The sequence below is a fragment of the Mobula hypostoma genome, chromosome 22, assembly GCF_963921235.1.
Source record: "Mobula hypostoma chromosome 22, sMobHyp1.1, whole genome shotgun sequence".
Lineage (NCBI taxonomy): Eukaryota > Metazoa > Chordata > Chondrichthyes > Myliobatiformes > Myliobatidae > Mobula > Mobula hypostoma.
The window spans coordinates 34,398,504-34,509,552 of NC_086118.1; the positions used below are offsets into that span (position 1 = coordinate 34,398,504).

The 111,049-nt window shown below is 38.3% G+C and overlaps 1 protein-coding gene across 2 annotated transcripts; it reads right to left on the minus strand.

Moving 5' to 3' along the window:
- Window positions 1-26,756: 26,756 nt before the first annotated feature.
- On the minus strand, window positions 26,757-105,434 carry gps1 (G protein pathway suppressor 1). Of its 2 annotated transcripts, XM_063074430.1 has the most exons (15): window positions 105,318-105,378; window positions 93,337-93,390; window positions 88,163-88,255; window positions 81,027-81,208; window positions 75,987-76,151; window positions 75,078-75,213; window positions 68,314-68,391; window positions 61,607-61,667; window positions 60,470-60,555; window positions 59,065-59,159; window positions 53,267-53,372; window positions 50,861-50,941; window positions 49,630-49,767; window positions 48,676-48,810; window positions 26,757-31,188 (listed from the first exon to the last, which is right to left on the minus strand). In XM_063074430.1, the coding sequence occupies exons 3-15, from the start codon at window positions 88,238-88,240 to the stop codon at window positions 31,114-31,116; spliced, it is 1,416 nt and encodes a 471-aa protein (XP_062930500.1). In that variant the 5' UTR covers window positions 88,241-88,255; window positions 93,337-93,390; window positions 105,318-105,378; the 3' UTR covers window positions 26,757-31,113. The 2 variants fall into 2 exon arrangements, with proteins under 2 accessions (XP_062930500.1, XP_062930499.1); XM_063074429.1 differs by lacking the exon at window positions 93,337-93,390 and having other exon boundaries at window positions 105,318-105,434.
- Window positions 105,435-111,049: the final 5,615 nt, after the last annotated feature.

The window sequence follows — 111,049 nt, forward strand, 5'->3', positions numbered from 1 at the left end:
TGTTGCTCCATATTCCAGCATCTCCAGTCTCCTATGAATCAATTTCTGGTTGTACTGTGATCTGAAAACTGCCTTCCTTAGCCGTTCTGGCTCACAAATCACAGCAATGCGGTTGGTGTGTCCTTTTCTAATGTTCTAGAAACCCATTCTGTTCTGATACGAATGGGCTTAAAATGTTGGCAGAAGCATTAGTACCTCTACATAATGAACTAAAATCTGTTTATGGGATGGATGCATCTAAGCATCAAGTTATCTTTAATTGCACTGTCATCAGAAACAAGTTTCATCCAAATGCACTAAGAAAGTTTCTTGTTGTATACAGAAGTTCTCACTGATTAGCTACTCCTCCCTTCCCCATGTGTATCAGGAAATTGAAGAATGCTGAGTGATTGCATCTGCAAGGACTGTACATCAGTACTATTTACCTCTATGCCTCCGCATATTTGTTAAAGGTATTTATGTTTTTCAAAGCAAACTTATACATCAACAAAGGCTAAGGTACAAATCTTGACCACGTGAAATGGTGTTTTAATTGATTTGTTTCCTATTTGCAGGTAATTAAGCAGTGTAAGTGTGCCGTGTTATATTTCACTGATATATTATTTGAAATCTGAATGTTCCCTTATTGTGTTGGTTTGATTCCAGGGGATGTAATGCCTTCCATATATAGCTGACTACAGCTCGGGCAGCAGAACATTACTCACTCAGATATTGCAGCAAAATAGAGAAAGTTCTGCGCAGTTAACACAGTTATAAGGTTCAAACAGCAAGGGGTTCTAATCACATTTTATATAATTATTTTTAACAAATGCTGAAGTTATAACTTTGTTTCTTCTATTCCAAGAGCTTTTTTTTTGTAGTAAATCTTTGTAGTTCATTAGTTATAATATATCAGTCTTGTATGGATCAGTAATGTCTGAGCCAAATGGTCTAATTCTGCTCCTATGTCTTATGATCAGTCTTATTGCTAAATGTATTATTTATTGGTGTTTCATTAACCCGTTGTCAATATTGCTTCCAATGCTAGCTCATTTTATTTTCAGAACAATGGATTTCTAAATATTAAGAATATTTCTACAGACTGGCATAAAAGCAACTGCTTCATTAGGCTGCTGTGGTAATTAAATCAATATGTAAAATAGTTTTCAATTCTACATAATAGAGCGTGAAGTAAACCCGACAATAAAATGCTTCTTTAACAAAAAGCAAGGGGATCTGTGTTTATCTCAAAGTCAAGGGACTCAGAAAGCTCTCAGAAAATGCACATTTCACAGTCATGTATTTTCAGATCTTTATTCATTGTGGGACTCCTCCAGTATTACTTGAACAATTTCAGATCGCTAATATTCTCCACAGTTCTTCTGTTTCATCATAAAATTCTAATCTGAAACACAGCACGGGTCTGGGGTAGCCATCCAAACTAAACCAAGCAAGAAACATCAGGGTCCTTTTTAGTACTTTAGTGGTAACTGAATACCTAATTAAAATTATCACCATTTTTTAAAATATTTTGAAGGGGTAACTTTTGAAGCCAATTTGTCCATTCAGATGTGTAACAGTCGGTGAGCAGAGCATATCCACTGCTGCCTGTTTTAGCTGCTGTTTGCTCCAAGCCATTTAGTATATTTCATGCGTCTAGTTATGTGGTAGCACAGAGCGCAGCACAAACACCACGCCCACAGTGAATGAGGTTAATGGCTTTCTGCTGGCAGAGGGGACTTGATGAGCTCTCCTTGCACTGATGTGTGGACAAGCTTCTGGAACAAATTTAAGGACCACAGAGACTTTGCCCTGATTATGACTATAGTAGGCAATGTATCTTCTGATAGCTTCTTGGTGGGACCAAGGCCTGTGAGTGCTCCTGATGAACCCTTGTACAGTTCCGTCCTCCCTGCTTTTCTCTAATTGGTAGTTAATGCCATGCCTAATAAAATGCCCGCCCAGGAATGGAATAACCTGTCTGCAAGGTGGAATAGCACAGTATTAGCACAAGCTTCTCCCACTTGACACCTAACACAAAATGTAAGCAAAGTAAGATGCAGAGTTTACTAGAGTTATAAAACAATGGACAACAGGAGCAATATGCCTGGCAGTAAAGAAGGCCAAACCTACAATGCTACTGCGCAGAGAGAACAGGCATTTGATTAGTTCTCTAGATGATCCTTTCTGACTACTGACACTGTGCAAGACTCTCAGTACGATCCTTCACAATATTTCATATTGAGCTTCTTGAACTGGTCAGCCACCTCACACCAAACAGGTGCAGTGGCTCGAGCTTAATAGTCCAGAGCGTTAGTTTAACAATATACCCCCACCCCCCACTTAACTCACTTCATCTCCCCAAAGTTAATCTTAAACTAAGTCCAAGCTGTAAAAATATTTGCCTCAGAAGAAAAATTGGATTTTCCAGAATCCAGTTTATTAATCCATATCCTGTTAGGTATATTTGAAAGAGATAAAGCACGGAATAGACTCCTCAGGCCCAAGGAGCCACACTGCCCAGGAACTACTTATTTAATACCAAATGAATCACAGGACAATTGATGATGACCAATTAACCTAACTGCTGCACCTTTTGACTGCGGAGGGTGGGGGAACCAGGGCACCCAGAAGAAACTTAGGCAGCTGTGGGAAGAGTATACAAGCCCCTTACAGACAACACCGGAATTACACTTTGAACTCCAGAACGTTGATAATAGCGTTGTGCTAACCGTTGTGCTGTCATGGTGCCCTATCATTGCCGTTTCCTTAAGTGATAGAGATTGTCATTGCTTTGATCTATGGTCCAATTTTGAAACTGAAGCCAACAGGATTAAAAGATTAATTTCTCTAACGTGAAATTGTGTTACTATTGTTTTTCCAAAGCAGAAGGGATATAAAAACAAAAATTTATGTAAAATTATAATTAAACCATTGGAAATAAATCACAACCAAATCTTTCCAATTTGCTCAGCAATCAATGTAAAATCACAGTTCTTTTGGTTCATTGTTATAATGAGAAAATAGCTGTAATGTACCCATGTAGATTTAAAGTTTAGTCTGATGAGAACGTACATGAATAGATGGCTGACCTTTGCTTTTATTAATACCTAACTGATCCCAGTCCTGCAGATGGTAAGACCCTTTATTTAGTTTCTATAGGAATCTGGAGGACTAGAATTGGGTTATATAAAAAATTAAAACTGTTCTGTTGTCTGCTGCTTTATCATTTTGAATAAAATCAAATAAAAATTATTAAAGGCACTGTAAACAAGCCAGCAAATATCTTAGAAACATAGAAACATAGAAAACCTACAGCACAGTACAGGCCCTTCGGCCCACAAAACTGTGCCGAACATATCTTTACCTTAGAACTACCTAGGCTTTACCCATAGCTCTCTATTTTTCTAAGCTCCATGTAGCCATCCAGGAGTCTCTTTAAAGACCCTATCATTTCCACCTCCACCACCACCGCAGGCAGCCCATTCCATGAACTCACCACTCACAGTGTAAAAAACTTATCCCTGACATCTCTTCTGTACCTACTTCCAAGCACCCTAAAACTATGCCCTCTCATGCTAGCCATTTCAGCCCTGGGGAAAAGCCTCTGACTATCCACACGATCAATGCATCTCATCATCTTGTACACCTCTATCAGGTCACCTTTCAACCTCCGTTGCTCCAAGGAGAAAAGGCTGAGTTCACTCAACCTATTCTCATAAGGCATGCTCCCCAATCCAGGCAACATCCTTGTAAATCTCCTCTGCACCCTTTCCATTGTTTCCACATCGTTCCTGTAGTGAGGCAACCAGAATTGAGCACAGTACTCCAAGTGGGGTCTGACCAGAATCCTATATAGCTGCAACATTACTTCTTGGCTCCTAAACTCAATCTCACGATCGATGAAGGCCAATGCACCGTATGCCTTCTTAACCACAGAGTCAACCTGCGTAGCAGCTTTGAGTGTCCTATGGACTCAGCCCCCAAGATCCTTCTGATCCTCCACACTGCCAAGAGTCTTACCATTAATATTATATTCTGCCATCATATTTGACCTACCAAAATGAACCACCTCACACTTATCTGGGTTGAACTCCATCTGCCACTTCTCAGCCCAGTTTTGCATCTGATCAATGTCCCGTTGTAACCTCTGACAGCCCTCCACACTATCCACAACACCTCCAACCTTTGTGTCATCAGCAAATTTACTAACCCATCCCTCCACTTCCTCATCCAGATCATTTATAAAAATTGCAAAGAGTAGGGATCCCAGAACAGATCCCTAAGGCACACCACTGGTGACTGACATCCATGCAGGATACGACCCGTCTACAACCACTCTTTGCTTTCTGTGGGCAAGCCAGTTTTGGATCCACAAAGCAATGGCCCCTTGGATCCCATGCCTCCTTACTTTCTCAATAAGCCTTGCATGGGGTACCTTATCAAAGGCCTTGCTAAAATCCATATACACTACATCTACTGCTCTACCTTCATCAATATGCTTAGTCACATCCTCAAAAAATTCAATCAGGCTCGTAAGGCACAACCTGCCTTTGACAAAGCCGTGCTGACTATTCCTAATCATATTATGCCTCTCCAAATGTTCATAAATCCTGCCTCTCAGGATCTTCTCCATCAACTTACCAACCACTGAAGTAAGACTCACAAGCCTATAATTTCCTGGGCTATCCCTTCTCCCTTTCTTGAATAAGGGGACAATATCTGCAAGCCTCCAATCCTCCGGAACTTCTCCCGTCCTTATTGATGATGCAAAGATCATTGCCAGAGGCTTAGCAATCTCCTCCCTCCTTCCTACAGTAGCCTGGGATACATCCTGTCCGGTCCCGGTGACTTATCCAATTTGATGCTTTCCAAAAGCTCCAGCACATCCTTTCTTAATATCTACATTATCAAGCTTTTCAGTCCACTGCAAGTCATCCCTGCACTCGCCAAGGTCCTTTTCCGTAGTGAATACTGAAGCAAAGTATTCGTTAAGTACCTCCATTATTTCCTGCAATTCCACACACACTTTTCCATTATCACACTTGATTGGTCCTATTCTCTCATGCCTTATCCTCTTGCTCTTCACATATTTGTAGAATGCCTTGGGGTTTTCCTTAATCCTGTCCACCAAGGCCTTCTCATGGCCCCTTCTGGCTCACCTAATTTCATTCTTAAGCTCTTTCCTGCTAGCCTTACAATCTTCTAGATTCATATCATTACCTAGTTTTTTGAACCTTTCGTAAGCTCTTCTTTTCTTCTTGACTAGATTTACAACGGTCTTTGTGCACCATGGATCTTGTACTCTACTATCCTTTCCATGTCTCATTGGAACGTACCTAACTCAGAACCCCACACAAATATCCCCTGAACATTTGCCGCATTTCTTCGGTACATTTCTCTGAGAACATCTGTTTCCAATTTATGCTTCCAAGTTTCTGCCTGATAGCCTCATAGTTCCACTTACTCCAATTAAACGTTTCCCTAACTTGTCTGTTCCTCTCCCTCTCCAATGCTATGGTAAAGGAGATAGAATTGTGATTACTGTCTCCAAAATGCTCTCCCACTGAGAGACCTGACACCTGACCAGGTTCATTTCCCAATACCAGATCAAGTACAGCCTCTCCTCTTGTAGGCTTATCCACATATTGTGTCAAGAAACCTTCCTGAACACACCTAACAAACTCCACTCCATCTAAACCCCTCAGTCTAGGGAGATGCCAATCAATATTTGGGAAATTAAAATCTCCCACCACAATAACCCTGTTATTATTACTCCTTTTCAGCATCTGTCTCCTTATCTGCTCCTCGATGTCCCCGTTACTATCTTTGCAGCAGAAATGGCAAGGTATGTCAAAAATACAAGGTATATTTCATCATAAGTAGCTCCCTTGGCATATTATTGCTTAGAAATATATCCCTAATCAGTAGAGCTAAGTATGCTATATAATCATGTCTCCTGCCCGTAACCTACTTTTGAAATATGTTCGTTGAAGTCAGTGAATTGAATTTTAACAGAAGGGTGCAACACACAGACATGAAAATGTAACAGCGTTCTGAAATGGATGAAGAATATTGAAGATATTCAATATCCAATACAGAAGATTGGAACACAGAACAAAACACAAACTGCTGAAAGAACTCAGCAGGTTCTCAACCCAAAGCACCAATATTTTCTTTAACCAACCCCACCCTCCTGCAGTTTGATTTTCTCTTGCTCTGAAATTGATTCCTAGGATGAGGTCTCTTTCACTAAAATTCCATGGTTCCACTTAATATCAGAGAATGTATACAATATACAACCTGAAATTCTTACTCCCTGCCAACATCCTCGAAGCAGAAGAAAAACCCCAAAGAATGAATGACAGAAATAAAAACGTAAGAACACCAAAGCCCCCTGCACCCCCCCAAAAAATTTGTTCAAAATTACCCAGGTTTTATGATGAATTAGTAACATTGTTGAAGAAACCTGTTATTGAAAGATCAGCAAAGCTCTGTAGGGCGCTCTCAGCTGTCCGCTACAGAGACATAGTGCTACCATTTTGACAACTGGGTCGATATTCAGATTATGGAGTTCCAAGCATTCACAAATCAGGAGGAAAAAGCTCCAATTTAGACTTAGTTTTTTTTAAAAAGATATTCTACATCAGGTGAAATAAAGAGTGTAAAGTACACATGGATCGAAATTTCAACAGAAAAACACTAACGTATTTTGAGGTAGTTACTATCTACACGCAAAAATTGTCTTTTTCAGGTTTAGATGTTGTTCAGTAATAATTATAGCTTAATCTGCTGGTAAAGAATCCATTATGTATCATTCGACTAGGCATAACATTTTTGGTGTAAAATAGTTCAAAATTTTGACACTTCTATGAATTTATTGATTCCATGACTATTTCCTCTGGAAAATTGCAATTTCTATGGAGGAGGATGGAGGCAATCACTAAAAAATTTATGGATTTGTTTTATTTAATCATATTCATTTGATTCTTCTTTCTAGGGCATAAAACTACATTTGTAACATGGATAATACAATGGATTCCAGTTAATTGGGACATGTTGGGACCAGTATATTCTGACACAATTAAGTGGCTGCCCCAATTAGCTTGTTTCATGGAAGTAGTTAAAAAGGTATAAAAAAAGACAAACTACCATTTAACTGAGTAACAAAATATACATTTAAATAAGATACAGAGCAAAGTAGAACACTACCAATACTACTACGATACTATAAAACTGTGTATTAGTTCCTAATATTTATCAATGGATAAATTCATCCAGTGTACGCTGCTGTGTTCTTTTGATTGACTGTAAATGAGCAAAATCAGCACAGACTATTAGTGCAGATAATGGACCACATTAGAACAGTGCTTTCAAAGACTGCATCCTCAAAATATTCATTTTCATTGTACCATTCAAATTCTTCGTAATTTCTAACGTGTTGAAGAAGAGAAATTGTTTCAATTTCACCCCTGGCCATTTCTAGCATCTCCAAGTCTGAATGCTTGAAACCGCAGAGAGCAAAACTGTTTGAATTATCTTACTGCTTATTTCTTGCCAACTATCAGTGACAAATTTCGCTGCTTTTTGAACACAAATTCATGCAACAGATGCTATTTAAAAACTGTTTGCTCTAGGCACAGTGTAGTGTCGAATGGCCACAACAAGTGCACATGACTGATGCTAATTACAAACTGTTCTGAAACAGTCTCCTGCCCCAATTAGGTAGCACAGAGTCACAAATAAACGAAGGAAAATCCAGCTATTTTCTCGATTAGATTTTGTTCTTTCAGGGCTGTGCAGATTAAGCAGCTGCCCCAATTAACTGGAATCTACTGTGCTTCTGGATGATAATGGGATTGTGGTATTTCAATTAAAGGTCTTCTCAGTATTGAAAAAACTGGGTACTATTTGAATTCAAGGCACATATTTGGTATTATGACATGAAATACGAGAGCAAACATTCTGCAAAAAATCTCGTCAAAATGCTGGAAGCAGATGCTCAGGATTCCATTCCTCACTAAAGAAATAAAGCAGCAACATTCTTTAAAGTATATTGGTTAAAGTTCCAATACATGTGCTTGTTCCAGTCTTTAGTTCACTTACCATGAATTACAATAAAATCAATTACACTGTAAACTAGAGCATTTTCTTCCAGGAATTTGGTAAATCAACTCTGGAAGCTGCATCTGTTAAGTTTCATATTTTAATTTTTTTAAATTACATTTACAGGCAAGTACACCCTGAAGTTTCCAAAGAAATTTACACTAAGATATTCCACAAAGATTCTTCCTGTCATTTGCTGGAATATTGACATTAGATTATCAGAAATCCCAGGTACTCGACATTGATGAGGTTTTACTGGGTTTCTGCAGAAAACATTAAAAATATCAGAACCGGTTTTATGTTTCCGACCTGAAGCACTAACTCTTTTTTCTCTCTTTGCCAAAACATCCTGAATTGTTAGGTATTTTGTTTTATTTCAGATTTCAGTATCAATAGTACTTATTTTTGAATATTTTCAGTGTTGATGTATATGCTGGGGAATTATAGTCCAGAATTCACCCACCCACATGACCAGGAGTGAAGACTGAAATTCCAAAATGATCACGAATTAATTATTTTAACACATAACCACATTGTCATTCATGAGGCTTTTGGAATAGAGGGCTCCTGAAACTTGTTCCGCCATTTAATTAGATTGTGCTTGACCTACACACTAGGAATAGAATCTGGAGAGAATAAAGAATGGGATTTGTATAGGATTAGTGTAATTGGTTGGTTGGCACAGATTTAGTGGGCCACAGGGCCTGTTCCTGTGCTGTGTATCTATGAGTTTATGAGCATCTATGATTTAAAGCTTCTGTGTCCACAAGTTGCAATCTAGACACTTAACTGGTACAACATTTCTCTCTCTCTTCACTGTCCCCCTGTGCAGGTGGTGCTGCTGCAAGCAGGTTTTTCATTGTACCTGGACTTCACAGTACTTGTGCACTTGACAATAAATTTGACTTAAACTTCGTTGTCAGAGATTGCTACTTTGCATCACTAAGGATAATGTGTGTTTGATCACAAACAAGTGAAATAATGTCATTCTACAGCAAAAATATTCTCGCAAATATTGATACCCTGAAACTAAACTGACAATCAAGTGCCTTTGGGACTCTGCAGGATTAAATCAGAGGTGAAACTACTCATCAGCATGCCAGCTGAACTGGACTAATAAAACAACACACATCAAAGTTGCTGGTGAACGCAGCAGGCCAGGCAGCATCTCTAGGAAGAGGTGCAGTCAACGTTTCAGGCCGAGACCCTTCGTCAGGACTAATAAAACGAATGGTTTTGAAATTCACTTCCACTGGGATAGGGTTGTTTTCATTAAAGAAGCAACAAAATTTAACATGTAGTTTAATGCCTTACAAAGCATCATTTAAGTGCTCTGTGCCTTTGGCTGAAACCTGAACTCAAAATCACATGGGTTCATAATGGTGGCTTTCACATTTCAACAATAGTTTGTTTGGATTCCACCACCATGTCTCCAAATTACTCTGTTTCTCCCTCCACAGGTGCTGTTTGTTATTTCCAGGATTTTCAGTTTTTATAAAAAATTACTTTTTTTTCTACGTATCCAAAGAAAACTTCATTCTACTTTTGGTGCACCTCTTGTGGTTGCATATAACAAAATAATTCTAGTTATTGCATTCAATTTAAAGACTCTGTGACTGTAAAAGTCATCAATTCTAGAATACATTTTCACAATCATGACACCTTCTTTTGAATGCCTGGTACCATACTCCTTTACTTGAATATCGTCACGTAGCTATCCTGAACGAAGGAAGCAATTGCTTCCAAAACTTGACACTTGAATATTTAATAAAATGTATTTCAACCGTAAACGAGTAGGTTGCATGGTCGGTACAACATTGTGGGCTGAAGGGCTTGTGGTGTGCTGTAGATTTTCTACGTTCTATGTTCTAAATGTATTATTGTATTAGTTTGCATTCTCACTTCTCCTTTTCCAGCAGTCCTTTGGAATTGAGGATGACTTGCTGCCTCTTGTGAGTCCTGAGGCGATTAATGAGGCTAGTGTGGAAATGGGCTAGGTGAGGGAGCTGATGAGGCAGAGAGTTGGGTATTTGTAAGGTGCTTTTTATGCTCCTGTTATGCTTAAAGTGCCTCTGTTTTCCCTATACATAACCTTAAGGTTCTGAAACCACTGTAAATCCAAGATGAAGGGTCTTGGCCCAAAACATAAATTGTTTGTTTCCCTCCATAGGCGCTGCCTGACCCACTGAGTCTATTCATCACTTTGTGTGTGCTGCTCTAGGCTTCAGCATTCTCTGTCTCGTGTCTATATTGCAAACACTCATTCTCAACTTCGAGATTCCCACAAGTCAGCAGGGATGGTGCAATTCTTCTTGAGAGCTTTTTCCTTCTCCCTGATAACCTTCTCCCAGTAACGATCCTCTCACTGGTAATCTTCTTATTTCAAGGACTCTGCAACTCATGTTCTTAGTATTATTTATTTATTTTTATTATTTGCTTTCTTTGTTTGTCTTATTTTGCATATTGGTTGTTTGTGAGTCTTTGTGTGTAGTTTTCCGTCGATTCTCTTGTATATCTTTGGACTACTGTGAATGCCTGCAAGAAGATGAATTTCAGGGTAGTATATGGTGACCGATACATACTTTGATATAAATTCAATTTGAACTTTGACAGAGCTCAGGGCAGAGACTGCAGATGCTGTGATCTGTAGCCCAAAGCACACTGCTAGAGAAACTGAGTGTGTCAGGCAGCATGTGTAGAGGTAGAGGGATGGACAATATCTTGGGTTGAAATCCTCCCTCAGGACTGAGTATAGAAAGGAGATTGGCAGTATAAAGAAGTGAGAGGGAGGGGGTGAGGCAGGGGTTGGCAGTTGATAGGCAGGTGAGGTGAGGTGAGGGTTGATGGGCTAGGTGGGGAAGGGGAGGAGTTGGAGTAATTAGCAAAATGAAAAAATTGACCCTGCTTATAAACACCTTCCATTGCTTGGTAGATTTTTAAGAGTAGTTTTATTTAACTACTGTATCATTACTTTAGGATCAGTGGAAGTGAAATAACCATGTGGACTATTGAAGCAGTGTATTCTCAATTCTTCATTTATTCTTATTTCCATTTTTTGTAAGAGACTCATTTTTCTCTTCTTCCAGCAAGCTTCTCAATATCATGATCTTGATGACTTTGTACACTGTTCAATTTCCTTTTGATGTACACAACATGATCTCGTTCTACTTGTGGCCAGGTATATTTCCAAGTGAAGTTGGTGGGTAGCTTGAAGGGCAGCTTTCAGGTGAGTGTTCCCATGATTTTGTTGCCCTGTCATTCTGGTCAGTAGAGGCTGTGGGTTTAAAAAGGTGCCATCTGAGAAGTTTTCTTCCATTAATTTCCTATTATGGAAAATAATAAGACTTATCCTACACTCAGTCTATGGCTTGTTATGTAATCTTGGTTGATATGCTAGCTCTTACTGCTGAGGGTGTGCACTTAATGCGCTAATGAAACAATTTTCTCTCCACCATTTTATATGGAAGTAAGAGAATGTAGTTCAATGTCAAAGAATGGCAAGATACTTCTTTCCAGCACCAATAACCTAATCAACTCTATTAAGCAAATTTAATCAGTCCTTGTTTGTGAAATTTGCTATGCAAAGACTCAGCTAATGTGTTTCCCATCAATAATCATGGATCCCATCGTGGTTGTCCTCATAATTATTTTGTTGGATGTACAGCTTAGGACATATTGAGATCACAAAGGAATTATGTTAATACAAAATACATAATTCCAACAAAAGATTTAAAAACTGGATGCAGTAAAAAGCTACCAGGAAGAGCTTCAATATTGTAAGAAATGCAGGAACATTTTTCTGTAGTTAGAGCCAGGGTACATCCTAAATGGAAATATCCTTTAAAGACCAAAGTCAGAACTTTTCAAAGAGTCAGGTGACATTTAGACTAATATTTGAAAAGACAAATCTTCCAAGAACCATTCAATTACACGATGCTCATAGTGAAACAGTCTAAAATTTTGTAGAGGCCACTGTAATTTTTTGTTTTATTAGTCACTAAATTTTCACACTAGTTTGTCCATTTCTTTATATGTCCTTACATTATATTCGACTAGATCTTGAACAAACATCCTTTTATTGTGTCTTATGCTTCTTTTTCACAATTTTCTCAGACTCCGAATATCAATTCAGAGCTTTCACTTTCTGCTTGTATAAAACTTTTATTTAAACTATTTCCCCTCTTTACCCAAACCCTCCATCAACTATTTCTACATGAGCTTTTTAGAAAGATCCCCATGTGATCTATTTCATAAATTCTGTTTTCCATTCAAAAGTCTCAACCCAGCTAACAGAAGTCATCTGCCACTCTTTTCCAACTTATCACCTGCAGCCTATTTGAACCCAGCTCCTTGTTCACCATCGAACCAGCCAGCCTCAACCAGTTGCTCTTAGCCTTCAGTTACTTTGTTGCCTGTTGTGTTCAGTATCTGCTCTCTCTAATTTTGTGGTCCCTTGTGGCTTGTTATTTTCACAGTCTATTATTAAAAGTTATTGTTCATTGCTGAATCGTCTCCAAGCTCTGCATTGGGTCACGCCTCCTCTACAACTTCTAACATAATGATTTCTTTGTGTCTTGTTGTTCAAGTGGTCATTTCCCTCATCATGTGCAGGTTCTTGAGGATTTCATTTATAGAATACTAATGTCTAAAAACTGCTGACATGGATTTATTTTGCACTTATATAAAATGGTGGAAAGAGCACAGAACTAACACATTAGCATTGGCATTTAATTAATCTCCACAGCAATAATAAAGCGATCTTCTTCAAATGATTTTGAAATACACAGACCGTTAGGAAAGCTTACCATTAATATATTTTGTAAAGCTTCATTAACCACACTAATAGGCAGCTTTACAAAAAGTATGAACATGTTCAATAAAACATATTATTGTTATTACTCAATAAAATGTTATTTCACTTTGGCCTTTATAGCCATCTATTCTGTCATTTATAACATTAAAAAAACATTTCTTTATGGGAACTTTTGCATTTGCGTTATAAAAATGCTTAACAATGTTTTGACATGATGGCCACAGAGATTATCCGTTATTATTAATGTAAAACTTTTTGTATAATTTGTTTCATATTTTGAACTTAGAAATAATTTGAATGCCAGTTTTAACTGATTAAATCTAAAGAGAAATATTTGCAACCCTAGAAGTTGATTAGAATTGAAAATACCAAAATGAAAAAAATATACAGACATAATAGCACATTTCATGATCTTAGGATGTTGCAAAAAAAAAGTTACAAGCAACAGTATGCTTCTAATAGAACATTGTGATGGAGGAAATGTGGTTGCAGTTGACAATTTGAATGTGCAAGTTCCCACAAACATCGTTGGAATAATGAACAGTTAATCTGCTCTGGTAATGATTTATAAATTGTTCTACATCAGTTTGATCTACGTTGCTGATGAAGACTACATTTTTCATTAACAATTTCAATATAATATACTCAGTGGCATCATATGAATTGTAAATACCTGAGTAGTTCCTGTAATGATTTCCTCTTCACAAGCATGTCCAACATAGGCTTGATAAAAGTCATAGATTTCTTTAGTATAGAAAAAAGTCCTGTGGTCCACTGAGTTCATATTGACCATCAGATACTCGTTTACACAATTCCCGCACAAATGCCATTTTATTTTCTCCACTTATCCATTAATTTTCCCCAAATTCTACAAGTTTCTCACCTCAAATTGACCTTTGAGGCAATTTCCCGTGGCCAATTAACCTATCAACCTATATATTTCTGTTCTGGATGAGAGGAAGTGGGATGGATTTCGGCTGGGAGTTGGCTTGACTGGAAGCTGGCTGTGTTTTGCTTGATGCGTGAATGTGGTTTGGAACCTGTTGAGGGAAAGAGAGTGAGGAAGGAACGGAAATTGCTGAGAAGGGGTTGTGTGGGTCCGGTAATGGCGGACAAGATAAGAGGCGGGGTTGAGGGAAAGAAAGTGGAGAAGGAGAGGGATAGAGACTTGGGACCAGAGGTAGGCAGCTGGGGAGAGGTGGATTATTGTGAAGGGAGAAATAAAGGGAATGAGGAGGTAGTGAGGGGTCGGATGAATAAAAACCAAGACAAAGGGAATAAAAGAATAAGAAATGATAGTGGAGAAAGCTCTGAAAGTGAGGAAGATGAACAAGCTCAGAGAGGAGGTGTTGTCATAATTAGGTTTAATGAGAAGGCTCAGGGACATATGAAGAAAATTAACCCGTTTGTGCTAACAACAACTCTGACAAATAAGATAGAGGAAATAGTATTTGCAAAAGTCCTTAATGATGGCAACTTATTGGTAAGATGTGCGAATGAGGAACAACTTGAGAAAGCACTCAAGCTAAAAGAGATAGGAAAATGCAAGGTGGAATACACTGGGAGGGTGGGAGCACAAAACAGTGGTTGTAAAGGAGTGATCACGGGGATACCAATGAGTATAAATATGGAGGAGATAAAGAGGAATATCAAAGGAGGGAAAGTAATGAATGTTCAAAGACTGAAAACAACAAAGGAGGGAGTGAAAAAGGAAAGTGAATCTGTATTGATTGAATTTGAAGAAGAACGAGTGCCAAGGAAGGTGTTCCTGGGTTTCATGAGTTACCCAGTAAGGGTGTATGTGCCAAAGCCACTGAGGTGCTATAATTGTCAAAGGTTTGGACACGTGGCTAAAAACTGTAAAAGGCAGAGGAGATGTGCTAGATGTGGGGGTGATCATGAATATGGAAAGTGCGGAACAGGAGTTCAACCAAAATGCTGCAATTGTGGAGGAGCTCATAATGTTGCATATAGTGGGTGTGAGGTTGTGAGAAGGGAGACTAAAATTCAAGAAATAAGAGTGAAAAGAAAGATCACTTATGCAGAAGCTGTAAGAATGTCAAGAGAACAGAATAATGCTCCTAATGAACAGGGAGCAATAGGGATACGAGAGATGCAACAAAGAACAAATGACAGGATTTATGTAGACAAAAAGGCTCTAGTAACATTCATTGCAGGAGTGATTAATAGTACGGCTGAGGTAAAGTCAAAAAGTGACAAAATTCAGCTGGTGGTAAAAGCAGCAGTAAACCATTTAGGGTTAGTAGGACTGACATGGGAGGAAGTGAGGGAGAACCTCAGTAATCAGTCAAGACAGGAAGTGTCATGCGTTGGTTAATACTAATTATGGTCATTCTTTTACAATGGAATGCAAGGAGCTTACTGGCCAATAGCCAGGAATTCAAGCACTTTATTAAAGAAATGGTTGTAAAACCGGATGTAGTGTGTATTCAGGAAACTTGGTTGAAACCAACTTTAGACTTTGTGGTATATGGGTATACAATGATAAGGAAAGATAGAAATCTAGGGGGAGGAGGGGGTTGTGCTATGTTAATCAAGCAAGGTATACCATACAGGGTACTGGAAAAAGGAGATGATCAGGAATACATAGTGGTGGAAGTGTGGGAGAGAGGGGAGGGAGTGGTTATAATTAACTACTACAATCCATGTAAAAGGTTGGATTTGGACAGCCTATTAAAGATACAAAACAGACATAAAGTAGTGTGGTGTGCAGATTTCAATGCTCATAGCACAATATGGGGGGGGATCAGATTACAGATTCAAATGGAAGATTTGATGGAAGAAAGGGATTTGGTGTGTATGAATGATGGTAGCAGCACAAGGATAGATATAACAACAGGAACTGAGTCAGTGTTAGATATTACGTTAGTGTCTAATACCTTGGCTGGCATTAGTAACTGGGGAGTTTGGACTGCTTCAGCAGTAGGCAGTGATCACTACCCAGTTTTGTGTTCAGTGGGTAAAAGAGTTGAAGTAAGACCAGGTGGCGGAACCCCAAAGTGGGTGTTTGAAAAAGCTGATTGGGGTAAGTTCCAGAAATTGAGTGAAGAAGGGTTGACAAAGATTGATATTTCTGGAAATGTAGATGAATTAAACAGTCAGGTGACTTCAGCAATTATCATGGCAGCAGAAGGATCTATACCTAGGAGTAAAAATAGGATGAATAGAAAACTGGTACCATGGTGGACAGAGGAATGTTGTCAGGCTGTAAAAAACAGAAATAGAGCATTCAGGCTAGTTAAAAGAACCCATAATATGCAGCATTTGGTTCAATATAAGAAAGCACAGGCAGTGGTGAGAAGAACTATACGTCAAGCTAAAAGGGCAAGTTGGAGGAGTTTTTGCGACAAGGTAGGAAGAACAACACCTGTCGGAGAGATATGGGGAATGATTAAGAGGATGGGAGGAGATAGAAGGGAATGGGAATATCCAGTAATGATATCTGAGGAGGAAACTGCAGTCTCCAGTAGGGATAAGGCTGAGGTCATGGCCAAGTCATTTGTACTGATACACAGTTCAGAAAATTTGTCTGAAGAAGGGAGAAGAAGAAGGGAAAGAATAATGAGCCAACACCCAGGTGTGTCAAAACCCACTAACTACAGAACAATTGCATTAACATCAAGTATATGTAAGATAATGGAAAGGATGATAACAGAAAGGTTATCATATGAGCTTGAGAAAAGGGGAATGCTGGCAAGTTATCAGAGTGGTTTTAGAAAGGGAAGGAATTCCATGGACTCAGTGATTATGTTAGAGACTGAAATAAGGAAGGCCCAGGCAAATAGAGAGTCAGTAGTGGCAGTGTTCTTTGACATTGAAAAAGCCTATGATATGATGTGCAAGGAAGGATTATTAATTAAACTGCACAAGATGGGGGTTGGTGGGAGAGTTTTTAATTGGATTAAAGATTTTTTGTTTGGTAGAAAAATTCAAGTTCGGATTGGATCAGAATTATCAAAACAGTACATAGTGAAAAATGGCACACCTCAAGGTAGTGTGATTAGCCCATTACTTTTCATCATTATGATCAATGATGTCTTCATAAAGGTACCAGTGGATATAGGTAGGTCACTGTTTGCGGATGATGGGGCCTTGTGGAAAAGAGGCAGGAACATGGACCATATAATCAGGAAACTACAAGAAGCAATTGATGAAGTGGTGGAGTGGGGTTATGATTGGGGATGTAGATTTTCAGTAGATAAAACTCAAACTGTATTTTTTACCAGGAAAAGGGTTGAGGTAGGGAAGAAGTTAAGGATGTATGGGGTTGAATTAGAAAGGGTTGCATTATTTAAATTTCTGGGAGTTATATTTGATTCACGATTAACATGGGCAGACCATATCAGGAAAGTTGAGGAGAAATGTAAAAAAGTAATAAATGTGATGAGATGTTTGACTGGTAGGGAATGGGGAGCAAGTTGTTCAGCTTTGAAGAGAATGTATGTGGCTTTAGTAAGATCTGTATTGGATTATGGAAATATAGTATATAGATCAGCATCTATGTCTCTTATAAGGAAACTGGATGTGATTCAGGCTCAGGCCTTGAGAGTGTGCAGTGGGGCTTTTAAAACGTCACCAGTGTCAGCCCTACAGGTAGAAATGGGAATAATGCCTTTGGAACTAAGAAGGATGCAACTGATGGCAAACTACTGGGCTAATTTGTACAGGCACAATGATTCTCACCCTGCTAAAGGAGTGTTGCAGGAGTGCTGGGAAAATGGGAGGTTTCAGAGGGATACCTTTAGTCGGGTAGGGAATGATATCGTGAAAGAATGTGGAGTGTTTGATCTGAGGATAAGTCCTTCAGTAGTTTATCCGGTTGCAGCTCCATGGAAGCTTGTATGGCCTGACATAGACTGGCATTTGTTAGAGGTAAAAAGGAAAGAAAGATATAAAACAGATTTGGTAAATGCATTTAACTGTCATGTGATGGAAAAGTATAGTGATTATACTCACATTTATACGGATGGTGCGAAGGAACCTGAAACAGGAGTGACAGGGTTTTGGATGGTAATACCAGCAAAAGAAATTGGAATCAGCAGAAGAACATCTAATAAGTTAGGGGTGTTTACAGTGGAGATGATGGCAGTGTTGGTTGCGTTGCAATGGGTGCGGAAAGCCAGACAAGCCAAAGCATTGATATGTTCAGATTCATCCTCAGTTCTAGCCAGTTTAAGGTCTTTTCACACAAACAGTCGGCAAGATGTACTTTATGAAGTCCTTCAGTCAGTCACAAGAATTGCAAATCAGGGAGGTCAGGTAAAATTTCTATGGGTTCCAGCACATGTAGGGGTGAAGAGGAATGAGAGGGTGGATGAGTTGGCAAAGAGGGCATTAAAGAAAGAAAATGTGGAAATGCACATTAGTATCAGTAAGGCAGAGGTTAAGTGTGTAATCTGGGAAAAAGTCAACCGAATGTGGCAAGAAAGATGGGACAGGGAGGGGAAAGGGAGGCATTTATATCAAATACAAAAGAGTGTTGCAGTTACTAGGGTAGGTAATGGAAACAGAAGAGAGGAAATTGTGTGGACTAGGTTAAGGCTGGGGCACTGTGCATTAAACAAAACATTGAAAATGATAGGGAAACACCAGACAGGATTGTGAGAGGAATATCAGGAAGCGGAGTCAGTAGAACATGTAGTTCTGAGTTGCAGGAAGTATGGGATACAGAGAGAGGTGATGAGAAATAAATTAAGGGAGTTGGGGATGCAGGAATTCACTTTAAAAGGGTTGCTGGGCATGGGTGAGAGAGCACAAGTCCGGGTATTTTTAGCGTTTTTAAGGGGTACAGGGGTTTTTTATAGAATATGACGAATAAACAGGAATAGGATACTAGGATGGTCAAAGATGGGAGGGTGAAGTGTAGGTTTGTATATATATATATATGTGTGTGTGTGTGTGTGTGTGTGCGTGTGCGCGCGTGCGATTGGGTGAAGGGATTTAGAATGTATGTCTAGTGCACATTCTGGAGCAGAGGGTGGCGGTAATGCACCATTAAACTGGATGCCAACCGCCGTAAAACAGAGGAAGTGGGATGCCAAAGGAAATTCAGAACATGGAGCAGCTACAGTTGAGAACACACTGCACAATGGCCGAGGAGGAATCATGATTGAAGGGAAAAAAAGAAATTTTGGCAAGAGTAACCATCAGAACAAATATGACATTACTGTTGAAAATGAGAGACTGGAATGGTGTCCTTACAAACGGGGGTGGGAGGAAATGCAGTCAAAATGGAGGTAAGATTCCTTGGACTTGTAATGGATATTGGTTGCTAACCCCTCCCCAAGTGGTGATAGAGCAGTTGAAAAAGTGAAGGCAAGAGCAAGAGTAGGACAATGTAAAATTGAAAGCAAGGTGGAAACTGTCAGCTACTATGATAACATTTCCAAGTTGTGTATGAGGACAGACGGTGGCACCCTTAGAGTCATCAATTTGCAGAAAAAGCAAGGAAGACAGCCTGAGTGTGACTGAAAGAAGGCGGACTGTCCCACCCAGAGAGGCAAGCTTAGTTTGGATCCTTGTGGGTTCCCATAGCTACAACTTTGAATTGGATAAAACAAGTGGTGTTAGTGGAGAGAAGTTCAGCCAGATGTGAAGCTGGTGTTGAAGGGCATGGGATAAAGTTCCATTCCAGGAAGAAGTGAAGACCTTTAGATTATCTTAATATAGAGTGGAGATTTATTTATATATTGTTTATTAAAAGCCATATCGAATTACATAGAGCAATACAGCACTGAAACAGGCCCTTCAGCCCATCTATTTCATGCCAAACTATTATTCTGCCTACTTCCATTGACCTGCACCTGCACCAAGACCCTTGCGTCCATGTACTTATCCAAATTTCTCTTAAATATTGAAATCAAACCCACATCCAACACTTCCACTGGCAGCTCACTCCACACTCTCATCACCATCTGAGTGAAGAAGTTTCCCCTTCATGCTCCCCTTAAACATTTCACATTTCACCCTTAACCATTAACCTCTAATTCTAGTCTCATCCAACCTCAGTGGAAAATGCCTCCTTGCATTTACCCTATCGATACCTCATCATTTTGTATACCACTATCAAATCTCCCATCATTCTTCTACATTCCAGGGCCTTCAAACCACTTCTATAGTTTAATTTTGCTATGTAGTCTTTTTAATAGAAATAACTTAGTTAACATTTTAAATAATTTTAAGTTCTTTAGGTTTATCCAAAATTTTAATTTGTAATTTTGCAGAATTTTAGCACAATGAAATGTTCATTTTTCATTTGTTAACAAATTATACAATATTATTTTTCTACTTGTCATGGCAAATCATTCAATTAACTTAGAATATGGCAGAATTAAGCTTTAAACCCTGCTCAAGTTGAAATGTTCCTGTTGCTGATAGTCTGTAGCCTAGGCAAAATACAGTAAGGAATAATTTAAATGTCCATGGGCAGGAGACTAGAGTGTAACACATTCTAGGATTTTGCATCAAGATATTCATCAAAGCACTAGAATAGCTCGAGAGACAAATGAAAATAGCTCACGATTTAGTAGACATTATTTGAAGACTTAAACCGAAGCCCATTAATTGGCCTAGGTACTTCACAGCATTTTAGATATACATCTGTAACTACTTAACTTTGTTGTTATACTTGTGACGAATACACATAGATGAGATGTTAGCTGTCCTGTGTGATCAGCAGTTGGTCTGCCACCTGTCTTCAAGAGAGAGATAAGGGACACAATGAAACAGCACCTGGAGATGTGTAGAGAGCTGTCTGGAGCGGCTCCCCCCTTTGAACCCTGAACTGTTTGAAGTGATGGACAGGCGATACCCCAGCAGGGGGATAAAAAGGGACAGGTTCGCTAAGGCAGCACACACGACACCCGAGGTAACGAGACCCTGGAAGCGGTGCGCCTCTCACGAGTCGGTGGGAAGTACCGGACAACGCACAGGGTGGAAAGGTACGATCAGCGGGAACCCGGTGTGTGTCCACCCTTGCTTGGGTGCCGGGTTCACTGCAGAGGATCGACCGCATCTGGAGGAGGGGTCACAGTCGGTGACCTCAGGTGACATCACCAAGGACCTGCCCAAAAGCTGCTTGTGAGCCATATCGCCGGTCTGTGAGTGGAAGCCGTGTCTGAATGATCAGTCGTTCCCGTTCTCTCTCTCTCTCCCCCCACGTTGTCCATCGCCATGGCAACGATTACTGCGAACTGAACTAAATTGGACTGAACTTTTGTGTCACTTTGAAATTTGGTCATTTACCCCTAGACAACAGTCTAGCTTGAGCTTGATTGATGCTGTTATCTTAATTCTGTGCACATGTGTGTTTATCATTGCTGAACTGTTGCATTTATTATCCTTTTGATTACTGTGTTGCTTGTTTCTTTAATAAAACTTTCTTAGTTCTAGTAATCCAGACTCCAACTGAGTGATCCATTTCTGCTGGTTTGGCAACCCAGTTACGGGGTACGTAACATACTAAAACTAACATTTCCTTTGGTTAAGCTATATCACAAAAAAAAATTCAGGAATCAAAGTCCGTCTGTACAGAAATCATATCATTTCTAGTGTACTCACATATACAATAAATATTTTTTCTGAATTAAGTTTTCTTAACCTTTGCCTGCGTTTAAATTATTCTAACTTTGTTTCCTGAACATTTCCTTTGGGAAGATTCATGAGCAGCCTAGCTAAATATAACTTTAATATTTCTCAGGTGATAGAAGAAGTAATGACATTGAGGACTTCAGAAAAGAGTCATGTACCTGGGCAATCAAAATCAAACCTCTTGCCCATTTTCATTTTCCAAGAAAAGGGGAAAAAAAATCTGTGCCTGACCTTTTGTAGCACATAAAGCAACCTGTCCAATGGGAAACAATTAGGAAACTGCAGTGAAAGATTGCTGAGAAATTTAAACCAATTAAAGGGTATAAAGGAAAATACAGAAAATTTGTATTTAAATACAGCAGGTCCAAATATTAATTATAACACTTTCCAAATATGAAAAGCATGTTAATAATTGGATGAGTAGAAGCTGTCTTCTAGCCATCAGGATACATACTCTCTAAGGAAATTTAATATTGTTATTCTTCACTGCAATTTTTCCATCTTATAATTTTTTTTGTATTGATATTGATTGAAAAGCTCACTAATTATGTATGTATTTAACTGTTCTTAATGTTGAATTTATGCTAAAGTAAAATTAATTCTCTTAACATACAATTTATAGACTGGAGTTAGCATTTATTCCACAAAGCTCAACTGTCCCATGATATGCAAATCAATGCTCATCAAATGAATGTTTTTACCGCAATACAATTTGTTTACAATACTCTTAACAGTGTTTTATTTAAATTTATTTACAATAAATCTATATCACTACTCTTCAACAAGTTATGAGCAAGAAACTTGTGTAGAATTAACATTTTGTTCCAACATTAAAAATTATTACCTAGAAATTTATGAGGAACATGCATCTGAATGTATCCTTGCTCCCACACGTCTCCAAACAGCTGCAGAAGACACACAGCAGCCACTTGTAATGGCTGTCATTCTGATTTTTCCTATCCTATCTATATATGGCACCTCCTATATGACCACATCTGTGATACCACATCTTAATACACTTTGTTAGCCTGGTTGTTTTGCACCATCAACAAGTTAATATGAAATTATAATACACAAACATAATCTAATCATTGTGAAACACTGTGTAATCATGTGATTAGTAATGCCATTACTGATCTCATCAACCTTAATTACAACAGCAATTCCTCATAGGATTGTTTTTCATGGTTGCTGAGCCAAAATAGTAAGCAGAGAATTTTTTTTACTGCTGGGATAGAGGGATGTCATTTTGGGTAGCCAGATCTTCAGCGTCGTTGGCTATGCTGGGGTGTAAAAGGTAAGGACGGCCATGGGGAATAGGATGTTGGAGTGAATAGTTAGCACATGTGCCTGGTATGCCCTCATGTTAATTTTCAGTGACTTGCTTATGAGAATGCCAAGGCTCCTTTAGATACCAATATTTCCCAATATATCACTTTTAAATGCTCTGCCTTCCACCTTCTATTCTATTTCTCCCATTCACCTAGCTTGTCTATCGCCACTTCCCTCAACATAATTCCACACAATTTTCTATCACCAGCAAATATGGAAATTATTAGACAAACTAGATTTGACATATATAATGCAAGTCTAATTAAAATCTAACTTAATTACTATGTTGCTGCTTCTAACCTGCATCCTGTTTAATTTGCTAAATTGGATCACTGGTGGAGACTGCCACTAGTTTAGCTAGCACCTCCACTGCCATCTGTGGGTGAGCTAAACTGAGGCCACGTTCCCATCCTTTGCTCTGGAAATAAATATATATTAAGATTCTTCGCATCCATTAACTATACAGAATTTCTAAATCAGAAATTTCAGAGTTTGGATTTTTAAAAATCACCTTGATTTACTTACTAATTCATTTCAGCATTAAATTAGAACAAATCCAGAAAACTATAATTAAGATACATTGCACAGAGTATTAATTTTCATATGATTGTTTAATATTTCTGTTTTCTTCAAATGAATACAAATTAAATGGTTATATTTTGAAATCTTTCAGATAAAGATAATGGCAAATGCAGGGTATATTAAGTAAGAAAAATGACAAAATAAAATGCAGCTGTCTATGTCCTATTTTTGTAGGAAGGTTCCACAGTACAAAAGAGCAGTGGGATTTAGCAAGTACAGGAGGCCCATCATAATTCTATATAGTAGCTATAAAGGTCAGCATTTAGACCTTTGAGTCTGCTCCACCATTCAATAGGATCATGGTTAATCCTCTATCTCAATATCATGTTCAACCAGTCTCTCCTCACACTCCCTGATGATTTTGGTGGTTTCTTCTTAAACTAATTGAGTGATCTGTCCTCCATCACCTTCTGTAATATAGGTTCACCACCCTTTGTGTGAAAACATTTCTCCTCATTTCAGTTTAAAGTGTTTTACTTACTGTATATCCTGAGAATTTCTGGACCTCCCAACTAGGGCAACCATCCTCCATGCTTTCTACAGAGGCTGCCAGATCTGTTTCCTCTATTTTCTGTTTATATTGTTAATGTTCAGTAGCCAGCAACAGGATATGTCTGCATTTGGCATTACTGCTGAAAGCCCACTTTTCTGACAAACCCATGAAGAATATACTTTACATTAACACTGTACCTTTTACTATATGCATTTAGTCAATGATTGTTTCTTGAATAAACATAATGTGTACACTTGGCTTATGACCTCCCTTGCATATATATGGAGAAAAGGAATAGAAAGATACATTATTCATCTTCAGCCATCAGTGGACATACTTCAGCGATGGTGTGACTATGCATTCATTGTCTTGCAACAGCCAAGCATCAGATGCACACAGCAGCTCTGGATAAGCTACAGGCAGGAGAACACCACCCATGTGTACCATCAGCCCCTTCCTTCTGAACCTGTGGCATAGTCCATTGTTCACATATTGGTGTCACCAGCCACCAGATACCTATAAAAGTGAGGTGGAAGCAGATCACCATCACTCCCGGAGACATACCCAAGAAGATTCCAATTTAATACTCCTTTAGAAAGTCTTGGCAGCACAATGGAGCAGCTATAGTGTTCTTAGTTCCAGCAACTTGGGGTCAGTCCTGATCTCAACTGCTGTCTGTTTGCAATTGACACGTTCTCCCTAGGTTTCCTCCACCTGCTTCAGTTTCTTCCCAAACCCTGAAGATATGCAAGTTGGAAGGTTAATCAGCCACTCTGTGAATGTAAACCGTAGAACCTATGATTCGAGTGTGGAAGGGGTTTGAAGAGTAGTGGGAGAGAATAAACAGACGGGGTCTAGGATTTGTGTGGGTGGCTACCTGATGGTGAGCATAGTTTCGATGGGCTGAAGAGCCTATTTCGATGCCATTAGTCTCTATGACTATTAGGACCTTCTTTGTGTTCCTTCGGAGCCACCTTCTTGTGCTCCAGGTTACTCAAGCTCCTTCTATCAAACACTTTCCAGATCCCTGAGCACTGTTATATTCCAAGGTAACTCTCACCCCAAGCTATACTGGAATAATGGAGCAAAAGAAAATCTACCTTTGTGTATTAAAATTCAAAGACAGCCAGCTTTAAGATCACAGTACATCACAGAAGCCAAGACAGTAACAGCTCCTCATCTTATGCATCTCAAACATCTCATTAATGTTCTGTGAAATTTACAATTTTTGTGCATGGAACAAATGATTTGATTCTGACATATTTATTTGCAGTGTGATGGAAAGAAATGGAGAGAAATTGGGAATCAATCATAAATGGAGCACCTGAGAAGTGAATTGGGTCATTTGATTTTGGTGATGTGATTTGGTTTACTGGAAGTAGAATCATGAATAATTAATTTCCTAGAAATGAAAAACATAAATATAATTCATATGTCATTTACAAGCCATTAATATACAAGAAACACCATTCTGTTCATCTTAAACCATTTATTCAATCTCAAACATGGCCCCAGGTTGTACACCTTTTTAAAATGATTTTCTGGTTCGCTTGTCACTTCATTTCTGAGTATATTTCAGACCCGATGGAAAAGTGCAATTCTCTTCCTGTAAAACAGAGATCAGATTGATACAAAACAAGCGAAGAGCTTGCAATCTTTCCCTTTCTGAGACCCAATCTCTCAGATTTAAAGTGACATCTGGTTTACTAGCTTATTGGGAGTTTGTATATATTTGCAATTCGTATCACATTCCTTTGGCCATCCTGCTAATACTAAATGAATTTCAGTGGAAATAAGGCTCGCCTTTCTCAACTGTCCCTTTTTTTGAGGTGGGATCAGGAACCATGGCACTCCACTCAGGGAAGGATATGTTCAAAACAATTCAAGGATCTGTGATATCATCTGCACATGACCTTGTTGCATGCAGCAAACATCCAGTGGCATAGACTGCACTGTAGTATACAGTACAGCACACATCATTGGGCTGCAAGCAGTGTGCATTGTAGCCACAAGCTACCATAGAGTCATGGGTGGATGGCCAACTGAGCATTTTCGTCTGTCTAGAAATCATTCAAGAACGTTGCAATACACTTTCCATTTACTACATTTTAAACTAACCTCTTTACTACTGAAAGATAGTGTACAGAAGAGATTCATCTAGCTATTGTCTGGATGGGGGTGATGGATGTTACAGGGAGATTGGATGGGTTGGATTTATTCTCACAGGGGCACAGGACATTAAAGGCTCATTATATTATATAGGATAGCGATATGGTCAATACTCATCATTCATTCTATGGGACACTCCTCTGTTTTCATGGATGTTTGTGAAGAAGAATTTCAGAATGTATATTATATACATTTCTCCAACATTAAATGTACCTATTGAATAGTCAGTCTTTCCCCCAGGGCAGGGGAGCCTAAAACTAGAGGGCACGGATTTAATGTGAGAGGGAGAAATTTAAAGATCCAAGGGGCAGGTTATTCCATGCAGTTACGTGGAACGAGTTGCCAGAAATTGAGGTAGATGCAATTAAGAGACATTTGAACAGGTAATTGGATAGGAAAGGTGTAGAGATCTGCAGACAAATGGAATTAGCATTGATAGACATTGCCACTTTGGGCTGAAGAGTTTATTTCTGTGCTCTACCGCTCCATGAGTCAATATAATTACTCCAGTGATATGCCTTCATTTCCCTGATCTGAAGAACAATGGATAGCCTGAATTCATCACAAGGTAAAAAAATAAATACTAAATAAAAACATGTTTCAACCCTTGGCCACAGTCAAGCTAGAATTAAGGAAAAGAAAACTCTCTCATTGTTGTATTTGTATACATTGAGTATTTATATTGCCTGATAACATTTGTCACCAACATAAATAAACCCACAATAGTTTCATAACCAACTGTGATTTTCTTGTGAATTTATTCCATGCATTCACCCTAAGCCTAATTTGTGTAAACCTAACAGATTAAAAAAAGCAATGACAGTTGAACTGAATGTACATAATTTATAAAAGTTTAAAACAAAATCTGTGTTCTTAGGTTGTACATTTCATTCTAATTTGAAATTTCAATTTCATTGACAAACTCCAATGTTCATAAATTTGACATTTACAGAAAGGAACAAACACATCTTCTGCAGTTTGTTAGTTTAAATCTTAGGACATTAAAAGATATGTTGGGTAGGTTTACAGGTGACAGAAAAGTTGTTGGCAGTAAGGAATGTTGTTTAAGGTATAGGAGGGTATAAATCTAATGAAAAATTTGGCAGATCCTTGACAGCTGGAATGTAATCCCATTAGGCTTGAGGTGATGAATTTTGGGAATCCAAATGGAGGTAGAACATGCACCAGAATGGTATGCCACTAGAAATGTTGATAAAGAGAGATGTAGCAGCACTTGGACAGTATAGGCTCCTATGTACCAGCATGCTTTATGTAGAAAAGCTTTTTGAAGTCTTATATCAGCCCCTTACATTTCAAAGATCTAGGAACATGGATTACTGGTGCCTGTGACTTCTGCTGATCATTACTAATCACCATTTAGCTGGTGATGTGTTATATCAATGTTAGGTCCAAGCTGGCAAACTTTATATATGTTCAACTGGATCAAAACAGCAGCAGTTTACAATGTCTGCAATCCTAAACTTTTAGTGCACATAATAGAGAAAAATGGTCTTTGTAATGGTGAAAAACAAACTTGCATAAAATAATGACCTACTCAGGTCTAATGAATGGCCAATAAGCACATCTTCACAGCTACAAAAAATGGGTATGTGAAAATGTATTGAGTTACGATTAAAGAGATTTAAATTTTAAAATATTCTGAAGCAAGCTGATTCATCTTTTCTTAATTGGAGATATGTGAGAATTAATAAGCAAGAATGTTGATTCCGTTTAGTTCACTAACACTAGCAAAAGAATCACTTTTTTCAGGGCTTCTCCGAAATTTCTTAGCCCTCTCCACTACTGATATCTTCAAAACATATAGAGTCATCAAATAGAATAATATAATCCTTTTGATAAGTAGCCTTTTTATTTAGTTGGGGGGTAAGTATACATTTTCTTTTACAGGGCCAATTAGTTCCTGCAAGATTTATTTGGTCATTTTGTTAAATATCCATTTTCACATTTTTATTCAAGTTTCAATATCAGGAAATCCAGTCCAGTCAAATATTAGTAAGACTTTTGATGAATAATTCCTTGTATACTGAAATTTAATGAAAGATTTTAAAAGAACTTTCTGCCATAATCATGGAAACTGCAGTGCTGAACCAATAAATTAACAGGAATGCATGACTAGAAACATATTGTCTTTGAATTTACAAAATGCATTAATAGTAGTTTTCTATTAGGAAATTTTAAAATTGTGAACCTGGTAGAGTGCTTGGTTCACTAAAACTTACCAAATGTTCATTAAAACAATGTATGCCCCAGCATATTCCACGCAGGGAAGGTGAAATCTGAGAATGGTATACCATAACACCTACAGGGTGAGTAATGGAAAGACTGGGACAAAGGATAAACACGTGATAGTGAGGTAAATCTGGTTTTATATTTGCTTGATCTGTTTAAAAACAAATTCAAAATACTCTCAATGTAAACACTCATACATTTTAAATATCATGCACTAATATAAGAAAATATAATGAAAATCGTACCAAATACTTGAAGGTCCTATGTTAAATTTTAAAAAAAGAGGTGGGCCTGATTTTAGTAGTTTTGCAAGAAGCCTCAAGTAGTTTTTTTACTCAATTAATTGCAAATTAGCTGATGTTTCTGTGCTGTCAACAAAATAGAAACCCTCAAATGAAACAATTCTGTCTTAGTAATGCATTTCTGCTCATCTTTCAAATCATTTCTTGGCTTGTCAACAGGACATTCATCTGTATGTTAAATATACATCCAAAATCACATAGGATTTAATTATATCTTTGTGCAGTGAAGAACTTCTGCTTGCCACAATCAACTCAAATACTTGTAACAGAATTTAAAATTTACTCTATTGAGTTTAAATTTAGACTTTTGTCAATTGACACTGTATAGATTGTACAACTTGACATTAACTATAAAGTTAGCTGAATGGAATAAGAAAGCCACTTCAATTTCCTATCTGAGGAGGGATCAATTTAAGTCCAAGAATGGCACTATAACATTCCTACATGCAAGAGGTGAGAACTTTATTTCTTTTCTGACTCAGTGGGAGGAAAGCAAAACAGTACTTTATCCATTACTCAGTCTAGCAACTGTACTTATAACTGAATAGCTGGAAAACATCAAGATAATTGTTAAAGGGGATATATTTGCCCCTTTGTCCAGTTTTTTGGACAATTAAACTTAATTAAAACTATTTAGATTTAGAAGTGGTAAATAGGTCTCAATAACTGTTTAATGTTTTATGTATAATTATAAAATGTTTCTAAATTAGTGCAGGAAACATTGTATCGTTGATGTGCAATGTATTAAAGATTAACAAACATCATTTCCTTTATTCTGACACGACAATGAGCCTGTCCTCATGGCAATTAAAAAAAAACATACAGGAACAAAAATGTGAAACTAGTCACTGTATAGCCCATAAACAGAACTGTTAAAAGCTCAGGGGACACAGCTTTCCTCCCTGCTGGTGACGGGCTTATTGTGTTCCAAAGATAATTCACATCGTTCTAAACTGAAAATAATTATTTGCTATTGTAGTGCTTCAAGAGTAGTTTGAAAAGCATGAGATTCCACAAGGCTAAGCACACCCAAAGAAGAAACCACATTTCTCATATGTAACAATGAATTCCAAGAGTTTACTTGCGTTAAAGAAACTCAAAATCCCACCAGAACTCTCATGTTATCATCTGTCACAATTGTAAAAAAAAACCTGTAACGCGCTGCTAATAGTAAGACACTCACTCCATATAATCTGTATATTTCTATTTTTGTGTTTTACTACTATTGAAAAATTGTAATTAAATTTTCTTTTATTAAATAAAATAAACCATACTTTTATTTTGAATGTTACTTGGGAGTGATGCCAGAGTTGAAGAATTTGTATCATACATACAGAGCATTAAAGTTTAAACTAATGATGAATTCATATTCTTTTTTTTTAATACTCTTAAGATTGAGCCAACAATTACTGCAGCAATCGAACAACTAATTACTGATCATCAACTATGACATCATACATTTTCATGGGAAAATTAGAAACACCAGTCAAAAACGTGGATAATGACAAACTAGAACATTCCTCTCCATAGGCATTGTTGTAAAGTATTATTAACTCCTAGTCAATGAAATTCAAACTGTCATTTCAGGACACAACTGATACTACAATAGTTAATTATTGGAATACGATAATGTTTTACATTTGAATGCTAGCTCAGGCAATGCTTGAACTTGGCATATTAATTCTCAATAGGCTACGGTAACTGTGGGCTGCCAGGGTGGTACTGGGAAGAGGGGAGAATATAAACAATAAAGGAATTGAACTTCAAGTCTAACTATGCAAATACATACTTCATCCACCAATTTCAAAGCAGCACAAAATGCCTTAAGAATTTATGGCATAGCCTTGGCTGAAAGAAAAATGTGACAACTGAAAAGAATAAAGTAAAAAATTGAACCAAGAACTTTAATAAAACAATGCAATTATTATTTTACATTATGACAAATCTTTAAAAGTACTTTTCAACAATGCCTCTAGAATGAATAGAATATTGCACCAATGATCGTCACTGCTTTTACATGTGCAAGAGACTCCCATAACCTGCTCTTATTTGTTCTATTCCATAGTCATGGGCTTTTACCACTCTTGAACTAACAGTAATATTCTCTGGTACAATATCCTCTATTTATTAATTCCAACACTCTTTTCACAGTTTTGTAGAAACTAAAACCTTGCCATTCAGCTGTTCAGAGCGCTCTCCCACATATCACAATTAGGATCCTGAAAATAATTAAAAAATGTTTTTAAGTAAAGATTCAGATCCTGTAGCACACGGTTTGTCATCTTCTTTAATCCAAAGGGTTTTTTTGTTTAACTTAAACAACAAAACTTCCTTCGTGCCCCCAAAAACAGCAGGATAGAGGTTCACTTCTACAATTGTTTGAATTTCTTTAAAGCCAAAAAAACAGTTCTTTGTTGAAGAACTGTGGAAGGCAAAGCACACAGCACTGGTTCTTCTTTAACAGGGTCTTTATTTCTTTACATGTTGGTGCTCATTCGAGTTTGACTGTTTGCAGAATTAAGTTCACCTTGGCTTCCTTCTCTTGGAGGGGACTGTAAAGAAATAAAAAAAAATATGAAGTCAGGCTATTATCTGGAATATCTGCTTACCTTGTACTCAAAACATGTTAAAATGCAATAAAACAACGCTTTAAATAAATTACATCTTAATTGAATGGAAGGTATCACATGATTATAAACACAGCAAACAATCTACGGAAGTTCAAGCTAGCATGTATCAACTCAGAACTGCCAGACAAAAACAACCATGCCTTGTAAACATTTTCAGGGTTCTAATTTATTTTGGCATGAACGTTGCTCTTTTTGTCCCCTAGGCAGTCCTGGTAAATTTCAGGACATGGAGTCAAACTATGGAGCTGAAGTTTCTTAAACCTTTGGTATAGCGAGCAGCACTCAGACCATGGCATAGAATCCCAATGGCCATTGATACAAATGACAACAGAAGGAGCGCATAGGTGAGTGACATATTTAATTATTTTTGTTTTTTTTTAGTGTTTTGAATCACTTGTGCCTTTCATATGCTGTTCCATGGGACACAAATCCAAAATATGAACTTAATAAATCAAAAGGAAGTTAGTGATAAATGGACCCAATCAAAAGCAGCTTGAAAAATTAAAATAAGTGTCATGTTTACAAGCCACTAGATTTAACTGGCATCCACCCTAAATAAACAAGACCAATACCGCCAAAACTGAGACATAATTGATTCAATTAACAATTGTTTTCTCCAAGAATAATTATATCAACAGAGCTCATTTGTATTGCACCTATCAAATCCTTTTCTGGGCAGCCTAAAGTACTTTAAAATCAAGAAGGAATGTTTAAAGTGATGATACACGGGCAATATAAGCAGCTAACTGCACACAAGCTTCCACAAAATAAGAAACAGAAAAAGACTTCTATTATTGACTCCATCATTTAGCAAGATGACAGCTAATCTCTGCACTGATCTTGGCTTTGCTAATATTGAAAAACCAGTTGAATTTTCCTGTGTTATCTTATTACATTGAAGAATGCTGTTTCATCCATCCAGTCTAAGGAATCTATCAATCCCATTCCTTTCCAGGGAGGATTTTAAACTAATATGGCAGGGAATGGGAATCCAGGCTGAAAGACAGAGGGAAGCAATGCAGAGACTAAAGTAAAAGTTCAAAGTCAAAGTGAAAATTAGAAAACAGTCAAATGCAAAGGACACACAAGGTTACTTGATTCTAAAAGGGCAATGAATGAAAGGACACATTATCTGAATGCCCACAGGATTTGGAACAAGGTCAGTTAATTTGTAGCACAAATGAGTACAAAGGTTTATGATTTAGTGGCCATTACAGAAATGTGGTTGCAGGTTAGAGAGGATTGGGAATTGAATATCCAAAGGTATCAAGTAAGGATAGGCAGGAATTAAGGGAATCGCTCTTAATTAAGGATGAGCTCTGGGCAATAGTGAGAGACGATACAAGATCTAAGGAGCAGAATGTTGAGGTCATATGGGTAGAGATTAGGAATACTAAGGGGCGGGGGGCGGGCGGGGGGGGGGGGGAAGGCCCCAGAATACTAACATAATAGTGGCATGAACAATAAACCAAAAAATATCTAATGCATGAAAGAAAGTAATGGCAGTTGTCATGGGGGAGTTTAATTCAGTGAATCATTTGGTCAAGGCAGTCACGAAGAGGACTTTTTAGAATGCATCTATGATAGCCTTCTTGAACAGCCATGTTAAGCAACCTACAAGGGAAAAGGGCTCCTTGTAGGTCTTTGCAATCAGAGGGGTAAAATTCACAATCTTTTCATTAGGGGTTGCAGTAATACTGAATTTCACACAAATGGAGGGTACAGTAGTTTGATCCAAAAGCAGTGTATTATGCCTAAACAGGGTGGGGAGAGCCAGCCTTGGATAACTAAGAAATAAAAGAAGATATCAAACTAAAAACTCAGGCACACAAAGTCCCAAGAGTAGTGGAAAATGGAAAACTGGAAGAACTTTAAATGGATTTGAAAAGCAAAGTTCAAAGTTTAAGTCAATTTATTATCAAAGTACATACATATCACATATCCAACCTTGAGATTCATTTTCTTGTGGGCATACTCAGTAAAATCAAGTAGATAACCCAAGTCCATTATAAAATCAATTAAAGACCACACTCCTTATGTTTTGTAGCTTCAAAACTTTAAACTAATTCAAAAGACATGGGAGTCCGGGAATGCAGGTCTAACGTTGTGTTTACTTCAAGCGAGGTGCACATGTATCATGTGGTAGCATGATGACATATGCAATTCATGTATTTATGCAAACCTTGTAATGATTTAAAAAACACAAATGCTTAATTAAATATAGATACAAGATTAATCAAGTATTACTGAAACATTAAATACACAACATTCCTTCCTGCTTAGCTATAAAGTCCAACTCAGTAGAGAATACATCTCAATTATGTACACAGTATATTATATAATACAACTACTATATACAGACATCTACACATGGTAAATTTTAAGTTGTCCCATTCAAGCCTAATGATTTAATCGCTGTGGAGGATTTCTTGTTCTTGTGAGATAATGACTTTCCTGACAAGTGAGACTTGCGGCTGTGAAACAATCTCAGGTTCTGGGGCCTCCTCTGTGGTAGTTGAAGAAGTTGGTCCTGAGACCGCAGGAGGTGATCCTGAACAGCGATAGCCACCTTTCTTCTTCTTTTAGTTTGTGTATCTTGATCTTGGGAAAGTGCATTTAGTTCACAATAGTATTCTCTTCTTAATCCTTCTATTGTTCCCTTTACCATCTGAACTTTCCTCTTAGTTTCCTCATGCACATCATCTGATGAATCTTCTGTTTTTGAATCTCCATTGACTCCTTTCTTTTTGGCCTTCCATTCATCCAGCTGGATGTTGGTCTTTGCATGTACTTTTACAAGCAGCTTTTTGTCTCCCACTTGAATTTCATGCAATAACCTTAATGCATACAGAGTAGATCCTGGTTCTTTATACTTACAAAAGTCAAATGCTTGCAACTTTCCTGAAGCTCCTTGAACTCTCTTCCAACTCAAAACCAAGCCACATTTTGCAAGTAATTGCCTGATTAACATATCAGAAGCTTTCTCAAATAATGTTGCTTACAAAAATTTTTGTTGACAGACCACTCCTTTTGTCACTTACACAATTCTTCTAAGCAGCATGGTCCTTCCTTGGTCCAATATGCTTTTCAACCAGAGACCGAGGTTGACACCAAAATCTGTTTGCCTTCTACTGGGCAACGGTTCATGATGTACAGCATGGAGAAAGTTGTGGCATCATCCGGTACCTGCCTTAATTTGGCTTCAGTTCAGTCTCTTGCAGGGGTTGTAGCATACAACTGGAGGATGGGCATCTAATCAAGTTGTAGCTGCCTCAGCCAGTCACATCCCCACAATGCTAGTCCTTCTGTTTTTACCACATGCAAGCTCAATGTGGCTTGCTGGTTGTTGTATTTCACTGTCACAAATATCATTCCAACAGGAGTTACCTTTTCTCGCTGGATTTCTGCAGGCTTCAGTTTAGTATCTTTGAAATTCTTCTCAAACTCATTTTGTGGAATGATTAAAACAGCCAAACCAGTGTCCAATTCCTTTTTAATTAATTTACTGTGTTTCTGGTGTAAGCCATATTGCTTGTCTATTATTAGTTTTCACACTGTAAATCTCAAGGCTAAAGTCCTGTGTCCCTTTCATCATTATAAGACTTTTCATAAACACATGCAAATTAGTGTTCTTTTTCAAACTGCAACTTGACTTTTTCTTTAGTGATTTCTCTTCCCTGTGCAGTGCATTTACTTTTATCTGCCTGGCATGTTCTTTGTATGTGTCCTACCTTGTTTCATTTTCTGAAAGTTTTGCCTTTAAATCTGCATTGCTCCAGTGTATGTCAGCCCCTGCAACAGCTGTAACACAATTTGTTCAGCCAGGCCAGTTTTTGTTTAGACTGCAATTTTGTTCACACTCACTTTCATTCCTGACTGCAACTCAATTATGTCTCTGTCTGCAGTTTCCATTGAAACAGCAATTTCAACTGCTTTGCATTCTGTGCTTCAGTTAGGAGCCACTATTAAATGTTTCTTGTAGGATTCCATAAACTAAATGATCTCTCAGTGCATCATTAAGACTGTTACCAAAGTGACAATACTCAATCTCTTCAATTCAGCTATGTACACTGAAATGGACTCCCCTTCTTTTTGATTCCACTTATGAACCTAAAGCATTCTGCAATCAACAATGGTTTTGGTTCTAAATGTTCCTGCATTACTTCCACGATTTCAGCAAAGCTAATTTTTGCTGGTTTGGTTGGAACAGTCAAACTTCGAAGCAAGCTGTATGCCTTTAAATCTAATACACTTAGCAAAATTAGTACTTGTTTCTCATTGGTTATTTCATTTGCTTCAAAATACTATTCAATTTGCTCAGTATATAAAATCCATTTATCTGTTGTACAATCAAATGTATCAGAACTTTCAATGTTGCAAGCCAACTCTGATCATTTTTATGATTATCACCCAGTACTCACTCTTTATAACTAGTGAATTCTTCCGTTTTCTGACTTTTTTTTAAAAAGAAACTTGATTGAGTCTTCCCTTCTGAAGAAGATGTACTGCACTGTTTTTATTAAAAAAGCTCAACTGTCTCCGTATGTGCTGAGCTGTGTTTTTCACTCAGCGTTTCTCGATGCTTTTTTTGTCAAAGCTTTCGAGCATCTCACCGCACTTCAACAGGTTGGTAGCTATCTCCGGTTCATTTTTAAAATACCCCATCACCAATGTTATGTTTAGTAACTTCAAAACACTAAAATAACTCAAAAGACACAGGAGTCTGGGAATGCAGGTTCTAACTTCGTGTTTACTTTAAGCAATATGCACATGTATCACATGGTAGCTTGAGGTCATATGCAATTCAGTTATATATACATAAAACTCAATGAATTATTTAAACGAACAAGGATGCTGAATCAAACTATCAAACTATATACAGTGCCTATAAAAAGTATTCACACCCCCAGAAGTTTTCATATTTTATTGTTTTACAACATTGATTCACTGTGGATTTAATTTGGATTTTTTTTAGACTGATCAACAGAAAAAGACTCTTGTCAAAATGAAATTAGATCTCTACAAAATGATCTAAATTAATTAGAAATATGAAACACAAAATAATTGATTGCATAAGTATTCACCCCCTTTAATATGACACACCAAGTCATCAGTGGTGCAGCCAATTGGTTGTAGAAGTCACATAATTAGTTAAATGGAGATCACCTCTATATCTCCAAATGGAGCTTTCTTTAGACAGGCTGAAAGCGCTACTGAGGACAGTGTCGAGGTGGCCTGGTCGTGATTGGATGAGATGGCGACGAGAGAGGACCAGTGGAGTGAGATACAGATGGAGGATGGCGGGAAAGAGGAATGGAGTAGAAAGAGTAAGAAAAGAAAACAGAGGTATGAGATATCGAACTCTGAGGAGTCAGGAGATGATCAAAATCAGACAGCAAAACCATGGAAAGAAGATGAGATTAAAGCAATTATAAAACTGAGCGAAGACGGGGTGTCTTTCGGTGACTGGAACCCAATTCATTTGACGAAGACAATCAACAAACCTATAGGTGAGGTTAACAAAGCAAAAATTTTACGAAATGGATTGCTATTAGTGATTTGCCGGGGTAGTGCTCAGCAAGGCAAAGTGGTAAGACTAAATAAAATAGATGGCAAGAAAGTACAACGCTCCATACCCAACAATAGAAAGTGGACTAGAGGAGTTATTTTGGGAATACCAACAAAAGTTACTATGGACGAGATTAAACAGAACATAAAAGGAGCAAAAATTATTGAGACCAAACATTTGAAAGCTACAAGAAAAGGAAAAAAGTGTGATAGTTTATCGGTTATGATTAACTTCGACGAAGAGAGATTGCCGACTAAAGTTTATTTAGGATATATGTGTTATGAAGTCAGAATATATATATACCACCGCCTTTAAGATGCTTTAAATGCCAGAAATTCGGGCATATTGCGGCTGTCTGCAGAGGGAAACAAAGATGTAGGAGATGCGCTGGAGAACATGAATACGGGAAATGTGAAGCAGGAGCTAGGCTGAAATGCTGTAACTGTGGCGAGGAACAGCGCAGCCTACTGAGGGTGCATTAGTAGTCAGAAAAAAGCTGAGATACAATATGTGAAAGTAACTCAAGGAATCAGTTATGCGGAGGCAGTGAAAGCATTTGCTGGAAAGGGTATCAAGCAAACAAATACAGGGAATAATAAACTGATGAACTGTGAGGGCTGTAATAAGATAAATAAGGATACGCTAATAATGAGTAGAAAGGATTTCATACTGTTTATGGTAGATGTCATTAACTGTTCAGCGCAAACAGGCAAGAGAACTGAAAAAATTAAAATTATAGTCAAGTCTGCAGAAAAATATCTTGGGATTACAGCGCTTAGGTGGGAAGCAGTCAAAGAAACGCTGAATGGAGGATCAAAGAGCTTACAGGCAGGAGAGGCAGGATATTAATGGCAGTATAGATATAAAAAGGGAATGCAAGGAGTCTTATTGCAAATGGTCAAGAATTTACCAAATATGTATCAGAACTTAAAGAAAAACTTCAGATTTTATGTATACAAGAAACATGATTGAAACCCAGGGTAAAGGTGCAGAACTCCAACAACAAATAGAAGTACTCAAAAAGAACAACTGAGAGTTGGAAAAGAGATTGGATGAAACAGTACTGCATTTAAAAGAGACGGTTTCTGAAAAGGATGCTTGTTGTCAAAAATTCAGTGACTTGGAAAACAGATTAAAGAATGGAGGAAATTAATCAAAGTTATAAAAGGAAAAAGAAATTGTTGCAAAGTGAATTATTTACATTCAGATTATTAAATGAAAACATGGAAACAAATTTAAAAATTAAGCATGCGATAAATAATAAGATTTTAGTCTTACAAATGAAGCAGATGAAATCAATGTAATTGAGGTGATGCAATTACTTGAAAACCATGTGATAAAAATTAGGGAGAACAACAGTTTGCGACACTGCTCTCTAATGGGCACATACAGCATTTGCAAGAGGAATTGCCATTACAGAGTGAAACAAATAGAGATATGCAGGTGGAACTAGGTTGTCTAAAGTGGGTGGGAAAGAGATTGTAAATGGAGGAACTTATTACAAATTACGAAAGGAAAAGGTATTGTGGTAAAGTGAAGTATCTACATTCAGGTTATAAAATGAAATCATGGAAGCAAATGAAGAAGAACTGCAAGATCTCAGTAAACACCGAGAGACTATGATTCAAGAAAAGGAAAACTTGGAAAAAACAGATAGACTTGAAAAACAGCAATTTTAAATGTTAAGCATGCAAAAATTAATGTTCTTAAACAAGAAGCTTTTAGTTTTACAAATAATGCAGTTGAAATCAATAATGCAATTACTTGAAAACCATGTGACAAAAATGAGGGAAGAAAAGCAGTCTGCGGCACTGCTACCTACCGAGCGTATACAGCACTTGCAAAATTAACTGAAATTACAGAGTGATGTAAACAGAGATCTGCAGGCTGAACTAGATTGGTTAAAGCGGAGTACTCTGGGACATATTTGGTTGAAGGCGGAAACCTAACAGGTGGCGGTAATGCACCTTAAAGCTGGTGGTGGTGGTGGTGGTGGTGAGGACGAGGACGAGGACTCCAAATGGAGAGTCAAGATGTTTCAATTGATTGTAGTAAAAATACATCAGTATTTGGAAGGTCCAGCTGTTGGTGAGTCAGCATCCTGGCAAAAACTACAGCATGAAGACAAAAGAACACTCCAAGCAATTCCACAAAAAGATTATTGAAAAGCACAAGTCAGGAGATTGATACAAGAAAATTTCCTCCAAGTCACTGAATATCCCTTGGAGTACAGTTAAGTCAATCATCCAGAAATAGAAAGAATATGGCACAGCTGTGAACCTGCCTAGAGCAGGCATTTTCAATAACGGAGTGACTGTGCAAAAAGGGGACCTATGACAGCTCTGGAGGAGATACAAGCTTCAGTAGCTGAAATGGGAGAGACTGCACATACAACTGTTGCCCATGTGCTTCACCAGTCACAGCCTTATCGGAGAGTGGCAAACAGAAAGCCACTATTGGAAAAAAAAACTCTGAGGAGTTCTCAGCTAGAGTTTCCCCAGAAGGCATGTGGGAGTCTCTGAAGTCAGCTGGACGAAGGTTCTCTGGTCTGATGAAACTAAAATTGAGCATTTTAGCCACCAGACTGAATGCTATGTTTGGCATAAACCGAACACTGCATATCATTAAATACACACCATCTCTGCCTTGAAGCATCATGCTGTGGGGATGCTTCACTGCAGCAGGCCCTGGAAGGCTTGTGAAGGTAGAGGGTAAAATGAATGCAGCAAAATACAAGGAAATTCTGGAGGAAAACCTGATGTAGTCTGCAAGAGAACTGCGACTTGGGAGATGATTTGTTTTCCAGCAGGACAATGTCCCGAAGCATAAAGCCAAAGCTAGACAGGAGCGGCTTAAAGTCAACAAAGTTAACGAGTGGCCAAATCAGTGTCCAGATCTCAATCCAATTGAGAATTTTTGGATGAATTTGAAAACGGTTGTTCACTCCTGATCGCCGTGCAATCTGACAGAGCTTGGGCAGTTTTGTAAAGAAGGAAAAATTGCAGTGTCCAGATGTGCAAAGTTGATAGAGGCCTATCCACCCAGACTCAAGGCTATAATTGCTATCAGAGATGCATCTACTAAATACCCACTTGAAGGGGGTGAGTAATTATGCAATCAATTATTTTGTGTTTAATAATTGTAATACATTTAGACCAATTTGCAGAAATTTGTTTTCACTTTTGACACGAAAAAATCTTTTCTGTTGACCAGTGTCAAAAAAGCCAAATTAAATCCACTGTGATTCAATGTCATAAAACAATAAAACATGAAAACTTCCGGGGGGGGGGGGTGAATACTTTTTTCGGCGCTGTATATAAAATGGAAAAGGGCGGCTAAAGTGAGCATAGGTCCTTGAGAAATGAGATGGGGAAATTAATACTGGGTAATGTGGAAATGGCTTGAGGCCTTGAATGACTATTTTGTGTTGATCTTCATGGTGGAGGACATTATGGATGCAATGGGAGGTGAGGACATCGATGCAATTGCTGTCACTAAAGACGTAGAAATGAGAAATCCAGCAGGCCTAAAGACACTCCAGTGCCTTGGTCTTGAGGGGGATGCATCCCAGGATACTAAAAGAAATGGCAGATTTACTTTAGCTGTGTTTGTGATAATGTACCAAAATTCTCTGGACTTTGAGCTAGTCACGACAGATTGGAAGATTGCGAACGTAATACCACTGTTTAAAAAAAATGATGTAGGCAAAAGGCAGGTAGCTATAGGCCAGTCTGTAGTCAGAAAAATGCTTGAAGCTATCCTTAAGGAAGAAATGGTGAAACATCTGGATAGAAGTGACTCCATCAGGCAGAAACAGCATTGATTCATGAAGGGTAAGTCCTGTTTGATGAACCTACAGAGTTCTTTGGGATGTAATGAGCACTGTGGATAGAGGAGAACAGATGATGACGTATACATGGATTTGCAGAAGGCATTTGATAAAATGCCATATAAAAGACTTATCTATAAGATGAGAATGCATGGATAATGTATTAGGGTTCCAGGGGTTGTGCTGGGCCTGCAGCTATTCAGTAAAAATGGGACTGTAGCATATCTATGACACTAAATTAAATGGAAAAGCAAGTTGTGCAGATGATGTGCAGGGCCTGGTGAGAGCGAGAGAGCGAGATGGATTAAGTGAGTGGGCTAGCATCTGGCAAATGGAGTAGTATACAGGTAAATGCAAGGTCATCCACTTAGAAAGGAAAAATAGAAGATCAGGTTATTTATACGGCAAAAGATTGCAGCTGAGACTTGGGAGTACTTGTGCCTATATTGCAAAATGATTAGTCTGCAGGTGCAACAGGTTATCAAGAAGGCAAATGGAATATTGGCCTTCACTGATAGAGGGATTGAATTTAAGAGCAAGGAGGGTTATTTTGAAACTGTATAGGGTACTGGAAAGGCCACATCTGGATTACTGTGTGCAGTTCTGGTCTCCTTATTTAAGGAAGGATATACTGGCTTTTGAAGTGGTGCAGGGGAAGCTCACCAAGTTGATTCTGGAGATGTAGGGATTAACCTACAAGGAAAGACTGAGTCGCCTGGGACCATGCTCCCTGGAATTCAGAAGAATGAGATAGGATCTTGAAGAAACACTAAAATATGAAAGGGATAGATAACATAGAAGAAAATGTTTTCCACTGGTAAATGAGACTAGAACTAGTGGACATGACCTCAAGATTTGGGGGAATAGATTTAGGATGGATATGAGGAGAAACTATTTTTCCTAGAGTAGTGACTCTGGAATTCTCCAAATAGGGAAGCAGTAGAGGCTACCTCATTCAATTACTTAAGTTCAAAGCACATTTATTATCAAAGTATGTATAAATTATTCTACCTTGAGATTCATCTGCTTTTAGGCAGCAACAAAGCAAGAAAGCCGAAAGAACCCAATTTAAAAAAAAGACCAATGTGCAGATAAAGAGGGAGGAGAAAACACAAATCATGGTAACATTCGAAGAAGGCAACAGCATTCTGAGCCAAATTAAGTCCATAAACCCCAATTCCAGGGCAGCCGGAGTAGGCCCAAAGCCTATCTCAGTTCATCTATAGCAGGGCAAATCACTGCAAAGCTCAGACACGATGCATGTAGAGTCAGAGCAGTCTCCAATACAATTAAAAACATTAATAAGACGTTATCTGAGGTAAATTGTGGCAAACTTATCACCAGGAACAATGAAGATGTGAGTGAAGGCAAAGCATTCTTGAGGGATGAGCCATGCTGGTGCATTGCAAAGTCAGAGTATAACATGTTCAAAACAGTGTCAGAGTCATCAGAGATGGTGTTGGTGTTGGAGATTTAAGACAATTAGATTTGTGCATAGCAGGGAAATTATGGGTTATGGAGAAAGGGCAGGTAGATGGAGCCGAATCCATGGCCTGATTAGCCATGGTGAAGCAGGCTCAAGATGGCCTATTTCTTGTATTCCTTATTTACTTCTTCCCTTTTAAATTATACTCTCACAAACTCAAAAGTTCTTCTACCACCCACTTACAGTAGCTAATTAACCTAACAAGTAGTACATACTTGGGATGTGGGAGGAAACTGGAGCACCCACACATAAACCTAAGGTCAGGATGAAATCTGGGTTGAATCAATTCATTTTAACTAGCCCTATTATATCTAACTTTCTTTTTCAACCTTTTTTGGATCAAGCATATCTGGTTTGGAAAACAAAGGGTATAATACATTTTTCTGATTTATTTTCAGATGATTGTTTTAGGTCTTTTGAACAATTATCTAATAAATATAATTTACCTAGATCACTTTTTTTTAGATATTTACAGATCAGAAACTTTTTAAATACTGTTCTTATTACCTTTCCTCTTTCATATTCCACTGATATATTGGAAAAAATTTTGGATCTAAACCTTTTTCAGAAAGGTTCAATAGCAATTATTTATAATATGATAAGGAAAATAAATCCAGATGTTTCCAATACAATTCAGAATGACTGGGAAAGGGAACTTAAGCTTACCTTACCTACCGAGAAATGGCAAAAAATTTTCAATTAGTTCATTCTTCCTCTATATGTGCTAAACATACGTTGATACAGTTTAAAGTTGTACATAGGGCTTATATGTCTAAGGATAAATTAGCTCATTATTACTCTCATATAAACCCTATATATGATAGATGTCATTCTGAGATAGCTTCATTAGTTCATATGTTTTGGTCTTGCCCTTTACTGAAGAAATATTGGGACGATATTTTTGATATTATTTCCACTGTCTTGAACATTGATTTACAACCTCACCCTATTACTGCCATTTTTGGTTTACCAATGATTGAAAAACATCATTTGACCTCTTCAGTTTGTCGGATGATTGCTTTTGTTACTTTAATGGCTAGAGGATCTATACTATTGAATTGGAAAGAGATTAATCCTCCTACAACATTTCACTGGTTTTCTCAAACTATATCTTGTCTAAATATAGAAAAGATTAGAAGTGTTATTTTTGACCCATGTATTAAATTTGATGAGACTTGGAGACCATTTATTCAATACTTCCACATGATGTAATTTGACCCTTGCCAATCTATTTCGTGATTTCAATATTTGGGGAGAGGAGCGGAAGCAGCGACACCTTTGGTTCTATCTGAGGTATCATAATAGCCCTTTCTTTTCTTTTTTTTTCTGTAGTTTTCTTTAGTTTGGGTAGATTAGTTTTTTTAGGGGATTTCTGTTTTTTTTTTATGATATTTAATATTTTATGTATACTCTTTATATATTTTGTTGCTGATTTGTGTGATTTTGGGATGTTTCTAACTATGTGTTACCTGACTGTAAACTTTAATAGTTACTATCAATTAACATAATCCCAATTACTATGTACTTACTTTTTGTAATGTGTTTGTTGTTGAAACTAATAAAGATTGAAAAAGAAAGAAATCTGGGTTTCTAGAGATGTGATGTTCTGATTCCTGTCTTGTACATACTGAGCCAGCACAGCAGAAACTGAAAAACTAGAATGTTTCTTCTCAACTGAGTCCTGAATGGACGACCCCTTATTTTGACACTGAACCCTGGTTCTCAATGCCCTAACTGGAAGGAAAATCATACCTACATCTATCCTATCATGCCCTGTGTGAATCAAATGGGGTTACCTCTCATTCTCTAAAATCATGACAGTAGAAGCCCAAGAGACACAAGCGAGACTGCAGATGCTGCAGCAACGCGCGCACACACACACACACACACAATGCAGGAGGGCCTCAGCAGCATCTACGGACTGAAATAAACAGCCTACATTTTGGATCACGACCCCTCATCAGGACAGTAAAGGTCCTGACTGTTTAATCTCTCCCGGTTTAATCTCTCCCGATATGGCAAATCCAACATCCCAGTAATCAATCGGATAAATATGCACTGAAATCTCTCATACAGGGAGAACACAGCTATACACAAAATTCCAGATTAGGCCAGACCACAGCCATAATGGAAGTGACACAAAACATCTCTATTCCTGTTTTATTCGCCTGCAATAAGGATCGATGTACCTAATTGTTTGCTAATATAGCATGAGTGGATGTGGGGAGGGTGTGTCCTACAGTACTGAGTCTAGGAGCACAGGGCACAGTCTCAGAATAGAAGGACTTCTATTTAGGACAGGGATGATGAGGAATTTCTTTAGCCAGAGAGTGGTAAATCTGTGGGATTCATTGCCACAGATGGCTGTGGAAGCCAAGTCATTGAGTATATTTAAAGTGGAGGTTGATTGATTCTTGATTAGTCAGGGTGTCAAAGGTTATGGGGAGAAGGCAAAAGAATGGGGTTGAGACAGATAATAAATCAGCAACGATGGAATGGTGGAGCAGACTCGATGGGCTGAATGGTCTCATTCTGCTCCCATTGTCTAATGGTCTTACGTTAACTTTCGGAGTTTCATGCACAAGAACACAAGATCCCTCTAAACATCAGGTAGAAAAACAACAAAATAAAAACATCAAACATTGTCATGCGTATTTTGCTGGCAGCTTCTCTCAGAATTCTCATCTACTTATGTAATACCTGGAAATTTACGACACACAGCAATTTCAGAACTACACTGTGCTCCTGGAGGCCAGTTGGTGGATAAGGAGCTTGTAAAAGTCCATTCATTTGAATCAGTATATAATGAGGAAATAAATGAGAAATACATTTTATTGCTTGTGTTTAATTATTCATTGATAGAGGGCATCAAGTAATCATTTTTAACTGTACTCTAACGGTACCTGAATGCTTCTGAATAGTCTGGGACATTTGGGGCATTGAGACATTTTAAACAGAGAGAAACTTGGGTAGTGCTTTGCCATTTATTAGGAGTTTCCAGAAGAGGGTTAAATGGGTTTGTTACAGCATGCTACCACAAGTCAATTACAAGAAGATGAAGTTGACAGTTCATAGAGATACCCAAAGAATAGGCACAGGTGAAAGCAAAGACAGATTTGAAAGGGAGGATTATAATGTTACATCTGAGGCATTTAAGGATTAAGAGATAACACAGATCAATGGGTAAATGTGTGTAAAGAGGCTGGTATATTAGAACATAGCTAGAACTTGAATAAAACAAAATTGTCCATGGATCCAGAATGTAATCGAAGTCCAGTGATAAAAACGTGGATGAAGTTTCTTGCAGCAGAAGGGCTGAGGAAGATACCATATTATAAGTATGCTGGATAGTGAAGAGAATGTCAGAAGCCAAGCTTAGCCTCACATTAGATAATGGGGTTACAAATTATCTGAGTGAAGGTAGATGGCCTCTTTTCCCAAGATTGAATTAAAGAATATTTCACTTCATTTTTGTACTCAATATCAAAAAGTTATGGAGGGTGTTGGAAGAAGTGGAGATGCAGTGGAACCAAGTATCAAGTCAAATGGTTCCATTTATTATCAGAGAATGTATACAATATACAACATGAAATACTTAGTCTTTGCAGACATCCACAAAAAACAGAACCCCAAAAGAATAAATAACAGAAAAACATGAGAACCCCAAATACCCCTCACCCCTGTGCAAACAGCAGCAATGCATCAACCTCTCCCCACCCACAATTTCAGCAAAAAGCCCACCACCCACCAAGTAATAGCAAAGCACCCAAAGAGAGGCCATGATCTGCAATGAACAAAAACTATTGTTTACCAACAGTTCAACATGCCACTGACTGACTCTCTCTCATTAACAAGGGACAGAGAGATGTCACCAATTTCACAGTGAAAGATGAAATTAACAGTCGCTTTTACTATGTTACACTCTGCCGCTTTGCTTTTTGTTATCGAAGTGGCACATGTGAATCCTGTCGATATTTTTTGGATGGTTAATTGCAAGGATAATTTCTTTGAAGACTCCAGAACTAGCACTGTAGGCCACACAGCAACTACCGTGTGAGGGGAAGAATACAGCTATAGCTGAGAGGAAGAATAGAGAAGGATGGTTTGATCAGTCACAGTAAAAGTAGCAGAAAGAGTGAACTGCTTCTACACCATACAGTCATAGTTCTGCACAATGTTATTTGTGACTTAATTTGGGTTGTTTTGGTACAGATGCAAGATGGAAATATGACTGGAAAAGCAAAGCTGCAGGAAATATGGGAATGAACGTGAGAGAGATGCAAGGTTGAAACCAGGGAGGGAGCTGAAAGAGAAGAGAACCAGCACAACATGTAGACCAGCAATTTAATAGGAAGAGAATGAACAGAATAAAAAGTGGATATGCTGAAGGTTTCTGTGTTTCATTGTATCTGAGGCCCTCCTGTCTCTCTTTCTCTATATATTACACATAATTTCTTTCCCTCCATTCATCCCCATAGTGGATAATTAAGAGGAACAAACCATGTCTGCCTTTTTTATGTCCCTCTCCCCAACAAAATTAAGGAAATTTTGATTTTGTTTTGTTAAATAGTCTAAAAATAAGTATCATTAGTTGTAGTCTTTGCGTCAAAACTAGTCTTCAAAATGTTCCCAAGTTTACAAGTATGCTTTCAAGTGCTTCAGGAAAAAGTACAAACTCAATTACTGCCATTGACAAATGGCAGGCTTCAAATTGCTGTGCAAAATGACTGCAGTGAATCATACAGATGCATGGCCAGAATTTTTTGTATTGTTTTTGGAAATGCTGATTGTAGCACACTAATTGTTGTCGTCCTTCAGTGAACAAGTACATGTTCATGTAACTAAAATCTCTTTCTTCCCCCCCCCGAGTACTCTTGACTCTCTTAAGAGTATCTTTTCACAATTTTTGTACAAACCATTGTCAGACTGAACCATTTAGATTATTTTTGTCTTTATTATGTTGTTACATGTGTTGTTCAGCAACAGATAATAAATATAAAATATTTTCAAAGTTGAGTGATTCGAAGTAAAAATGACAACTTTTTCTGAATTTCGTAAATGACTTTTTTTTATCTTCTGCATGCTACTTGATATATGATACATTCCTTGCCCAAATAGCTAATTTTATTTTCTATACTTCAAATGAAGCAGATTATGAATGAGTACAAATTCCTTAGTGATATCCTAAGCCAAATAGCTTGCAGATGTACAGATTATATAAATACATAGAGTAGCAAATGGTCTGTGACATAGGATGTACCACTGCACACAGAAAATAAAACTACACCATACAGAAGAAATGCACAAATGCGCTCATTAAAGCTCAAAGTCCTGTTACTTGTTACATAAATATTAAGGTGAATTAAAATACCATTTTTTTTTATTTGGACAAGGATGCTTGTTTGGTTGTGGAAGTGTTAAATAATAGCACAATTATAACAAATTCTATTTTAGAACTCTAGGCACTTCTTTTCCACCCTGTGAAAAAGAATATTAACAAAAGGAGACCAAGAGTTTCTCAAGATCATAGCAAACTTTAAGAATAGCATGATCGTATTCTACATGATGATGTGACATAAAGTTGCATTTGCATTACTGAAGCATTTCATAAAAATGGTACTGAACATGTTCTCTAGTGTTATGAAAAATATGGAGCCTCACAAAACCAAGCATTAAATGGCTTAAAAGGATAAATATGTGTTTTAATAGTAGGATCTGCAATTAATAACTATTAACTTAAACAAGTTGTATTATTTTGGTAGTGAGAAACAAATATGGCCAAATAGTGTCAAATGTGACATGTGCAGTCATTCAAATCCAGACACACCCTGGACTTAAGCATGATGCATGATTTCAGTTTTTAAGGCCAAATTCAGATGGACTTTACATGGAGTTCAGTGATGCACCCCTGTAATGCTGGGCACTTTGGCCATTAGACTGGATGTAGGTTTTCAAACAGCATTGATATTAATGGTGAGTTTATGCCTGTAAATTAGGAGGGAGAAAGGAAGTTTAAGTTTTTATATAAACTATTCAGGTTTTAGTTTAAAGGTGTAAATTAGTTCTAGATTTTTTTTTAAAACATTGGCTTTAATTACCTTTATTTTTCTCTGTTTATACTATTTTACAGTTAATGTAAATTTGAATAGCTTTCATGCAACTATATTAGAGAAATATTACTAAGAAAATGATTTCTTGGTCTCATTGCTGACTGAACTCCGCTTTTGGCTTAGCAGCAAAATAGACTAGATTAAATAATATCTGACTTTAACCTCCATGGGAATAAAATTATACATCTTTTCAAGGCAACTTTTTAAAATAAATCTTAAACCATGACTACTTCTGAAATACTCAATGAATATTTGCTACTAGTTAAAAACTAGTATGAAGACAGAAGACATTGTGACCACCAGTACTTTTTTTTTGAGTAGATAACACTTATAACTAATATCTGTATTTAACAATTAAGCTGACATTGAAGGCTGAACAATACCTTGAAAGAGTTATCATTTAATGCCCAAGTACCTTAACGTGGATTTGATTGCGCAGAATAGCAGCTCGGAGTATCATGGCTTTTGCTCTTCTTTGGAACTCTTTGCCCATCTGCAAAGACTTTTCAAATGTTGTGCTGCGTTGATCTACGTCTCTGGCATACAGAATCTATAATCAAGGAAAAAATAAGCTGGCTTAATCAATCTCTCGTCCATTTTCATTTCAGGCACAGAACAGTGAAGCAAAAAAATTATTCCACATTTCAGCATCAATATTCTGTTGCTGACATAGCTGACTAATTAAAATCAACATTTTGCCTATATGACTCAGTTCAAGTTGTACCAATTTTTTTTGCTGTGTCAGACTTGCTTCAATGAAAATTAAAAAAAAATATTAATCTTACAGGAAATAATTCCTAATGTTTTCTTTTAAATGTACAAATCTTAATGTCAATTATCTACAGAGTTAATTGCTCTATAATTAAAACAATTTTAGAAAGTTGTGATTGTTTTATGAGAAATGCTGATATGTGTAATTACAGGTTATCAAATGTTCCCCACTCTTGGAAGTATCTCACCTATTTAGATATGTGTGCATTCTGGTCGATATTTATTCCTCAGCCAGATTGCATTGTTTCTAAGACACTGTTGTGTAAAAATTGAGTACTATACTTTCTTCATTAGAGCAGTGATTACTTTTCCAGAAGAATATATATCATAAAAGGTTGTGAAAGGCACTGTATAAATGGAAGTCACCTATCACTTACGGTAGTTTGTGTACACACACAAAAAAAGCTTGTGAGATCTGAATTAAAGCTCCAAAGTAAGATCAGTGATAGTCACTAACTACTTGGCATTGAAATGCTACTGGAAGAGTAAGTTGTTCGCCTACAGAATAATTAGAAAATGTCCTGCAATTTTCATCCAACTTCTTTCCAGTGCATTGAATGTTGTACCCAAATGTACGATGCTGAGAGCAGAAACTCACCTTGCTATGTGAATCAATTCTACCATTGATTAATCCTTCCAGGATAAGGTGTGTCAGCTCATCCTCTAGTGCACCAACTGTGGTGTTGAAAGAAATAGCCATCTTGTTCATGTCAGCAGAAACATATGGGCTGAAATACTAAAAATATACAAGAGCTTATAGGCAAGGCTGGCAAAATATAACATTCAGTTCTCAGTTCTATTAGAACTTAATACTTAAGACTTTAGTTTCTATGTCTATCTTTTGATGTATTCATTATTTTTTGAGACATAGCCTGCCGAGCAATTTGGTAACTTCACTATTTATCTGAAGGCACACGAAATGATTTTGTTCTAAAATTTTAATGAATTTTGGTAAAGAAATGAAAACACAGTAACCAGCAACTTGGTGTCATACTAGATGACTTCACATGCAGCTTTCTTACACATTCAGCCACAGAAGAACTTAAATTTAGTTTGAAAGACTAAAATGCATATAGTCAATATAGCAAGAAGATTTATCAACAATAACAATTTAAATTTATGCAGTACTTCTAACATTCTAAAAATCTCAAGGTACCGTACTGGAGGACTGGCAAACACAAACTAGCCACAAATTAAGGTAACAAAGTAGATGACCAAAGGATTGTCTAAGGTGCAAATTTTGGGCAGCTTAAAGAAGAAAGATGGAAAGGTTAAGTAGTTTAGGGAAGAAATTCCAGAACTTATGAGCCTAACAGCATGAAACAGCACAATGGCAGAGTGAGTGAATCTAGGGCACATGATTGCAGGTAAACGGGACTTTGTCTAAGCAACGATAGAATATGGATTAACTCAAGTTAGTGGAGGGTAGAACAAGGAAACACAGAAGTTTGAGGGAATAGGTAAATCCAGAGGTTAAAAAAAGTTATATACATCAAGAATTGGGACAATTTTAAAAGTCTGGAGATTGTAGAATTACGGCCATTTTCCACTCAACTTTCTTCTCAATATTATAATTTAAAGATGACAACTGCAATATTATATTACTGTATATTTTGAGATATTTATAAAATGCATTTCACTATTGAAACAATGATCTCAAATTCCAAACTACGGTTGGTGCAGTCAAGAAGGAGTGGCACATTCAGAATACAAATATGACTCCCTTAAAATAAATGACTGAGTATAATAGGGATAGCTGAGTACTTTATAACTAAGAAATCATTAAAAGTCAAAGTTACCATGCCATACCATTGATAATCTCCACATACCTGAATAAGGGCTCTGTTCCTGATTTGAGTGTAGAGCGTCTTGACATGTGGAGCTAGGTACATATCCAGCAGAAGGTTGTCCTGTGAAAATGCAGGAAAGGAAAAGAGAGAATATAAGAATATTTTCTAGGAGGGAAAGATTAAAACGTGAAACTGATGAATAAACAATTATTAAATAAAACAATTATATTTTCTCTTAATCATGTGGAAATGCAATATCTGAAACCATTTAGATCTACTCCAATCAAAGATTTTCATTGTAAAACACAACTCCCTTGTAGAGCCACTAAGAACAACAATAAAATGATAAAAGGAATTTAGGTTTCTATTGATTCTTTTTAATAAAGTCAAACAAATCTGCAAATCTATGTAGTGTAGGTTAATTATACAGTAGATCTAACTATTAAAGGAGCAAATTGCAAACAAAGCAATGTTAGCTACATGAAAACAAAACCAAATTTGAGAAAGATAGCATTTAAATTAGAGCAAATCTAAACTCCTTTGCTATCCCCTTTTAGAGGCAGAACATTAAGATTTGCCAATATAAAACTGAGCCTAAAATCTTCAAACTGAATTTCCTTTGTAGCAAAACAAACAGCATTAGTTAGTAAAAATGGTGGACTCCACATAATCACTTCTTTCTCTGCTACACACAATTTGAAATTGGTAGCAAAGTATTTTTAAAACAGGAATGTTGTCTTTAACACATATACGAGTTGGCAGTTCCTTATTTATCAATGAGCCACAGGTCCAAATGAGCTTTCATAAATTACTTGCATATTTTTATGGATTAATGCACCAGGATAAAGAAACAGATATAAATCATATTTGAACACTAAAACCTCTTGTTTGATGGATGCTAACTGTACTATTCAGTATTGGTAAATAACAAAGTTCTGTACTTTACATGGAAACTGTTGCAAGTCTCTCTTGCAAAATGTTGGGAGCACTGCAAAGCAATCCATCCTGGTTCCAAAAATATTAAATTGAAATTTGAGATATGGTAACCAAAGGAACAGATACTTACCAGGAACCCAACTTGCTAAAGGTGCAAAATATAATCATGGAGCTAGTGGAATATATGCCTATCTTGAGAAGTTTCTAATACAAAAGGGAAAGACATTGTGCTTTAAATGATTGGTTGGGCATGATTTGGGCACCATACCTCTGCAAAATATAGTTTTGTTAGACCATTTACAAAGATGAAACTGCTGTTCCAAGTCTGAATTATGATAGGTTGCATAATGCTTTTCTTAAAAAAAAAACTTTCAAAGCTTGAAGGGTACTCCATTTGAGGAATTTAAAATATGTTTCAGTGAGGAATTTACAGGGGGAATCATTCCACTGATGTACTCTAAAACAAGGCATGATTAAATTTAGAACCCAGGGCATACAGGGGATACCACACAAAGGATGTGACTACTTTTTCTATAACTTTTAAGCTCAGGAGTTGGAATGTTAAGTGGCAAAGGTATCAACAGACAGAATCAAAGGCAAGTAAATAACTCTGAGCACAGACGTGTCATTGTCTAATTGAATGACATATTAGACATGAAGGATTGAATAATCGATTTCAGTTTCTATAGCCCTTAAAATTCATTTATTTCAGATAGTCATTCAGCAAAAATTGTATTGACCATTACTCCAAGCAGTAGCGTCCAGGCCCTTACCATTTGCTGCATAAAAAGAAACTTTGTCATGTTTAGTTCTTTGCTGATTTTCATTCTATCTCCCCTAATTCTTGACTCCTCTCTCAATAAGAACACATTACCCTAATCTACTGTACCCTTCATGATTTTTGAATATTTTTAGCAGATCACTATCAAATCAATTCCAACTTCTTTTCCTGAACAGCACTCCAACTGTGGCCAAATCGGTGTTTTATAAAGATTCTTTGTAATTTCCTTGTTCCTCCATTTTCATCTGCTTTTAAAGGTCAGGATTCCATATGCTTCTTAAACCGCTTCCCCAACCTGTCACTTTCAGAAAACTAGAAGCTTCCACCCTCCAGTTTCTCTGCATTAGTACACCTTTCAAGACTGTGCCTGCATTAGATCAACTCTTCTCACCTTTCTTACTAAAATGTAGTATTTTGCATTTTTCACCATTAAATTCCACTTATTACCTATCCATTTGTTCTATTGCTTCCAAGTTATTTGGCATCAATCAACCATAACATTCTTTCCACATTTTCTGGAAATAAAACATATTATTCTGGTAACTTTGTACTTGCTAAAGACCATCAGCAAAGATTTAGAACAACTGTACAATGTCAACTGCCAACTCATACTCCTAGGTAGAACAGGACCACCCAGATGATAGACTAGCATAAGGCAACTAACATGGAACATGCAGGGTTTTAGTTTTGCGGATAGGAATTTCTGATTAATTCAAATTCTGACTCACCTTCATTTCATCTAGCATTTTCAAACAGGAAGCATATTTTGACTCATAAAACTTGAAGATGATATCTCGCACTTGTGGCTCCAATTCAAGAAATAACTTAAAAGAGCTTGCAGTGAGAAAAATAAATGCTAAGATCAGAGATTGGTCTTAAGATTCATCAGTTTATAAACACATTTTTGTCACAAGTTTCAATTTACATTCACAACATTAATATAGAGATCATTCTTGACAGAAATTCCGTTCAATTATTAGGAGCGGTCATTGTTGGAGTGGACAGTGTTAGAGTGGTCAGGCTTTGGCTCAACAGGCTTGGGTGAGAACATGCAGAGGCAAGCTTCTATAAGTTTTTATTTCTCTGTCTATTAGTACGCAGCTAGTGTAGTGAAAATAGGTCCAGGATTAATGATATATTCTTGTTGTGATATGTGGGAACTCTAGAAGCTCCAGTTTTCTTGATAACTACATCCACATGAAGTGCAACGAGCTGCAGCTCCTTAGAGACCATGGTAACGAACTGGAGCTGCAGATTGATGGCCTTCAGTGCATTTGGGAGAATATGATAGGAGTTACAGGATGTAGTCATCTTGCAGGAGACAGGTACCTGGGTGACTGTAAGGAGATGGAAAGGGAATAGTTATCCAGTGCAGAGTATCCCTGTGGCCGTTCACCTCAGTAGTTAGTATGCCGTTTTGTATACTGTCAGAGTGGTGGTGCAGGGGGAAGAACGACTTACCACGGCAAGTCATAGTGGCCGAATATCTGGCACCAAGTAGGGCAGAGGATGAGTGCAGTAGTGATAGAGGATTCCATCATTAAAGGAGACCACAGGAGATTCTGTGGATGTAAAAGAGACATTCGGATTGTATGTTGCCTTCCAGATGGCAGGGTCAGGGATGTCTTAGATCAAGTCCACAGAATTCTAAAGAGGGAGGGTGAGCAGCCTGAAGTCATGGTACATATTGGTATCAATGATATAGGTAGTACAAGGGGGTCGTCCTGAAGAGAATATGTAGGGTAGAAAGGTTAGGTAGAAAGCTGAAAAGCAGGACCTCCAAGGGAGTAATCTCTGTACATGCCAGTGAGGGCAAGAATAGGATGATTTGGCAGATGAATGCTTGGCTATGGAATTGGTCCAGGAGCAGTGTTTCAGATTTCTGAACCATTGGGATCTCCTCTGAGGAATGCATGACCTGTTCAAAAAGGATGGCTTACACCTGAACCTGAGGGGACCAATATCCTGACTGGTATATTTGCAAGAACTGTTGGCAAAGGGATGGGAACCAGACTGATAGGACTAAGGATGAGGCAGATGGTATTCAAGTAGATGCAGTGTGTATTGACATTGAGGAAGGACAGGCAGATGATAGGGCAAAATCGCAGGACAAGTTGAGCTGCAGAAAAGGGTCAAAATTTAAAAGAATGATGAATATAGGACTGAAGGTGTTATATTTACACTGTGTATATTGCGTAACATACAGTATAAGGTAGATAATCTTGTTGTGCAGTTAAGAGATTGGCAGGTATGATGTTGTGGGCATCACTGAGTCATGGGTGAAAGAAGATCATAGTTGGGAGCTTAATATCCTAGGATACACACTGTATCAAAGGACAGGCAGGAAGGCAGATGGGGTGGGGTGGCTGTGTAGGTAAAAAATGAAATCAAATCCTTAGAAAGAGGTGACATAGGATCAAAGAATGTAGAATCCTTTTGGGTAGAGTTAAGAAACTGCAACATACAAAGATCTTGATGGGAATTATATGTTGGCCTCTGAACAGTAGTCAGGATATGGTATACAAATAACAACAGGATATGGAAAAGAAATGTAAAAAGGGCTATGTCATGATAGTGATGGGAGACTTCAATATTCAAGTAGATTGGGAAAATCAGATTGGTGCTGGCTGGCAAAAGAGGGAATTTGTAGAGTACCTATGAGATGGCTTTTTAGAGCGGCTTGTGGTTGAGCCCACTTGGAAAAAGGCAATTCTGGATTGGGCATTGTGTAATGAACTAGTTTTGATTACAGAGCTTAAGATAAAGGAACCTTTAGGAGACAGTGATCATTATATGATAAAATTCACCCAGCTGTTTGAGAGGGAAAAGCTAACATCAGATGTGTCAGCATTACAGTGGAGTAAAGGGATTTATAGAGGCATGGAAGAGCAGCTGGTAAAGGTTGATTGAAAAGGGACACCAGCAGGGATGAAGGCAGACAGCAATGGCTGGAATTTCTGGGAACAATTTGGAAGGTGCAAGATAGCTACATCCCAAAGATGAAGTAGTATTCTAAAAGGAGGATAACACAACCTTGGCTGACAAGGGAAGTCAAAGACAGTATAAAAGCAAAAGAGAAGGCATATAACACAGCAAAAACTAGTAAGTTAGAGGATTGAGACACTTTTAAAAGCCAATGGAAGGCTACTAAAAAAGCCAGGAGAGAAAATATGAAATATGAAGGTATGCTAGTTAATAATATAAAAAAAATACCAAAAGTGGTTTCAGATATATAAAGAGCAAAAGAGAGGCGAGAACAGATGTCAAACCCGTTGGAAAATGACACTGGAGAGGGGGACAAAGGATTGGCAGATAAACTTATTAATTACTTTGAGTCTGTCTTCACTATGGAAGATACCAGCAGTATGCCAGAAAGTTGAGTGTCAGTGGGCAGAAGTGAGTGTAGTTGGTATTAAGGAGAAGGTGCCATAGAAGTTGCAAGGTCTGAAGGTAGATAAGTCACTTGGACCAGATGGACTACCACCCAAGGTTCTGAAAGAGGTAGCTGAAGAGATTGTGGAGGCATTAGTTATGATCTTTCAAGAATCTGGATAGTTTCTGGAATGGTTGCTGAAGACTGGAGAATTGCAAATGTCACCTCACTCTTCAAGAAGGGAGGGAGGCAGAAGAAAGGAAATGATAGGCTAATAAGCCTGACTTCGGTGGTTGGGAAGATGTTGGAGTCCATTATTAAGGATGAGTTTTCGGGGTACTTGGAGGCATATGATAAAATAGGCCAAAGTCAGCTCAGTTTCCTTAAGGGAAAATCTTGCCTGTCAAAATAGTTTGAACTCTTTGAGGAAATAACAAGCAGGACAGACAAAGGAGAGTCAGTGGATGTTGTTTACTTGGATTTTCAGAAGGTATTTGACAAGGTGCCATACATGAGGCTGCTTAAGAGCCCATGGTTTTATAGACAACATACTAGCATGGATAGATAGGCTGTCTGGTAGGAGGCAAAGAATGGGAATATAGGAGACCTTTTCTGGTTGGCTGCCGGTGGGTGACTGGTGGTGTTCTGCAGGAACAGTGTTAGGATTTCATCTTTTCATGTTGTACGTCAATGAATTGGATGATGGAATTGACGGCTTTGTGGCCAAGTTTGTGGACTATATGAAGATAGGTGGAGGGACAGGTAGTGCTGAAGAAGCAGTGAATCTGCAGAGGACTTGAGACAGATTGGGAGAATCGGCAAAATGGCAGATAGAATATAATGTAGGGAACACAAAACACTCTGCAGATGCTGGGGTCAAAGCAAGACTCACAACACGCTGGAGGAACTCAGCAGGTCGGGCAGCATCCGTGGAAACAAACGGTCAACGTTTCAGGCCGGAACCCTTCATCAGGACGAAGGGGATGTAGGGAAGTGTATGGCCATGCACTTTGGTAGAAGACATAAAGGTGTAAACTATTTTCTAAATAGGGAGAAAATTCAAAAATCAGAAGTGCAAGGGGATGGGAGTGTTTGTGCAGGATTCCCTAAAGGTTAATTTGCTGATTGAGTCTGTGGTAAGGAAGGCAAATGCAATTTTAGCATTCATTTCAAGAGGACTAGAATATAAAAGCAAGGATGTAATGCTAAGGCTTTATAAGACATTGGTCAGACTGGACTTGGACTTTTGTGAGCAGTTTTGAGCCTTTCATCTAAGAAAAGGTGTGCTGACATTGGCGAGGATCCGGAAGACATTCACGAGAATGATTCCAAGAATGAAAGAGTGTGCATATGGGGAGTATTTCATGGCTCTGGGCCTGTACTTGCTGAAGTTTAGAAGAATGAGGGGGGATCTCATTGAAACCTATGGAATATTTAAAGGCCTAGATAGTGTGGATGTGGAGAGGATGTTTCCTATAGCAGGGAATCTGGGACCAAAGAGCACAGCTTCAGAATGGAGGGATGACCACTCAGATCAGAGATATGGAGTAATCTCCTTAGCTTGAGGTGGTGAATCTGTGGAATTCATTGCCACAGACAGCTGTGAAGACCAAGTCACTAGGTATATTTAAAGAGGTTGATAGGTTCTTGATTAGTCAGGTGGTCATAGGTTATTAGGGAGAAGGCAGGATAATTGGGTTGAGAGGGATAATAAATCAGCCATGATGGAATGGCAGAGCAAACTTGATGGGTTGAATGGACTAATTCTGCTCCTATGTCTTATGGTCTTATAGTCTATTTATTCCACTTTGGAATGGCAAATAACATAACTTCTCTCATCATATTTTTCTACTTTTGTCCTGCATACATCAATGTACCATCTCTCAACCAATCCAAAGAAAGCCAAGGTTCTAAGTTTTTGTATGCTAGCTAATAGGAAATATAACAAACTTAATGTGCTATACAATAAAAATACATTGCAGAAATTAAAGTGTTTGCTGTTAGTGTATTATAATTTATATATTTTTGACAGATTTTCTTCAGTTTTTCTTAAACGAGATGAATATTTTACAAGGATGTCAAGGTGAAGCACATTGTTCAATTTTTTTTTATATATGAAAAGATATTCAGATTCATAGCTGCTCATCCATATTTTCACCTGCAAGCCGAAATAATGTAACCTAATGACATGCTAGGTGTTGCTGCTTGAATTCATGAAACATATATAGACACATTCAAAATAGTGAAAATTTATTTTATAGCTCAAAGAAGAAATGTGATTATATTCTTTGAACTATAGTATTGAGTCAGTCTTAGGCAGCACAAGCAGACTATTAGTTGCAAGACCCTTCAACGGCTTAAGGAAGGGATTAGCAATGTGTTCTGATTATCTAAAACAACATGCAATCGTCAAGTACAGAAATGCAGGGCCTGATCCAGTGAGAATACATCTAACATTATTCAGTCTACCATTTACACCAAATAATAATGTGGCATATATCAGGTGTGACATTTACACAGTCCATCAAGCTTGTGGAAATGATTTTTTGTTAAACCATTAATGAGGGGCTATCCATTCTCAAGAATATGTTCCATGTTTTTTTTTCATTACAAAATTACCAATGCCCCAAGCAAAGTTTTCAAAATTATTATGAAGTCATTTTATTCAAGTTCTACAATGTGCTTAAAATGACCATAAAGGTTTGGAGCATTATGGATTAGTGGAGTACATTAGTAGAGTTCACAGTCATATTTCTACTGAAATAAAGGACAGAACTCAGTTCATCATAATACACTAAAATCTTACTGAAGTAACATTGTATTGTACTGAGAAGACCCAGAACATTTGTCGTTAAATAGTTCATTAGCTTTTACATATGCATTAAGCATATCAGATATGATTGGCTACATTTTCCATCTTCGTAATTAAAATCTAATTTTTTGTGATCATGGCTTACTCAAATAATATTTATGATCTTCTCAAATGAAATCATTTGCATAAACTGCAAAGAATTTCAAGGAGCTCTCCCAACTTCTCCAGACATAGAAAATATAACTGAAGGTGAGCAAGCCTCTTTCCAATATAAGTCTGTGATTCTAAAATAAAGCTCAGAGAAGCTTAAACACTTAGAGATTGTATTATATTATCTTCACCTGCTGGAGATGACATTCCTTTGAAGTTCTTGCCTATCAAAAGTGGCCAGTGCACAAAGTCCTCCATAAACTGCTACATTGCTGGGAGACAGCAGCTGATAAATGAAACAAATATGTGTGATTTTTTTAAATCTGCAAAATATTTTACTCACTATTTTAAAGATTAGATACATTTCTTTTTATAAGTAACAAAAATTCAGAAGGAAATTTAAAATTTAAGAGACCTTAAATGTTAAAATACTTGCAATACCTCTTCCTCTACCTTCTAAACATTAAAAAAATTAAAGTTCATAGTAAATTTATTATCAAAGTACATATATAATGACACCTTACACAATCCTCAGATTCATTTCTTGCAAGCAATCACAGTAAATAAAAGAAACAAAATAGAATCAATGAATGAACAAACTCAACAAGACTGACAACAGCCAATGTGCAAATAAAAACTACAATACAAAAGAGAAAAAAAAAATAATAATAAATAAGTAAGCAATAAATATCGAGAACATGAGGCAAAGAGTCCTTGAAAGTGAGTCCAGTTCAGTTCAGTTCAGATGGGATGAGTGAAGCTGAGGGAAGTTATTACCCCTTGTTCAAGAGCCTGATGGTGTGGGTCCTAAGCTTCCTGTACCTTCTTCCTGATGGCAGCAGCAGCGAGAAAAGAGCTTGACCTGGGTGGTGGGGGTCCTTGATGATGGATGCTGCTTTCCTGAGTGTGTGTTACGTGAAGATATGGTGAAAGGTAGGGAGGACTTTTCCTGTGATGGATTGGGCCGTAATCACTACTTTTCATAGGCTTTTCCCATACAAGGGCATTGGCATTCCCATACCAGGAAAATACATTTCCATATTATAATCAGACTCTTTCGCTAAAGTAAATTCAACCATTTGGAAAATGAAGAATACAATACCTTATGAATTCCAATAGAGTTAAACTCAATTAATCTGGCAGATTTGGGTCTTCAGAGTTGCCAGACTGTCAAATTTGCTGGACTACTGGATGTTTTCCAATTATATCCCTCAAACACCTTTAAAAAACGTCCTATTTAAGATAGTATATAGCAGTATAATAACACAATAGAGCAAAGTATTTAAACCTAGCAAGTTTAAAGGAAGCACAGGAATGTGGGCTACTGCTTGTTAGCGGGAGCAGGAAAACTGGGCCACGTGTTAATGGGAGTGCAGATACTGGGGACACTGTGTTAATGGAAGTATGGGAACTGGGTGCAAAGTCATCAATGGAGCATGGGCATCAGTGAACTGGGTGCAAAGTCATCATGGTTTGCAACAACTGGAGAGTGAGTTATCCGAATTTTAATGTACACTGTTTATTAGACCATAGTTTATTGTTTTACCTACGAACAGTTCCATCATAATTTACATCAAATTGTAAATCAAATCTTACCTCAGGGAAGTCACAGTGATCAAAAGAAGCCAGTAAGAAGCATTTGGCTGCTTGCTTGTATTTTCGTGTTGCTAACTCGGCTAAGCCTATAGATTTAACATAAGATTTAGGATGAAGATGTTTGTTACTCCACTCCTTTGTATGAAAGTATACTAGCATTCATATAAGAGTCTCAGTTCAAAGAAAGGTTACTGAATAGGCTCTGTGTTAGCACTCTTGCCCCAAGTCAGAAGCACGAGTTCAAATGCTATATATCAATATCCAATCCTCCTGTTCAGATAGATACCTCAGCAATTTTTCTAAGAATAGTGAAATCTCCTAGTCCCCTGAAAACCCTCAATAATACCAACATATATCATGTAATTTATCACATTTCACTTAGCAAACTTTCACGATGCAGCCAAGTATCCCATAGAAAACTGCAGTCACTGTGCTTCAAAATCATTTTATTGTCTTCAACAATGTGAAAATACTCTATATATACATTTTATTTGACTGCTTACATTATTCCCATAATTCCATCTCATACCCTAACCCAGATCTAGTGCTTTGTGCAAGGAGCCACAAAACACAAGCGTGCCTGCAAGCTGTATTTTGGGTAGCATTGAAAAGAAAAAATGTAAAAGAATTTTATTCTATCTATGCAATCCCAGAAACAGTTACAACATTACTATAATTTTGAAAGCTTTTCATGATCTCAGGATGTCCCAAAGCTCACTATCTCTTGCTTAGTTTGTGATTCAGCTGAAATACAATATGTAGTTGTATTTTAGTATTTGAAACTTACAGTATATCTATCCTAATACACATTTACTGACAAACTTGTAAATCCTAATAGCAGCTCTTATCCTTCAATTCATTTATGCATAAGTATATTAACTCTTTAAAAAGTTATTATGCCTGTGAAAATTCTTTTGTCACTAATGTACATTTCTGAATAAGGTCAACTCCACAATATGCCTACCAGCATTGTCCTCAGCCGACATCTGGATAGAAGCAGCAATCTAACTTGCTGATGGAAACAAAATGCTTTCTAGAGGTTCCAACACAAATCAGATATTGCACTTAACTAATTATAGCCCTTATATCGTCTCAAGGAATAAAGGGTGAAAAAAAAAAATCAATATTCTCACTAACCTGCTGCACATTTCAACTTGGTCAGCACGGCTTGATTCTGACTGTCCCTCTCACCTCTTTGCTGTAATAAAAATAAATTGTTTGAATAAAAGGAAAGTGAAGCAAGTACAACTGTAACTCAAAAGAACCAGCGCAGATTCCGACTGCAAGTATGGTTAGACAACATTGTTCTGAGTGTATTAATTTCGACAGTTGTATGGTCTACACAAACATTTAGCTGTGGACAATACATCACAATAGTTATACTGAAGCCTTAAAGCTGATTCAAAGTAGCACCATCAAATTGTTCTCTTCTATTAGAGGGCTCAGGTATGAAGTAGTAAGAGAACTTTGACCTTTGGTCTTACAGTTGATCTTATAAACATAAACAAGATAGATCATTTCAAATTAAGCAATTAGACATCAACTGCTTTCTTACAGACAAGTATAGAAAAATTCCTGAAACCATTTAAGATATGGAAGGTCAGGATAGGAACTGTAGTTTAAATGAGACAGAATGGGTCAAATAATGCCCATGATAGAGGTGGCTGAGTTTGCAACTTCCTGCAGCTTTTTCAATCCCAAGCTATGGCCCCTCCACACCAGTCAGTGATGCAACCAGTTAGAATGCTCTCCACAGTACCTCTGTAGAAATCTGCGAGTGTTTTTGTGACATACCAAATCTCCTCAAACTCCTAATGAAATATAGCCACTGTCATGCCTTCTTCACAATTGCATCAATATTTCTTCAGAGAGGTTGACACCCAGGAACTTGAAGCTGCTCACTCTTTCCATGGCTGATCCCTCAAGAAGGATTAGTGCCTGTCCCGACTTCCACTACCTTAAGATCATAATCAATTCCTTGATCTTACTGACATTGAGTACAAGGTTGTTGTTTCGACATCACTCAACCACCTAATCTATCTTGGTCCTGTATACCTCATCACCAGAAGTTATATCTCCTGTAAATTTACAGATGGTGTTTAAGCTGTGCCTAGCCACAGAGCCATAGCTGTAGAGAGAGTAGTCTAAGCATGCATCCTTGAGGTGCACCAATGTTGACTGTCAGCGAAGAGGAGATGTTATTTCCAACCTGCAGTGACTGTGGTCTCCTGGTTAGGAAGTCAATGACCTAATTGCAGAGGGAAGCACAGAGGCTCAGGTTTTGGAGAGTGCACAGAGACTACATCTACTGTACTACAGCTCTCCATCACTTTCTCATAATAAGCTACTGCTATTGCAATTAAATCTCCCTTTCTTTCAAGCAGATTTTGCTCACATCTATGGCTCAGAGTCAAACAATAGTTAATTTCCTTTCTTTCCCATTTAATATTATTAGCATTACAGCACTGAATCTCCACTCCCAGGTTGCAATCCTACACCTGCAACTTTCAACTTCCTACAACTTACAACAAACCATAATTGATTCCATTGTTTAAAGAATAAAACTTCCCAGGACACCAAAGCTTCTCCAGCTATCTATAAGTCACAGGTCAGCGTTTGGTCGAATACTTTTGTTGGGATAAGCACAACTCCACAATACTTAATAACGTCCAAGGCAAAGCAGCCCTTAATACTGTAATTCCATTCATTATATTAAACATTTACTTCTTCCAGCATGGCACGGTATTGCGGGAGTTTATAACTTCTGTAAGATGAACTGAAGCAAATCACCTAACATGCCAAACTACCTTGCAAACTCATGGCATTTGTGACCTAGAAGGACAAGAAAATCACATCTCCCAGTTTTGCCTCTAAACACACAATGAATGACTGGAAATTTATCACCAATGCCTCAACTTCACAGACACCAAATCCTAGACCCATCTAAGTGCATTATGGGAATTCCTTCAAAACATGGACCTTTCAAGAAAGTAATTCCCACATACCAGGGAAGAATAAAACATTGAAAGATGGATGTAATTAATTGTAGGAGTGAAAAACTTAAGACTCATTTTTATATTTCCTTATTGTATACAAGGCAACAATTCACACAGAGTCCACATGGTCACACAGAGCTATTTCATTGCCCTAGTAATTTTCCTTGGAACCTACTCTGATGCTTGATCAAGATTTAGGATGTGAAATTAGCAATTTTTATTTTAATTTCCATAGCAATACTGAAATGCAATTGGCTAGCCCATAAAAGGCAGAGGGTGGTAGTGGATGGAATATATATTTTGCCTGGAGGATGCTGACTGGTGGTGTTCCACAGGAAACTGTTCTGGGACTGCTGGTCATTGTGATTTTTGTAAACGACTAGGATGAGGAAGTGGAGGGGTGAATTAGTGAGTTTGCAAATGACACAAAGGTTGCAGGAGTTGTGGATAGTGTAAAAGGTTGCGTAGGTTACAAATGTAGAAGGTTGTCGTAGACTACAATGAGGCAAGGTGCACAGCTGAGTCGAGAAGTAGCAGATGGAATTCAATTTGGAAAAGTGTGAAGTGATATACTTTGGAAGATTAAACTTGAAGGCAGAGTACAGGGTTAATTGCATAATTCTTAATAGTCAGGAGAAACAGATGGATCTTGGGGTCCAAATTCACATATCCCTGAAGTTAAGGCGTAAGGAAGGCAGATGGTGTATTGGCCTTCATTAGTTAAGGGATTTACTACTGCGTTCATTTCTGATTGCCTCATAATGGGAAGGATGCAGAAACATTAGAGAGAATGAGACAGGAGATTTACCAAGATGCAGCTTGGGATCAGAAAACATGTCTTAAGAGGAAAGGTTGAGCAAGCTAGGGCTTTTCCTTTGGAGCAAAGGAGGGTGAGAGGCAACTTGAAAGCGGTGTATAAGATTACAAGAGGCACAGATAGTGACAGCCAGCGCCTTTTCCCAGGGTAATAATAGGTGATACCAGAGAACATCCTTTTACAGTAAGTAGAGGATGCTTGGGGGCCATCACGTGATGACGTGGGATTGAGACGTGTAAATCCAGCTCTCCCGCAAAAAATCAGCAAAGTACCATTTAAACAAAGTTAATAAATACTTTCCGAAAACTACTTATAAACTTCGTAAGACTACTCCCCGATATGCCTCGTAAACCGCAACAGAAGAAGTCTATTGTTGTGAAGTCGCCGCGAGATGGGAAGAAAAAAGGGCCTACTGCAGCGATGGAGCCTCGGATTCAGGTTGGATCTCCTTCGAAGGAGACGCAGTTTATCTCTGGCGTAGAAGAACAGGGAGCAATGGCGGCGGTAGCGGTCTCTCGGAAGGAGATGCCGGAATTGCGCATGCGCAAATCAACACAACTTAAACTACAAGAACCGACGGCCACTGCAACTGAAAGTGACTCAGAGTCAGAATTGGATATCGCAGAGAATACAGATGATGAAGAAGATGAGGAAGAACTGGAAGAGACTGGAAGTAAAGGAGACGACAGAGACATAAGAGAGGCTTTATTACAATTAACGGCTGAACTAAGAAAATTAAGAACAGAGCTTAGAGACGTGAAGGTGTGCTATGATAAAGCTATGAAAAGACAGGATAAAATGGTTAAGAAACTTCAGAAGATGGAAAGAACAATGGAGCATATTAACGATAGAGTGGAAAAAACAGAAAATGATGTGCTTGTCTGGAACACGGAAAGAAGTCAACTCTTGGAGAAAGTGGACGTGTTGGAAAATTTTAGTAGACATAATAACGTTAATAATTGTTGGTCTTAAAGAAGGTATAGAGGGAGATAATCCAATAGAATTTTTTCAAAGATGAATCCTGAAAACCTTGCAAATGAAAGAGGAAGACCGACCAATTGAAATTGAGTGGGTACATAGAGCTCTAAGACCAAAACCACAAGATGACCAATATCCATGATCAATTTTAATAAAATTCTTAAGATTTCAAGACAAAGAAAGGATTCTACAGGCTGCTGCCCAAGCTGCCAAGAAGAGAAAAGGGCCACTGATGATAGAAGGGAAGAAAATTTTTTTCTACCCTGACAAAAGTTATGAACTTTTGAAAAGAAGGAAGAAATTTAATCCAGTGAAAAAAGCCCTATGGGATCACGGTTATCAATTTATATTGTGTTATCCTGCAACCTTGAAGATTTTTTTGCCTGGTGGAGAAAAAGATTTTTTGACGATTACCGGAAAGCGGAGGAGTTTGTGCGAGATTCTTTGAATATTCACCAGATACAAGAACAAACCTAGGGGAGCGAGATGGATTGAAGATGAAGACTGGAACAAAGATTAGGCCTGTTGGATTTTTAGGCAAATGAATATATAAATATATTATTAATTATATGAGGGAAGGGAAGAAAGGTTAAGATTTGAGGAATATTAGCTGGGAATAATGACATTAATTTTTTATATATATATATACATACACACACACAATTTTTTGTTACAGGGAGCTGGAAGAAACACTGACCAATCGCTACGTTATTCACGTGTGCAAACGTGGCAATAATGGAGGGGGTTAGTGTTGTCTATCTTTTCATTCACAACATTAGTGGGGGGGTATTTTTTTTTCTTTTTTTGTATCTTATCTGTCTTTTTTTCCTTTTTGCCTGGATGATTGGGAGGGAAACACACAACAACATGGTGAAATTCAAAGGGATTCCCCAGGGAACTATGAGGGTTGAGAAGCTAAGTAATGTTTTAGATTTTAAGAGATAAATATGAAACATTTTTGAATATTTGGAGCCTTTATTTATAGCTCTGATGATGAAGATCTTGGTTCCTTGGGGAAAGTAAAAAAATATATATTAAATTTATTTTTATCCCATGGAGCATGTGCAAACCTTCCAATATTCAGGCGGTTCCTTTTTTTTCTTTTCTTTTCTTTTTAGGTAGGAGTATATATCGGGGGGGAGGGTTAAGGGGAGGGGGGAGGGTAGATATTATTTTCTCATGTATCACTTTGAAAACTCAATAAAAATTATATTAAAAAAAAGTAGAGGATGCTCCCTCTGCAATTGGATCCTGACTTCCTAACTGGAAGACCACAATCTGTGCAGATTGGTGATAACATATTCTCCTCATTGATGATCAACATTGGTGCACCTCAACGATGTGTGCTTAGCTCACTGCTCTACTTTCTCTATATCTATGAAGGCGTGGCGAGGCACAGCTCAAATACCATATATAAATTTGCTGACAATACAACCATGGTTGGTAGAATTTCAGGTGGTGACAGAAGGCGTTACAGGGGTGAGCTATGCCAACCAGTGGAGTGGTGCCACAGCAACAACCTTGCACTCAACATCAGTAAGACGGAAGAGCTGATTGTGGACTCATTGTGTAACACAAAGAAACATGTACCAATCCTCATAAAGGGATCAGAAGTGGAGACAGTGAGCAGTTTCAAGTTCCTGGGTGTCAAGATCTCTGAGGATCTAACCTGGTCCCAACATATTGATGCAGTTATAAAGAAGGCAAGACAGTGGCTATACTTCATTAGGAGCTTGAAGGGATTTGGAATGTCAACAAATACACTCAAAAACTTCTATAGATGTACCATGCAGAGCATTCTGACAGGCTGCATCACTGTCTGGTATTGGGGGAGAGGGGGGCTACTGCACAGGACTGGAAGAAACTGCAGAGTGTTGTAAATTTAGTCGACTCCATCTTGGGTACTAACCTACAAAGTGCTCAGGACCTCTTCAAGGGGCAGTGTCTCAGAAAGGCAGCATCCATTATTAAGGACCTCCAGCACCCAGGACATGCCGTTTTCTCACTGTTATCGTCAGGTAAGAGGTACAGGAGCCTGAAGGCACACACTCAGCCATTCAGGAACAGATTCTTCCCCTCTGCCTTCCAATTCCAAAATGGACATTGAACCCTTAGACACTACCTCACTTTATTTTAATATACAGTATTTCTGGTTTTTGCGCAATTTTTAATCTATTCAATATACGTATACTATAATTGATTCACTTATTTATTTATTATTATTTTTTTGTATTTTTTTCTTCTATATTATGTATTGCATTGAACTGCTGCTAAGTAACAAATTTCACGTCACATGCCGGTGATAATAAACCTGATTCTGATGGTTTACAGGAGATATTAGAGGTAGTTTTTAAAAAAAAAATAAATCTATACACATGCAGATTATTGTGCAGGAATGTACTGTGGGAGTAGTGGTAGAGGTTGATACATTAGGGAAATTTAAAAGACCCTTAGATATGCATATGGATGAAAGAGAAATGAAAGATTATAGGCTATGCAAGAGGGTAGGATTGGATTCCCTGAGGAGTAGTTTAAAAGGGTGGCTCAACATCATTGGCCTAAGGGCCTGTACCGCATTTTGCGTATTAATTTACAAAACTGCAATTTTTCAAATGTCATTTGTTCCATAGGTTTCTAAAGCTGTCATTAACAATGGCACTGACCACTGGAAAGTGCACTAATCCCTTAATTAAATAATTAACAAGGGTCGAACATTTCTTGTAAGCTATAATTAAATTACTGCAATATTAACTCTATTTGAACAATTAAGCCTATAGGTTTAAATCTCCAAAACTTTTTTTTTTATATAGCAAAGCACAATTATAATCCTCTTTTTAAAATTTTTGATTTCTTAACATTACAAGGCCTTAAATGAAAAAATCCACAGCATTCCAAACATATGCATTTGATGAATTAACATCTTGTCATTTGCTCAAAAGATGTTACAAAATCCACAATAAGTAATTGATAAAATTAAGGGCATTTTCATGAGACCTTAGGTATTATAACAGTTTCAAAAAATGAGAACACATACATCAGAAAAACGTACTGACCTCTGCAATCTCTGGTGTAGATTCTGCTTTGCTTACATAACTGAGAACATGGGACCAATTTTGGAGGTAGATACTGACCTACAAACAACAAATTAAGTGCAACTTAAAATTTTAATACAGGTTTCAAGTGTCAATGATTTTTGAAATTTCAATAAACATTTAGACAGGCAATTTTACCTATTCTTTAATAGGTACCAAACAGGAAGACTTCAACACAACCAAAATTATTTAAGTCTAACAGAGCCAGGTTTATAAAGAGTTATTTTCCTGATGATTTTTAGCTGTTCTGACTTAGATGGAGCACGCAAGGTAGGCCAAGGTTAAACTGATTTATAGTTAAAGTCAGACAGGACAATTATTCACATGTGGAAACAGTGCAGGTATGCTGTGGCTTGCACTGCACCTGGTAAGATTCAATATTTGCAAGATGGAGCTAAGCAAAGGTTATTAGTCCACATGAGATTAAATATGTGATTTAAATTAATTGGTCATCGAGTTACAGAAAAATACAGCACAAACAGGCCCTTTGGCCCATCTATTCCATGCCGAAACTATTTAATCTGCCTACTCCTATCGACCTCCACTGGGACCATGGCCCTCCATACCCCTACCATCCATGTACCTATCCAAACTTTGCTTAAATATTGAAATTGAGCTTGCATGCACCACTTCTGCTGGCAGCTTGTTCCACAATCTCATAACCCTCAGAAGGAAGAAGTTCCCCTCATATTCCCCTTAAACTTTCCACCTTTACCCTTAACCCACGACGTCTGGTTGCAGTCCCACCCAACCTCAGTGGAAAAAGCCTGCTTGCATATACCCTATACATACCCTCAATTTTGTATACTTCTATCAAATCTCTCAATTTTCTGCATTCTAAAGAATACAGACCTAACCTATTCAATCTTTCCTTACAACTCTGGTCCTTCAGACCTGGCACCATCCTTGTAAATTTTCCCTGCACACTTTCAACCTTATCTTTCCTGTATGTAGGTATGCAGTTTTGATCGCAATACTCCAAATTAGACCTCACCAATGCCTTATACAACTTCAACATAACATTCCATCTCCTGTACCCAATACTTTGATTTATGAAGCTAATGTGCCAAAAGTTTTCCTTACGACCCTTTCTACCTGTGACACCACTTTCAACGAATCATGGATCTGTATTCGCAGATCCCTTTGTCCTACCACACTCCTGAGTGCCCTACCGTTCACTGTGTAAGAACTACCGTGGTTGGTCCTACCAAAGTGCAACACTTCACATTTGTCTGCATTAAATTCCATCTGCCATTTTTCCAGTTGGTCCAGATCCCATTGGAAGCCATGATAGTCATCCTCAGTGTCCACTACACCCCCAATCTTGGTGTCATCTGCAAAGTTGCTGATCTAGTTAATCACATTATCATCCAGATCATTGATATAGATGACAAACAACAAAGGATCCAGCAGCGATCCCTGCGGCACTCCTCTAGTCACAGGCCTCCAGTCAGAGAGGCAACCTTCTACTACCAATCTCTAGCTTCTCCCATGAAGCCAATGTCTAACCCCAATTTGCTACCTCATCTTGAATGCCAAGTGGCCAAACCTTCTTGAATAACCTCCCACACAGGACCTTGTCAAATGCTTTGCTGAAGTCCATGCAGATAACATCCACTGCTTTCATCCACTTTTGTGGCAACCTCCCTGAAAAACTAAGATTGGTTAGACACAACCTAACACGCATAAAGCCATGCTGACCATCCTTAATTAGTCCACGTCTATCCAAAAACTTACATATCTGGTCCTTTAGAATATCTTCAAGTAACTTTCCTACAATTGATGACATACTCACTTGCCTATAATTTCCTGGTTTGTGTTTACAGCCTTTCTTAAACAGCGGAACACCATTGACTATCCTCCAATTGTCTGGTACTTCTGTCACCAAGGATGATTTAAATATCTCTGTGAGGGCCCTGGCAATTTCTGAACTTGTCTTCCATTGAGTCCGAGGGAACATCTTGTCAGGCCCTGGGGACTTATCCACCCTGATTTGCCTTGGGACAGCAAACACCTTCTCCTCTGTAATCTGTAGAGAATCAATGAAGTTGATGCCACTTTGATTCACTTCTATTGACTCTGTATCCATCTCCTGAGTAAATACTGATGCAAAAGTTTTATTTCAGATCCCCCCCCACCTCTTTTGACTCCACAAATGGATTACCATTCTGATCTTCCTGAGGACCAATGTTGTCCCTTGCAATCCTTTTGATCTTAACATTTCTGTAGAGTCCCTTAGGATTCTCCTTCACCTTGCAAGCGGGGTCAATTTCATGCCTTCTTTAAATCCTCTTGATTCCTTTCTTAAGTGTTCTCTTGCATTTCTTGCACTCATTTGTTCCTACTTGCCTATACCTGCTATGCATCTCCAGTTTTTCTTAACCAGGGCCTCGATATCTTTTGAAAACCAAGGTTCCCTATACTTACTATCTTTAGGTTTTACTCTGACAGGCACATATCAGCTTTCTACTCTCAAAATCTCTTTTTTCGAAGGCCTCCCACTTTCCAAGCACACCTTTACTAGAAAACAGCCTGTCCCAATTCACAATTATCAGATCATTTCTGATACCATCAAAACTGGCCTTTCTCCAATTTAGAATGCCAACCTGTGGAACAGACCCAATTTTTTTTTTTGCATTTACTTTGAAAATAATGGCACTGTGATCACTAGATCCAAAGTGTTTCCTACACAAGCTTCTGTTGTGTGCCCTGTCTCATTCCCTAATTGCAGATCAAATATTGCACACACTCTCATTGGGACTTCTATGTATTGATTAAGGAAACTTTCCTGAACAAATTTGACAAACTCTATCCCAGCTAGCAATGTTCCCTCTAATTTTTAGTAGTCAGTGTGCGCAAAAATCTTATGCTGTGCAATTTTTTTCCTGTGACAAAAGCATGTGCGCACTGAATGCACACATGACACAGTTTATGTAGGTTTACAAAATATTTGACATTAAACTGCACAGAACAACAAAATAACATACATATTTAAGTCACTCAGTTATTTTTTCCTCTCTCCTGTCTTTGGCATTTACCCATTCTCTGTAGACTCTATCTAGACTAATCTAATTGATAGCTTTTGATTCTCATTAATATATCCAAATGACATTCACCAAAATGGTTTCTCAGCTTGTTTTTGAGTTGATTCATTAGGCTAAAACCTTGCTCAAAGTCCACACTAGACGCAAGAAAGGTTCCCCCAATGTCCATTAGCTGTGCAAGGTCACAAAACTATTCCTTTTGAGGTACAAATGCCACCATTTGAGCAAAGTTTGAAATCAGTTTGGATTTAATTTTTTCTTGCACGGAAAATTTGAAATCATTGAACTGTCTAACTATTACAGTATTTTCAGCTAGAAAATCATGATATATTAGACATAAGGCATTAACTTGTTCATTGCCAAATGTGAAGTCACAATCTGCAATTGTGGAGAGATCAAAAACTGACCATTCTTGTACCTCATCTTCAGGAAACCTTTCTTCTAAATGAACACAAAGACTATTTATAAAAATCAACAGCGAACTTGTATCTACTGTGATGTTTTCTTCACGTTGTTGGCTTAGCAAAACTTTACCTTTGTCACTCCACGAAACATTGTCTCCCTGTAACACTCCTGTAACGGGTAATGACAGGTTCTGTTGCCTGAGCTTTTGTACACCTTCCAAATGCGATTTACTTGCCAAATGACGCTTCAAAAATTCAAGTTTCCAAATATCATTCCACTTCTTTCCACTAGCAAATTCTCCAGCAACTTTCGCATCACAACAATACAAACAGATAACTCCAGTTTCAGAATCACACATAAATATTTCTCGTAGCTGAATGTTCATGACCTCATGAGCTTTCGGTGTAGCAGTTTCTACTATTTTGTTAAGCAATTCAACTTTAAACAAATCTGCAGTTCTTTGGCTCTTCACGCCCTTCGCTTCTTTTGAATTCAACATAGTGAATCAATATTTTTAAAAATAAAAACTTAGTAAGCTATCTACAGGATTTGAAACAGATCTTTGTAAACTTTACGATATGAACACTGTCCGCCAAAGATGGCTGCTGCCGTGATGCAGCTGTACAGACCGGAATAGGAAAGGTGAGGTGACGTACATTAGTGACGTGCATTGTGGTATTTGAAATACCGACTAACTAGTTAACAGAAACATTTAGCTAAAAGATTACTTCCAATAATTATTGATTACTACATTATTTTAGGTAACTAATCTTTTGTGTGCACATTAATTTCCTTTGTGCGCTGGTTGAAAAACGTGTGTGCCGCACACAAGCGCACAGCTTAAGGCTGATATATACTCCTGCGTACGGGCTACACCGTGGGCCTGAATTATACTTCTGCGTTGGCTTGTCGTAACGAACATGTGTTGGTGTGTCTGTGTCACTCTGCAATTCACTGCCAAAACGCTAGTTGGCGGTGGGGTTTCTATGCCACTGTGTTGAGTTTCTTCGTGAGGGACATGGACGAGGAAATGCATTTCAAATATTTTCGGATGTCGGTAGGTAGATTTGATGATTTGGTTCATCGTCTCTAACCATTTATTTCACATTGGTGTACGCACAGTATACCTACAGACATGGTGGAGAAAAAGCAACTGGAAATGCGTAGGAGGAAATGCAATGCTACCAAGCGGACCAATCACAGTTGTTGCTGTCTGCATCACTGCGACGCGCGAGTTACTTTTTTGGGGAGGTGCGTGTCACCCTACAACATAGGATACGCGGTGCCTACAGTGTAGCCTGTACGCAGAAGTATAAATCAGCCTTTAGAGGGAACATAAACAGCTAGTCCTTTCACAGTATGGGAGTCCCAGTCAATAGGTGAAAAGTTAAAATCACCCACTATAACAACCTTGTGTTCCTTGCAACAGTCTACGATCTCTCTACAAATTTGTTTCTCTAAATCCCTCGGACTGTTGGGTGGTCTGTGATATAGCCCCATTAACGAGGTCATATCTTTCTTATTTCTCAGTTCCACTTATAAAGCCTCACTAGACGAGTTCTCCCGTCTGTCCTGACTGAGCACTGCCATGTCATTTTCCCTGACTAGTAACGCCACCCCTCCTCCTTTAATCACTTCCACTCTGTTTTATCTAAAGCAATGGAATCCCGGAATATTGAGCTGCCAGTCCTGCCCCCACTGCATCTAAGTCTCACTAATTGTTACAATATCATAATTCTAGGTGTTGATCCAAGCCCTGAGCTCATCCATCTTTTCTACGATACTTTTTGCATTGAAATACACGCAGCTCAGGACACTAGTTGCACTATGCTCAACCTTTTGATTCCTGACTTTGTCTGAGGTCGTACCAAAATCTGTCTCCACAACCCCTCCACTAATTGCGCTGGCACTCTGGTTTCCAAACGCTGCAAATCTAGTTTAAACCCCACCACGCAGCACCAGAAAACCTTCCTGCTAGGATATTAGTCCCCTTACAGTTCAGGTGCAACAGGCAGGTTATAGAGGGATTATAGATCATCTATAGCCAATGGTATTAGTTTAAATTGGCATCATTGCCGGCATAGATATTATGGATTGAAGGGCCTGTTCTTGATCTAATGATGTTTGAAGACAAATAGGTGTTTGACTCATTGTGAAATGTATAGCAAAAGCTTTTAGCTAGCCCAGACTAAGTAGCAAGATCAGTACTTGAACTGATTTCCTATTAGTTGACCTTGCTGCTTCAAAAATTAGACTCCCCTTTAGTTACACAACATAATTTTCAATATATAGCATGCACTCTTGCCAATCATAGCCAACTAACTTACAATTTATATATTAAACTGCATAATTTAGCATATTGTTAATTCTAATATATCACTAAAATAAATAATCAAAACACTTAAGTATGTGCGGTCAGGTTGCAGTAGTTTTACACACATTAATTACAATTAGTACAGGTGTGTTTTTTTTAAATAAAAAGACAAATTTACAGTTATTTAAGTCTCCATTTCCAGGACTGAATAAAAGGAAAATATTGTAAGGAAGCAGAACAAGCTGGATACTTTTCAAAACTGAAATAAAACTAAAATAATTTAAAACTATGTTTCACAGATGGTCATATTCGACTGGAGAGAAGAAAATAGTATGAAAGATAACCTGTTACAAATTGGGGTGGGGGGGGAAATAATCTTTATTAAAAATATTTTCAGAAAACAATCTGATTGTAACAAGAGTATTTAACACTAAGTGAGAAACATCAATACATGGATTTTAGACAAAATAGTAATATGCCAAAAGATCATTTTCACCCATTCCATCTATCCAACTTTTTGAGCATTAGTCTAAGTTTCCAGCATACAATTATTTACTGCTTTAAGGCTTTCTTTTCTGCAAAGCATTCCATCTGGTGATCACGATAAAGCCTTTCATATAAATGGAGAGGAAAAAGAAAATCAAGCATGAGCTGATACAGTGACCACAAAGCTATGGAGAGTTTATGCAGGAGGATGCAGTACCAGTAAACAAAATTAATGTTATTTCTCACAGATAAATTGTTTATATCAGTTCGAAATTTTAGCTGATTTAGTCAGAATTCAGCATAATCATTCAATATGGCACATACCCTTATGTTTGCTGCATTTCACTGAATAACTAATGGTCTAATTTGGATATGCTGTACCAAAGCTTCCAATTGTACCAATACCTCCAGTTCCTCTCAGTGTGGAATGTGTTTATAATACAAGAATGTTATGTAATTGACCATTGTTCACATACCTTGATGACATTCAAACACATGTTGATGACGTGCTTTGCACTTGTGCAATAGTCTCTGGCTCGTGAGTAACATTTCAGTGCATTACTAAGATCCCCACAGTCTAGGTAGTGATCACCGAGGTCATCATGCCCTCTCCTGTAATAAAATTTTTAAAAATTGCAATCACCTCACATTCATGTTAAAATGGAAGTCCACCAATCCCAATTCATTTATTTGTCTCTAACTTAACCAATGGCTAATTATATTAACATATTTGGGAAAAAGATGAAGAATAGATGAAGTAAGGAGAAAAAAATTGCCCAAACATTTTAGTTCACATCACAATTCATGTTTTTTGTTTGGGACATTCACCCAATGAATAGCATTATAGTCAATTGAAATAGTATATAACTGATTGCAGTCTATGCCTATGCCAACCAATTCTCATTCTTCTACAATGGACGAGAGCCAAAAAAAAAAAAAAAAATGCAATCTCTATTGGATTTGACATTCAGCGCAATTCAGTTTCCTGGGAAAGTCCAGTGTTTGGCTAAGAGAGGTAACTTAAAAAAAAAATCAGTACTGTTTTACCATCCACTCACATTGGAACAAAGAAAATTCTTATTCTTAGCAAATTAAGTGTCCAGTTGATCTGCTTGTCAGGGTCAGAGAACTCATAGGTCTTCATCCAATAGTATCACTGAGCAAGTGAAAAATTTAGACCTTAAGCATTTTAACCTTCTCTCAGTTCTGCACTGAAGCATGGTCCTGGCTATTATCTAGCTGGGCCAATTGGATAGAATTGATTGTATAGAAATGCATTACTTGATCCAACCGGCAATAATGATACGCTATATTGTAGACCTGGCCCAGACACACTTCAAATTGTGTACTGAAGACAGATTCCATATCTTTTGAAAAGTTGTTACCTGATGCTTTCTTTGATAGAATTTCCCTTGTAGTTCTTTAAATCTGTATCTAATTTCTCCAGTTTCAGTAAAGCTTTCTTCCGTGTAGACTCTGCCCAAGCTGTGTCCAGTGTAGGGGGCTCCAGACCTGATTCAGGCACTGTATCTGGTACACACTGAGTTTCCCTGCAGAACAAAAAAAAAGTTTTTGCAGCTCAATTTATAAGTTTTTAACTCATGCACAAACCAAGAGCTCTAGCACTTAAATCATGCTCAACTCGATTGGTAAAATACCATACGTTCAGCATAATATCAAGGAACACATTCAATGCAATAACAAAGAATTTAAATATTCTGCATGATTAGCTTCTCTTTGCCTAGTAATAATGGTCAGCATTGACATTGTGGGTCTAAAAGCCTCTTCTATATTGCACTGTTTTGATTGCATTCTGAAAGAGTCAAACAGAGCACCTTTACTACTCTTGTCTCCCCCTTTCACTTCCCGTTCTCCTGCCATGATCTGCTCCTATCCTGCATTATCTATTTCAACTGACTACAATCATGAACAAATAATACCACAATTTCTCATTCTCCCAAGAGAGAAGGGATTAATAGAGCAATACATTTCTAACCTTATATTCCTGCCAAGGAAGCTTATGTATATTGAAGGCTTATGCATTTCAAGTCATTTAGATATAATACTGTCAAGTCCTGAATTTTCCACCTGAACTTCTGCCATCTGCTTTCTAAAATTAAGCTCCCAAAGAGAAATAATCGATGAGGTAGCAAAATCTAGCTTCATTTCATAAATAAAAGGTCTCCATTAAAGATCATGGGACACTGCAAATAATAAAATTGAGATGTATTTTTCTCTCTAGAAAAGGAGGAACACTGATTTCAAGCATCAAACCCTGATAGTAGCCTACATAGTTGGGAAAAATGGGAAAGGAGCAAATCTACAGAAAAAACGTGGATGAAAGCAGTACAGTATAGTTGATGAGAAGTGCAGAAACTTAAAGATGAAAGATTCTTGCAAAGTAGCAGAGAATTATCATTTCTGCTGGATCATAAAGTATTCTACCCAGAACCCAATAGAGACCATAAGATCAGAAGATATAGAAACAGAGTTAGGCTACTTGTCCTATTGAATCTGCTCCATTTCCTCATGGCTGATTCAATTTTCCTCTTAGTTCCAATCTCCTGCCTTCTTCCCATATCCCTTCATGTCCTGACCAATCAACAAGCTATCAAACCCTGCCTTAAACATACATAAAGACTAGGCCTCCACAGCTGATTGCAGCAAAGAATTCCTCAAATTCTGCACTCTCTGGCTAAAGAAATTCCTCTTCATCTTGTCACGTACTCCGTGACGGGTTAAAGAACCAGCAGAAATGGAAAACACCTTGGAGTCTGGTATTGCTGTTAACTAATGCTATTTATTAGTAGCTATGCCATACAGCAATAAAATTCAGATATATCAAACAGGTTAGCTATAATACATCTACCTCTATATCTATCTCTCTCTATATATATCTATCCATGTGTGTGGAAATATAAAAACTAAGCTTCTTTAAGCCTGGGGGTAAATGGATACAGTCTTACGATGATGAATAAAGGGCATCGGTTCAGTTTGTGGTATTTAGTTGAGTAGTGATGGGGGGGGGAGACAGGGGGAGGGAGGGAGGGAGGGAGAGACAGACAGAGACAGAGAGAGAGAGAGATGTCTAGTTCTTCAGGTGAGCTGATGCCGTCCTCCTAGAGTCCTTTAGAAGTCACCAAATGTGACCACAAGGGGACCGTCTTCTGTGGGGGAGTTATCAACCCAGGCGAGGATTGGACACACTAATAACTTCCCATCGGTCACACCTTCTCCACAGCGTGAGAGCCACTGATTGATTCTCCTGATCGATCCTCCAAAAACTCACCTTCCTATGGGCACAACAAAGCTCAACCAGTGTCCAAAACCATGTGTGTCTAACAACCAGCTGACCTTGTATTTATCTTAGCATGCTGAACACCAGCTGTCCATCAAGTAGCTCCTCCTTTCTCTCTCTGTAGGCACTCAGAAGCTGGCAATGTCCTTGCAAAAATTCCGAACAAACTGTGAGCAGTCTTTGCCCCTCTCTCTCTCTCAACAAGAAGTTGTTTGTGCTGTACAGCTCTCTCTCCTTTTAAAAGCACAGATCATAAGGGATAATTCAGGATCCCGTCACAACCTCCGTTCTAAAATGACACCCCTCTATCCTGAGGCTGTGGCTTCTGATCTTAGACTCTCATACCATAGAAAATATCTTCTCCACATCCACTCTAAGGCAGCCTTACACCATTCGATAGACTTCAATGAGGTCACCCCACCCCCAACCCCATACATCTGAATTCCAGAGAATACAAGCTCAGAGCCATCAAACACTCTTCATAATGACAAGCAATTCAATCCTGGAATGATTTTAGGAAACCTCCTTTAAACCCTCTCCAAAACTGCGCACGATATTCCAAGTGAAGCCTCACCAGTGCTTTATAAAGTCTCAAAATTACATCCTTGCTTTTATATTCTAGTTCTCTTGAAATGAATGTTAACATCACATTTGCCTTCCTCACTACAGAGTCAACCTGCAAATTAACCTTTAGGGAATCCTGCACAAGGACTCCTAAGCTCTTCTGTGCCTGAGAGTTCTGTATTTCTCTCCATGTAGAAAGTAGTCAATCCTTTCATCTCTTCTACTAAAATGCATGACCATACACTTCTCAACACCGTATTCCATCTGCCACTTCTTTGCCCATGGTCCTAATCTGTCCAAGTCCTTCTGTAGCCTCCTGACTTCCTCACAACTACCTGCCTGTCCACCTATCTTCATATCGTCTGCAAATTTTGCAAAAAAGTCAATTCCATCATCCAAATCATTGACATATAACGTAAAAAAAAATCATCCCTACATAGACCCCTGTGGAACACCACTAGTCACTGGCAGCCAAACAGAAAAGGCTTCTTTTATTCCCACTCCTTGCCTTCTGCCAATCAGCGACTACTTTATCAATGCTACAATCTTTCCTGTGATATCATGGGCTCATAACTTGTTAAGCAGCCTCATGTGTGGCAAAAGGGCTTCTGAAAATCCAAGTACACAACACCAATTCTCCTTGGTCTATCCTGCAAGTTGTTTCTTCAAAGAATTCTAACATATGTCAGGTAAGATTTTCCCTTGAGGAAACCACACTACTCCAGCCTATTTCATTATGTGCCCCAAGTACCCTGAGCCCTCATCCTTAATAATCGACTCCAAAATCTTCCCAACCACTGAGGTCAGACTAACTGACCTACAGTTTCCTTTCTTCTGCCTCTCTCCCTTCTACAAGAGTAGAATGATATTGAAATTTTCCAGTCTTCCAGAACCATTGCAAGATCTAGTGATTTTTGAAAGATCATTACTAATGCCTTCACAATCTCTTGAGCCACATCTTTCAGAACTCTGGGGTGTACACCATCTGGTCCAGGTGACTTATCTTCCTTCAAACCATTCAGTTTCCCAAGAACTTTCTCTCTAGTAATGGTAAATTCACACACTTCATGACCCCTGACACCTGGAATTTCCACCATACTGCTAGTGTCTTCCACAGTTAAGAATGCAAAACACTTCTTCAGTTCGTCCACCATTTCCTTGTCCCCAATTATTACCTCTCTAGCATCATTTTCCAGTGGTCCGAAATCCAATCTTGGCTCTCTTTTACACTATGTATCTGAAGAAACATTTGGTATATGCTTTAATATTATTGGCTAGCTTACCTCTGTATTCCATTTTTACCTTCTTAGTTTTTAGTTGCCTTCTGTTGGTTTTTAAAAGCTTCTCAATCCTTTAATTTCCCACTAATATTTGCCCTATTACCCGTGCTCTCTTTGGCTTTTATGTTGGCTTTGACTTCTCTTGTTAGCCACGGTTGTGTCATCTTGCCTTCAGAATACTTCTTCCTCTTTGGGATGTATCCTGTACCTGCCGAATTGCTTCCGGAAGTTCCAGCCATTGCTGCTCTGCCATCATCCCTGTCAGTCTTCTTTTCCAATCAATTCTGGCCAACTCCTCCCACATTCCTTTGTAATTCCCTTTACTCAACTATAGTACTGAAACATCTGACTTTAGCTTCCCCTGCTCAAATTTCAGGGTGAATTCAATTATATTATGATCACTTACCCCTAAGGGTTCTTTTACTTTAAGCTCTCACCAATTCTGGTTCATTGCACAGTGCTCAATCCAGAATAGCTGATCCTCTAAGGGGCACAACCATGAGTTGCTTTAAAAAGACATCTTGTAGCATTCTAGAAATTCTCCACTTTTGGAATCCAGCACTAACCCGATTTTCCTAATCTACCTGCACATTGAAATCCTTCATGACTATTGTAACACTGCCCTTTTGGCATGCATTTTCCATTTCCCATTGCATAGACATAGTTCATAAATTGTCTACTAATGGACTGCAGATTGGTTAGTAGTGAATAGGGATAAGTGGGACATTTTCAGATTCAGATGATAACTGATGGATTGTTTTAGGTAGTAGCTGCTAGACCCTCATTGGGAGACCTCATACAGGTAGTAGTCTTCTGCACTACTGACATAGCAGTATCATATTATTTGACCTCATCGTGTGTGCTCAGCCATTTTCCTGTGCAAGTACATAATGCAAAAGACAACAATTTTAGCTCAGTCACTTGCTCCAATCCAAAAATTGCACAAAAACACAAAGGTTGAAATATAGTAGCAAAATAGTTAAATAACTGTACTATTGATCCAGAGATTCAGAATAAAGCCCTGGATATCTAAATCAGGCGTTCAATGAAGGACAACTTTATGTAACAAATAGATCAGGTTCAAAGCTTATTGTTCAATATACTATAGGATACAGATTTAATAGTAATACTTTCAAAATGGGTTTGATTATCTGAAGAAAAACTGCCTTCAAGAAAGAGTGAAAAATGGCACTAACTGGATCTCATTTTGAAAGTGATAGTGTGCTAATAGGCTGAGCATCTGCCCTTTTGCCTTGCTTTTCAATGCAACATTTCTCATTTACCTTGTGGCTTCTGTCAACTTGCGATGGATTTCTTCATACATATCTACATTAAATGTTCTTTGAACAAAAGACAGTGCCATCTTCAGGGCTTCAATGCGTAGCTGCGGACAGTGCTCTGCAATAAACAAAAGCCTCTCAATTCGCATCAAACCACTGTAACTGGCCGCATATTGTTCCAGATCCTGCAAAACACAAAATAAAACATAAGCACTATATTTACCTGAAATGCATAGAGTAGGCTAACACTAAACTCAACGATGAAAATCTGTGGAAAAGAAAAGAAATATACAGTGGCATGCAAAAGCTTGGGCACCCATCAAAAATTTCTGTTACTGTGAATACCTAAGCGAGTAAAAGATGAACTGATTTCCAAAAGGCATAAAGTTACAGATAACACATTTCTTTAATATTTTAAGCAAGATGACTTTTTTTATTCCATCTTTTACAGTTTCAAAATAACAAAAAAGGAAAAGGGCCCAAAGCAAAAGTTTGGGCACCCTGCATGGTCAGTACTTAGTAACACCCCCTTTGGCAAGTATCACAGCTTATAAATGTTTTCTGTAGCCAGCTAAGAGTCTTTCAATTCTTGTCTGGGGGATTTTCATCCATTCTTCCTTGCAAAAGGCTTCTAGTTCTGTGAGATTCTTGGGCCGTCTTGCATGCACTGCTCTTTTGAGGTCTATCCACAGATTTTAGATGACATTTAGGTCAGGGGACTGTGAGGGCCATGACAAAACCTTCAGCTTGCGCCTGTTGAAGTAGTCCATTGTGGATTTTGAGGTGTGTTTAGGATCATTATCCTGTTGTAGAAGCCGTCCTCTGTTCATCTTCAGCTTTTTTACAGATGGTGTGATGTTTGCTTCCAGAATTTGCACTTTCATGAAATCCTGCACCCTTTTTTCTCCAAACATATCTCTGCTCATTGCGGCCAAAAAGTTCTATTTTAACTTCATCAGTCCACAGGACTTGTTTCCAAAATGCATCAGGCTTGTTTAGATGTCCCTTTGCAAAGTTCTGATGCTGAATTTTGTGGTGAGGACGCAGGAAAAGTTTTCTTCTGATGACTCTTCCATGAAGGTCATATCTGTGCAGGTGTCACTACACAGTAGAACAGTGCACCACCACTCCAGAGTCTGCTAAATCTTCCTGAAGGTCTTTTGCAGTCAAATGGGGGTTTTGATTGGCCTTTCTAGCAATCCTACGAGCAGCTCTCTTGGAAAGTATTCTTGGTCTTCCAGACCTCAACTGCTCCTGTTAACTGACATTTCTTAATTACATTACGAACTGAGGAAACAGCTACCTGAAAACGTTTTGCTATCTTCTTATAGCCTTTTCCCGCTTTGTGGGCATCATTTACTTTAATTTTCGGAGTGCTAGGCAGCTGCTTAGAGGTGTCCATAGCTGCTGATTGTTGGGACAAGGTTTGAGGAGTCAGGGTATTTATAAAACTTTGAAATTTGCATCACCTGGCCTTTCCTAACGATGACTGTGAACAAGCCATAGCCCTAACAAGCTAATTAAGGTCTGAGACCTTGGTAAAAGTTATCGGACAGGTCAAATCTCTTGGGGTGCCCAAACTTTTCCATGGTGTTCCTTTCCTTCTTTCCAATCTTAAATTGTACAAAACAAAAATAATATACTAATCTTGCTTAAAATGTTGAAAAGAATGTTTCATCTTTAACTTTGTGACTTTTGGAGATCAGTTCATCTTCTAATCACTTAACTATTCACAGTAACAGAAATTTTGACCAGGGGTGCCCAAACTTTTGCAGGCCACTGTATTTTATTTGTCATTTAACCATCATTTTACATGGAACCACGTAAACTGAGTTAACAGACAAAGTCAAAATCTTAAATTCATCTTACATCAGTAAGGAGCAGAATCACCTGCTAGCTTATGCTCCTTCCCCTCTCCCCACCTCCTATTTTGGCTCCAGCCCTCTTCCTTTCTAGTCTTGGCAAAGGGTCTCGTGCCAAAGTGTCTACCGTTTATTCCACTCCATAGATGTCCCCTGACTTGCTGAGTTCCTCCAGCATTTTCTGTGTTGATCAAAATTTCCACATCTGCAGAACCTGGGAGAAAATGGCACTAAACAAAAGTACTACAAGCAAGGAATGTGGCTGAAGATAAAGGTTGCTGAATTTTTTTTGAGGAGGATTGTGAAGGCGGGACAAAAATGGAAAATGACTAGTAGGTTTAGGAAAAAGATACTATAACTAGCCGCATTACCACTAATAATGGAACAAAAAGGAGTATACAAATTCAGTGGCCACTTTATTATGTATAGGAGTGGAACCTAGTGTGGTCTATTGCTGCTGTAGCCCAGGGGTCCCCAACCTTTTTTGCACCGCAGACCGGTTTAATATTGACAATATTCTTGCGGACTGGCTGACGGGGGGGGGGGGGGGGAGTATTAATCACGACCGGAATATAGGTGATAACTCAACTATAAGTCACGTATCAGTGACTAATACACTCAATTTCATTTCTAAAAGGGTTTATCTAACTAATTTAATATTAAACACACAGCGCATATTTTCCTCGCATGAATATAGTGATAGTCAATTATAAGTCATAAGGGGGTTCCTTATGTCCAGTCTATTCCTCAACTTAATTTTCATTGCATTTATTGCAGAAAAACCCGCTTCCCAGAGATATGATGTTGGAAATGGAAGGAACGTTTTCAGTGCTTTCGTGGCTATCTCAGGAAATTCAGCCTTGACTTAGATCCAGAACGCCGGCAGAGATGTTATGTCAAACATACTTTTCAGCCCACTGTCATTTGCAAGCTCGAGGAATTGATCTTCCCGCGTTGACATGGATGATTCACCGGGGACATTCACAAATGGGTCACGGACCCATTCCTTTGCACGTCTTGGGTCATTTGCAGTTGGGAAGTAACGCTGGAATTCTGTCGACAGCGAAGACAGGTGTTCGGGCACCAGCTGTGAGCCTCAGTCTCTCACAAGTTCCCAGCTAATATTGGGAACATGTCAAATATGCCCATCCACTCGCCGTCCCTACAGTTCCAGTTTGGCTGTGAAAGCAGACACTTTATCTGCTAACTTGAAGACAGATGTCATTCTCCCCTGAAGTTACAAATTGAGTTCATTGAGCAGGTTGAAGATGTCACACAGATAAGCGAGTTTTGCTATCCACTCCTCGTCACTGAAGTGTGCTGCCAGTGGTGACTTTTTTCTTGAAAGAAATCTCTGTAGCTGTTCTCTTAACTCAAAAACCCTGGCCAGGGCTCTCCCCCTTGACAGCCACCTGACTTCAGTGTGTAAGAGAAGGCGTTTGTGCTCTGCATCCATTTCCTCGCAAAGCTGCTCAAACAGACGTGAGTTAAGGGCTTTTGCTTTGATGTGATTGATAGCTTCAACAACGTCACTCAATAAGCTGTTAAGATCAGGTGACATTTTTTGGCTAGCCAGCATTTCCCTGTGTGTGTGACACAGTGTGTAGACTGGCATTCAGGAGCAACCTCTTTGACTCGGGTAGTGAAACCAGACCCGTTAAGACGTTCTAACAGCTGTGCTTCGATGTCCTCCACTATGTCATCGATTCTCCTTGAAATTGTGGTAGCCGAAAGAGAAACCTGTGCCATCTTGCTAGCTGCAGCTTCTCCCGACAGTTCACGGCACATGTCCTTGGCAGCAGGCAGAATCAATTCTTCACCAACAGTGAAAGGCCTCTTAGCCTTAGCAATACGCTGGCCACTAAGTACGACGCTCTCAGAGCAGCAGCATTTGTGGAGGTGGCGGCTCTCAGCACTTGCTTCTGTCCCGCTTGCTCACGTTTTTTCCGCTCAAAAACTCAACAGGTTTGTCTTTAAGTGCAGGGTGCTTGGACTCAAGGTTCCGAAGCAGTTTTGAGGGCTTCATTGCCTCATTAGACAGCTTGTCTCCACATATCATACACAAGGGGCTTGCAGCGTGCGAGTCACCGGTCGCAATAAAGCCATATTTTATGTACGACTCGTCGTATTTTCTGCTGAAGGAAGATTTCTTTTTTTCTGCAGTCTCGGCCTCAGCTGTCTCTGCGTTATCATCATCGTTAGGCCTTTTATGTCCCCTACCATCTCTTCCAAAGAAACTTTCAAGCGACGTTTGTTTTTTATTCATCGAGTAGTTGTAGGTTAATGACCAACTGATGACCTCGCGTGCGTTCAAGTTCAACAGTGGGCGTGACAGGGAATGAGGAAAAGTGCAGTTGACTCATATCGTTTCCTCACAGCCTGGTAGTACATGCTTTGCGGCCCGGTGGTTGGGGACCACTACTGTAGCCCATCCACTTCAAGGTTCAACATGTTGTGCATTCAGTGATGCTCTTCTGCACGTCAATGCTGTAATGCATGATTAGTGGAGTTACTGCCATCTTGAACCAGTTTGGACATTTTCCCCTGACCTCTTTCATTAACAAAGCATATTCACCCACAGAACTGCTGCCCACTGGATTTTTTTTTTTTTTCCTTTTCTGCACCAGTCCCTGTAAATTCTTGAGACTGGTGTGTGAAAATCCCAAGAGATCGGCAGTTTCTGAGATACTCAAGCTACCCCGTCTGGCATCAACAATCATTCCATGGTCAAAGTAATTTATAAGACATTTCTTTCTCAATCTGATGTTTGGCCTGAACAACAACTGAACCTCTTGACCATCACTGCATGCTTTTATGAATCAAATTGCTGCCACGTGATTGGCAGATTAGATATTTGCATTTCTGAGCATGTGTACAGGTATAGCTAATAAAGTGGCCACTGCTTGTATATAATCACTTGGGCTGGAGAAGGTGGGAACATAAATAAACAAGAAATTGCTAAAGAAGTAGGACATTGGGCCCTTTGCATCTAATCAAAGGCAGATCTTCCTATGGTCTTTTCTCTCATCCATACCCATATCTGTAATTCCTCTACTCTCCAGAAATCTGTTCCTGTGTTTTGAATGCAATCAATGACTGAACTTTCAAACCTATTCAGGATGAAGAAATCCAATGATTTATCACCTTCAATATGAAGAAATTTCTCCTTACTTCAGTTATATCCCTTATTTTGAGACTGTTCCAGTTCTAGATTCTTTAGCCACGGGGAATTATCCTTCCTACATCTATCCATCAGCCTTTAAGAATTTTATGTTTCAAAGATGTTAGCTTTTATTGTTCAGAACTAACGAATAGAAATCAATCAATCCTATTCAGGCTCACCTTGCATGATCCATCGAGCATTTCAGGCACCATTCTAGAGAAAATCTGCTGCACTCCCTCTTGGAAAAATATATGCTTTCTACGACAACCAAACTTGCACCTAATGTGCAATGACTCTATGCTCTACATGCTTGCAGAAAGATAAACTTTATACTCAGTGCTTTTACAATAAAGGCCAACGTATCTTTTACCTTCCTAATTGCCTGCTGCACTCCCATATTAGTTTTCAATGAACCAGTACAACACCCCAGTCCCTTTGGACATAAATACTTTCCAATCTTTCATCATTTATGAAAAATATTCAGCATTTGCTTTTGCTACTGAAGTAAATATCAGTAATTTTTCTCATTGCAATCCATTTGCCATGTAATTGCCCACTCACTATGTATCATTTAAGCCTTTTTGCATCCTCATCACTACTCAAGCTCCCACTTAGTTTTGTCTCATCAGCAAACAGAAATTTTACATTTCAGCCAAAATTGTTGATAAATATTGTGAATAGTTGGGGCCCATGCATAATAGTCTGCCAAATTGAAAAGGCCCATTTAATCCTACTCTTGATTTCTATCTCTTAACCAATTTTGAATCCATACTCAATTACATGTGCTCCAACCTCATTCATGGCATCTATATGGGACATAACCAAAGGCCTTCCCAAAACCCAAATCCACTGCATCTATATATTCCTCCTCATTCACTTTACTAAATAAACTTGAAAGAACTACAATCAACATGACTTTGCTTTCATACAACCACGTTGACAATGCTCACTCATATTATTATCTTTTAAGTATCTTGTATCACAGTATTTATTATAGATTCCTACAATTGAGATAAGTTAACAGAACAACGATGCCATGTTTTTTTCTCCCCCCCCCCCCACCATTCTTAAATGGGGAGTGGGGGAAGAGGAGGCATGATTGCTACCCTAAAACTTCCAAGAGGCATTTCAAAAATATACAGAATTTTAGAAGATGATAAACAGCGCATCCACTACCTCTGCAGTTGCAGTTTTCAAGTCCTTAAAATTTATCATTGTTCAGGCAGGGCTGAACTTCTTATTCTCTAGCATTTCCAGGAGTTTTTTGTGTCTTCTTATTAGATACGAAAAGCAATACTAGTTGTGATGTTAACATATACAAAGTTTTATATATTATCGCTACAGGTGCAAATGTGACGGCAATCCTAAATCAGCATTATTTCGGAGCATGCAACAAATGGGAGGTATATGTCTTCAAAGAGGTGTTGATTAATATAATGAAAAGACCATAAAAACTTCGGGCATACTTTAAACACTTCTAAGAGAGTTCACCATTCACAAGAATTGACAAAGATAAAGTAAACAGGTGCTGTTATTGAATCATACAGCAAAGTTTAATATTAGATATTTTGCAAACTGTGATATGTTAAGTCATGGACTAGTGTTCTGTAAAATTGATCCAAATATTTGTTTGAATTTGACCAAAATATTTTGGGAATTTAAACTCAAGTAATTAAACAAAATCTGCAGATTAAAAAATATCAAGCAATTGTAACCATAAAACCACCAGATTGTTTCAAAAGCTCATCTGGTTCTCTAACTTCCTTCAGAAAAGGAAATCTACAATCCTTACATGGTCAGGAACAATGTGCAATGCCAGAACCATAAATGTGGTTGGCTATTTAACTGCCTTCTCAGTTCAGGAACAAGTATGGATAAGTAATAAACACCTTTATTGCCAGTGACATCCCCATCTCACCAAGAAAAACAAAAAAAACACAAAGCATCACTAATGATTGTTGAAAGAGCTATAAAATTATCTCCATCATCCTACAATTTACTTCTCTTTTTTTTAAGAAAAAAAACTTCCATTATTATTTCAGGTAGCAAGTTGGGTGAATGGAAGTCTTTTCTCATAAGTTCCTTTATCAATGAATCTCTGAATTCTGACATACCAGTGTGGGATTTTCCACCACGTAGTTCGTGTCAGGTGCATTCTGCTGATCATCCTGAGGGTCAGCATCTATCTGCATTGGTTCCACTGCTCCCTGGGAGGCACAGAAAAAAAAATAGGAAACAGATAAAATAAGTAAGCGATAATACTGGTTGGAAAGATTGTTACATACAATTAAAGCAGAATGATAGAAAATAGAAAGTCAACAAGTCAGTGTTTTAATTAAGTTGCTACTTTAAGGGGAATACCAATTTTATATAATTTTACTTATTACAATTATATGCATCAACATGAAAATATCTTGGCTGAAATGAGAATGCTTTACATAGCATACTCATTTTCGCATTAAACTTAAAAAGCATAATACAGCATGAACTACTAAACTTGTCTAAAATAATCTAATTTGTTTTATTCACTCTGTTAAGTCATCTACATCCCAAATCAGTATTCCAATGAAGCTGTACTTTTGCTTTAGAAGAACAAGTAAAGAGTTACCAAATTTCAATTAGACTTTCTCTATTATAACCCGAACTAAATTGTTAGCTCCATGCAAATATAGAACTATGAATATTTCATTTTATATAGTGAAACTAATCAGGTCTTTCTTTCCCAGGACTTAACCTAAAACTTGATTACTGCCTTCAAAAGGTAGATAAACTATTGATGACTCATTAAATATAGAACTAAACTGCTCTGCCCTAACATCACAGGTTGTGATGCTATAACTAGCCATATAAACTATTGATAATGGTGGAGCAAAGAGAAGGTGGTGGTGTGGTGTGGGGTTTCCTAATAATTTAGGAGAAGGGTCAGAATCTTAGATACAAACAAAACTCAAGAACAAGATGAAAATTGAAGTTGTAATGTAACAGTCAGAGTAGGTCAAAAGTAATAAGTGAATGGAAGCTGATGCAGAATAAGATACAGGCAACAGAGTTCTGTTTTAATTGACCTTTGGGGACCGAAGTATAGGATGCAGATCAATAAGCCAGCTGGATTTGAGAACAAAATACTTCTACTTGTACACGTCATATCCTTTTCAAAACGCTTTATAGCCAATGCTGCATTGGTGAAATTAGTTAATTTAGAAAAACAACTTCAGAATTAGCTGTGGATGTGAATGTGAATGGATTCAGTAACCAAAGAATGTGAGACTTTGGATAAAGACAATGGGTTGAGACTTCCTAATGTTTATCAAACGGATAATGTGGCTCATCGAGAAATGCACATTGCAACATTTCTGGTAGGTCCTAGACAGCAGATCCTGTTTTCAGGTATTTGCATCAAGGAAAAGCATGCAAAGGAAGGAGAGCAGGCACTAGGGAGAGAAGGCACTACGGTTAGGTCATTCAGGGTCATTTAGAGGTCATGGTGTGCATGTGAAGAAAGGTGTATTTCTTTTTTTTGGCGTGTGCCTGCGTACGTGCGTGTGGTGCGCGTCTGCGTGTGCATGCATGCATCTGTGATGACGTCTTTTTTATGGCTTTTACAAGACGCAGAGCAAGAGAGAGACTGTGTGGCGCGCCACTCCTCACAGAGACATATTCGCAGTGTGTTTCCCTTTTTATTTTACGAGGTCGAGTTGCGATCTCAACACTCAACCCAGCACAGATGGAAAGCGTACTCGGGAGCTCCCAGGTCCAGCACCGATGTCACTGCGCCACCAGCCAGCCGAAAGGTTCATTTCTAGGGGTGCTCTTGCTGGAAGCTGACTGGGAAGCAACTAAGAGTACTGCACCAAATAAGGCATAAAATGAGGGCAATGAAGGAAGATATTGGAGTAAAATATATATGAAGAGCTACAGGATGGAACTGTGCCCTGGTCAATTACAAAGAGAGTATTTTGTATTAGGGCCTTTCCAACATTACAGCAGCAGAAGAAATCTGCTGGAAAGGATTTAACTGCAGTATTCAGATTCTTTTTTCTTTTTTTAAGGTGGCTGTGGTCCAGCCAGAATCCGTGATCTACAACTGCACTCAAACTAGGTTCTTCACAGGCGGTGGGTGGTTTCTCACTCGCAGAACTCGCCAAATGGCCTAGTGTTTTGATATCACCAGGTGCGGTCTAGAAGATGCGCACCTTCATGCTGTGGTGCTGTGGACGACCTGATTCCACGCCAGTGTCGCTGACTAAAGCATTCGGGGAGATAGAAACATCAAGATAGCGTGCAGTCGGTATATGCTGCTGTCAAAAGGTGGCCTCTGAACTAGAGCTCTCTCCCCCGCTCAATGGTGAGTGAGGGGGCTGCTGGCCTCTCCTCTCACTCCCTCATTTTTGAGTGAGAGTGACAGAGACTGTCTGAGATGTCGCAGTGTTGGGATGGACAGCAGTTTTTGATGGACTCTACCTCATGGCCTTTGGAAGCTTTGCTATTACTTGCATGGTGGGTGGTGGGGGGGGTGATGCTTCTACTGGAGCTAGTGGGGAGGGAGAGGATTGATGTTTTTGCTGCTCCTTGAGGGTGGGTGTGTGTGTGTGTGTGTGTGTGTGTGTGTGTGTGTGTGTGTGTGTGTGGGGGGGGGGGGGGGGTTGGGGTTCTAAAGTTTTATCTGTCATTCATTCTTTGGGTTTTTTTCTCTCTGTTTCATGATGTCTCCGAAGAGCAAGGATTTCAGGTTGTATACTATATACATTCTTTATTAAATTGAACAATTGAATGATGCATATGATTAGTGAAAAAAACATTAACAGGAGATAACGGGAGATGGGACACAGAAGCTGAGAATTAAAAATAATAAAATTGCTAATAATTGTGAAAGACAAAGAACACAAAGGAAAAAATAAAGAGAGAAACAGATTCTGTTGAAATCTAGCATCAGTTTACATTTTAATATGGCATATATCAATGACATTTTAGACTGATAATTAAGCCATTAGCAGCAAAAAAATGCAAAGAAAAAGAAAAAAATTTTGAGTTATGCACTGTTGTTAAATTAGTGATTTTAATTATTAGGTGTAGCATGCCAAAATTGTAGTTCACAAGACCGTGGGGCATTCTCTCTTCTCCTTCCCACTGGACAGAAATACAAAAGCTTAAAAGGACATACCACCAGGCTCAAGGTCAGCTTCTATCTTACTATTATCAGATTTTTGAACTGACCTCTTGTATGATAAGACAGACTCTTGACCTCACAATGTACCTCATTATGATCTTGTTCTTTACTGTTTACCTGCACTGTACTTTCTCTGAAACTTCTACACTTCATTCTTTATTGTTTTTGTTTTACCTTGTTCTACTTTAATATATTGTGTATTGATTTAGCATGTATGAACAATATGCAAGACAAGCTTTCACTGTAACTTGGTACACCTGACCATAATAAACCAAGACCGATAACTCTTCAACAAAATGCAATCTGCAGCACTAATTTAGAATTGCAGAATTCTGCTGTTCCATAACTTAAGCAACCAAACAAGAAAGTAATCACTTCTGGTTTTATTTCACCTTGCATGAAAATCTTACCTTTAAAAAGGAGGCTATTCAGCAATTTGATCGCTATAAGGTTTGAGCTATAGAAATTAATTATTACCTTTGAAACTAGATTTACCTTGATGAAAACTATCTGCGATTTAAGAAGTCATATTTAAACAAAATGCCCTGTTCTTATCATCATTTGTTGTTTAATCACCTATAGAATAGAACGTTAATAGCATAATCAGTTATTTTTGAAAGATATGTAAGCTCAATTGCCATTGAGGGTTCTATTAATTTATTTTTCTTGCTGTACACTAATTTGTATTTGTACTTGTATGCATTTGTGAGGTTGTAATAGAGTCAACAGTTGATATTTTAAAGTTATGTATTATAAATAGTGGAAGAAATCTAGCTAAATGCAAGTGCACTTAACAGACCTTGAATAACTGTTCAGGAACAGTTATTACCCCTCAACCATCAGGCTCATGAACCAGAGGAAATAACTTCACGCAACTTCACTTGTCCCATCACGAATCTGTTCCCACAACTTATGGACTCACTTTCAAAGACCTTTTATCTCATGTTCTTGATATTTATTGCTCATGTATTTATTATTATGTCATTTTTCTCTTTCCTTTTGTATTTGCACAGTTCATTGTCTTTTATACACTAGTTGTCTGCCCTGCCAGTGCAGTCCTTCATTGATTCTATTATGGTTATACGATTTATTGAGTATGCTCACAAAAAAATGGAACTCACGGTTGTATATCGTGACATGCATGCACTTTGATAATTTTGAACACTTTTCCAATCTTAGATAATTTCACAACAATTTCAGCCAGTACGACTGTAGTATAAGAACTACCAAAATTCAAAGGCAGTATCAATGAGACAAATGTAATTGGGTAGCAGCTAAAGCCAGAGCCTCATGGATATGCATGAATATGCACAGTATAAACTGCCATAAAATGCCCCTGGGAACACGGAAAATATATTAAAAAAACTGTTTTACAACAGTGTTGTAGAGATCTGTATGTAGTCCATTAACCCTTGTGGAATAAATCCACAGAATGCCATTCAGTGGGACATAGCCATGTGTACAAAGGATGCGCAATTTTAAATGACCGCCATTTAATGATAAAAGAATAAGAATTTAGGCTTGCTACTTTTAAAAGGTTTTTAAATGTTTTCTTTTTTGTACTTCAAACACTTCTTTCCCTCATAATGTGTAAACTATATTGCTTCTCCACATACAATCTGGATTTTCTTTCCAAATTTGATCACATTTTCACATTGTTTCTCAATCTGACAACTAAAGACAGTGAAATGGATGAGTATTTAAGCTGCAGCCTTTTTGCACAGCTCTTGTATGCAGATTCTCATCTCTGTTCCAAGAATCACTAACTCAAAGTTCAACTGCATCAAGGCTAAACCAAAGGAACTTTGTTAATTCTTTACAAATAAATAGCAGTGAACACAACAATTAACAGGATTATGACATTTTTAACCCATTCAATGCGTAAAAGAATTATTAACCAAGGAAAGTCCTGCTTCAGGAGTACTTCATTAATCATACCACTGGTGCTGGATTAAAATTAGGTATGTATCATCATTATTGGGTCCAATAGAACATCTTACGTTGAAATAAATTTGGATTTTGAACACAGAAATTTAGAACAAATTGGAGTTTTACGATCATTATCACCATTAAAAGACCCTCAAGCTCTTTCTAGCTCATTATATTATTTTATTAACTCACGTGCAGGAACTGTTGCTATCCAGAAGGTCCAAGAAGGAGCTCAAAGTTTTATCACTAAAAAAATAATAGTATTAGCAATTGCTTCGCTTGTATTAACACTAAAATATGAGCATCAAAAACGTTGGACATGGTTATCATATCAGGAAGTTTATATGGAAAGAGAAACTGAGGTAACATTTTAGTTTTATAACTCAAAAGATTGCTAATAACAAATATTAACTCTTTCCTTTTCCATTGATGTTATCTGACCTAGTGAATCCTTCCAGCAGTTTCTGTTTTTTAATTTTAGGGTTTCCAGCACCGTGGTATTTTGCATTTGGATGATAAATTGTAGACTAAAATATAAACAAACAGTGCTTTGTAAAAGTATTCAGCCCCCAACCCTTTGTTCACATAAATGAGTATTACAACAAGGGATTTTCATCAATTTAACTGAGATATTTTTTATTTGTGAATTACATCTTCCCTTTTTACCCCAGAGTAGAGCCCTAAAAAACAAAAATTCAAAAACTGAAATGTCAGCAGTTCAAAAGTATTCATCCCCTTTGCTCAGTACTTAGTTGAGCCACCTTGTACAGCTATTATAGTTAGTTGTCTTTCACAACAAGTGTTTGGATTAGCTTTGTGCAATATGATGGAGCAAAATTTGCCCATTCCTCCTTGCAAAATTGCTCAAACTATGCCAGGTAGTTGGGGAGTGGCCGTGGACAGTAATCTTATGGTCTTGCCAGAGATGCTCAATCAGGTTAAAGTCAGAGAGTCTGACTGGGCCACTCAAGAACATCAATTTTCTTCATTTGAAACCACTCCATGGTTGCTCTGGCAGTGTGTTTTGGGTCATTGTCCTGCTGGAAGGTGAACTTCCCCCTCAGTTTAAGCTTTCTGGCAGATGCTAGCAGGTTTTTTATCCAGGAACTCTCTGTACTTAGCAGCATTCATCTTTGCATAAATCCTGACCAGGTTTCCAGTCCCTGCTGCTGAAGTGCACCCCGCTAGCATGACGCTACCTTCACTATACTTTACAGTAGGGATGTGCAGTATTAGATTTGTACCACTTAGTGTTGAGGCCAGAAAGTTCTACTTTAGCTTCATCTGATCACAAGACCTTTCTCCACATCTATACAGTATCTTCAAAGTTTTGCTTAACAAAGTCTTTACGAGCAAGGGTTTTTTTTTAAGCCAGGGTTTCTTCCTTGCCAGTCTTCCATAAATACCCTTTTTGTACAAGAAGTTAGAGATGGTGGAGCAATGAATTTCATCTCCAGTTGCAGCCACTGACGTCTGCAGCTCAGTCAAAGTGACTGTTTGCATCACGGTAGCCTCTCTTCTCCAGTAACTTAAGTTTAGAGGGGCAGCCTGACCTAGCAGCACGGCTGTGCTTACATATTTTTCCACGATGGACTGCACTGAGCTCCAAGGTATGTTCAGTACCTTTGAGATCAGCTCGTACCCTTCCCCAGATTTGTGCTTCTCTATAATCATTTCCCTGACTTGTCTTGGATGGTCTTTTCTCTTCATTTTGGTTTGGTCTGCTGAAGATCTACCATACTGTTAGACCTTACAGACAGAGGGGATATTTATTCTTATGAATTCATTGAAAACAGGTGATTCTCCAGTTTTTTTACATCAACAAATTGGATGAGTTAGTAAGGTAATATAGACTATTGCACTTGAGGAAAGTTGGCATAGTAATTACAAAGGGGATGAATAGTTTTCAGCCTCAATTTTGGTTTTTAATTTTTAGTAAACTGTTGGTAGGTTTTGGAATTTTTATTTTGATTTGTCATGATGCATAATGTTTTGTAGATTAGCTCAAAAAATCTTACTCCGATATATTTTAAATTTAGAAAATGAGACAGTAATATGTGAAAGTAGTTGTGGAGCCTGAATACTTTTTCAAGGCACTGTATACTCCCACATCTCAAACCAGATGAACAGTCATTGTTGAGCTGTGTGCTTCCTTCATCATTTTTCCTGGCGATTGAGGTACCTCATAGAGCAGAGTGCAGGCTGATAAGCTGGCGCTAAGGCTGAAATCTCCTGCCGTGCTATGTAGAAACAAGTCTGATCTACTGCTGTGGGGTGTCAGGTAAAGGTCTGAGAGCGAAGAAGTAGCTGAGCTGGGAGTGGAGCTATCTCGACACCCTTCCTGACTATCTGCATTCCCTGCCCCTGACACAGTGCTTGCCTGGGAAAGAGGAATGAAATTTTCATCAGTATTTCCACATTTGTGCTTAGAAGCAAATCTAGCTATACTAATTCAGAAGTAAACTTCCTAATAGCTTGAAAATGTTATATTGTTTACAGAATAACTAATTACCTATTAACTTAAATATACTATTAATCTCTTGTTACTTATTGTACAACTTCTATCACATTTTTTCCATTACAAAACATTATAATCTTCAATATATTGTACCATTAAAATTTTTTGTTCCAGGCAACATACAGCAAGCAGAAAACATGATTGATATTTACATACTTAATGAAACAAATTCAAGGTATTGCCAATCACATTGCCAGAATGCAAAAAAAATATCAGAATCAGGTTTATTATCACCAGCATGTGTCGTGAAATTTGTTAACTTAGCAGCAGCAGTTCAATGCAATACATAATATAGAAGAAAATTTAAAAATATAAGTAAATCAATTACAATATACATATATTGAATTGACTAAAAATCGTGCAAAATTAATATTGATGCTGCAGCACTGACTCCTTTAGAAACTTTATTTTACAGAATATATTACCAAAATAAGCCTTAATTGTAAAAATTAGGAACTGTTTTTCCAAAACCTTAAACCTAAAGTAGACATAGAAACAACTAATTTATCAGTTAATCAAATGGCAGTAACGTACAACATTGCAACGTGGGTAACGAGTCTGCTCAGGTGACTAGCCTCTCAGTGGGCAACTAGCCTCTCAGTGGGCGAGCAGTTAGGTAACAGTGGCCACAACTCCTTAAATTTTAAGATAGCTAAAGATAAGGACAAGTACGGATCTTGCAGGAGTGTATTAAATTGGAACAGGGCAAATTACAAGAGTTAGGGAGAGTTAATTGGGAACATTTGCTTTAAAGCAAGTCCTCATCTGACGCGTGAAGGGTATTTGAAAACCAACTGCATCAAACACAGGACAAGCATGTTCCAGTCAGAAGGACAAGGATGGCAAAGGAAAAAGGACATTGAGGATAGGGAGATCAGTGCTGAGTGTATTGATATGCTAGGGGATTTCAAAGTAAAGGAGGAAGTGGTATTGGCTTTCTTAAAGAGTAGCAAGGTGAATATATACCCAGGGCCTGAAAGGACATACCCCAGTTTATTGAAAGAGGCAAACTAAGAGATTGCCGTGGCCTTGAACAATCCTTTTGTTTCCTCTCTAACCAGAGGTGAGGTCCTGGAAGACTACCAAGAAGGCAACCAGTAAACCTGGAAACTACAGACCAATTGAGTCTCACATCAGTGATAGGGAAATTACTGGAGAGAATTCTTAGGGATAAGATTCATGAGGATTTGGAAAACCATGGCCTATCTAGGGAGAGCCAACATGATTTTATGCGGGACAAGTCGCGTCCTACTAACTTGACTGAGTTTTTTGGCAAGATGATAAGAGTGATTGATGAAAGTAGAGCTGTGGATGTTGCCTATATGGATTTTAGTAAGGAGTTTGGCAAGATTCTTCATAGGAGGCTCATCCAGAAGATGAAGATGCATGGAATCCATGGTGAAATGTCTGGATTCAGAACTGCCCTGCCTATACAAGACAACGTAGCGATTGAAGGTACTTATTCTAGCTGGTGGTCTGTGATTGGTGGTGTTCCATAGGGATCTATACTGGGACCTCTGCTGTTTGTAATGTATTAATTACCTGGATGATAATGTAGAAGGGTGGGTTGGTAAATGAGCAGATGATACGAAGATTGGTGAGTGAATAGTGTAGAATACTGGCAAAGAATACGATGGGATATAGATCAGTTGCAGAGATGGGCAGAGAAATGGCAGATGGCATTTAACCCAGCCAAATGTGAAGTGTTGCACTGTTACAGCAATATCCTTAACAGCGTTGATGAGCAGAGGGACCTTGGCGTTCAAGTTCATAGCTCCTGAAAGCGGCTGCATAGGTTAATGGGGTGGTCAGGAAGGCACAGGGCATGCTTGCCTTTATTAGTCGAGGCATTGAGTTCAAAATTCAGGAAGTTAAGTTGCAGCTTTGTAAAACACTAGTTAAGTTGCATCTGGAGTATCGCATTCAGTTCTAGTCACCCCATTATAGAAAGGACATTGAGGATTTGGAGAGGGTACAGAAGAGGTTTTTTCAGGATGTTGTCTGGATTAGAGGGCATGTGCTACAAAAAAGGGCTGGACAAACTTGGGTTGTTTCCTCTGGAGCAGTGGAAGCTGAGGGGAGATCTGATGGAGATTTACAATATTGAGAGGTATAGATAGAGTAAACAGACAATATCTTTTTCCATGGATTGAAATGGCTAATACCAGAGGGCATGCATTTAAGATGAGAGGGGGTAATTTCAAAGGAGATGAGAGGAGCAAGTTTTTTTTTTATATATACAAAATGGTGGGTGCCTGGAATGCTTTGTCTGGTGGTAGAGGCAGAAACATTTGGGACTTTGAAGAGATGTTTAGAGAGGCACATGAGTGTGAAGAAAATGGAAGGATATGAACATTGTGTAGGCAGAAGAGATTAGTTAGCCATTTGGTTACTAATTTAATTGGTTTGGTACAACATTGTGGGCTGAAGGGTCTGAACTGTTCTATGTTCTGTTACGGTACAATGGTTATAATACCACCATTAAAAAAATCAGATATTTTTAAACTAACGTATATAATCAGAATAATGGATTTTGAACATTCAAAATAATTGCTTTGAATTAATCAGTACCAATTACTGTTTGCTTGCCAACTTAACAGATGTAAACCAATGAATAAATGACCAATTATTCAGACTCAAATTTCATAAAGAGTTAGACATTAAAAAGCTAAGAATCACAAAGTGCTTTGTTTGTAAAATATCACTCTCAGCATACACAATCAGATAATGCAAGTACTTCTATGCTTGTACTGGCAATTAGTTGTCAAACACTGAGCTTTCAGTGACATTGTACAAGTTTGAGTGTATTGCTAAACATAGTTTACATCTGGTTCAAATGGACTCAAGCTCACTTTAAACCCAAAACATTCACCAAATATCTTAACTGCTGCTTTTAACACAAACCTCCATAACTTACCGTGAACGGCTTTTAAAACTGGGTACTACCAACCCAGACTGCCTTCTCTGTTAATTACTGGCCTGTTAATCAGACCTGTGATCTGATTATGCTATAAATCTTTTCAGCAATCAAAATATTCAACTGCAAAAGTTTGAGGCACAAACTCGTTATAAAATACATTTGATGGCAGGAAACATAAGAAATAGAACTGAACAGTTTGTAAAAACACAGATTTTCATGTGAATGTAAACTCACATTACAAGAAGAGTAGTATTTGCCACTTTTAAAACCCCTTTATTCCCCATTTGCTGACACAAGAAAATGCAGATGCTGGAATCTGGAGCAACTCAGCAGTTCAGCAGCATTTGTCAGGGGAGTGGAATTGTCGACATCTTAGACTGAAACCACTTAAATCAGAATCAGGTTTATTACACACAAACAAAATTAAAATATGTAGTGCAAAAACAGAAACTTAAAAAGTTCGAGGTAGTGCTCATGGATTCAATCTCCATTTAGAAATCTGATGGCAGAGAGAAAGAAGCTGTTCCTGAATCACTGAGTATGTGCCTTCAGGCTTCTGTACCCCTTTCCTGATGGTAACAATGGGTGGTGGGGGTCTCTGACTTTCTGAGACACCACTCCTTGAAGATGTCTTGGATACTAAGGAGGCCAGTACTCATCATGATGGAGCTAAGTTTACATCGTTCTACAGCTTTCTTCAATCCTATGCAGGAGCATCCTCCCTACCAGCACCACCATCTCCACCACCCCCCCCCGCCGCCCCCACCACCATGCCAGGCAGTGATACAACCCATTAGAATGCTCTCCATGGTATATCTGTGGAAATTTAGAGTGTTTTAGTTGGGAAACCAAATCTCCTCAAATTCCTAATGAAATATAACTGTTGTCTTGCCTTCTTCATAGCTGCATCAATCTGTTGGGATCAGGTTAGGTCTTCAGAGATATTGACACCCAGGAACTTAAAATTGCTCCTCTTTCCATTTCTGATCCCACCATCAGGATTGGGTTATGTTCCCTCGTCTTACACTTTCTGAAGTCTACAATCAGCCCTTTGGTCTCACCAGCCTTGAGTGAAGGTTGTTGCTACGATACCACTCAACTAGCTGATATATCTCACTCCAGTATGCCCTCTCGCCACCATCTGAGATTCTGCCAGCAATGGTTTTATCATCAGCATATTTATAGATGGCATTTAAACTATGCCTAGCCACACAGTCATGGATGTAGAGAGAGTAGAGCAGTGAGCTAAGCACACATCCCTGAGGTGCGCCAATGTTGATTGTCTGCGAAGTGGAGATGTTAGCATCAATCGTGGTCTTCTGGTTTCTGATAAAACTAATTGGCGGAACAGACAACCAAATTCTATCATCCCCCCCCCCCACACAGACAAAGTATTGGCTGTAATGAACAAATGAAATGCTGGGACAGTCAGTGATGCTGCTCAACAGCTCAAGGTCTATTTCTACCATTCTAAAGGGGCATTCATAGACTATAGTATAGTTCTATCAATGAGCAATATACTTTCTTCACAATTTAATCCACTTTAATTACAAGACAACCAAACTATAACATCACTTCTAATGTGATAACATGAAGATTTATAAAATGAAAATAACCTGCTTAGACAAGGAAGGGATTGGAGGGACAATACAAATTGGTTAAAAAGATACCCCGTTGCACCATCAAAATAGCTGGCAGCTTTGTTGCTAACACTAACATAGGGCAGGCGAAAATGGGTGAATAAAACTGGGATACGAGAAATAAGGATTTGAAGGGAAATATAATTTTGGAGCCAACTACATGAAGTGGGACAACAGCATGGGGGTTCTTTAATGGATTGATCAAGATGAAAGGCAGTGCAACTCTCAAAATAACTTTGACAGAATTTTGAATATTTTGAAGTTGGAAGCTATGAGGGCAAATACTATGTTCTGTCAAATTCAGGAATGACAAGCCACATACAAGGATCTGAGCCACAGGGAAATTGAAGTCTGGTGTATGTTACAAATGTTGCAGAATGAAATTTATATAGCTTTGGTGATTGATAAACTTTCTTTCGAACTGAGGTAAGGATTTTCATTAGGACAAGACTACAAAAAAGAATATTATGTCCATAAGATACAGGAGCAGAATTAAGCCATTTGGCCTATAGAGTCTGCTCCACTATTTCATCATGGTGGATCCAATTTTCCTCTTAGCCCCAATCTCCTGCCTTCTCCCTGAAGTCATTCTGCAGTCTCTGTACTTCCTCAATACTATCTGCCTCTCCACCTATTTTCATATCGTGCGCAAACTTTGCAACAAAGCCATCAAGTTCTATCATTGAAATCACTGACATACAACGTAAAAATCAGTCCCAACATAGACCCCTGTAGAACTCCACTAGTCATTGGCAGACAGCCAGAAAAGGCTCCCTTTATTCCCACTCTTTGCCTCCTGCCAATCAGCCATTGCTTTATCCATGCTAGAATCTTTCCTGTACCACCATGGGCTCGTAGCTTGTTAAGTGATCCTGTTAATTCAGGCTGAAACACCATCGGGCAGCGACCATGACTGAAGATGGAGTAAACAACAAAGAAAAGCAATTTCTAGTGAGTGCCAAGATACGGCTTAAGCTTTGTCAATGTTGAACTAAATTACGTTTTGACACATCGAGGCTACCAGACAAACAGTCAAATGGCAGGGCAATAGTGTAATAGAATCATAGAGGAATACAACAGATACATGCTCTTCAGCCCAAGAAGTGCAAGCTAACCATGGTGCCCACCCAGCTAGTCCCAATTTCATGTCTTCAGCCCATAATCTTACATGTTCTGATCCAAGTGCTCCTTAAATTATAATATTGTACCTGCCTCAGCTACTTCCTCTGGCAGCTCATTCAATATACTCATCACCCTCTGTGTGAAGTAGTTGCCCCTCAGGTTCATTTTAAATCTTTCCCTAAATCTACCTCCCTAATTTTGTTCTTCCCTATTCTGGAGAAACACTGTTACCATTCACCTTATCTTGACCTCTCATAATTTTAAACATATTTTATATAAGGTTGCCTCTCATTTTCCTACATTGCAAGGAATAAAGACCTAGCCTAACAAATCACTCCCTATAATTCAGGCCCGCTCGTTTAGGCAACATCTTTGGAAACCTTTTCTGCACTCAACATCTTCCAGTTCAACATCTTCTCTTTTCAGAGTGACCAAAATTGTATACAGTACTCCAATTGCAGACTCCCCAACTTCTTACATAACTGCAATATAATACCCAACTCTTATCCTCAGTGTCCTGACTGATGAAAGCTAGTGTACTAAATACCTTTTTCACAATCCTGTCTACCTACGTCACCACTTTCAACAAACTATACACTTGTTTTCCCAAGACCCTCTGTTCTATTACACTGCCTAGTACCCTCCTATTCATTGCACAAGTCCTACACTGGTTTGATTTTCCAAAATGCTTCACCTCACACTTGCCTGTATTGAAATCCATTTGCCTTGCATCAGACCTCTTCTCCAACTGATCGAGATCCTTTTGTAATCTACAATAAATTTCTTCACCAATAACATCTCCTAATTTTATGCAATTTGCAAACATGTTGATCAAGCCTTATGTATTCACATGTAAATCATCTACATAAATAATGAGTAACAAGAGCTGCAACGCCAAAACCTGTGGCACACGACGAGTCGCTGGTCTCCATCCTGAGAAACAACTTCAACCACCACCCTCTGCATCCAACCTCGCGTCACTTTTCAATCCACCTAACCCGTTCTCCCATGACTTCATGGGAGTTAACCTTGCAGACCAGCCTACCATGCAGGTTCTTTTTGAAGGCCTTGCTAAAGTCAAAATACACAGCATCCAGTGCCCTACTCTTATCTAACTTTTTGGTTAGCTCCTTAAAAGATTCTAAAAGGTTTTTCAAGCATGCACAAAGCCATGCTCTTTCCTCCTAATCAGACTGTGTATCCAAATGCTGACAGATCCTGTCCCTCAGAATCCTTTACATTAAATTTCCGTTTCTGATGTCAGGCTGGCCCTGGCTTATCCTTGTTACCTTTCTTAAACAATGGAACAACATTAACAACCTTCCAGTCTTCAGGAACTTCACCAGTGGCTAACAATGAAGCAAACATCTACGCATTTCCCTCTCTAGCCTCCCACAAAGTATGAGAATACACTGTCAGGCCCTGAGGATTTATACACTTTAATCAGCTGTCAGGCTGCAAACATGTCCTGCTTGGTAATATGAATATCCTCCAAACATCTACACTTGTTTGCGTTACCTCTTGAACAACAATGATTTTCTCCTCAGTAAACACTGATTTGTTAAACTCTCATCCATCTCCTGCAGCTCAAGACATAGGTGGCTCTGCTGATTTCTAAGGGGTCCTATTTTCTCCCAAGCAACTCTTACTTTTAAAACAGCTATAAAAACTTCTGGGACTTTCCTTAACCTTACCGCCCAAATCCATCTCATACCATCTCTTTGCCCTCCTGATTTCCCTCATAAGAGTAGTGTTAATCTTTTTATAGTCATCAAGGGAGTCACTGATCCCAACATCTTTAACCCAATACATGCTTTCTACTTATAATTCTTGAACAGAGCCTCAATATCTCACATTAGGCAAGGTTCCCTAAACTTACCCTTCACCCTAACAGGAACATACTGTTCCTGACAATTGCTATCACACTCTTAAAAACTTCCACATTCTTTTTCCAAACAGACTCACCCAATTGATTCCACCTAATTTCCCCAAAACTAGCCCTGTTCCAGTTTATGACCCTAACCTGTAAACATGTCTTATCCTTTTCCATTGCTATCTTAAAACTAATAGAGTTACAGCCACTAAAGCCAAAGTGCTCCCTGATAGCTAAAAGTCAAATAACTTAACTGCTATGATTCTGTATCCAGCATAGACTTATCAGCACCAAACTCCCCTTAAATTTCTCTGATGATGCCCCAATAAAAGCTACTGCCAAGACACATCAGAGGGAGAAAGGGAAAATTAATAACTGATACTCGGATAACCTCTGAGATGACAATCCTAATACAGCTGGATTGATTAAAACAAACATGCAAGGACAGCTTCACAAAACTGGATGATGGATGAGGTATTAGATAGCCAATCACATTGGAGAATCTCAGCAAAAACATCATTTGAGATAGTGTCCTGAATTTTGGTTAAGGCTATTTTATGCTGTGACAAGGGTAGGGAGATTGAAAGGAGAATGTGAGGACAGTTGGCACTGGAGTTGGGAGACCACCTCACATCAAATTACCATAAAAAATTTTAAAGTACTAGAAAGAAAAATGGCCAAAATTTCAGAGGAAAAATGCTTTAGTACTGATTTTATTTCCAAACCCATCAGAAGTTGTATTTAATAATAGTACAAAAATTTACTTGCATCTCTATTCAACCTTTCAAACAGACTAATCATTTGTTTATTCAGGGATTGATTTTAAAACGGTCCAGGGCAATTTCTCTTCACCATTACTAAAAGTCAGAAGCGTCAAGTTCCAAAAATAAAGCCCGACTAAAAATGTATAAATTTAACTTTAGTTGGATTTACAGCCTGCCCTATTCTTTGCTAAGGAAAAGTATAAAATCACTGAGACAATAAATATAAAAATATTCAATTTTCAAACAAGATAGACAAGAATGAAATTGCAGTTGCATTCCACAAACTGTGTGGAATCAGTTGTAGTCACATCAGGTTACTGCCCTGGCTTGCGTATCACAGACAGCTAGGACGCAACATCCATAACTGACTCTGACCTCGGGCCTCTGGTCATATCAGGAATGCAATCTTTTTTTTTAAAAACTTATTTGTTTTTTTGACATCATTAGTAATATCAGCATTTATAATTCATCACAATTATTACAAATTTAGAAGGCATATAAGAGTAGATTTTATTGTTGAGTCCAGAATCACAGAGGACAGAAAAGCATGGCGATTTTCCTCATCTTAAGAGAAGGATATTGCTGTCAGGTTCTTACACCAAGCTATAGTTTCCTGATCATTATCCCCAAATGGTAGCTGCCCTCCCCCCACCTTTCCGGCATTTAAAAAAATACTTAAATTTAAATCCCCCAGCTCCTGTCTCCAAATCGATGACTCAGGTTTCTATGTACTGTTCCTGTAACTTAGACATTATGTTGTTATACCCAGCTTAGTCTTATCAGCACCAAACTTCCCACACCACCAAGTATTTACTAAATATTAGGAATTCTGCTTGTTTTATAACCCAAAACATCTTATATAATGTATATTTACAGTAACTTAATACAAAATAGAAACGCAATAAGACTAGTAAACTAAACATTTTTCCAGTAAAGCAACAGAAAACAAATAAGAAGCTTTAAGATTCGACCCCTAGACCAGTTGCAGGAGCCCAGCCAGGAAGCCTGAGCTAATAGGCCCATCATTAGGGATCACTTTGCTCAGGCTCCATTTAACGAAGCAGTTTAACACGAACCAAAGCAGGATTGAGAGATCTCAAACGTTAGGATACCGTTCTTGGAGCAAAGATATGCGCTCTCAGAGAACAGGAGCAGCAAAAGGACCCTTAGTAACAGGTTCATTCTGGCTTCACAGCCAGCAACCAACTGTCATGTTCGCCCCAGTTCAGTACCACAAGCTACAGTTTAATGCCTCTACATTATTCCATAAGGAGATTTTCCTCCCTCCCAATGCAATATTATCCGCCCTTTGACCAGGCAACTATAAACACTTTACCTGAAAATTTAACACTTGAACGGGAAGTGGCATTTTCTCCCTCATTCAGCAACTCTAAGTGGCCACAGAGCAGCTCCGCATCCGGGCACTCTCATCACTGGGGTGACAGGTCAAACTTCTGAGTCAGAGACCGTACGTCATGACGTTCAAACAGAACGTCTACGCGGGTTGTCGAGTCGGGGAGGTTTCCGCCCCGCATAAAAAGGGAGGGCTGGGTGTAAATTTTGTTCTTGTAGAGAATCAGAAACAATATAATAACCAGAATCAGATTTAATAACGCCCCCAAATGTTGTGAATTTTGTTGTCTTTGTGCAATACATAATAAAAAACAAATACAGTAGATATATATATACATTATAGTTAAATAAGTAGTACAAAATAGAAATAAAAAATAAAAATGCAGTGAGGTGGTGTTCATGTGTTCAATATCCATTCAGAAATCGGATGGCAGAGGGGAAAAAACTGTTCTTGGATGGTCAAGTGTGTGCCATCAGGCTTCGCTACCCCCTTCCAGATGGTAGCAATGAGATTATGGGTGATGGGTGACCTTAATGATGGAAGCTGCCTTTTTGAGGCATTGCTCCTTGGAGATGTCCTGGATCCTGTGGAAGCTAGTTCCCATGATGGAGTTTATAACTCTGCAGCTTTTTTTGATCCTCTGTACTATCACCACCCCTTAACAGATGGCGATGTAGCCAGTTAGAATGCTCTCCACCGTACATCTGAAGAGATTTCTGAGTGTTTTTGGTGGCAAACCTCCTCAAACTCCTAATGAAATATAGCTGCTAACGTGCCTTTGTTATAGCTGCATCGATATATTGGGTCCAGGTTAGATCCTTAGAGATACTAATACTCAGGAACTTGAAACTGCTCACTCTTTCCACTTCTGATTCCTCCTTGTGAACTGGTGTGTGTTCCCTTGTATTCCGCTTTCTGAAGTCCACAATCAGTTCTTTGGTCTTGGTGATGCTGAATGCAAGGTTGTTGCTACGCCACCAGCTGATATATCTTGTCACTATTTGAGTTTTGCCAATAACAGTGGAGTCATCAGCAAATTTATAGATGGCTTTTGAGCTGTGCTTGGCCACACAGTCATGAGCGAAGAGAGAGTAGAGTAGTGGCTCAGCACACATCCTGGAGGTGTGTCTGTGTTGATTGTCGGTGAGGACTGTGAGTTCAATTCTATTCTTATTTCCCATGATAATCTTCCATCCCCTTTATTATTAACAATCTTTCTATCTCTGCCTTAAAAATAATAAAAACTCTCTGCTTCCACTTCCATTTGAGAAAGACAGTCCCATCATTTTAAAGCTTTCGAAAATAGAAAAATAATATCAACTCTGTTGACCACTTATTTTTTAAAAGTTACCCCTTGTTTTGAAAGCAGGGGAATGGGGATAACTGGAAGAATTAGATCAGCCCATGATTGAATGGCGGAGCAGACTCGATGGGTTGAATGACCTACTTCTGCTCCTATATCTTATGGTCTTATGCTTTTAAGTTCTCCCACAAGAAAATATCCTCCCAACATTCATCAAGACATTTCAATATCTTAAATATTCAATCAAAGTCCTTCTCACTTGTATAAACTCAGTGATGTCAATTATTTAAATACCATGGTACATTTTTCACATTTCTTTAGTAGGAATTCCAGTATAGTTGTTCTGTTTAACTATACAAGAGGTGATTGATAAGTTCGTGGCCTAAGGTAGAAGGAGTCAATTTTAGAAAACCTAGCACATTTATTTTTCAACATAGTCCCCTCTTACATTTACACACTTAGTCCAGCGGTCGTGGAGCATACGGATCTTAGACCTCCAGAAAGTGTCCACAGCACGGGTGATTGATAAGTTGGTATCCCAAGGTAGAAGGAGATAAGTTATACAGCTCTCATTACATGCACATGCAGTTCAACTCTTTGAGTGATTATGCAGAAAGTTTGAAGTTAATAACTCATCTCCTTCTACCTTGGGCCACAAACTTATCAATCACCCTGATGCGTTATTAACTTCAAACTTTCTGCATAATCGCTCAAAGAGTTGAAATGCATATGCATGTAACGAGAGCTGTATAACTCATCTCCTTCTACCTTGGGCCACAAACTTATCAATCACCCCTGCTGTGGGCACTTTCTGGAGATCCAAGATCCGTATGCTTCACGACCACTGGACTAAGTGTGTAAATGTAGGAGGAAACTATGTTGAAAAATAAATGTGCTAGGTTTTCTAAAGTTGACTCCTTCTACCTTAGGCCACAAACCTATCAATCACCCCTCGTAGGCCTAGCTAATTAAACAAATCGCAGTCTAGAAATGGTGGATGTGGAGAGGGTGTTTCTTGCACATCTGAGGATATTAAATGGTGTTCACTTAGCAGAGGCTCCGTGTAATATTCTTGGCTCTACAACAGGTAGTCAAAGCTGCACCACCAGCACCAGCCTACCTGCCATCAAGAACATGTATACAGAAAGGTGCTGGAGAAGGGCAGCAATATCATGAAGCATCCCACCCACCCTGCTCATGAACTGCTTTGCCCCACTCCCATCAGGAAGGAGGGTACACAACATTCAGGCCAGGACCACCAGAAATGTTTACTTTCTCCAGGTAATAAAGCTGATCAACACCACCAGCCGCTCAACTGACTCTGACAGTAAATGATACCACTACTTTATCATTTACTGTCAGAGTCATCTTATATACAGACACTCCTGTGCCTAGCATAACATTAAGGATATACAATCAATCTATGTATTGTATATAGGCTATCCTACATATTAATATTTATTGTGTGTTTTAAATTATCGTGTTCTTTATCTTATTGTGATTTTTGAGCTGCATCGGACAATTATTTCATTCTCCTTTAGACTTGAATACTAGAAATGGCATTAAACAATCTTGAATCTTGTATTTACTAAATCCTTGAGGAACTTATTATCATTTTGAAAACTTAAGATTCCATGCTGGGATAAACTCGAATTTTGATGGATTGATGGCTACTTCTCATGCTTTGCCTCAATGGTACGACAAAGATTAGATTAGATTATAAGGACACGCAGTTCTCTTTTATTGTCATTTAGTAATGCATGTATTAAGAAATGAATTAAGAATTTCTTATTCCAGTTTATTGTGCATTCCTTTTACGTATAATGTAAGATTTTAATTTTTTTTATTTTATTGATTCATTTTTGAGATACAGCATGGAACGGGCCCTTACGACTCAATGAGCCACACTGCCCCAGCAACCCAACTATTTAACCCTAGGCTAACCACAGGGCAATTTACAATGATTAATTAACCTTCTAACTGGTATGTCTTTGGACTGTCAGGGGAAACTGGAGCACCTGGAGGGAAGGGTGTACAAACTTCTTGCAGAGGGTGCCAGAATTGAATCCTGAACTCTAATACCCTGAACTTTAATAATGTCGCTCCAACCGTGACACTTTTGTGGGTTTTGTTCCATTATCATGTAATACAGTAGAAAAAAACCAGTCAAAAGCACTATGCTTATAAATAGTATTGTAATAATTAGGGAAATCAAGGGTAAAATTGTCATTTACAAAACTAGGCAGTTTGTTTTGTTTTCATTATTTTTAGATAGATAAATGATGCATTGAAGGAGATTATGCCAGAATATTCTTATGCATTATCTGTTTGAGTAAATTAAATTATAAGTAAAGATAAAAAAAATTTATTTGCCCGTGAATACAGAAACCTCCCTAATACTTCCACCATAATCTTATTTATCCTTGATGTGTTTTCCTCGCTTAACAATGATGGACCACTTGGTCTGAATGTCATTGCTTGACAGTGTATATTGTGTGTGATATAGGTATTAGTTTGTTGCCAATGATAATTGGTGTATGCAAGATGACGAGAAAAGAAGCAGGAAGCCAACAACTATAAAGTATTATGAGAAAGCATTAAAATGTCAAATGGAATAGAATTATCCAGATCAGAAGGAAAATAAAAATGGCGATTATTTAATGGTGAGATTTGGAAAATGTTTGTACTTTGTCTTTGGGGTCTTTGGACATTAATCATTTAAACACATGCACATATAATAAATAAATAGGGAATAAATGTTACTGTAGTTTTTATGACAAATAGAATCCAATTAGTAGTAAAGAAGTGTTATCACAATTATGGAATTTTGATGAAACAGTAATAATAAGTGTTTACTTTTGGTCTTCAAACCATGAAGTTCAAAGTAAATTTATTATCAAAGTACGTACATGTAACTATATACTGCCTCAAAGTTCAGAGTAAATTTATTATCAACATATGTATATGTCACCAGATACAACCCTCAAATTCATTATATTGAAGGTATACTCGATAAATCTATGATAGAATAATAAATCATAATAGAATCAATGAAAGACCGCACCAACTGGGCCTGCAATCAGTGTGCAAAAGACAGCAATTTGTGCTAGTAGGCAAAATAATAATAATTAATAAATAAGCAATAAATATCAAGAACATGAGATGAAGAATCCTTGAAAGTGAGTCCATTGGTTGTGGGAACACTTCAGTGATGGGGCAAGTGAAGTTGAGTGAAGTTATCCCCTATGGTCAATAGCTTGATGGCTGAGGGGTAATAACTGTTTCTGAACCTGGTGGTGCGAGTCCTAAGGCTCCTGTACCTTCTTCCTGATGGCAGCAGTGAGAAGAGAGCATGTCCTAGGTGGTGGGGATCCCTGATGATGGATGCTGCTTGCCAGTGACAATGCTCCATGTTGATGTGCTCAGTGTTGGGGAGGGTTTTAATGTGAAGGACTGGGCCATATCCACTGCTTTTTGTAGGATCTTCTGTTCAAGGGCATTGGTGTTTCCATACCACCGTGTGATGCAACCAGTCAATAAACTCTGCACCACACATCTATAGAAGTTTATCAAAGTTTTAGATGTCATGCCAAACCTTCACAAGCTCCTAAGGAAGTAGTGGCACAGTCATGCTATCTTTGTGCCCAAGAACAGCATGGTAACCTGCCTCAATGACTATCCACCAGTTGCACTTACATTTACAGGAGTACCTTGAGAGGCTGGTTATAAAACATATCAGCTCCTGCCTGAGAGGCATCTTGGATCTGCTCCAATTTATCTACTAGCAACAGGTCTATAGCAGATGCTGTGTCATTAGCTCTTCACACAAATCTGGGACGTTTGGACAGCAAAAATGCATACACCAGGATGCTCCATTATCGATTACAGCTCAGCGTTTATTACCATCATCCCCTCAAAACTAGTCAGTACGCTCCAAGACCTGGACCTCAATACCACCTTGTGCCAGTGGATCCTGGATTTCCACACTTGCAGACCCCAGTCAGTTCGGATTGGCAAAAACATCTTCTCCACCATCTCCATCAGCACAGGTGCACCACAGGGATGTGTCCTGAGCCCCCTGCTCTACTCCGCTTTACACCTGTGACTGTGTGGCTAAGTACAGCTCCAACACCATATACAAGTTTGCTGATGACATCACTATTGTGGGCCATATCAAAGATGGTGATGAATCAGCATACAGAAGGGAGTTTGAAACTTTGGCTGAGTAGCCAGTACAATCTGCCTGTCATCGGTCACCTCTCCTTAGTCCACTAATCACTTTTGGCCCTTCTCTCAGGGACCCCTTTCTTTATATTGGCTTTCTGCACTCTCCACTCATAGTCCCAAGTGCAGGATTGCCACCTGAAAAGTCAATAAAACCCTTTTCCCCACATAGATACTCCTCAACCTA

Excerpts from the sequence above, each read along its gene's own strand:
- gps1 (XM_063074429.1), bottom strand. The coding sequence starts at position 105,362 with ATGAGGGAGAAAATGCCACTTCCCGTTCAAGTGTTAAATTTTCAG. Across the intron at positions 88,256-105,317 it reads TTCAAGTGTTAAATTTTCAG|GGAGCAGTGGAACCAATGCA; the intron begins GTAAAGTGTTTA and ends TGTGCCTCCCAG. Across the intron at positions 81,209-88,162 it reads TGGTGGAAAATCCCACACTG|GATCTGGAACAATATGCGGC; the intron begins GTATGTCAGAAT and ends TGTGTTTTGCAG.